The sequence below is a fragment of the Paramormyrops kingsleyae genome, chromosome 2 (assembly GCF_048594095.1).
Source record: "Paramormyrops kingsleyae isolate MSU_618 chromosome 2, PKINGS_0.4, whole genome shotgun sequence".
Taxonomy (NCBI): Eukaryota; Metazoa; Chordata; class Actinopteri; order Osteoglossiformes; family Mormyridae; genus Paramormyrops; species Paramormyrops kingsleyae.
In genome coordinates, this window is record NC_132798.1 from 992,767 (window position 1) to 1,123,360 (window position 130,594).

The 130,594-nt window shown below is 41.9% G+C and overlaps 4 protein-coding genes and 1 pseudogene across 40 annotated transcripts; 3 read left to right on the top strand and 2 right to left on the bottom strand.

Moving 5' to 3' along the window:
• Positions 1-5,958: 5,958 nt before the first annotated feature.
• On the top strand, positions 5,959-13,544 carry LOC111837900 (uncharacterized). 8 transcript variants are annotated; one of them, XM_023800354.2, is made up of 8 exons: positions 5,959-6,626; positions 8,486-8,611; positions 9,095-9,275; positions 9,470-9,600; positions 9,773-9,813; positions 9,951-10,049; positions 12,892-13,013; positions 13,297-13,544. In XM_023800354.2, the coding sequence occupies exons 1-7, from the start codon at positions 6,556-6,558 to the stop codon at positions 12,978-12,980; spliced, it is 738 nt and encodes a 245-aa protein (XP_023656122.1). In that variant the 5' UTR covers positions 5,959-6,555; the 3' UTR covers positions 12,981-13,013; positions 13,297-13,544. The 8 variants fall into 8 exon arrangements, with proteins under 8 accessions (XP_023656122.1, XP_023656118.1, XP_023656119.1 ...); XM_023800350.2 differs by having other exon boundaries at positions 5,960-6,626; positions 12,835-13,013; XM_023800351.2 differs by having other exon boundaries at positions 5,960-6,626; positions 8,486-8,584; positions 12,835-13,013.
• A 3,079-nt stretch (positions 13,545-16,623) lies between these two features.
• LOC111837902 (calcium channel flower homolog) lies at positions 16,624-21,377 on the top strand. Of its 5 annotated transcripts, none has more exons than XM_072703108.1 (6): positions 16,624-16,640; positions 17,223-17,348; positions 19,117-19,189; positions 19,352-19,477; positions 19,805-19,912; positions 20,249-21,377. In XM_072703108.1, exons 2-6 carry the CDS (start codon positions 17,240-17,242, stop codon positions 20,331-20,333), a joined length of 501 nt encoding a protein of 166 aa, XP_072559209.1. In that variant the 5' UTR covers positions 16,624-16,640; positions 17,223-17,239; the 3' UTR covers positions 20,334-21,377. The 5 variants fall into 5 exon arrangements, with proteins under 5 accessions (XP_072559209.1, XP_023656128.1, XP_023656126.1 ...); XM_023800360.1 differs by lacking the exon at positions 16,624-16,640 and adding an exon at positions 16,924-17,053; XM_023800358.1 differs by lacking the exon at positions 16,624-16,640 and adding an exon at positions 17,030-17,104.
• A 1,356-nt stretch (positions 21,378-22,733) lies between these two features.
• LOC111837903 (solute carrier family 2, facilitated glucose transporter member 6-like) lies at positions 22,734-30,140 on the bottom strand (annotated as a pseudogene).
• Positions 30,141-30,172: 32 nt separating this feature from the next.
• Positions 30,173-41,639, bottom strand: LOC140581223 (solute carrier family 2, facilitated glucose transporter member 6-like). The gene is made up of 10 exons (XM_072703113.1): positions 41,360-41,639; positions 39,804-39,957; positions 39,262-39,468; positions 38,790-38,889; positions 38,375-38,586; positions 37,888-38,037; positions 34,336-34,444; positions 32,857-33,042; positions 32,381-32,526; positions 30,173-32,186 (listed from the first exon to the last, which is right to left on the bottom strand). The coding sequence occupies exons 1-10, from the start codon at positions 41,410-41,412 to the stop codon at positions 32,025-32,027; spliced, it is 1,479 nt and encodes a 492-aa protein (XP_072559214.1). The 5' UTR covers positions 41,413-41,639; the 3' UTR covers positions 30,173-32,024.
• Positions 41,640-51,491: 9,852 nt separating this feature from the next.
• On the top strand, positions 51,492-119,213 carry fnbp1a (formin binding protein 1a). 26 transcript variants are annotated; one of them, XM_072703129.1, is made up of 20 exons: positions 51,500-51,820; positions 73,923-74,038; positions 77,591-77,647; positions 77,926-78,073; positions 91,396-91,458; positions 92,105-92,209; positions 95,476-95,490; positions 101,248-101,376; positions 101,818-101,964; positions 104,003-104,194; positions 107,372-107,554; positions 109,915-110,004; positions 112,958-112,972; positions 113,126-113,161; positions 115,661-115,770; positions 115,892-116,024; positions 116,382-116,506; positions 116,688-116,827; positions 116,991-117,146; positions 119,149-119,213. In XM_072703129.1, exons 1-20 carry the CDS (start codon positions 51,797-51,799, stop codon positions 119,154-119,156), a joined length of 1,992 nt encoding a protein of 663 aa, XP_072559230.1. In that variant the 5' UTR covers positions 51,500-51,796; the 3' UTR covers positions 119,157-119,213. The 26 variants fall into 26 exon arrangements, with proteins under 26 accessions (XP_072559223.1, XP_072559234.1, XP_072559244.1 ...); XM_072703122.1 differs by having other exon boundaries at positions 51,492-51,820; positions 116,991-119,213; XM_072703133.1 differs by having other exon boundaries at positions 51,494-51,820; positions 107,402-107,554; positions 116,991-119,213.
• The last annotated feature ends 11,381 nt before the right edge of the window (positions 119,214-130,594 follow it).

Sequence of the window (130,594 nt, forward strand, 5' to 3'; positions counted from 1 at the left end):
TTGAGGTATCGGATACTCACCTTTGGCTTGTTATACTCAGAATACTCAGAGTACTCTGCTGGCGACACCATAACTTTCATTTTGTCTTAGGAGTTTTTCTATTATTTCCTTATCCGAGAGTCTGTATTAACTGAAGCAGACATAAATTGTATACTGTATTTAAACAACTGGGCATTTACTGGAGCATTTCAGGATGAACTCTTTTTGGTCCTATAGACCTCTGCACCCCCTGCTGCACCCCCTGCTGCACCCCCTGCTGCACCCCCTGCTGCACCCCCTGCTGCACCCCCTGCTGCACCCCCTGCTGCACCAGTTAAGTCCTTGATTTCGGAAGACAACTCATTTCCTTCTGGTTCAGTTGTTTTTTTTTTCGCATTGTAATTATGACTTTAAAATTAATGGATGCAGCATGAGTAAATTAATTACCTTCCAGTGCAGTAGGATAAATTCCAGCATGCCGTGTGGATTTCAGGCCTGCTATTTTGGGATGTTCACCTGATACGGATGCAGTACCAAAGGCATTACTCAAGTTTGACAAGCAAAAAGCACATAAGTGCTAATCTGTATATGTGAGCAGGGTGAGGCTGCTTTACCACTCCGACAATTTAACTTGGTTACTTCAGTAACACTTTACTTAAAGGGGAACAAATACATAGTAATATCTCAGTTACATTGAAGTACAAATCATGAACAAATCATGAACAAATATAGTTTACGTGAGATAAAAGATACATCTCGATTCATTAATGATGAACAAACATGAGATCATTACATCACTTGTGTTATTCATTACTTGTTCCTTCAGTAGTTCACAAAGATTTATAGAATTAACAGATATAGTAACAAATATAGTAACTGCTTGACATAAAACATGCATCACTGTTCATTGATGATGAATTAGCATAAGATCAATATGTAACTAAGACTTAGTTTGTGGTTAATACATAAGAAATAGTATAATGCTACAGTATATCATTTGTGCCCCGTCAAGTAAAGAGTTACCGCTACTTCTCTTATTTGCTACTATTTTATCAGCCCTATATGTCTGCCTGAGGAGAAATGTCAGTTTAGTAAATGCAAATTTGTTTGTGTCGTGTGTTTGGGTGCCTGCATGAGCTGACGCTAGTCTATTTATCCCTCATTTCATGTCACATCATCAGGTTTATACCCTTAGAGTATCCCATTAAATGCATGGTCTGCCTTCTTAGCCTTTTGTAAGAGAATGCGTGAAATTAGCATGCTGCGCACAAACACCATCATGACTGCAATGGCTTAGTGCTCTGGTGATGTTTGTTTATTTGTATCCCTGGTGTATTCTAATAAAGAATAATGTTGAGATTTGTCTGTTACATTTGGTGGCAGAGATTTGCCGACTCTTATTCTACTCCAATTATTAATTAAAAATCCCTTTTGTTTTAGTCTTCATTATGCACTCCCATAAACAATTTCCACTCTATAATTTGTTCTGTTTGGTTGTCTTGTCTAGAATAGACGACTTGATGCACAAAGAGCAGCAATCCATATTATGAGTCTTTTTCAAATTAAAATGTATGCATGGTTTTGTTTTGTGACTTACAGAAGCTATAAACTCTGCTATATTTTAAAAGTTGAACCTTATTTACCATCTGACAATGCTAGTGTCAAAAAATCAAAATGTCATTAGCATTTTTTCTTCTTCTGCAGTAATTATCGACAAAAACTAAATAATTTAATCATGTATAGAACTGTTGAACTGCTCTGGTAAAACAGTAATACTTCACCAAACAATCAACCCCACATGTTTTCTTTTAATAAACATATTGTTGTGGCCATTCAGAAAAATAATGAGGAGAATCACAACACTTTTCTCCGATCCTCCTTCTGAAAATTGAGGTTCTTCCTGGTAAAGTTAAGAATAATATATATGTAACTTTTTTTAAATTATTTATACACAACAACAGTTGGTTCTTCAGCTTTTATGTCCCCATGATACATCGGATAGACAACTGGGAGATCGTAGTGCATTATACACAGGAAAATATAATGTCTATAAACTTATTTCAATTGTTTGATCATATAAAAAATATCAAATATATCAAAAATTGAAATATGCAGTTGAAATATTAAAAACTGCAACTCAGGTGAATCAGTCACATGATGCCATATGAGGCAGTGTGAGTGAATTCACATTTTTGAGAGTCCCTGCCTTATGCTGTGTGCTATGAGAGATTACACGCTCCTAGAGATTTCAGCCGACCTTGAATCTATTTGGATAAATGCTTATTGAAAATGGATGGCAAATACCCCGGATTAACTTAGATTAAATTTCACACCAGTTCATTTCTAGCTAAGGTTTAATTCGTTGTATTACTGTGTATGGCTGTCTATATACAGTGCATCAGCTGTTTTGTGCATATGAATTAAAGATGTATGTGTGTTTGTGTGGATTATGTTTATATTACATTGTGTGAACCAAATGTCCCGCACAATGAAATAAAATCTGTTGTTTTGACGTATGGTGCCCCACAAAGATCTGTGAATGCAATCAAAAAACTAAAAAGGCCAAAAGTCTCGTATTTTGTTTGGTTACTTATGGTTAAGGTCAGGGCTGGGTAGGGGTTAAGGTCATCATGTTGGGATTAGAGTTTTCCCCATAGAAATGAATACAAGATATAATTACAAACCTGTGTGTGTGTGTGTGTGTGTGTGTACAAGGCCATATTTATAGCAAAACTACCAAACTCATTTACTTTGGTTACTTGTTGTGACAAACCAGTTCACTGTTACCTTAACTGACCATGATAAGTTATGTATATGGACAGTTATGTATGTGACTTGAGCTGATTTAAAGGTGTCCAGAGTGCATTCAATCTGTGGGAATGTTCTTACCTGGTTTGTTAAAAGGTTATTTGGGCATCTAAGACTATTCTGTGTGTCCTGTTCTTGTCCAGTACATATGTAGATGGTTATTGCTTGCCACATCACTATAAGCATGTACTATGAGATAGGTATCAAATTACAGGAAAAAAAAGTTTCATACTTTTTTTTATTTTGTAATAGGTCAAGCAAGATTATCATGACATTAACTGGGAAAAATCATATATAATAGGTGAGTAGTAGAGAAATCTAATATATATGACTGATGTAGGGATATTAGATGTGGAAGACTGTGTACAACTATCAACCATTGTGAAGAACGTGGGGAACTGCGGCCAAGGTGAGAAGACTGAATGCAACAGCTGCGTCCAATGCACTTTGAAGGAGGTCTGAGCACTCAGGTTTAAAGAGACCAGACAGTCCTTTACACTGGAACTTCCGCTTATGCAGAGCTAAGAAAGAGCAATATGAGTCCTGCTAGCTTTGAGAAGTGTTATTAAGGGCTCTATTACCTTTTACTCATCGCACATTCTCATGTGAATCCACTGGCAGTGAAATGGCTTCTGTCCACCAGTGTAAAGAGTGCTACACAGAAGTGACAGAAGGTGCTGTAAGAATCGTACAGGCAGGTTACAAAGACTTTCCAGGTACAAATCCTCAATTTTCATTACATAATCTGCCAACCTTAAAGAGATGGAAAACAGCGAGCTCATTTATGGTGTGTCGATTGCCAGCTGGACTCAGTTCAAAACCTGGTAAGAAAGAGGGGATGCCTAGAATTGGGGGGCAAAGTCAAGGGCGGGGAAATTGGAAGCTGAAGGCCGAATATTAGGTGGACCACCAAGCAGACTAATCGGGCTCTTGGGATGGAACTATAATACCGATGACATTTGTTTATAAGTTGGTGACACAGCTGAGGCCTGGCGGGGAACAGGATGGCGACAGGCATTAAAGGGTCATTCCATTGTTCTTCCTGTACTTACGCATCGACCTCTGCATCTCAAAGGGAATCTCACTGTGTGATACAAGTTGCACTACATGCACTTTCAAGAGAGAACTTGCACTTCTACAGAGAATCTAATCCCTAACATTGTCACAAGGTGTTTCTGTTTGTATTACATACAATTTATACATTCTGCAAATTGGTTTTGGTACTTCTCTGATCTCTATATGTTTTGTATAATTGCCTTCAATCTATCTGTGCATTATATATTTTTTAAAAGACCATCTGTATATTTTGGGATCCAGCTTTAACACTGGGTTCATACCACACAAATTTTCCAGGAGTCCGTGCTGCTGTGTAGTGTTAAACAGTAGTCCTGATGTCAGAGAAATCCTTTCTGGAAATTGTCTGAAACTGCAAATTACCATCTGTGACCCTCATGCGAGAAAACATAATGTGAAATTTTTATTGCACATATTGTTCCTCGGAGGGAATCGGCTTTTATAACCTTTAGCAAAACACTTCACTTGAATTGTTTCAGTGGGAAACCAGCTGTACAAGGAGATAAAAAAGCATAAAGCTGTAAGCTCTGTAAATTTCTTTGGATATAACAGTCTATATTAATGATCTCCATGGGACCTCTCAAAGACATCTAGAGCCTCCTGACTACAGGGCTTGAGTTTTCTGTTAAAATAAAAATATCATAATGGGCAGGTTAGTCACCTGTGATCCAGACCTGCTTATGTAAGTGCCAGTTTATCATTCTAACTAGAGGTCATGGCTAAAGACTGCAAGTTTGTTACCCAGAACATCACCAGCCTTCAGAGTGCCAGACAGAGTAGCTGAACCTGCTCTGGTGTTGTGCTACAGAGCATGTGCAACCTGAAGTTTCTTCTTGTCAGTACGTGCTGACATTTGGGGATGATTCAAGCTGACTCCACCAACTCTCAGACTGGCATTGTTCCTTTTATCCTTCACTCAGCTCTTTTGCTTTTACCTCTGAGCAAAACAGTGGTCTTTTCAGACCTTTAGGCGAAGACTCCCCTGGGGGCGCAACTAGTTCCCCTACCGATGTAACGCTGAAGCTGTAACTACAGTTTGATTGAGCGAGGATTATAAGTCTGCCTTGCTGAATACGTGAGAAAAAGATTGGGCACTTGCTGAAAAAAGTAACACCCATCTATCTTTTAAGCGCTTATCCTAGTAAGGGTCGTGATGTGGGGGTGGCGAGGGAGGGCTGGAGCTTATCCTGAGCAGCTGAGGGCATGAAACTGAGGTGCAACCTGGACAGGATGCCAGTCCATCACATGGTACCTATATGCTCACAAAGACAAGTATTAGGACGAATAAAAGAAACATATACATATATATGTGTGTGTGTGTATGTGTGTATGAGTGTGTGTGTGTATATATATATATATATGTGTGTGTGTGTCTGTGTGTGCGTGCGTGTGTATCTATTAGACATTGTCTTATTCTTGAGAAAAAGAATCCTAAAATCCTCCAAAATCCTAAAATGGCTATTGGCTGCATAACTTGCCGATCTGGGTCTCTGAGTTCCAGCAGAATATAGCATATGATTGGCAAGGCTCAGATATGCCTCTGTCCATTCAATTAGCAGCTTGGAAAAACAGCCATGATATATAAAAACAGCCATGATATATAAAAACACAATAATCCTAAAATATATCAGTGCAGGCTTCTAGTGCCTGAAATGTCATACCTTCTTGTTTGCTGATCATAATGTCTAACCTTGGAGTGCACCAGTGGGTGCTGGCAATCTAATATTAATGTAAGCGAGATAAACAGCACGCAAGCAGACTGAGTGCCTTAGGCAGTGTGATCAAAAATTGACCATGTTTGTGCTTTTGTGCTGTAACATGTCTTACTCTTTCAGTAGAAAAAACTGAAAGACTGAATAAACAGCTGAAAAGGGGGTCGTTACAATGCAGTGTGTAAAGAAATTTCCATGAACAGAATAAAATTTATATATACACAACTGTGGAACAACTAAAAGGTTTGTATATATAGGAAACATATGTTTGTGCGTGTCCCCTTTACGTTGACTAGCGTAAGTGGCTTGAAATGGTATGGACAAAATTGAGTAAATGGCGTCTCCTTGTGGATCCTGATGGTAGGTCATCGGTGGAAATTTCTACGCTGGTTGTCTTAACTGCTTGTCAAATTTGGCGCGAGAATTGTGTATTTGTGGGATATTTATGCCGCGAGGAAAGGGAAATTTTATCTAACAACCATAATACCCAAAGTCAATTGAAAATATTTCTTGGTTACAAAATTCTGGGCGGGAGTACATTACATTTTTGTGTTTCGGTTTACCCATGAAAGTAAACATTTCCGGGAAATTCTTAAATATAGTACTAATATTGCATGCGTTAAACAAAATGTTGATTAATATAACTATTTAGACATTAGCAGTCAGAACAATGCAGACGCTTAAGGAGAATTTTACTGTCACGTACCATGCCTACCCCCCAAATCCGGAACATAGGCTGCAGAAATTTGCAATCAGCAAACGTCGTCTTAAGCAATGCGCGCGTCGCTTCTTAATTCTGTCCGGGGCAAAGCTGTTAAAAATTAAATAATATGTGTTGATAGAATTAACGTCATATGTGTTTAAAAGGTAGTCTTTCAATCGATGCATTGAGCTTCTAAAAAGCTGAAGTTCTTTACGGATAAACACAAAGAAGTGAGGGGGTAAAGTTTGTTTAGTGGTTCAAACAGCCCTAAACGGTCAAATGGATCACTTTGCGACGTCGTCCCAAAATGAACTTATCCTCTTGCCTCCTCAGCTGTCGCGCTCTGTAAGGTAGGTAGATTATTTAGATTTAAAACATTTTATTTTCTTTTAGTGTATATTTAACTATTGATTCATGGTTGCCAGCTTTCCTCAGCTGGCTGGCGTGAGATTTTCAATTAGAGACAAATCGAGACCTTGAAAATAGTCTGTAGGGTTTGCAGACTACCCCAACTTTTTTGATGTAGCTAATTTTAGGTTTATATTGGAATAAAATACAAATTTGCCCTAAGATTTCTTGTCTGAATGATGGTACACTGTGTGCAGAATTATTAGGCAAGTACTACTCCTGGAGATCATTTTTAGCAAAAGTTGGGCAGACTTATTAAAATGAATTCAGAAGCTTTCTTGTGCACGAAGTAAATTTATTTAGAGAGAAAATGTTACATTTGACTTTCACAAACAAAAATAAAAGAAACGCTTGATTAGCAGTGTGCAGAATTATTAGGCAATCACAAACTAAGTGGATTTTCTCTCTTCACCATCAACAGAAATAATAAGAAACCGTTTTTGTTATCCAGTAAATATATAAGGAATAACAAGCTATCAGCCGTTCTATACAGCCCACTTCACCCAGTTTAATGCCCAGTATAGCCAACTTTCTTCTCAATGAATATCATGAGCCTGTTGCCCACTGAACCAATCGGGTTTTTGATTTGATCATGTCCTATATTAGCTGAGCCAGCTAGGACCACCTCCCAGATGCTGCTCTGAGAAGGGTATTGCTTGCTACCTTGGTAAATCTCACACTTTGGTAAGGCCCAGTAGTTCTCAATGAGGTTGAGTCAGGCAATCAAGGGGGACAGGCCATAATTCAATCATGCTTCAAACCTTTCTAGGCCAATCCATGAAATACTTTGATGCATAGGGAGGGCCATTGTCTTGCAGGAATATCATAACCTTTTAGAAAGCTGCTGACTTCTTCTTGTGCCAGTGTTTGAAGAAGGTATCTTCTAAAAATTGGCAGTAGACCTTGTGGTTAATTTTTACACCGTCTGCAAGTCAGAAAGGTATGACAAGTTAATCACTGATAATTGCAGTCCATGTCATCTCTCCTCCAACACCTTGTTAGTGCTTGAAGTTTCTCCATCCATCTGCTCCATTAAGAGTCACTTTCATCTCATCTGTCCCCAAAACCTTTGTACCATATCAGTCTTGAGACGTGTCCGTGCCCATTCTAATGTTATACCTTACATGCCTTATTGAGTGGAGGCCATGTTTCAGCGTTTATGACCTTAGGAATGTCACGCAGCACACTGCACCTAGAACGTCTGGAGATTCTGTTCAGACTGCAGTTTTTCTGGGAGTCTCCCCTTTAATCTGACACAGAACTTTGGCAGTTTGTGTCTCATCTTCTCTCTACAAGCCTCTTCAGTCTTCATTGGCTGTTGGCAACAAAACACTTGATTGTACAGTGATCACATTTCAAGTCTGGCAGTTTTGATCGTTTTGCATCCCTCTGACTGCTACTTTACTATTTGTTTTTTTTTTTCTTGCTCTCTGTAAGGTTCTCTGGCATTTTAATGGTTATAATAATTTGCTTAATTCTGCACAGGAAATTAGGTATCTATGTTTTCCTATTTTTATCAGACAAAAAGTATTTAGACCAAATACTGAACATTTTGCTGCTTTTAAACCATTGATTCTTAATTAGAGATTCATCTGGACTCAAAGTATTAGTGGGTTCAGAAGATAAGTGAAATACACACTTGCCTAATAATTCTGCACACAGTGAAATTAGGTACATAAACGCTAATAACTGGCAGACAACGTAGATAACAAGTATGTAAAGCAATTTAAATAGTGTTCATTAATACGGTTACCGCCCCAGCATCTTGTGAAGCCCCCCTTTCCCTATAATTTTGCGAAAGGCTTGATTCCAGCGAATCGGATGAGGAGAAGAATCTCAATGATTTCCAGAGGAAGATGCGGCGGGAGCATCTGCAAGCCCTGGCACACATCAAAAAGGCGTGCGTGTTCACAGAGAGGATCCGCAGGTTCTGCCTCCAAGCTTTGCGCTGTCAAATCACTTAATTATAATTTTCTGCATGTGCCAAATTTACTTCCTAAAATGGTATAGACTTGTGTAAGGCACCTGACATATAAATTGTATAGGGATTTGTCAGCCACTGCTAAGCAGATAGCAGAGGTGGTTCTAGACCAATGCCTTGTAGTCACGTTATACAGTTTTTACACATATGTAACTCACTCTTGATTCCTTGTTTAGACTGTCTTGCTTCCAGAAGCTTCATGATTTTTTTTTTTCTGTTAAGTTTGCTTTTCCCCAGCAGAAGCAACTCAACCACTTGGTGCAAAACACATTAAGTCTGTCAAGCAAATGTGTTTATATTTGTGTTTCACCTCTTTCGAGCGCAAAAAATTTTAGCCCACATATATAATAATATTAATAATAATAATATACATTTATTTCAGACCCAAGTAGCCATCCCTGCAGCTAGGCTGTTGGTTTTATCTTGCAGCAGTATGGATTTTTTATTGCATTCTTCGCCTAGGAAGCGAATCACCATCAGCTGCAATAAGCTCCGTGATCTCCTACCCAGAGTACAGGGTACCCGCAGTGATATGGTGACTGTGCTGGAAATGACCATAGCCTTCCTGGAGAATGTGCAGGAGTTTGCTAAGGGACACCAGTACAGGGAGGTTAGTTTTTTGCTTGCTCTGGCGAGACTGTGTATAATTAATAATTTGCTTGCGTTACTTTAAATGGATCAAATGGGATTCAGTAATTGCCACCATCAAGGATTCAATGTAAGTTTGTATTCATACGTCATGGTGATCTGTTGTGCAGTGTCTGTGTACATAAGGGCAGTGAAGTATGACTTGATATTGTCCAGATCCTGTACCCTCCAGAGCAGCTATACTCCAGGTGGCTCCTAGAGACGCACCTGAGGAAGCAGCAGTGTCAGAACAAGAGCTATGAGGAGGACGAGGCGCAAAAAGGCCAGCAACAGAGGAGCAGGGCTGGGTGATTCACGCAAAGAGCCTCCCTCAGCCCCTCTGCCTTTCCGCTATTGGCTAAAAACCAGGCCTTTTACATATGACCTCATGAACCTGGCTACTCTGCACCTGATGCTATTTCCATGTTGCAGTTAGACTGACACCTTTTCTCCCTCCTCCTCCCTTCCTTTCTTCTTCAGTAAGGGTTTGAGCTCCAACCCTGGACCGGGGCAGAGTAAGAGTAAGTATGTTTGTCTGTTTGTCTTTTTCCCCCTGTGTGTGTGTGTGTGTGTGTGTGTGTGTGTGTGTTTGGTAGTTTTATTGATTTTATTTTTTTCCCCAAAAAACTTGCTTCACAAACATTCCCTTTTTTGTAAGGTGCTGATTCTACATTGATAAACGCAGAAAGAACTGACATTTCTACCCACCCATGTGATAACTCGGAGGGGACGGGATGTTCCGATCAGCCACACACCGGTGAGCGGGGTGTGTGGGTTGGGGGTTGGGGGGGGGTAGGGAGGGTGTTGGCAATCTGAATTTCTGGTCTTGTTGTGAATTTGCCACTGGCTTGTGGTGTCATGTTTTATTGGTCATTAGATCCATACACCCTACTTTAAAATGTCACATATTAGGGGTGGGTGATTACGGCTAAATATTTCCTCAATTCTTTTTTTTCATATTAGGCTGATGATCATCACAATAAAATTCAAGTCATTATTTGTTTCCCTCAATGTCCCATTTTTGTTTAAGGGTCCGTTAGGATTCCCCTTAAAACCGTGGTACTACTCCTACGACAGCCCCCCCTGGGTGTGATATTTGTCCTGACACAGGCCCCTACTGTCCTTTTAAATAAAATTCATTTTGTTAGGTGTAGTAGTAGTAATGTTAATAGTTTTTATTTTAGTTATCCCCACCCCCCCCCCCCAGCAAATTCTATTGATGGGGAGTAAGCCTGTTTGTTCAGATAGAAAATGGAAATATTTTCTGTGACCATAAACTCCTGCATTGTGTGTACTGCACTGGACGGCGATCCTTCGAGTTGTGAAATAAGTTTGCAGTATTTCCAATTTTAGTTGTCAAAAGTTTTCAGCACAGTTTACATAGTAGCAAAGCTTAAATTGCCAAATCACCGCTATACCATCAACATGTTATTACTTTTATCCACAAGGTTTCCTTTTTAAAAGATGCTGTGGCTGCTGAACTGTCGCTTTCTTCACTGACCGTGACAGTTTCCTCTGAGGAAGTGCTAATCTCTTCCATAACTCGCATGTATTACCAAAACAGCACTCCACTAACTCCATAAACCTTCCTGTGCGTTTATGGGTTGGGCATTCTTAAAAGACTACCATATGACTGGTTGGAATTGCATCTGTTTCTGTGATGTGTGTTATCAAGCAACATTCCTTACGCTGGTCAAGAAATACTTTCTATCATATTAATCAAATTAGGTGAATCATGCAGTTTTTTTTGCTGAAATTGCCTAATCAAAATTTTTCTATCCCGCAAGGATTTTTAGTGCCACACAAACTTTGCTCTGAATTTAGAGTATACTGTATGTGCATGGTGGAAGTGACATATCTAAAAGATACAAGTGTGTGTGTGTGTGTGTGTGTGTGTGTGTGTGTGTGTGTGTGTGTGTGTGTGTGTGTGTGTGTGTGTGTGTGTGTGTGTGTGTGTGTGTGTGTGGTTTTCTGCTGTGCTTTGTCTCAGTGATGTCCCTCGAGTCCAGCAGAAGTTGGCAAACATACTGGGATTCTCTTTTTACATCCGAGAGAGACCAGGATCCTGTCTCAAAGTACCCTAGTGTCTTATAGCTGGTACACTATGGCAAAAGACTTGTATTACTGCTTTAAAGTTTTATTGTTCGCAAATTTTTTTCCTAAATTAAACTTTTAGTATACCTGTTCAATAAAATTTAAAGGAATTATCGATATAGCCAAAAATGACGTCACGCAAAAACTATGCGCAATGGCAAAATTCTGAGTGCATTTTTGAAATCAGAATTTAAAATATGAGACACCCCTTAGTTGTTCTGTGACAAGTCACCAGAGTTTGGCCAGTATATTGAAAATTCTCATTTTGTATCACCCAGACCTACCATGTATACACCCTGCCTGTGATCATAATGTCTTCAAGATTGCAATTCAGATACCAGGATCTCCAGGCTACTATAATTTCTATACATTTCCAGGAGACTTTTGACAGTCTACCAGTCCATTATATGCTGAAGGCTTATATGGATTTACTGATATGGGAAAGAAAATCAGGGAAACCTATGCAAATGGAGAATTCACAAGCTCCACATACTTAAAGCTGATACTAGGCTAGAGCCCACAATACTTGAGGTCTAATAGCTTTGAGGAAGACGAAGGGCATCTCAGTGACTGTAGCACGGCTGCCCTGAGTGTGGAGTTTGCCAGCTCTCATGTTGCGTGGATTTTCTCTGGGTTCTTGGCTTACCTTCCACAGGTCAAGGACATGCAGTTAGACTAACTGGCATCCTTAAATTGCCCATTGTATACGAGTGTGCGCATGTGCCCTGCAATGAACTAGAATCCCGTCCAGGGTGTACCTCAGCCTTGTGCCTTGTAGTGCCTGAGTTAAGCTTCAGGTCCCCTGTGATTATAACCAGAATAAGCTGTTGGATGAATGAAAGAAGGTTACTGTCCTCAGTGCTAAGCCTGTTACTTGTATCCGTAGTGCCGAATGGGCAGCTCTCACTCTGACTAAACCAGAGCTGTTCGGATTATGGTCTTCAAGGTCCAAGCACTGCTGATTTTTAATGTTTTTTTTTTTAATTTTTCCCCCCCAGCATTTCTTACCTGTCAGCCAGGTGTGAAGCCTCTAGCCAATCCGAATCAGCAGTTATTTAACTGATTGCCTGGATTTGGAATCGGGGTCCAGATTTGAAGAGACCTGAGATGAGTTTCCCAAAACCTTCTTAACGCTACGTCGTTTGTAAGTTCTGTTAAAAGACAGAACGTACGAATGATGTAGTGTTAAGAAGGCTTCGGGAAACTCGCCCCTGGACTAAACTTTCCTACTTATTCACAAAGTATATAGACTCTAAATAGCTCTGATTACAATTGTCAAGATTATACACATAGCTGATGAAATGTCTGTAACCAAGGTACCACTTCTCAACAAATTCACTCCTGCTTATGCAGTTATAACTAAATATTCAAAGCACTGCTTACATCTCAGTCTCCTTTGTCCTTTTATGTATCAGCTAGTAGTAATGAGGTTGGGTTTTGCCCCACAGATCTGCCCTCTGAGGCCCAAAGCATGAGCACTTCAGCGGTTCCCTCTGTCTCTGCAGACCTCTTGCTGGATACCTTTGCTGCTCCATCCTTCTGGAGTCCAGCAGTACTGATGTCCCCAGTGAACCCAGCTTCCCAAACCTTATAGGCAACTTCCTGGGACAACTGCACCACCCCAGTGGTACGGTACTCTACACATTGCTGGAAATGTTTGTTTGGCCTGCAGCATGCAGACATCAACTTATCTGTATGGGTTTTAACAAAATGTGTGGATGGAAGAGTAAACTTGTTGGGTCTGTTTAAAATACAGCGGGGATGCTAATATGCTGGCTTTTAACGGGTAAAAAGGGTCCTGATGTCATCTTAGTGCTTATGAGCAGGTAGCTGTTACAGCATCACTTCTGCCATTCATGTATTGTACTTTACAGTATATGGAATAACTCTTTCCCCCCTCCCCCCATTAGGGTTTACATATTGGATGCCATGAAGACTGTGGCTGTAGTTCACACTGCAGCTGATATCGTGTGGGGGGGGGAAGAATTCGCCCCATTGGAAATTAACAGTATATATAACCTTTGCCTTAACCATAGCAATTGCTAAATTGTTTTCAGTTGGAGTTGTCTGTTAAAGTTGCATTTTTGTGTGGGGAAACGCCACATTGTCACATTATTTGGCTGGGTATTGAAAATAAAGATTATTCTGTGAAAAGCAACCCATTTGGTTTACTTAAGTAGTTTCAAAGGTTTGTGAAATGTGTATATATAATAAAGCAGGGATGTGGGTTTCATATTGACATTGGGGTTGCGTTATAGGGTGATTGTGTATATATAATAAAGCAGGGATGTGGGTTTCATATTGACATTGGGGTTGCGTTATAGGGTGATTGTGTGTGTATATAATAAAGCAGGGATGTGGTTTTCATATTGACATTGGGGTTGCGTTATAGGGTGATTGTGTGTGTATATATAATAAAGCAGGGATGTGGGTTTCATATTGACATTGGGGTTGCGTTATAGGGTGATTGTGTGTATATATAATAAAGCAGGGATGTGGTTTTCATATTGACATTGGGGTTGCGTTATAGGGTGATTGTGTGTATATATAATAAAGCAGGGATGTGGGTTTCATATTGACATTGGGGTTGCGTTATAGGGTGATTGTGTGTATATATAATAAAGCAGGGATGTGGGTTTCATATTGACATTGGGGTTGCGTTATAGGGTGATTGTGTGTATATATAATAAAGCAGGGATGTGGTTTTCATATTGACATTGGGGTTGCGTTATAGGGTGATTGTGTGTATATATAATAAAGCAGGGATGTGGTTTTCATATTGACATTGGGGTTGCGTTATAGGGTGATTGTGTGTATATATAATAAAGCAGGGATGTGGGTTTCATATTGACATTGGGGTTGCGTTATAGGGTGATTGTGTGTATATATAATAAAGCAGGGATGTGGGTTTCATATTGACATTGGGGTTGCGTTATAGGGTGATTGTGTGTATATATAATAAAGCAGGGATGTGGGTTTCATATTGACATTGGGGTTGCGTTATAGGGTGATTGTGTGTATATATAATAAAGCAGGGATGTGGGTTTCATATTGACATTGGGGTTGCGTTATAGGGTGATTGTGTATATATAATAAAGCAGGGATGTGTGTTTCATATTGACATTGGGGTTGCGTTATAGGGTGATTGTGTATATATAATAAAGCAGGGATGTGTGTTTCATATTGACATTGGGGTTGCGTTATAGGGTGATTGTGTATATATAATAAAGCAGGGATGTGTGTTTCATATTGACATTGGGGTTGCGTTATAGGGTGATTGTGTGTGTGTATATATAATAAAGCAGGGATGTGTGTTTCATATTGACATTGGGGTTGCGTTATAGGGTGATTGTGTGTATATATAATAAAGCAGGGATGTGGGTTTCATATTGACATTGGGGTTGCGTTATAGGGTGATTGTGTATATATAATAAAGCAGGGATGTGGGTTTCATATTGACATTGGGGTTGCGTTATAGGGTGATTGTGTATATATAATAAAGCAGGGATGTGGGTTTCATATTGACATTGGGGTTGCGTTATAGGGTGATTGTGTATATATAATAAAGCAGGGATGTGGGTTTCATATTGACATTGGGGTTGCGTTATAGGGTGATTGTGTATATATAATAAAGCAGGGATGTGGGTTTCATATTGACATTGGGGTTGCGTTATAGGGTGATTGTGTATATATAATAAAGCAGGGATGTGGGTTTCATATTGACATTGGGGTTGCGTTATAGGGTGATTGTGTATATATAATAAAGCAGGGATGTGTGTTTCATATTGACATTGGGGTTGCGTTATAGGGTGATTGTGTATATATAATAAAGCAGGGATGTGTGTTTCATATTGACATTGGGGTTGCGTTATAGGGTGATTCTGTAGCCACACTTTTTTTTTTTTTTTTTTTTTTTACCAAAAAAAAAAAAATTGCTGTTACAATTATAAAATATAAAGTGAAATTCACCTTTCCATTTTTACTGATATCCTCACTAATACAGCTGTTTTTAAGTGTGGTAATGAATTTCCGGGAATTGTATGATCACTTGTCACTTTCCTGCACCCTGTCTTCTCTCACAAGCACATCCTAACTATCCAGAAAGAATCACAAACACAACACACATAATATAGTGACTTAGAGACCCATTAAAATAAATATAGGCGATTTATTGAATCGCTTCTTACCAACACATGGGTCTGCCAGCACTGCTTATGGACTGAATGATTACAGTATGAGTCTCTGGCAAGTGAATAACTTACTTAATGGTGTTTTCCAAATAAATGCCTGGTCTGGACCCGTATTTTGACGGGTTTCTTACACATTTCTATGGCCTGACAGTGAAAAGTGGGATAAGAATTGTGACTGACAGATGCTATTTACTGCTCTGTATTTAGTGGGTATGGCAAGTCAAACTGTCTTTTAATAGAAAACTAACTCTGCATAGCTTACATTTAATCATTTTTACTAGTAAGAACTGTATAGATATATAACTCAGGTTATACTAGTAATTGACATCCATTGAATTTTTGCCTCTTACCCGAAATTCAGTTTTTACTAGTAAAAACTCTGAATGATATTGAAGATACAGGTATGTATATTTTAATTTTGACTAGTAAAGATTCAAGGTCCACTTATGCATAATTCAGTCTTCACTAGTATAAATGTCATTGCAGATATCTGCAATTCAATTGTTACTGGTAGAAATTCACATTCAATGTATGTGCTATTTCAGATCTATAAAATATAACTGCAGACATCAGTAATTACATTTTCACTAGTAAAAACTGAATTATGGATGTGGACCTAAATTTTTGACTAGTTAGGATTAAGATGTAGATATCTGCAATAGGAGTTTTTACTAATGAAAAACCGAATTATAGATATCTACAATATTCTTAGTATAGTAAAAGCGGAATTATGGATATGAAAGGTAAAAGTTCAGTGGAAGTCAACTGTAATAAATTACTAGTTAAATCTTAGTTATAGATATTCTATAATATGAAAATTTACTAGTAACAATGCAGTTCTTGCTAGTAAAAATGATTCGTGCAAGTCAAAATTGAATTACCTTTGGAATGCGTATTAGTGCTATTAAAAATGACTGTACTCGTTTTACTGGTAAAATTTAAGCTACGGCGAGTGCGTCCTCTATCAGACACTTCGGCTTGCCATAGTATGACATACGTACGTTTCCCAACTGTAAAGTGTAGCAACAGGAGCGGGAGCTCAGACTAAACCATTCGAATACAGGGTAGGGATTCTCTAGGTGAAAATTGTCAGGAGGAAAAAAAACTTTATTTGATGAGATATTTAACGTATGTGCTTTTGTAAACAAAGTGTTATGTTATACATGATATAACTGAGGGATATATATATACCGCCATCTCGATATAAATGTACGTCCATGTAATAAAGTCTAAATAAGGAGAGCTGAAGAGAGTTGGATATATGTCACTTTTTCGATTAGGCACCTCTCTATACTGCCTAAAATGAAAGTTAAGGTTCTGACACTACGCGCATACAGGTTTTCTCTTATCCAAGTTAAATGTTTTATAATGCCGTGGAACGAAATGGGATTTACCTGGGGGGTAGGCTTGTCTTATTCAGCTTGACCGACAGTCTAGTTGACCAATCGGATGCGTGCGTTCACCACGGCATCGCAAGGTGTGTTTAAAGTGCTCGTAGGAAGTCTTAGCAATGGATGTTTGACCTAAAGTAAGACTTTAAATTCATGTTACGAGAGATTAAGTTTTCCCAAGAGTATCTTGGGTGTTCTCTGTGAACTCATTTTTTTATCCGGATACTTGACTAAAGGTTTTAAATCTTCTGTAAGGTTAAGTACAGTGCAACATGACATCGGAGGAGCAAGCGACCGCCACTAAGGCTAAAACCGAGGACGAAAGTATAACCTGGTGGTACCGATGGATGTGCAAAGGCGGAGCCCTCGTCGGTGGGGTCTGTAAGTAAATTGGCAAGTGCGAATGTACGTTAGTCAGTTGCTTTGTCCAGTTGCATTGGTTTTTCCTCTTGCTTTGCTTATACTGTAGTATACTGTGCTTATTGTATATAAACGTACATGCAATTGCGTGTTAATATAGCCATCAGTCATACATACAGTAGTCGTGTAGTCGCACTGTTTCCCAAATATTTAAATGTATCTACTATTACTATTATGAGATGGAATGGAAGCTTGGACTCCACCCCCCCGAACCTAACGGTAATCATGACATTCCTATAGGTGGTCTTGATTATGTAATATAAAATAGCAGCTCAGTCCAGTGTGAACTATTACCTATCAGGCACACGAATAAACAAGTTTTAGTTAAGACTAGTTAACGTAAAAAATGCCAGTTGGTTATCATTAGTACATGAAATTGCACTTTGTTTTATCTAGTTTCTAACTTTGGTTGTACAGTGCAACAGATGGACCGTGTATTTCCAAAGAACAATTTTTTGTGTTTTTTTGACAGTCTGCAAGGTAACGACCTGTCTTTCACATTGTAGAATTGCAGTTGGCCTATTTTCCAGTTTGTTTTAAGTTGCGCTCCTCCCCCAGCTAGTCCCCTTGATCACGCAACTTAGTTTTGTTTTTTATTCCCTGGCACCTGAAGATAGGGTTACACTTAATGTGCTGTGAATCAGCGGTCCGTTTCCTTCGACATGTTCACGGTTCAGCTCCTCTCTTCTGGGAAGGTGCCTTTTTCCACGGTGCCCTCTGCTTCTTTAGTGCGGATATTTAGTTTTTCACGCTCACACGTAGAAAAACATTTGATCCATTAAAACGCGCCCCTTTTCACTTACATTTGGCTGTGCCGCAGCTACAGTATCTGGGTTTTGTGCTGCATGCTTCTAGCCAGAGTGACGCTGGTACAAGGGTGACCATATCACCTTCGCAGAGTATCCATGTTTAATGAGTCTCTGTATAATTTAGAAGACGGACAAATTTAAGAAGCTTTTAAAATAAGTTTAGCTCACGTAACTCGTAAAGAACAGGAAAAGAAGCGGAATGTTTTTGCAGCGAATTGATTTCTCTGCCCTGGTGTAGGGCATTCATAGTTAAATACCGATTTTAAATGGAATGCCATGTCACATTTTGATAGATTTTTTCCCCCTGCTGGGTATTTAAAATAAGATACATTACTGATTCTTGAAGGGGGGTTCTTGCGTGTACAGCGGTAAGGTGCGTAAATAAACATGCAGTGCAAACAAGTAAACATTGCAGAAAAATTACAGATAAAAACGTACAGAACAACAGAACATCCTACAATGAATATGAGGAATTAAAGAAAAGTTAATTAGCCCCTAGTGCAGCCATCTCTGACATGAAAAACACAGGAATGACACTGGGCACGATATCAGTTTACAACGTTTATGTTTTTACAATGACTACTTGAAAAATATTATGTAGTTTTTAGCCAAACAAAACGTGCGGGCATTTTGTTGCTGGGGGTTAAATATGCTTTTTTAATCAACTGGCAAAGTCTCTTGTCACTGTGTAAGAATTAAATGCATTTGAAAGGGCTTTTGTTTCATAAAGTAGTTATTTCATGTATTACTGCAGCTGTGTGCAGCTTCTCAGACGGTGCCATCCTGTTTGTCCTTCAGTTTAGGCTGAGTTATTTATATGTGCCGTGACTGCTGGGGATCCAAAGTCTAACGAACACAGGCGATGGATGGATGGATGATTGCCGGCAAAATGTGATTTTCACACCGATTATCCTCCACAGCTTGCGCTTTTGCCGGTTTATTCAACTGTATCACCATCAACCCATTAAATATCATCGCAGGAGTGTGGATGGTGTAAGTACTTATTTCTCCTTTATTAAGTCATTCAACTCAACAAGTGTGATTTAATAATATCCCTTTTATATGTCCGTTGTTTCCACGTGTTTTTTGGTTTGCGTGGAGCGCATTTCTGACGCTCATTCCCCGTTTGCTGCTGCGCAATTCGCTCCTTCACAGGATGAATGCCTTCGTTCTGTTCCTGTGCGAGGCGCCGTTCTGCTGTCAGTTCATCGAATTTGCCGATGTCGTTTCCAGCCGTGTGGAAAAGCTCAGCCCTTGGCAGAAGGGTGCTTTCTATTGCGGGTAAAAGGTCTATTTCCTTTTGTAGTCTGTAAGGTGCCCAGAAATATCACACCATGCTGCCAGTGGCTATACATTATCGATATTCTAAGCATTGAATGTGCAGCATTATAATAAACGATAACAAGAATTTATTGTCTGAAAAATCATTAACTGTTTCATGTTCATCCTGTTTTAATCCTGTTTTACTTTGTTTCCTGTGTGCCCCCAGAAGCTGATGTTTCGTATTATTATCATTTATTATGGTAACGAGTAAAGATTAAAGTCATTGCTGTGTTGTGATATTTCTTACAAACGTGGCTTGTCTCTGTTCTAATCTCTTGTGTGTAGAATGGCAGTAGTTCCGGTTCTTATAAGCCTTACCTTCACCACGTTGTTGGGAAATGCGATACCCTTTGCGACCGGAGTCCTGTGTGGTCTGGGATCCCTGGGGAAAAAGTGAGGCTGTTTTCCTTGGAAATGTAGTGTACTTTGTTGGGCCACAGATAAGCATTTCTGTGGGTTTTTATGATGTTTCAACTGCTTAAAATGTAAGGAATTATTGAAGTTTACGTCATTCCAGTGTTGATGTGGTCTCATAAAATGTTTTCTCTGCCTTTTATTTTTGTGGTATTTCTGCTGGCACAACAAGGTGCAAAGAATGATTAGAATGTAAATGTTAAATTGATTTGTCAATTTAAACTGTGTATTATTGCAGTCCTGTAATGGTATCAGACCAGTAACACACTTGTTAATGCTACCAAATCAAATTTTCTTTCCCTCTTTGTCTTCCAGGGGGGGCGCTACGACTTACAACCAACTGGATCAGCAGAAACGGGGCAATGAAGAGACTGACACATGTGAGGTGGTTGCTCTGTGACCCCTCCTCCCCCCCCAAACCTCGTATCAGAAACCTGACCTGGTGAACCAACTCCACTGCTGCTGACCACTGCGACTGTACAGTGTGTGTGGCTGCAGATTCCCCTGTCTTGGTGTGTGTTAGTGTCTTTGACAGTTGCATTTGATTTTGTTTATTAATAAAAGTTGTGTTCATATTTACACAACTGTGTACTGGTGCTTGTCACACGTCATGCAGCGTGTGCCATTCTGAAAGCACTACTCGGCGACCTACAAAATGTTTGTAAAGATGACTAGCTAAATGTGTCTGTTACCTTTTTTCCACATTAGTAATACTGTCCACAGTATTTGTAGTATAACATAATCAATCAATGTCTTTCACATTGGTAAGAACCGCTAAGCTGAAAATACCAGAGTATGTGCATTAAATGAATACATTCTGTTTTGGTTTCACTTTTTGTGTCTCACAGCTGATGTATTTTTTTCCCTCCTGAGTGTGTTTGCCACCTGGTGGCCAGGAACTAGTGAAGCAATGGTACCGTCAACCGGCACAATGGGAGAAAAAAGGCATCACCATAGTAACCTGAGCAGTGAGACCATGCTGCTTCATTTCTTATTCATCTTAACACATCAGTAATACTTGTTTGGATGTTATATTCTTTAGTTTTGGTAAACAGACATTCAAAGTGAGGGAAGTGAGTAGCTCAAGGGCTTGGGTCTGTGTTGGGAAGGTTGTGGGTTCAAATCACTGTTAGCCCCTTGAGGTCCTCAACCCCGCCCCCTCCAGGGATGCTGTCTGACCTGGCTCTCTGACACAAAGCTTTCCTCATGTGTACATTGCTAAATTGAAAAATGTCAAAGCAAAGTACAGATTTATTTTAAAGTTCACTGAAGCAATTTGGGTTAAGTACCCCACAGTACCGCGTGGGCACCTAACGTCAGAGGAAAGGGAGCAGACATCTTACTAGAATTTTTCAATATTGTTCCATAAGAATACTGAATAGTTGCTGTAACCATGTACTGAAAACTTCCACAATAACTGAAATAAATGACCACTTTGACAGTCCAGGAGATAACATGAGTTTGTATATATATATATAAATAATTCCTTAAATCCTGTGTTTTTTTGTTTTGTTTTGTTTTTGCACCTAGAGTAAGAATTGGAGTTTGAACAAACATTTTTGCAGTAAAACTGCAGGTCTCCCAATTCCCTGATAGTTGTGAGGGAGCAAAAATGTGGAAACAGATTTAGATTATTGATGGATCGATGGATGGATACGTAGGCAGTAGGCCAACACTGCATCTCACTTGTGATTTATAATGGCTCCTTACAGACTTCTGTACCTGGTTGAAGTGGTCTTCCTTGCTGAAACATATATATGAATAAAAAAAGTTGATCATATTTTTCAATGCTGCATTTGAAAATCTGGAAGTGCGTGGTATGTCAAAAATGATGACTTCTTAGTTTAACTACAACAATTTGACTTTCTCACTTTGAGTAGCCCTTCCTTTATAGTGAGCTGAGTGTCACAGCACACAGGAACTGGGCGGGATATAAGAACAAAAAGCACATGAAGTAAACTTTGTTCATCCTGGGGGAAATTCTTGACATGTATGTATCCATTGTTTGCAGGCAGTCCCCTGGTTGTGCATGAAACCCTTTGTCAGTCTAATTTGTAGGTAATGCAGATCAATAATAATACAGTGCATAATAATAATACAGTATTAATAATAATACAGTGCACAATAATAATACAGTGCATAATAATAATACAGTATTAATAATAATACAGTGCATAATAATAATACAGTAGTAATAAGTACTGTAACTACATACTGTACTGTACCTTGAGTTTATGAGTGGGTGAAGCCGTGCAATGTTGTGGTATGTAGGTTCGTTATTAGGAATAATTGTATATAACTGAAAATTTTTATATATTACACTTTGTAGCAGTTTGTTCAAAAGTACGAGTTTTTAACCTGGGGACTGCCTGTATGTGTATTTACTTTGTAGGATAGCTCATTTGTTCACGTGTAGATTAGCAGATTTTCCCATAGGTCTGACCTGTATCATTCGTCTGTTGCACAACAAATGCATTTGTTTGTGTCTTTGGATGATCGGTTTTCCAGGCTTTTTTCCAGCTACTGTCATCCAATAAATCAATGATGCTTAATTTTAATTTTCAACATGAAAGGCACAAACATTTTCCATGTATCCCGTATAAAGTGTAAACATGCATTACTACTATTTCTCCTGGTTTTATCATTTACATTTTCTAAATGGGGGAAAAAATGAAGCACCATTTGTAACATAAGTATTTAATTGAGGAAGTGGTCAGTTTGTCTTTGTAGGCATTTACAAAGTGCCAGGCAAATCTGTGAAGTCAGCAAAATGTTTGGTCAGAAACCTGTCTAAAGAACATCAATTTTCAATAATAGTAAAAGTACGTCCAGTGCGAAAATAGTTCTCAATCTCCTCCAGAGTCCGTCCCTTTGTCTCTGGGACGCACAAAGCTGTGAAAAGTATGTTGATCACTGACGCCACTGAAAAAAACGTGAAAGGCACAAAAAGGCCGAAGTTTTCCTGCAAGGATAAAGAAGAAAAACAAATGTTATCCTTTAAGGTCAATTCAATTAGCTAACAGAGAGCGACAGAGTGTCAGGAGCAGACTTAAGGCTTATCAAAACATACATGCTTAGAGTGTACAGCAAAGACAGAACGGTGATTGTTGTACCTCCGAGATGTGGGTGCATGATTGAGGCCTGAAGGTAACTCACCACCACATGCATGAAGACCTGGGTCAAGACGAAGGCGGTGACCCAGCTAACTCCAACACACAGGCCAGATGCCTTACCCCGGGCCCCTAGAGGCAGGATTTCTGACATCAGAAGCCACGTGATAGGACCCCATCCCATGGCATAACCTTGAGGGTGAGATGGATACGTCAAAGTAATGTCAGTCCTGCTCCACTTTATATGTTTGAGGAAGCTGCGTAGCACAATGTCTGTTCTATGTGCGAATATTTCCAAGATGTGTGCGACTAGTAACTTATACGACACGTATCGCGGTTTATGCAAGGTATTAGACATCTTACTTTTACTTTTCGTACAAAGGATGGGTTTTCGTACGCACATTTCCTCTCCCAATATAATTAACGAACGTTCTTTATAAATGAGGCCCCTGGAATCTGACCTAGGCAGCGTGGGGTTAGGATACACAATGAAGGAAATGCCAGTCACATGACCAAACATACCAAATATAATGATCATCGTGCTTAACAGTGGGATGAGGGTAACTGGGTCAAACTGTGGACTCCGCAGGAAGTCAGGAGGTTGCTGAACACTTAGATGAGTAGATGAGGTCGTGATATTCACAAAGGGACAGCTTCCGGTGTGAGTGTACAGACTCATACACTGGCTAGCAAGAAACATCAGGAAGCCTGTTTAAAGGAAAGGCAAAGACCAATCAGCCTTAGTCTGTAGCTGTTTTTTTCATAGATAAGCACTATTAATATACACCAATCATGTACAGTTACTGCTATCAGTGCTTCCTCTCCTGGGCTTTTCAGTAAGTCAGGGCCCTAGAAGATGAGCTTGCAGATGTCAGCCTGTACCTTTACATACCTGAAGTGAAGAGGAGTCGCTTCCTACCAGCCCTGTCCATTAACGTAGCGGCAGTCATAACAGAAAGGAGGCGTACGGCTCCCACCATAGCAGCATCATATTTGGGCTCCTGTATGAAGAACACACACATGCAGTAGCAACCTCCTGCCTATATCTGTAATATAATATGATAGCTCTCTGTTTATTAGCTGTGACATAATATCATTACTATAATATCTGTATATTTGTGTGGGGAAAATTATAATTAACCTACTGTAAGCGTGTTCGGGGTCTTGAAAAGTGCTGCACAAATTAAATGCACTATTGTTGTTGTTCTTCTTGCCGTTGTTGTTGTAACCTTATTATTTTGTTAATAATGATACTTCCCCACGTCTCTAGGGGTGTTGATAAAAGGAGTCAGGTTGCAGTTCATGTAAAATTGATGCATTTAGTTTCCAACCTAAAGGGTTTAGGACACCCAGCGCTGCTCTGCTAGCACTCGCAATGTCCTCCTTCACAGCTCCTTCATAGATTCATTCTACCCAAACAATTCAGTCCAGAAACTGATATTACAACAATAATAATTATTATTATTAATAAATAAATAAGGAAGAATTTTACCATATGCTTAACATCACACATAACTCTTGATACTCATCAAGGTGATCTTGGTTCTTAGAAAGATGAGTTCTATAGGTAAACCAGGATGATGAAAACCTTTATTGCTGTTGCAATACACCATGTCACTAGTCACAAGTACCAGCGAAAAACCATCAACCCGACCATACATATACAAACATCACATTATAGGGGGTAGACAGGTCAGGAAGACGGGGGATATAGGAAGAACAGAGAAAACAGGATTACATGAGGAGGGAGGAGGAGAATAAAAAAGGGAGTACAATGCAGGAACAGAAAAAAGCAGATAGGATGGGTTGTTTGGGTTTTCGGGCGAGAAGCTGTAATTTCGCAGCTCCTCTAATGTCCACGCTGGTCTCCGCCATCCAAAATCCTTTGCAAAGCCGTGAGCTTCTCCGTGATGTTATCCAATCTGCGATCAATAGTCACAGTGATGTATCCAATTTGCGATCTATAGTCACAGTCTGAGTGCCAACAGCTCTACCATCCCGGCCAGCCTAGTGGGGCTTTGAGCGCTTGTCACCGTTTTCTTCAATCTTTGATAAACCAGGGCAATGCCTAATCCAATCAGCATCAGACCTGTAATCATGGTTCCGAATAGGTAAATATATTCGATGTCCTCCACAGAAAGAGCTGCCAGACACACGACCCTCCACGTCTCCCATCCGTCCATCGTGTAGCCGGCTGCGTACGTTCTTGCAGGACAGTCAGGTTCCCCCGAACCTGGGCTTCTCGTCGAGAAGATGGTGTCAATTGCGTTGAGAGACCAGTTGATCAAATCCATGATTTTTCTTAGTTTGGAGAGCAGGGCTGAGAGAGTAGGAGTGATGCCAGTCATTTGTTGGAGGAACCTCATTGTCATGGAGATCAAGATTGGCTTATAATAGCAAGGCTTGGCCAGGTCTGACTAGCTGATGCTGCCCTAAAAGTGCACATTTAAAATCATGTTGTTACATTTACTTTGTGTGTATTACAATGCTTTTTAGATTCTGACTCTTTTAAGCACTAAAAGCCTGTGACCCCACTGGCCAGCAGGTGGAAACTTTACTGCATTGCCAATATCATACCAAGGCCACTTGGAGGCACTGTTTCTACATCTTTTAAATTAAATTCTTATCACCACCTTCAAGAAGCTTAACAGGCACTTCTATGACATTATGGCATGTATCTTTTCTCTGTAAAGATACTAAACCTACAAATCTATAAGGACTATTTATTGGGCATTAAACCTTTGGGCCATTGCATCTATCCAGGGTTGTACCTGTGTAGTAATACTTCTCTCGATTTTGTTGAACTCAGGCATAAAGTCGGAGTCACTGCCCCGAAGCCATAAGAGGGCCTTGCACGCTTCCTCCTTTCTGCCTTTGGCAATAAGATACCGAGGCGAGTCAGGCATGAAACACAGCAGCACAAGCATGAAAATGACTGGTACCTCCCTAGCAATGGCCAGCCATCGCCATGGCAACAGAAAACCTAATTAGAGACATGGAAACAACATAGAACTCAGAGTGATAATGGGAATGCAAAATCCCTCAAGAACTTCAAGGTTGCAGATGTTTTTCTAAAGGAATCATTTTCACTTAAGTTATATATTGAAATACAATATTTGTCTTTGTAATAATGAAGTTCTGTTTATACAATGGTGAAGAGACCAAGAGCTGTTTAAGTGATCTTACCCAAAATGTAAAGAGTGAGGGACCCAATAACTGCTGTAATCTGTGGACAGGATCCCAATATTCCCCTCACAGCTGGGCTGGAAATCTCTGACACATAAACCTGAGAAGAAAATCACAATTCTAATCTTACTGATATATTCCAATATTCAGTCACTAAGAATTAGTGTTGAACTACTTTTAGCTTAGTGTTGAATTACTTAAATTGGTGCGCAGTGTGTGGCTCTGTAGGTTAGTACGACTAGCCCGTGACCAGAAGGCTGGCGGATCAGATACTGTGACCCAAAGTCTGATTTCACCATTGGGCCCTTAAGGTCCTTAACCCCAATTGCAGGACAGTGTCTGACCCGGCTCTCCGATTCCCATTTGTATGTCACTCTAAAAAAGGGCCTGGTAAACAGGTGATCTGAAAATTAACAGAAGGAGTTGAAAAGACTTGAAAGAGCAAATAGATATGACAATCTAAATGGATTACAAAGTACTGTGCGTGTTAAGGTTTGGTGGCAACCTACAGGATTCATAACTGCCCATAAAAGAGTTTCAGAATTAGAACAAAACCCTGCTGTTCCTCTGTCTGGATTAATAACACTGTCAGCACTACCTGTGGTTTCCCAGTCCCTGGTTTTGTTCAGCCCTAGTTCCTCATTGCATAATATGAGGCTGCCCCCTCAATATATTCCTATCTAATCCCAGACCTCACAGTTTAGCAATTAATCTCAAAACAACGGAGCATTGGTGAGACCTACAGGAATGGAGGCGGCCGTCATGCCGCTCGCGATGCCTGTCAGGACACGTCCCAGGTAGAGCATCCACACGGCCTGTGCTGACCCCATCAGCAGGTACCCTATAGTGGCTGGCACTGCAGACATCATGATGCTCAGCTTTCTGCCCATCTTGTCGTTCAGAAACATGGCCCCAAGACCCCCGGCCGCAGCACCAAGTGAGAAGACTGACTGTGGGGGAAAAGGAAGCGTTATATTTAATGACATAACTTGTTCAGCTGTCCTTACCTTTACTTTTTCATTACAACTTCTTTGTCTCCTGATGTCAATGTTCATAGTCCTCACCCAACTCTCTACCAGGAACACCTTTATCATTTACGTTATTGATCTTTTAAAATGACCTGAAATGGCAACTTTTCATGGGTTCAGAATCAATTCTATTAATCTATGAATATATCGTGTTCTGATTAAAACGATGGTATTTATATAACACCCATTTGTTTTATGTTCATATACAGGTTTTCTCTTTGTCCTCACCCCAAACCAGGAGATGTGTGAGGTGTCCATCCTGAGATTGGGGTTGTCATCGACCTCGAGGTAGGGAATAACGGGGGAGGGGTATACTAAAGCATACCCAAAGGTGAAGTTCCCCAGTACTGCAGAAAACACAGCCAGGAACAGCTTGCTATTGCTAGGAGAAAAAAGGAATGCAATGAATGAATGCACTACCATAATCTTTAGCAAAAGAGGACTGAATTCCATAAAATACATAAGTCCCTTTTAAGCAATTTAATACACAGAGAGATGTGGAAACAACCAGCATGATTTTGGTGACTGGAGGAAGTTTCTTGAGCAAAGTGTACATTAAGCAAGAATGTTATACAGTTATAGTAAATACTGTCTGCTGGCTCTTTTATGTGTCTGCACGCAAGTGCTCACACACCCTAAGCTAGGTCTCCCTCCACCACTGCACCTGAACCACTGCCACTGCATCAGCTGATCCAAACAGAGGAATTATGGACAAGTCTCCACATCTCTATGGCAGGAATATGATCACCATGTCATTGCTTTTCAGGGGTTCCGGACAATGAGCACAAATGTGTACACTCTAATGCGTAAATGCATCAGTAGGTCCTCAGCAAAATTCCAATATACACTTATTGGCCACTTTATTAGGTACACAATGGTAGTACTGGGTTGGACCCCCTTCTGCCTTCAGAACTGCCTTAATTCTTTGTAGGGTAGATTCAACACGGTGCTTGAAAGATTCCTCAGGACTTTGGTGAATGATGACATGATTTGTCAACTGCACCTTCATGATGCAAATCTCCCATTCCACCACATCCCATAGGTGTTCTGTTGGATTTATATCTGGTGACTGTGGAGGTCATTTGAGTACAGAGAACTCATTGTCATGTTCAAAAACCCAGTGTGAGATGATATGAGCTTTTGGACATTGGGCGTTATCCTGCTGGAAGTAGCCATTAGTAGCTGGATACACTGTGGTCATAAAGGGATGGACATGATCAGCAGGAATACTCATGTAAACTGTGTTATTTAAATGATGTTCAATAGGTATTAAGGGGACCAAAGTGTGGCAAGAAAATATCTCCTTGCTGATACAAGGTAGGATGCATCCAATCTTTCATGTCATGTACGGCAAATTCTGACCCTGCTATCTCAGCAGAAATGGAGACTCATTTGACCAAGCCACATTTTTCCAATCTTCCATTATCCAATTTTGGTGAGCCCATGACCACTGTAGCCTCAGCTTTTATATACTTTCATATACTTAGTCAGTGTATATGTCTACATATATAAATTGATGGTGTAACTATATCATTTACTCTTAAGTACAATTTGAGGTCGAATTGAAAAAATAATACTATTACGCCTCCGTAATTGCCAGCTTCAAATGTGTCAGTAAAGTTGCTTCCTCCTGAAAGTATAGTCACTTAAAAAGTAGCAGGTTTGGTCAGGAAACACTGCGAGTAATCATACACGATTACACAAGAAGAGGAACTGGAAAATGGGCTTCAGCAGAGTAGTAAGTTCATAATATTGCGGTAAAATGCAACGAACGTATATACATAGAAACACATTTGTTTAGGAGAAATAGAGCGATTGTAGACAGCGTAGGAGTAAAGATATAAAATAAATAGTAGCGCTGTACCTTGTAGAAGAAGCCGGTGTTATGCCGAAAAAGGCATCCCTGCTGTAGAATGCATGCCGGTGTTCTGACGAGTTGAGCTTTTAGGGGTTTTTTGGGGGCTTGGGTTGGGGTTTTAGGAGTGTTTTAGGAGTTAGGGTTAGGGTTTTAGGGGTGTTTTGGGGGTTAGAGTAAGGGTTAGGGCTATTGATTAGCACTACGGTAGCTTAACTCGACAAAGTAGCTCAACTCGTTTCAGATCAGCGACCAATCGGTCATTTAGAGACAGGCATGCATTCTATGACAGGGATGCCTTTTTCACCAGTCACCCAGATACTTAGCTCTACGGTCACCACTACTTACCACTTCATATATAACGCACCTTATAGAGCTATGGGCATGTGCATGTATATGGGTATGTATATGGTTATGTATCTACAGTATATGTAGATGTACACTCACCTAAAGGATTATTAGGAACACCATACTAATACGGTGTTTGACCCCCTTTCGCCTTCAGAACTGCCTTAATTCTACGTGGCATTGATTCAACAAGGTGCTGAAAGCATTCTTTAGAAATGTTGGCCCATATTGATAGGATAGCATCTTGCAGTTGATGGAGATTTGTGGGATGCACATCCAGGGCACGAAGCTCCCGTTCCACCACATCCCAAAAATGCTCTATTGGGTTGAGATCTGGTGACTGTGGGGGCCATTTTAGTACAGTGAACTCATTGTCATGTTCAAGAAACCAATTTGAAATGATTCGAGCTTTGTGACATGGTGCATTATCCTGCTGGAAGTAGCCATCAGAGGATGGGTACATGGTGGTCATAAAGGGATGGACATGGTCAGAAACAATGCTCAGGTAGGCCGTGGCATTTAAACGATGCCCAATTGGCACTAAGGGGCCTAAAGTGTGCCAAGAAAACATCCCCCACACCATTACACCACCACCACCAGCCTGCACAGTGGTAACAAGGCATGATGGATCCATGTTCTCATTCTGTTTACGCCAAATTCTGACTCTACCATTTGAATGTCTCAACAGAAATCGAGACTCATCAGACCAGGCAACATTTTTCCAGTCTTCAACTGTCCAATTTTGGTGAGCTCGTGCAAATTGTAGCCTCTTTTTCCTATTTGTAGTGGAGATGAGTGGTACCCGGTGGGGTCTTCTGCTGTTGTAGCCCATCCGCCTCAAGGTTGTGCGTGTTGTGGCTTCACAAATGCTTTGCTGCATACCTCGGTTGTAACGAGTGGTTATTTCAGTCAAAGTTGCTCTTCTATCAGCTTGAATCAGTCGACCCATTCTCCTCTGACCTCTAGCATCAACAAGGCATTTTCGCCCACAGGACTGCCGCATACTGGATGTTTTTCCATTTGCACACCATTCTTTGTAAACCCTAGAAATGATTGTGCGTGAAAATCCCAGTAACTGAGCAGATTGTGAAATACTCAGGGGTGCGTTTCTCGAACAACGACAGAAGTTAGCATTAACAATGCATCGTACTATGGTAGTTCAAACTAACCAACATCCGACCAACGACTGTTTCTCGAAACCGTCGTACCACAGTTGTTCGAACCACGTTAGTTAGTTAGGACTTATGTAGTTGGAACTACAGTGGTTCCAGCGCTGATTGGTCAGACTCACGGCAAGTCGTGCGCAACAACTAACAACGCACTTTCACAGCCGGTCGCGTACAAACACTCGCGAACTGTGTAAAATATATAATAATCACACACACACACACACACACACGTATATTTATTTGTGACATCAATTTCTGTCAGTCACATAACGCCAATAAAATGAAAATTAGCAATCGCGGAAAAATAATGCGACGCTCCTTGGAGTGATAAACAGAATAACTTTTATTCCGACGTTGTCGCTTACAGAATATTGTTATACTGGCTGACTGGAATACACAGGTGTGTGTAATAACCAAACATTACAGACGTAATTTCCCGAGAACAAAGGCATGGATTTGTATCTGGCCGCTGTAGTGTCATTCTGCTCTTACTGGATAAAATTAGCCACCCCTGTGCTAATTAATACTTTGCAGTCTGAGATTTGCTCACTACAGACAGTTACCGTACTTATGACCAGAGACCCACACAACAATTACGTTTCAAACTACATTTTCAGACAACTTCACATTATATGTGATCGTAGAGCTAAATTATTTCTTATTAGGTATTAAAGATTATTAAATTTCTTACTTACACGGTGACTATACCCTTTTTGTTCGAACTACACAACTTAACGACAGTGTTTGCGAACGTTCGTTCGAACTATGGTTTCGAGAAACACCTGCGTCGTTTAACGATGCGTCGCACCACGTAAGTCCGCAGTATCGTTACCTATGTAGTTTGAACTATGGTTTCGAGAAACACCTGCGTCGTACTTACATAGTTTGAACCACGCAAGTTGCTAACGTAGGTAGCAACGATGGTTTCGAGAAACGCACCCCAGACCGGCCCGTCTGGCACCAACAACCATGCCACGCTCAAAATTGCTTAAATCACCTTTCTTTCCCATTCTGACATTCAGTTTGGAGTTCAGGAGATTGTCTTGACCAGAACCACACCCCTAAATGCATTGAAGCAACTGCCATGTGATTGGTTGATTAGATAATTGCATTAATGAGAAATTGAACAGGTGTTCCTAATAATCCTTTAGGTGAGTGTAGTATATTAGTGGAAAACAAAAGTAGACACAAATTCTTGCACCATCTCCTGGTTTTATCATTTACATCTTCTAAACGGGGGGGGAAAGATCAAGCACCCTTTATAAAATAAGTATTTAATTGAGGAAGTGGTCAGTTTGTATGCATTTAAATTTGTATGCATTTGTATGCAAAGTACCAGGCAATTCTGCAAGTTTGTGAAATCAAGAAACCGTTTGGAAACCTGTCTAAAGAACATCAGTTTTCAATAATAGTAAAAGTACGTCCAGTGCGAAAATAGTTCTCAATCTCCTCCAGAGTCCGTCCCTTTGTCTCTGGGACGCACAAAGCTGTGAAAAGTATGTTGATCACTGACACCACTGAAAAAAACGTGAAAGGCACAAAAAGGCCAAAGTTTTCCTGCAAGGATAAAGAAGAAAAACAAATGTTATCCTTTAAGGTCAATTCAATTCGTTAACAGAGAGCGACAGAGTGTCAGGAGCAGACTTAAGGCTTATCAAAACATACATGCTTAGAGTGTACAGCAAAGACAGAACGGTGATTGTTGTACCTCCGAGATGTGGGTGCATGATTGAGGCCTGAAGGTAACTCACCACCACATGCATGAAGACCTGGGTCAAGACGAAGGCGGTGACCCAGCTAACTCCAACACACAGGCCAGATGCCTTACCCCGGGCCCCTAGAGGCAGGATTTCTGACATCAGAAGCCACGTGATAGGACCCCATCCCATGGCATAACCTTGAGGGTGAGATGGATACGTCAAAGTAATGTCAGTCCTGCTCCACTTTATATGTTTGAGGAAGCTGCGTAGCACAATGTCTGTTCTATGTGCGAATATTTCCAAGATGTGTGCGACTAGTAACTTATACGACACGTATCGCGGTTTATGCAAGGTATTAGACATCTTATTTTTACTTTTCGTACAAAGGATGGGCTTTCGTACGCACATTTCCTCTCCCAAAATAATTAACAAACGCTCTTTATAAATGAGGCCCCTGGAATCTGACCTAGGCAGCATGGGGTTAGGATACACAATGAAGGAAATGCCAGTCACATGACCAAACATACCAAATATAATGATCATCGTGCTTAACAGTGGAATGAGGGTAACTGGGTCAAACTGTGGACTCCGCAGGAAGTCAGGAGGTTGCTGAACACTTAGATGAGTAGATGAGGTCGTGATATTCACAAAGGGACAGCTTCCGGTGTGAGTGTACAGACTCATACACTGGCTAGCAAGAAACATCAGGAAGCCTGTTTAAAGGAAAGGCAAAGACCAATCAGCCTTAGTCTGTAGCTGTTTTTTTCATAGATAAGCACTATTAATATACACCAATCATGTACAGTTACTGCTATCAGTGCTTCCTCTCCTGGGGGTACTCCATGAAAGTAGCTAAAGAAAGCCAGTCTTTCCTGAAAAAGTCTGACTCAAACTAGTGCCATCTCTAAACTTAGCCTCATGTCGTTCCACTAACACATTTCAGCTTTAACTAATCAAGGCTCATACAAGACAGACTTGCATAGCCTCACTTAGCGCGCACACCTGCAATATTTAAGAAGCCCAAATGAATGGATGAACGATTGATCGATCAAATGAGTCGGAAAGCATGTAAAATGAGAGCGTTGTTTTTTTTCCGCTGCAGAACAAACACTGCTGATGGAACTCTATGAAGAATACAAAGATGTACAGTAGTCACTAAAACAGGCAATACTGTGGTCATAAATAAAGCCAGGGAGTTGGCTTGGCAAAGAATTGCAGACAGACTAAATGTGTAAGTTATATAAATGTTGCAAGTTCCTAGTACAGTGGCACGGTTATATAGTGGTTCATGCTGTTGCCTCACACCACAAAAGTTCCTGGTTCGATCCCCACAGCCAATGGGGAACCATCTGGGTTGAATTCACATGTCATTCTTACTGTATAATGTTATTTTGTATTATTTGGTCTCTGTAAAATACTATCAATCACATCCATGTGAAATGTTCTGCACAGATAACCATATCTTGTCTTTGCTTTTCACTGATACACTTTCAAAGTAGACTATGACTAAACAAAATATAAAAAAATATTTTCCTGTTCATATTATTTGAACGGATTTTTTTTTCCAATTTCAGTCATTGCATTTCATGTTTGACCTTTGTAATATGTATACACTTTTATTTTAATTATTAATTTGGAATTAATTAGAATGCTGAGATGTGATTTTTTATAAGCTTTATTATATTTATTCCATGACATGAGTAATGAGAGCGTGGAATTTCATCCGACGGAACGATCTTTTGGGAATCTGTTCTTTGAGACAATGCTTAACTACGCAAGACAGTTAAACTGGTCTGGAACAGGCTTGTTCAATCACCTAAATTACCATGGTAACTCAGCAGGGATTAATTTAAGACACATTGATGGAACGGAACTCCCACTTAAATGAGCCAGACTTGTCGAAATAAGTCCCTTAATCCTGCTTCGTGGAACACCCCCCTGGGCTTTTCAGTAAGTCAGAGCCCTAGAAGATGAGCTTGCAGATGTCAGCCTGTACCTTTACATACCTGAAGTGAAGAGGAGTCGCTTCCTACCAGCCCTGTCCATTAACGTAGCGGCAGTCATAACAGAAAGGAGGCGTACGGCTCCCACCATAGCAGCATCATATTTGGGCTCCTGTATGAAGAACACACATGCAGTAGTAACATCCTGCCTATATCTGTAATATAATATGATAGCTCTCTGCTTATTAGCTGTGACATAATATCATTACTATAATATTCGGATATATGTGTGGGGAAAATTATAATTAACCTACTGTAAGCATGTTTCAGTTCTTGAAAAGTGCTACACAAATTAAATGCACTATTGTTGTTTTTTGTCCGAAGGTGGGGACCTTGGCGGTCCGATCCTCAGCTACAGAAGCTGACTCTAGGGACCTGGAATGTCACCTCTCTGGCAGGGAGGGAGCCTGAGCTGGTGCGCAAGGTTGTGAGGTTCCGACTAGATATAGTCGGGCCCACCTCGACGCACGGCTTGGGCTCTGGAACCAGTCTCCTCGAGGGGGGTTGGACCCTCTTCCACTCTGGAGTTGCTCGCGGGGGGAGATGCCGAGCAGGGGTAGGCATACTTATTGCCCCCTGGCTGGGCACCTGTACATTGGGGTTTACCGCGGTGGATGAGAGGGTAGCCTCCCTTCGCCTTCAGGTGGGGGGACGGGTCCTGACTGTTGTTTGCGCTTATGCATCAAACAACAGTTCAAAATACCAACCCTTTTTGGAGTCCTTAGATGGGGTGTTGGAGAGCGCTCCTCCTGGGGACTCTCTTGTTCTGCTGGGGGACTTCAATGCTCACTTAGGCAATGACAGTGAGACCTGGAAGGGTGTGATTGGGAGGAACGTCCCCTCCCAGTCTGAAACCGGGGGGATGTTTTGTTATTGGACTTCTGTGCTCGCCACGGATTGTCCATAATAAACACCATGATCAAACATAAGGGTGTTCATATGTGCACTTGGCACGAGGACACCCTAAGCCACAGTTCAATGATCGACTTTGTGGTTGTGTCATCGGACTTGTAGCCACATGTATTGGACACTTAGGTGAAGAGTGGGGTCAACCGATCACCACCTGGTGGTGGGTTGGCTACGCTCCCCTTTCAGAAGGAGCTTCAACTCCTACCTCCGGCAGAACTTCACCCATGTTCCTGGGGAGGAGAGAGACATTGAGTCCGAATGGGCCATGTTCCGTGCCTCCATTGTGGAGGCGGCTGACCGGAGCTGTGGCTGTAGAGTGCCTGGTGCCTGTCACGGTGGCAATCCTAAACCTACTGGTGGACACCGGCAGTGAGGGATGCCGTCAAGCTGAAGGAGTCCTATCGGGCCTTTTTAGCTTGTGGGACTCCAAAGGCAGCTGATGAGTACTGGCAGGCCAAGCAGAACGCGGCTTCGATGGTTGCGGAGGCAAAAACTCGGGTGTGGGAGGAGTTTGGTGAGGCCATGGATAACGACTTCCAGATGGCTTCAAGGAGATTCTGGTCCACCATCCGGCAGCTCAAGGCAGGAAAGCAGTGCAGCATCAACACTGTTTATGGTGGGGATGGCGTGCTGCTACCTCAGCTCGGAACTTTGTGGGTCACTGGAAGGAATAGTTTGAAGACTGCCTCAATCCCTCCGACACGCCTTCCAATGAGGAAGCAGAGTCTGGGGACTTGCGGGTGTACTCCCATATCTCTGGGGTGGAGGTTGCTGAGGTAGTTAAAAGGCTCCTCGATGGGTGGTTGGAGGTGAACGCCTGAAGAGCGCGCTGCATCTTCCCCTAATTAGGGCATTTATGGATGACATGACGACCATAACATCGACTAATGCATGCACCAGACGCCTGCTGGACAAACTCCAGGGTAACATCAAGTGGACACGAATGGAGATTAAACCAGACAAATCCCGCAGTATCTCCATCGTCAAGGGCCAGCTCACCAACGAGAGGTTCCATATTAATGAAGTGCCGATACCAACGATTCAGGAAAAGCCCATCAAAAGCCTTGGAAGATGGCACAATGCAGAGCTTAAAGACTCCGAACAACTCAGGAAGGGCACCATCAGTGGCCTAAAGCAAATAAACCCCGCTTTTACAGCACCGACCCTGGTGGCTTTTACTGATGTCCCTGACTCACCCTGCCTGTTCCCGTGCTGCCTGACCAGCCTGTTCCTGTACTGCCTGACCAGCCTGTTTCCGTGCTTCCTGACCAGCCTGTGCCCTATGTTCCTGACCTGCTTGACCCGGAGACCGATGTACCCGCTCCAGTGGTTCCAGTCCCAGCCCCTGCTGCGGCTCCTGCACCGCTAGAGGCCCCAACGTCGCATGCTGTACCTCCTGATCCAGCTTCCCCGGTTCCTAACCTAGTTCCTGTCCCAACTCCCGCATCCCCAGTCCCTGTTCCCAAGGAGGTCCCAGACTGTCTGACCATTGCTCCTTCTCCAATGATGGAAGGAGAGGAGGAGCTCAAATGGGACCCCTCAGGGATCTCCCTTAACGGACCCCTCCGGTGGGTCCCCCCGACCATCACCCCAGCGTGGTCAATCCCGGCCGGGTCCTCACCCGTCGGTCTCCCGCAAGGGGAGAGGACACCTGCGCAGGGGTCGAGTCCCACCCGCCTTGCCCCCTGGCTCACCCTCTCTCGTCCTGGCTGGGGCTCGGGGGGCACCTGCAGATCTTCCCACAACAACTCATCGGCTATGCCTTTTCCGGCTGTGGCTGCACAGTCGCTTGCTGTGGCTGCTCCTCCCTCCTCACCTGCGCTGTAGTCCCCTCCAACTCCCTCCTCACCTCTCCTGGTGCCCCCTCTCACTCCCTTCTCACCTGCTCCGCCTGTCCCTCCGCCTACCTCCTCGCCCCCTGCAAGGTCCCCTTTGGCTCTGGCCTCGCGGTCACCTGCAACCTCTCCGGCTGCCACGCCTCGCTCGCTGTGGTTCCCTCGGGCTCCCCATTGTCCGGCAGCCTTTTTTGCTCTACCTCCTTCCTTCATCCCTCCTATGTTTGCTCCTTGTCCCTCGGTGTCTCCTCTGTTCACTCCTGGTCCCTTTCTTCCTCCTTTCTCTGTGCCCTCTGTATCTCCTTTCCTGATCTGCCTGTCTGCATTCCCTGTTTTGTGTCAAGTCCTGTGCCTGTTCTATTCCTGGTTTTCCGTTCTTGCTTTTGTCTTTCCGGTTTCATCTCGTCCTTCGCCTCCCCTGAGGTGCACCCGGAGTGCGTGCCTTGGGGGGGGGGTGGTGGTTCTGTCATGACCTGCTTGTACTGTATGATCCTTCCATGTGCCACACCCCCCTCGTTACCTCATGTGAATTTCTGATTGTTGTCAGCTGTTCTGCATTTCCATCCCTTAGATAAGTCCATGTCAGAGTTTGTATCCCCAGATCCGTCATTAACGTTTGTCCTGTGTTGCTCCCTGTTCTGTGAATAAAACCCTGTTTTTGGACTCCCATCTCCCGGATCTGCTTCCCCGCTACCCGTTCGAGCACTCGACGTAACACGCACTAAGTGATACTAGGCAAGTATGTCTTGTTTGAGCCTTGATTAGTTACAGCTGAACTGCATTGGTGGAAAACCCCCCTCTTGATACTCACCAAGGTGATCCTGGTTCTTAGAAAGATGGGTTCTAGGTAAACCAGGATGGGGGTGATGCCAGTCATTTGTTGGAGGAACCTCATTGTCGTGGAGATCAAGATTGGCTTATAATAGCAAGGCTTGGCCAGGTCTGACCAGCTGATGCTACCCTAAAAGTGCACATTTAAAATCATGTTGTTACATTTACTTTGTGTGTATTACAATGCTTTTTAGATTCTGACTCTTAAGCACTAAAAGCCTGTGACCCCACTGGCCAGCAGGTGGAAACTTTACTGCATTGCCAATATCATACCAAGGCCACTTGGAGGCACTGTTTCTACATCTTTTAAATTAAATTCTTATCACCACCTTCAAGAAGCTTAACAGGCACTTCTATGACATTATGGCATGTATCTTTTCTCTGTAAAGATACTAAACCTACAAATCTATAAGGACTATTTATTGGGCATTAAACCTTTGGGCCATTGCATCTATCCAGGGTTGTACCTGTGTAGTAATACTTCTCTCGATTTTGTTGAACTCAGGCATAAAGTCGGAGTCACTGCCCCGAAGCCATAAGAGGGCCTTGCACGCTTCCTCCTTTCTGCCTTTGGCAATAAGATACCGAGGCGAGTCAGGCATGAAACACAGCAGCACAAGCATGAAAATGACTGGTACCTCCCCAGCAATGGCCAGCCATCGCCATGGCAACAGAAAACCTAATTAGAGACATGGAAACAACATAGAACTCAGAGTGATAATGGGAATGCAAAATCCCTCAAGAACTTCAAGGTTGCAGATGTTTTTCTAAAGGAATCATTTTCACTTAAGTTATATATTGAAATACAATATTTGTCTTTGTAATAATGAAGTTCTGTTTATACAATGGTGAAGAGACCAAGAGCTGTTTAAGTGATCTTACCCAAAATGTAAAGAGTGAGGGACCCAATAACTGCTGTGATCTGTGGACAGGATCCCAATATTCCCCTCACAGCTGGGCTGGAAATCTCTGACACATAAACCTGAGAAGAAAATCACAATTCTAATCTTACTGATATATTCCAATATTCAGTCACTAAGAATTAGTGTTGAACTACTTTTAGCTTAGTGTTGAATTACTTAAATTGGTGCGCAGTGTGTGGCTCTGTAGGTTAGTACGACTGGCCCGTGACCAGAAGGCTGGCGGATCAGATACTGTGCCCCAAAGTCTGATTTCACCATTGGGCCCTTAAGGTCCTTAACCCCAATTGCAGGACAGTGTCTGACCCGGATATCCAATTCCCATTTGTATGTCACTCCAAAAAAAGCTGCCCACTCAAAATGTTTCTATCTAATCCCAGACCTAATAGCTTAAGCAATTAATCTCAAAAAAACGGAGCCTTGGTGAGACCTACAGGAATGGAGGCGGCCGTCATGCCACTCGCGATGCCTGTCAGGACACGTCCCAGGTAGAGCATCCACACGGCCTGTGCTGACCCCATCAGCAGGTACCCTATAGTGGCTGGCACTGCAGACATCATGATGCTCAGCTTTCTGCCCATCTTGTCGTTCAGAAACATGGCCCCAAGACCCCCGGCCGCAGCACCAAGTGAGAAGACTGACTGTGGGGGAAAAGGAAGCGTTATATTTAATGACATAACTTGTTCAGCTGTCCTTACCGCACCCCCCCTACACACCCCCCCCCCCCCTTTACTTTTTCATTACAACTTCTTTGTCCCCTGATGTCAATGTTCATAGTCCTCACCCAACTCTCTACCAGGAACACCTTTATCATTTACGTTATTGATCTTTTAAAATGACCTGAAATGGCAACTTTTCATGAGTTCAGAATCAATTCTATTAATCTATGAATATATCGTGTTCTGATTAAAACGATGGAATTTATATAACACCCATTTGTTTTATGTTCATATACAGGTTTTCTCTTGGTCCTCACCCCAAACCAGGAGATGTGTGAGGTGTCCATCCTGAGATTGGGGTTGTCATCGACCTCGAGGTAGGGAATAACGGGGGAGGGGTATACTAAAGCATACCCAAAGGTGAAGTTCCCCAGTACTGCAGAAAACACAGCCAGGAACAGCTTGCTATTGCTAGGAGAAAAAAGGAATGCAATGAATGAATGTACTACCATAATCTTTAGCAAAAGAGGATTGAATTCCATAAAATACATAAGTCCCTTTTAAGCAATTTAATACACAGAGAGATGTGGAAACAACCAGCATGATTTTGGTGACTGGAGGAAGTTCCTTGAGCAAAGTGTACATTAAGCAAGAATGTTATACAGTTATAGTAAATACTGTCTGCTGGCTCTTTTATGTGTCTACATGCTAGTGCTCACACACCCTAAGCTAGGTCTCCCTCCACCACTGCACCTGAACCACTGCACCTGCTGCCACTACCACTGCACCAGCTGATGCAGAGAGGGAGGAATAATGGACAGGTCTCCACAGCTCTACGGCAGGAATATGACCACCATGTCACTTCTTTTCAAAGGTTCCAGACAATGAGCACAAATGTGTACACTCTAATGCGTAAATGCATCAGTAGATGGAGGAAATATTATTTGGTCCTCAGCAAAATTGAAATATACACTCATTGGCCACTTTATTAGGTACACAATGGTAGTACAGGGTTGGACCCCCTTCTGACTTCAGAACTGCCTTAATTCTTTGTAGGATAGATAGACATAGGGCGTTATCCTGCTGAAAGTATCCATTAGTAGCTGGATACACTGTGGTCATAAAGGGATGGACATGATCAGCAGGAATACTCATGTAATCTGTGTTATTTAAATGATGTTCAATAGGTATTAAGGGGACCAAAGTGTGGCAAGAAAATATCCCCTTGCTGATACAAGGTAGGATGCATCCAATCTTTCATGTCATGTACGGCAAATTCTGACCCTGCTATCTTATGTCGCAGCAGAAATGGAGACTCATTTGACCAAGCCACATTTTTTCCAATCTTCCATTATCCAATTTTGGTGAGCCCATGACCACTGTAGCCTCAGCTTTTATATACTTTCATATACTAGGTCAGTGTATATGTCTACATATATAAATTAATGATGTAACTATACCGTTTACTCTGAAGTACAATTTGAGGTCGAAGTGAAAAATAATAATAGGCCTATTGAGTATTCCTAATTGCCAGCTTCAAATGTGTCAGAAAAGTTGCTTCCTTCTGAAAGTATAGGCACCTAAAGTAGCAGGTTTGGTCAGGAAACACTGCAAGTAATCAATATCATACACGATTACACAAGAAGAGGAACTGGAAAATGGGTTTCAGCAGATTAGGAATTAAGCAGGAATTAAGGAATTGCGCTAAAATGCAACGAACTATGATTGCTAGGTTGGAAGTGAAACATGATAATATCTCATAAAAAAGAAGTCGCACAGACATTGATGAGGAGAATTAGAGCGACTGTAGACAGCGTAGGAGTAAAGAAACATACGTAGAGGTAAAAATATTAAATAAACGGTAGCACTGTACCTTGTAGAAGAAGCCGGTCCATTTTTAAGAAGTGCTGTTCTCTCATCCATCATCTCATCTGTGTCCTACTCGCCGTGGTCTGTTAAGCTCTAGCTCAGCAACCAAAAGTGAAAGTATGTAGGAGAAGCGACTCGATCCTCGCAATCTCGGATATTTACTTTTTGAGCAACAAAAGAAGAACGCTGTCAACCGTTGCTTGTTTGATATCACTTATTCAACTGCATGTGATTCTTATGTGTTTGAGAATGCTGTACAGTGCAACATTTGTTTCAGTGATACTGAGCAAGAGCAAACAAAAGAGACAAACCCAGTTCCCTAAATATAACGTTGCAACTCTGCAAAAAATCTCTTCAGTTCATTGTTTATGAAGGGGCAACTCTCGGTCTGTGAAACATTAAGAAACTTGTCTGTAGGAAGAGTGTGTAAATGCCTGTCCACAGCTGACTGTTAAATATAGATTATTGATATTGTTCCCTTCCTGTAACCCTTTGGAAATTTGCCGTCATTGCGTAATTTGTGGTTATTACCACTGTGTTGACATATTATTTTTCCGCGTCCTACTCAACACTGTGCATGCGCGATGAGTAAATTCCTCCCAGTAAACTTTGTTATCGAGTGATCAAAACGCCGAATTAATTTATATGTGGAGTTGAAATTTTGGAATTAAAAGTCGAAGTGCATAATGGATAAATACTCGGTTTAAAATCTTCAAAGTTTTATATCCTAATCTTTCATTGTATTAAAATCATTATGTATTTAATTATATTAATTATCGATAGCCATTGTTTTAATTATAATTTATTGTCAACAATATAAACCATGTCATTGTAATAAATGTTACATTTCAGTATAGCTAAGTTTTTGTATCGGTGCTAGACGGAATAGGCCTGTGTGTCCGGGTGTTATGATTGTACAAGTATCAATTAAGTGGGTCTTTATTGTCGTATCATCTGTATACAATCCATAGCGTACAGTGGCACGAAGTAACATTCCCCAGGACCGCGGTGCGGTTTATATACATAAAGTGCAGAGACTGTAAACGGGACAAGGGCAACACATGGGGTTGGGGGATAATAGCAAATAAATCAAAACGGAGAATATATACCTAGACTACAGTAGAGGTAGGGGTACCCACACAATATAACACATACTGTATGGTGGCGACTGCATAACTAATGAAAACAACATATGTCACTCGACAGATGTGACATAGATGTTGGAAAGACAGACAGGTTGGAATGGAGTACACATTGAAAAAATGTGCATTTTGTAATGTTTATATGAATGTATGTGACTTTCAACACTAAAGTGATGTTTTGATGTTTAGCTTTTAGCCCAGCTTGCTGGATTAGCTCATTTCTGGTAAAAGCTCTGGAAATGCGTGTATGGAGTATTGGGGGCTGGGTAAGCAGGTGATCCGACTTTCTTGTTTCAGGATGAACGGCTTTATTAAAAAATTTATTTAAGGCAAAACAAAGAAGATGTTGTCCTAGGTGGGTGGCATTTTGGGGAGGGCGGGGGCATGGCATGGCCCGCAATGCCCCCCATGTCGCCAACCCTGGTAACAAACTACCCGTCCAGCAGTTTCCTGTTTCTGCTCAGTCTTTTTGAGATTTGAAGGATTGAGCCAGTTTGCAGTGACTTTTTGCTAAGCTATACAGTTTAATGTAGGTCACTTGTAGTACTCTTCAGCAACAGATTTGATGCCTTGGAAATTTCTTTGTACTCCCAAAGGATAAATATTTTTAAAAGCTCACGAAAGATGACCTGTAGCTACGACTAGCATTGTCTGAGAAGTCGTAAGTTCATGGGCATATTTGGGGGCCCAAGTCATCGGTCCTCCTGTGTCCTGCAGCAGCAGCATCCAAATTCTCTGAGATATAAGGAGCTTTTCATCTTCTGGTACATAAGTGTAGGAATAGGCTCCAGATTAATAAAATGCTTGCTCCTTAGTTTGAGAAAAGCCTCTTGAGAACACTAACAACTAAAATGTTACAGTGTCACCCAGCTCTTTTGTTTCTCTTTGTACAATATATACAGTACAGTTAGGTTCATAAGTATTTAGACAGTGATACGATTGTCATAATTTTTGCTCTGTACACCACCTCAAAGGATTTGAAATGAAACGATCAAGGTGTGATTGAAGTCTAGAGCTTTAATTCAAGGTGTTTAACAAACATATCATATGAGCCATTTATTAATTACAGTGATTTTTAAATAAATACATTTTCAGGGGCTCAAAAGTAATTAGACAAACTAACAGTCACAAATATAATGATCTTTTTTTTTTTTTAAATGATCATTATATATGTGTGCCTTTTAATTTCTTGTGGTATTCAGTTATGATGTCAATGCTCATACAAGAACAACTTGCCTGATCTCAGCAAAATCCAAAGGAAAACCAGAGTTCAAGAAAAAAAGAAGAAATGTTTAAGTAACTAATATAACCCATGTGATGTTACATAATAGTGTTCCAGTAATGTATTGACATTGACAAACATTGAAATATTTATTCCTTGTGTTTATTTTTTCATCTGTTAGAAATAACTGAATCTAAAATATTTCTTTAAATGAAATATAACACAAAAATATGTTTATATAAATAACTCCTTGTGAATCATCTTGGGAAATGGTCATTTCTTTTTTTTTGCACAATTAGATGATTATGAAGTGCTTAGGTCAAATGGGGGATGCTGAGACCTACCTGCACAGTCAGAAGATTATTCACAGGTAACTTTAGCAAAAATATATCTTAATCATGTTCAGCTGTCCTCATCTATTTTTATTCCACCAATAGAAACTGAGGCTTTGCAAACTAATCTGGATGCTTTCGGTAATCTCACTGCTGTCAGATGACTGCTTACCTTTAAAACAAGTATATCTTCAATTTATTTTCTAGAAATATGAAACCATCAAACATCCTTGTTGCACAAGAGCCTGACTTCTTTATTTTTGACTTTGTAACTACAATTCTTGTGGAGTTACGACATTTACAGCATTTGGCTGACGCCCTTGTCCAGGGCGACTTACATAAATGCTTTAAGACTCTACAATGAATTTCCCGATACTAGCTCAATAAAACCAAGGCTATGAATACCATCGATGATCATCGATTAAGAAAAACATTGAGGAATTTTAATGGGACAAAGCAACTATCATTCTGATTAACTTCTTAGGGCTTTTCAGCCGAAAACAAAATCTTCCCGTTTTTTTCCTTAGGTGTCAAACATTGGATGGCTCCAGAGAAATCAGACATATGGTCCCTGTGGTTTGTGTCCGACTGGACATGCTCACCTGTGACATGCTGGCCGACTGCTTATCTGTACTGATGCTGGTCATATCAGTCATATGGTCTGATGAACTCAAATAAGACACTGTTATATTGTGCTCTGGGGTGGCAGTGCTGATTAATGAGGCGAGGGTCTTTATAGACTCCAAACAAGAGAACAGCCAAGCGATAATGATTGAATGCAAAGTAAGAATGTAGATTTGTGATGGTTTGGCATGTTTTTCAGGAGAAAGGATCCCTCAGTCAGCTACAGTGGGTCAAATGTGACTTATCGCCATTGGAGAAGATGACCTCTAAGGACTTAAAGCACACCCTCTCTCTGCTTCTGAACTGGGATCCAGTGGACAGACCCAGTGTGAGATATGCCTGGCAGGATGGTTTGGTCTCTCAGGGTTAGCTTGGAGGACCATAATGAGGACAGTGAAGGTTACAGTGTAGCCTCTGTGTGATTCTGGAAGCAGGCGAAGGAGGCCATGGTGTGATGGCTGCCCTAGCATGCTGAGGAACATGCTGCCTCTGGGAATCCGTCAAGCGCCAAAGCTCCAGGGTGTGGACTTTGTGTTGAATAAAATCATTTGTACCCCAATCCCATCCAGAATACAAAGCGTGTTGGTCTGGTTATTTGGATCTGCTTGCATGCACTTTGCGTGTTTATGTTTGTGCCTGCTAGCTGCTTTTAATATGTGCTGACATGCAGGCAGTGCCTTCTCTCGTCGCAGGATACAGGACCATGTGCCACATAGATGGGGCAGTGAAGGACATATCTTTGGAGGAAAGGTCTCCCGGTCAGTTTGCAGCACATTTGCATGGGGATTGGATTAGCAGATCACTCACTATTAGGCACAAAAAAATAAAGGTGCTGTTTCAATGAGAGTAAGGAAAAAACTAGGGGGTGGGGGAGAGAAGGCAAGTAGGAGCTGAATTATCACCAGCAGTCATGGTGGTTTGGGATTCTGGTCCAAAACAGATGGCAGTCATGTCCTCCCTCTTCTCACATGCCATATTCACACAACGTGTGAGTGTGTCTCCATCAGTGTATGTGTTAATGCTTATTTTTACTGAACCTAAAATACCTTCCACTGAACTGCATAGTATTTGAAGGCTTTCAAAGAAGCGGAGTCCGTCCAGATCTTTGCTTTGGCATACCTACTGGACGGGAACAAGGAAAGTGATACTCACGTTTCCACAAGGTTATTTAAACACTCTAATTCCTGATTATATGGCATCTGTGTAGCTAATCAAGTAATCACTAGTTAAAGTTTCAGTGGAAATCTTACAACTTCCCCCTGCTTATCCTGGACAATGTTCCAAGGGGCCCTGCAGCCTGTCCCAGGAGAGGGATAGGTAGGGGTTCACCCTGGATGGGGTGCCAGTCCATCACAGGGCATGTACATGCATACACTCACACACATTCACACACTACATGCAGTTGAGTAGAAATAAAATACAAATCCGTACCATGTAGCCAAGCCTTCTGAAGAGCAGTATTCTCCAGGGTCCCCAGTGTGGTGCAGCATGTCACCATTGTAATGTAAAGTCAGATGGACTGTGTGGAGGTGCAGCTAATGGTGGGGAAAGTCCTACAAACTGATTGCACTTATGGAGAAACTTTTAAATCAGACACATCAGCTTTTAAGGCTAGGAGACCTGACCTGCGGAGGCAGACGTGTCCTGTTCAGTTTTGTCTTTTGATACTGAATCCCAGTTTCTAGGCAGCTCTGGGCCACAGTGTGAAAGACGCCTTCCCATATAGTGAGGGTGTGGGCTCTGTGTGGTGTCACCCTGAGAGGAACATCTGCTCTTGCGGACCTTCCACCTTCTCTTCCTCATCTGTGGGGATGGTACGTACTGCTTACACCTCTTTTAAAGTTGACCGACCTACTGTACATGTCTGGCTTTTAAAGTCAACTGTGCATTATTTTTTTCACAGCAAATTATATCCAATTATGCATTATTTCCAAGATTGTTCTAAAAAGTTTAACCTTTAAGGGTTTAACAGCAGTTTAAGACCATTTATTAACTGAAATGCTAAAAAATTACTTGGGTAACAGTACTGCATGAGCTTCAAGCTTCATGTGAATTTCAGTCCCTGTATGACCTGGGAATCTTCATTGTGGGTGCTTATACCCACAGTCTGTCTCTAGAGCAGGAGGCAGACAACATGGTCTCTAGGGGGGAGCTGGGAGGTCGTGTCTGCAATAAAGATGTTTCCAGGAAGTCGAGAGTTTGCTGCTTCCTGTTGCAGGTGCTCATGTAGCTTTTTAGGAAATGATGAGAAATGAGCCCAAGGCTATAGCTTTCCGTCTGATACGCTCTTTATGCTGGCATGCCGCTGCTTGCCAGGGCATGATGTCATCATGTCTTACAGCCGCGTTGCGGCCGTGGGAGAGTCTCACCCGGAGGATGGGGTGATGCTGCAGTCTGCGTGTGCTGCTCCGTCGCTCTCTGTCCATGGTGAGACACGCCAACAGTATGGGATCCCCACCTCTGCAGAATCATGCCCATGAAATGCGCTGTTTATGGATAGATGATTGCATAAAGCAGTACTGAAGGACTTCAATTACAGAATGTTAATAGGAATCCTAATGATCTGAATATTGTGACACCTGAAAGGTTAGAAGTAAAGACAAAACAAAGCAATGAGGATTTCTGAAGTTATGATGAAAAGAATTTTAAAAAGTCAATAATTTGTTTTATTTAACTATGTTTTGTAGAAGGAACAAAATACTTGGAAAAAGTGCTTGACTTCATGAATGCATGTCTTGTTGAATGGTTCGTTTGAAATATAAAAGCAGGCATTATGATCACATGATACTGACACTTCTCACATGTCCTGCACAGTCATGCTGCACAGTGTCATATCCCTGATGGATACTGTTACTCAGAACAATAGGAAGGAGAATACAGTGGACTTAAAAGCAGAATGTAATTCCTTCAGACCCAAAAGGTCTCAGGTAGTGAAATCACGAATGAAACTACAGACTCTCACGATTTACCTTTATAAATATACTGACATCATTGATGCATAGTTGCTCAATTTCCCTTTTCCCAGTTGTAGGCATTTTGAGGCTGGGACATTGAGAACTCCTCATGCGTGCACTGGGAAGGCATTCACAATGGCGTGATGTCATAAATTACGCCTGTTTCGCCCTTTCCAACCTGCAAGAGGCTCAGGTTTGTTGGGATGTCTCAAAAAATTTGGAAAGGATTGTATCATCTGGCTTCCATTTGGGGTCCACCTGCTGTCCTTGTTGGAACTCAGTTATCCTAATTAATCTTTTCACTGTTGTAACTGTACTTTTTAATCAAGCTCGGCATTTTCTAATCTACATTTATAATACAAACCAAACTATAGTTGTTTTTTTGCTTTTGAGTAATTCATTGTTAATATATTCGTGTGAAACCTATCAGTTCTACATAACCATATTAAAAATTTATACTCTAATGCAGTGTTTCCCAATCCGGATCTTGGGGACCTGCAGACGGTCCACATTTTTGCTCCCTCCCAGCTCCCTGCCAGACAGTCCACATTTTTTGATCCCTCCTAGCTCCTGGTACATCAAAAACGTGGACTGTCTGTGGGTCTCTAAGGACTAGATTGGGAAACACAGCACTAATTAATATTTTGGTATTCCCAGTTAAAGCTAATTTAAAAAAAAAAATCTAAAACACATATATCTGTCATAAACTGACCTTTTAGGAAGTGACGAGTTTCTAAAATACCTTTGATGACTCACTCAGGGTGCTGTTGACGTGATTTCTCCAACTTCCTTTTCCTGGCCACCTTCAAAGTGCTTATGCACCCTACTGGAGGAAGTGACCCGGTGCTGGTATGAAAAGCCAGCCCCTTCCATTGTGATGATCTCGAGCTGATGACAAACGTGTGTGGCCTTCTGAACGCAATGGCCCATCAGTATAATAATGCTCCAACTTAAAAGTTGGGAGTTTCAGTACATGCTAAGCAAAAATGATCCATTTCCCTTTCCTGAGTATCTAAGCTAACTGCTAATAACATGCAAGATGAGCTTCATCAAATTAAAGCAAAGTTTGTTGAGCATATGGTGAGTCTTGTTTACGTTAATGCAGCATTATGCAGTCTTTCAAATTAACATTGAGGACATTATCTGTTAGCATCCTATAACAAATGTTCATTTTCTTACAGGAAGTCTGTTTGCTCGTATATTTCATGGTGTCGTGAATAGTTATCTTAGGTTCACAGTTTGATCAACTAAATAACTGGTGTTAAACTAAGTAATTTAGTTTGTGATGGTAATGAAACAATCTATGGTGTTCATTAGCATGAATTTACCAAGTGCTGATCACATTCATTGTAAGTATTTTATTTTTAAATAATTTAAAAAACTAAAACCCTTTTACATCTAGCTCATTGCAGACCATGATATTTCAAGATGTCTCTGGAATTTCATTAGACAATTTACTTCATAATGTTCTTGAAAGCATTATGTATAATAACAATAACAACAACAATAATAATAATAATAATAATAATAATAATAATAATTAGATTACGATTAAAGATTTAAATTAGAATCCACACAAACTGTATTTTGTTTCTCATATTTTCTGTGTGTATATTTTCACTGTTCCTGAACTGGTAGATTCCCCCCAGTCTTTGGGTCTTGTCTTAATGACCAAGGAAAAATATGGGTCCAAAAACTCCTTTCGAACCACTGAGTTTCACCCAAAAAGTTCATTTGTGTGTGGAGGTGCATGTTCTCCTTGGGATGTCATGGGGTTTTCTCCTGGTTCTCCAGTTTTCCCCCCTCAGTCCAAAAACACACAACAGTGAACTGCAGCTGCCAAATTGTCTGTAGGTGTGAATGATGTATGCGCCCTGCAATGGATTGGCCCCATCATTCCCTGCCTTGTCGCCTTGCGCCCATAGCTTCTGGGATGGGCTCTTATCACTCAATATTGGGAAGTTTCACTGAGTTTATTTCTGGATCACAGCTCCATCCTCTGTAACAGCATGCAGAATCTTCTGTAATCTCAGAATACAGTTTGCCATGACCATGCCAACCATTCTTCAATCATACCCACAGTGTAGTCTTATACACCTGCCAAATAAAAAGTTTCACCAGTTTTACATCAGAAGGCAAATGTAAGCTCCTCTTACAAAAAACAAAAAAAAGTTGAATTATTTAGTACTGGGACTGTCACATCTCTTCAAGAATCAAATTACACAAGTAACCTGGCTTGGACCACACCCACTTCCACCTCCCCTCCGGAAGGGTCCAATCTGTAATCACTCAAACCTACAGTGAATTTACAATTTTATTTAGACTCTTATCAATGCTTCTTCCTCAGCATTCAGGTTTGTCATATCTATTTGTGGCTTGGTCTCTTGGACTTGCATTCTGATTTTGCCTCTTGTTTTTTCTAGTTCTGTTTAGTTCTAGGATTTGGATTTGTTCTGGTTTTTGTCTATTTCTTGGATTTCTGCTTCCTGTTGGCTGACCTTGTAGTTGTGCACCATTGTCTTTCAGTTTACCCATTTCATCTTGGTGCTTAAGTCCTACTCAGCTACTGAGTACTGTCAGTACTGAGTACTCAGACGTTCACCAGAATTAGCAGGCAGAAGTCACATGTGTGTGTGCTGGCATGAGCTTTTGCCTGCAGCAGTGTATATTAAATTAAAAGTTATATATTATTTAACTATCTTGTTGCTGTGATACAGGGGATACGTGTATAAGAAAACAGCATTAAATATTTGGAGCTGCATATTGCAAAAATGCAGATACAGTTTCACATGCAAGAAGGAGTTTTTCAAGTTTCTTTAAATTTGGCTGTAGCATTTCAGTAAACCAGGCGCGTCGGATAAATGGCTGACCCTGTGTTTGGGCCCTATGCTCCATACTCTCATCTGAATGTGTGAATATGTCTCAAAGGAAAGCAAGGTAGTATGTGTGAAAAGAAGCATTCCAGAGTACCTGTCCTCATTAATGTCCTACGAATGTTAAATAACGCATCATTTCATTTTCTTTTTCATACATTTCATGAATTAAAAAAAAAGTTTTCTGTTTAATACTTCTGTTGTGTTTTGACAGATGTTTATAAATTCTTAGTAGTAAAAGAAATAATAAATGTCCAAAATTAATTTGCAAGCCCCAGTTATAAAATGGTAAATATATGGACGAGTTTTGGTACAGAACAAAACAAGTTAGGAGCTGTTGTCCAGTACATAGATGAAAAGTTCACACTCCTTTGAATATGTTGAATTATTATTATTATTATTATTTTATTGTATTTTACTGTCAGTTACGTTATGTTCATCTCCACCGCAGTATATCTGGCCTATGGAATGAATTCTAATTCTGGGATGATGGTAAAGATAACAAGTGGCTTATTTCCTCACAAAACCCGTAACAATTTATCAACGTGCATTATCCACAAGATGTCACCACTCTCCATATGAACATGTCACTGCGTCGAAACCTCCTTTGCATTCTCACTGTCTCTCCCACGCGGCAGTGGGACCCTACCCTTATTCTCAAATTAAGACATAGTAAAACAGAACAAGTGAAAACAGTAAACAAACGAAAACCTTTATATTTGCACGAGAAAAACAAAGTGACATTTTTTTTTTTACCAGTTTCACCCAGCTGACGTAGACTAGTTGTTTAAATTTGCACCCGTAGTATTTTCCAGTTTTATGACTAATTTCAAAATCAGCGGGTCTATTAGCAGTGCATCGGCCAAGTCTTCGCCAATATCTTATATATCTTCGCCAGAATGTTAGTTATGACGGTGAATTGGCGTGCGGCGAATGGAGATGTACATGGAACATGCTTTGACGCGGATTGTGCATCACGCTAGCGTTTCAGCGAGATCCTCGCGGCTGTCTCACGCGCTTTCGCTACACCTCGCTCGCACCCAGCGCGGGAGCGCGCGGCCGGGAAACTGTCATTGGGTGACCGCGTCGAGCTCTCAAGAATATGCTGCGGCTACTGGCCATCTTGTAGGAGGTATAATGAGAAGGTCAGCTGTATATCAAAGCTGAGTTGAATGAGAAAACCACGGCTGACAGTATAAGGGTTTCCAAAAAAGAAAGATAATCGTTCTCTTGTTATTTTGACGCAACCATTTAAATCGTGGATTATTAGCCAGCTACGAATTGCCTCGGCACCATGAGTTGGGGGACAGAGCTCTGGGTAAGTCGGACCGCTCTACTTAAGCAATAGGGGTATGGTGAAATTTATTTCGAAAATCCTCTGGATCCATTTACAAGCGTTGAGCTGTTCAGATTCTCACTTCAGTTTTGGGACGACGGAAGGCTCGCCCTCGTGGGGGACCGAGGTGTCAGCGAGCCGGTGCGCGTGGGGGTGCCCCCGAGGCTCACTGGCCCCGAATCCGGGCTGACAGTGTTGCAGTCAGATTCACCGGCAGCATCTCGCTCCCACGTCTTCCCGTCGCTTCGGCGATGTCTTAGTCCAACCCATTTTTATTTTAATCTTTAAAAAATGTTTTATTTCTAATGTTATTTATTTTCGGCAGTGTGTCAACATGAACCACGCCACAGCCGGGCTTTCCTACTCCCGTTGCCAGCTATCTGGATTATAAAAAAACGTAATTTAAAATGTTAATTTTATTCCAGCAGCGTAGCTTCTATGTCTGTTTGAACGTGTTTTGTTGTGCATAGTCGTGTAACTAGGTATTTGTGGAAAAAAATCACGAATTACGTAGCAATTTAACATTCGCAGCAATTAATAAGAATTAATTATCTGACGGAAGCTATTCTTAATGCCAGTTGGACTAACTGTTAAAACGCATACATATGTACCTGCGTACATGTTTAATTTTTTTTCATATATTGCAGGCTAACATATATAGTGAGAGTGGTGACAGTGATTATAGGTATCCTTCCGTCACGAAGGACGTGCACTCTGTGCATCTGCATTTTGTTGTATACGTTATTTCTAAGTCTATATTTATTTCAGAGACAATTACTGTCTAATGTCTGACATTTTTTGCGTAAAACACGTAAAACGCGTTTTTTTAGAACATTGAACGTCCGCTTCACCCAAACCGTACATCAATTGTGGCATACGGAAAATAAGGAAGTGGGAGGGTCTGAGATTTTTATTTAATTTATTGCTTGCTTCAAGTTTCCAGCAAATTGTCTCTGCTGAAATCGCATTATGTTTCTGAATCAGTCAAGCTGAATGTATTATCACGTCTGCCAATAGCAATTTAGTGATATATCGTGAACGTTTGCGTAGAGTGTTGTACAACCGTATTCGTCTGGGGATCTCTTCTTAGATGACTGATTAAGGAAAAGCGTGTATACGGTACCATAAAATAAAACGTCACTGAAACCATTCTGCTTGCTACAATTATTTTGTATTTGATGAAGTCATTTGTTATTCATTACGGTGGATGTTCATTCTTAGTTCGCTGAGCGGTGGAGATGGGTGGGTGCGGTAGGTTATTATGGCACCTGCCGGTGTTGCATCTCTGTTATTGCAATGCTTGTTAACGGCACAGTGCTGGGCTGCTAAGCTTGTCTTTGCCATTGTAGAATTCCACATCATGCACTGCAGTAGTTTACTTTTTGGTTTGGGATGTTTATTTAATTGTTGCTGTTAATGTGAAAAGCACAGACTAATAAAAAAAAGAATAAAGTAATTATTTGTGCAGGAATTGTGCAGTAAACTGTGTTTCCCAAGGGCGGAAAAAAAAGTTTTTCTATATATAACCGATATCACAACTTTTGGTGCTGCATCAGACACCGCTTTTTATATTTCTTTAACACCTAAAACTTTAACCCTGGTGGTGCATGGGTTAGCAGTGTCACCTCACGGTTCTGGGACCTGGTCTGCGTCTCCGCCCAGGTTCCATGCATGTACAGTTTGCATGTTCTCCCCATGTTGTCATGGGGTTTCCTCTGGGTACTCTGGTTTCCCTCCACAGTCCAAAGACATGCTGAGGCTAATTTGAGTTACTAAATTGCCTGTAGGTGTGTATGGTGTGTGAATGTGCCCTGCAATGGGCTGGCCCCCCATCCTGAGTTGTTCCCCACCTTGTGCCTGTAGCCTCTGGACCCCACGCATCCCTGAATAGGACAAGTGGCCCTAGAATGGATGAAAGTTGTAATCCTGGTCATATATAAATATGTATGTAACACTGTGGACCAGACAGTTTTTCTTTTTTTCTTCTTTTTTCCCCCGTTTCCATTAAAGACGTACTCTTGCTGTACAGTGTGCTTATCGGTTGGCAGCTACACTGACACAAGGCAAGTCTACAGATCATTTTGCCTCTGAATGATGTGCTGTGCTTCATCTTAAGGCTGTGATCTGTTATATTCACCTGCCATTGTGTGATAAGTTTAATGTCATACTGTGCTCTCGTTCTAGAGAGCAGTGATATCTGGTATTCATCGGTATATTTTAAAGCAGTGTGATGAACATAACGAAAACACATTGAGGGAAAGCAGTTTTACAGATACTTTGCTTTGGAATATAGAAATAACAGCAATTAGATCACTGTGTAAATTCTTTAAAGTGGGCTTGGTTCTTTAAGTGGAATATTAGAAAAATTATAGAGTACGGCTATGATAGCCTTAAGGTAGTTTACAGCATGTGCAGCTAAGTTTATACTGAAGAAACAGGGGTGAGGCAAAGCCCTTCACTAAGGGTAATAACTCGTTGATTGTTACATCCATAACATAGTTCTGTAAGTGCTGCTGTACTACTTGAGGAAACTCGGTAAGGCATGTGTCACTCCCCTCCTCTTTCAAGCTTCCTGTGACTCATTGGCTGATATTGTTCCCTATAAGCGTCCAGTTTTTCTGCCCTTGGTCCTTCACACTTTTGGTACTTTTAAGACTGAATGGTACATGTTCAGCCAGGAAGAAAATGAAATTGTGAGGTTCCCTCTGTTCAATATCCCACCAAACAATGCAGTCAGCTAAAGTGAGTTCCTTTGGTGTATACAGTATATCTGGTAGATTTTAAAACCTTGAGTCCCAATATCTATAGGGGGATGGTGACTGATACACAAATTGTATTGATTATGAGAATACCAAGCAGGGGAATATTTCAATTAATTATAGTGAGATTTTTTTTGTTCAATTTGTCTCTGTTGTATCTAAAAATAGGTCTCTGGAGCCCTCTGTGTTTGGTTTTCAGGATTGCGAATTTTTAAATATGTATTTAAATGAAATTATATTTTTAAATATAATTTCACACAGTTTTATAAACTGAAGTGTGATGATACATGTATCAATTTATGAGATGTTTACTTGTTTTATTACAATTAAGTGGTTTTCCTTTAATGTAAACAAAAGAACTAGTCAGGAAATTAGTCAAATCATTTTCAACTAACACTAGTCGTCATCTCAAATTTTTTGCTTCTCATAATTACTCATAAAATTTTTGCCATTTATATTTCCATTTTATGTGCACGACTGAGCTTTCCCTGTTGCCAAGGCTGCCATGATACACAAAGATGGTGTGGGTGCATCGATATATTGCCCTAAAAATCCACTCGCCTTGTTCCTCCACACGTCCTCCAGTATACAGTATGTCTCTGCCCCGGGGTACCCTGCCCTGTACTTCCCAGACAACTGAAACCGAAACTCAAGCATTTCTGAGTAGCACCACAGCACCACGTTGTCCACACACCTGAACTGTGTGTGTGTCTGTACAGGAAAGAAAACTACAGTTAACTTTGTAATACTGCAGGGAAATGAGCCTCCCAGTTAATTTCTTGGTTATTGTTCTGCTTTGTTTTTATTGGCGACCCCTGTATGTTTCTTTCTGCTATTTCACTTTACTGTCTCGGTTCTGGGCAGGCACCGTTGCTTTGTTCTTGTTACTGGAATTTTGTAGCCCTTCCTGGAGAATGGAAATATTTCTGCAAAAATAAAACATCAGCCTTTGTATAATTATTGTGTAAGACTTAACATTGGTTTCTCATACTCAATGTCTAGTTCAGGGTACTGGCCGGTATGTCTGCAGGGCTTTTAAAACTGCACACAGAAACAGATCCCTTTCCTCGTGTGGAGTGTTTGGGGAACCAGGAAGGCTCGTAGTGCAGTGATTCTGCTAATAGAGTGTGCCATTTCCCCCTTCTCTGCATGCCCTCTTTGTCTGCATTCACACGTTCCACTGCATAATATTTTTAGACAGACGGTATGCAAGATCTAGTGTTCTCAGTATGAGGTCAGTGTTCCCGGCTCTCCTCAGTCCAAGGTTTACCAACTTCAGTATGCCAGCTGCTTGAGATATATATAGTCTTAAGGGGGAGGGGGTAAGCATTGCACAGACTGCAATGTTGGACACTTTTTAAAATATCCTTTACAAGTGTGTCCTGATCTTTTCAGTCTTTGACGAGTGCCGGCATTGTGTGTTAAAGGAGTGCTATAATTCTGCTTTGGTGGTGAACTGGACATCTTGGAGACGCTTGATAGACACAGGTGTAAATGGCAGTGTGTCACGGCTGTCCACTTATGAAATGATCACCCAAGATGCATTTTAAGTGTAAACTGGGCCAAACTTAGGTCCCTGTTTTTTCTTTCATAATCTGAAACTAGGCAACTGTGTATTTCACTGCACATTTTACTCAGTGCAATTGTTATTGTGATGAATAAAACTTTGAAACTTTGAACTTTGAAGTGATATTGCAGAGAATAAAAATGATAAACAAAAATCTGAAGACATTAACTGCAGTTGTAGCATAGCTATCATTAAATTTTTTGCAGTGTGATTATGATGCATCTTCCATCTTTCCATTCCCCTGCTGCCAGCTGGACAGATAAATAGCTGACAGACAGCATGGAGGTTAATTAATAGTCTGTTGCATGGCCGCCGTTGATGGCATAGGTTGGACATGTCCTTTATTTCCTGCATTCAAGTATTTGGAGTTGCTCCACTGGAGAAGGGAGGCGAGTCCACCCCAACTGCGGGGTGCGCCGTGACCCGTAACATGACTTGGCTGAAAGTCTAATGGAGAAGTGCACACCCAGCTCCTAGTAACAGAAGAAATCTTTGAAATCGAGGTGTAAATTAAGAACAAAAAGCAGTATTGCATAATCTGGTGTATTGGTAGGTCGTTTTTAGTCTGCATGTTTACTATGATGTGGGAGTTTTATTTTTTTATGATGTCAAATGGGGTTGAATAAAATCTGCAATGTTCCATTTGTCCACCCGTCTTCCACACCACTTACCCAATACATGGCCGAGGTGAGCCTGGAATTTGTCTCCAGAAGCACAGGGCGCAAGGACTTGAAAATGTTTCTGTGGTGAACGATTCAAAGAGAACAGATACATTATTGGATTTTCAGAGGTCCCAATGAAAATATTGTGTGTAGAGGGGAAGATGTGGACATCCTAGGCTGGCCTGGAGTCAGGTGACTGGCCCCCTGCAGTATAAATCCTCTGTTTGTCCCTGGGCCCCCACAGCACTTCCCCAGGCTCAACGTCCGTTTGCGTCCCTGTGGTTTTCCTCATGTGTTAAAGCCAAAACAACAGCCTTTTGTTCTCCTTTCACCCCACTGTCCTATAAACCTGTTCCAAAATAAAGTCCCTGTTCCTTCCTCCCATTCCCAGGTCACATGGGTCTGTCCCCCATCCCAAGCAAAACAAGTTTTCACTCCCAATATCTGCAGTGAACATGCCTCTGGTGCAGGTTCTATAGGCATAATGCAGTTTATAACAAGCATAAAAATGACCTTCATCGATTAATTTGTCAGCTGTGTGTAACTACAGTTATTTATATATGTATTCCATAAAGCTTTATCAATGGGCAAGACAGCTTAAGAATCAGTTGCAAAAATCTATCCAGGATCAGAAAATCAGCGCTTTTCTTCTTGTGATTAGCAGCTGCCCAGGTTAGAGGTAAGGAGTATGCACTGATTACAGTGCATTGCCACACCCACCACCTCAATGATGAGAGCCTGAGTACAGCCATGCAGCAGGTGATACCTCAGCACCACACTATTCCAAATGGACCAGTGTGAGTGTTTTTCTGGAGGCTGGAATGCCAATCCAACCACCAACCCCTAGTTGTTCCCTGCAAGTTGGAGGACCTCCTTATAGGGCTCTATGTAGATTAATGTCATACTCAGAACAAAGCACTTGCAGGTTAAAGGCCTTGCTCAAGGGCCCAGTAGAGTAGAATCACTCCGGGCTTTCACAGGATTTGAACCAGCAACCTTCCAGTTACCTAGCCTCAGAGCCACCACTGTACCCTGGGTTACTTTAATTATATTTTATCAAGATGCAGTGGAATGGTGAGGACCTGTCAAGGATCAAAATCAGTAATAAGAAGGTTACAGTTTCATATCTCTGGGGAGATTTTGTTTTTAAGGCTGTGTGGATGTCAGGAAATATTTTGTTGTACAACAAAAGATAACCATCAGGTTAAAGATGACCTTCAGGCAAATGTCAAATTTAGACAGCTAACTCTGAAGGAATATACAGTAGATGTAATCAGATGTGCTTTTAGAATTTCCATACATGTAGGGCCCACTGTGTTGGTCTAGATTGGGTAAGGTAGGGCCTGGAGGTTTGACTGAAGGTACGGGGTCCAAAGCTGTAATCTGTTTTCCTTTGGGGGTCTCCAAAGTTGAAATCCTTGGTCTAGACCAGGGTTGGGCTGTCTTATCCACAAAGGGCCGGTGTGTATGCAGGTTTCTGGGGTAACCTTTAGTTCAGCTGTTCAAACCCAGGTGTGAGGACTCTTCAGCCAGTCAGTCCTCTAATTAGTGATATGCATACACACTGCCCTTCGCGGATAAGATTGCCCACCCCTGGTCTAGACCATGATGGCATACCTACAGTATTTTACATGAAAATTGCATAAATGTCCATCTCACAAGCAAAATACAGTGGTAATGTACCTCAGAACTCAAACTTAGTCCGTTCAGAACTCCGGATCAAATCCTAAAAAGTTCGAGTTCTGATCAAATTTTCCCCATAAGAAATAATGCAAAACCAATTAATTGGTTCCCGGCCCCAAAAAATTACACCGAAATATGTATTTTTTTTAGCATTTAAACACAAAATGAACCAGATAAAACAAGAAGAGCATATACTGTACTAAACACATCTAAGCACATTTATCAAAACAGTAATTTGTAAAGTAAGAAAATAAATGTATCCAAAAAATGTGTCCTACCCCGATCATCTGCTCCTTCCGTGTGCCACGCCCCCTCGTTAACCTTGTGTGGGTCTGATCAGCTGTTCCTGGTTGTTGTCATTAGTCCTCTGTATTTAGTCTGTGTTTCAGTTTGTTTCCCCAGTCCGGTCATTGTATTGTCAGTCTGCGTTTTGCCTGCCTTACCTGTAATTAAACCCCATATTCCCCGATACCCTGACGTCTGCGCCTTTGTCTCCGTTCCGTCCCCGCTCGGCACAACAATATTATTATAATGAAATGTATTAATGGTTTATTATTAATATAAAAATAATTAATGAGAAATCTTTATTTTTAAATGTATTTTATTATATCATAATAATTACTGTTGCTGTCTATCATTGTCTAAATGTATTTTTACTGTCTAAATATATGTATTCCACTAGTGTAAACATGCACGATGCTATCACAGCGAATGCGAGGCTGAGACTGAAGCATTACCCTTTGTTTCCGCTGAGAGATGTGACGTGTGACTCATTTCCTTGCGTGTACAAGTTATGTTAGGTCGGCGTTCACGGTTTGACTTCTGAGATTCAGATTGAGTTCTAGGTAATTTTGTTTCGAACTGGTTGGTTCGACTTTTAAGAAATTTCAGTTCTAATGAGTTTGAGAACTGAGGTACCACTGTATATGAAGTGTTAATAGATTTCACATGTAAAAACTACAAAAATGTTTTTTGTCTTTAATGGTAGATAAATGATAGGTGACAGTGTTTTAAGTGAGGAAGGCAGCCATGTGTTTCCCTGGTATTGAAATTCAAATATGTCTGTTTTGTCTATTCTGAATAGTCTCACAACTGTTCTACAAGGAGAAAATAACCAGTAAAAATCTGGGCTTTACTTCTAAGTCTGTGTTGTTGGACTAGCTCACCAATACCTGTACAGTGTCTTCCTCATCAGGACCAGGGCTGCAGTTTGATCATGTCCTGATAGATGCGGTGTTCGTTTCTTTTCCATAAGAAGCACAAGTCTCAGGTCACTGGAGACCAGGTGTGCTTCAATTCACATTTGTGTCGGCAGATAAATAGTGTGTGGTGGTATCTAAACATGAGGCCGTGCAATTGTGCAATCCCCACGTGGTTTCTTTTTAGGCGTGACAAAAACGTCTGCACTACCAGATCCCTGAGTTCAGTTACCAGTTTTGCATTGGAGAGGTAGAATGAAAGCAAGCCTCATCTTCCTAACTCATCTGAGATTACATAACCATGTCAAAACAGGTGAGGAGTTTTGCAGCTGTTATCGACCTCATATTTTCCAAAAATATAGAAAATTTTGTGTTTTGTAAATTATGAGTATAGCGATTTATCAGCAAACCTGCTGATAAATTGACACACTGAATGATAATCAGCTAGACCTCCATCCCATCCATATACAGATGGATACAGCCACACAGGCACGTGCACAGGTAGGGCTCAACCTGTGCAGAGCACATGCCCTTTTTGTAATTACACTCGGAAGTGCCCTTTTTTTGGGGGGAGTTTTTTTTTTTTAAATAAATCAATGCTATTGGTAACCCTTTACGTCGGTTTGTCTTTTTAACAAATATTTAACCAATTAAAGGCATTAAAAAGTCAAACTTAACAACTTACGTTTCAGCACATCAGAGACAGAGTCATAGAGCAGAAGCAGATGAACGTCTTCGTCTTGTAACGGTAAAATATCTTGTTGTTTGATTAAGTGCAACGTTGTCTTTATGAAATAAACACTAGTATGTCTATAAAGGTTCATATAATGCATCACCACACCGGTGTGATGTTGACAGAATGTGATGTCGTCGTTTTAATGATGGACAAATTGCACACATTCGCTGGTCAAAAACCCACGGTGTAACTGCATTTGAGTATTATTAATACTAATTAAATATAATATAAGAATATTATTGTGTGTTATTTTTTTGGTGGTGGAGGGGTTTGTGGAGGGGTTGGGGGGGTTGCCCTTTTTTCATTTTCAGCACATGTCCTTCAAAAGGTCTGTGCACGGCCCTGCAGCCACAGGTTCTCCTTACATAAAACGGGGGAATTTAATTTGTATTGGCTTGTAGATGATTCTTTCCAGGGAAGAATGTTACCAGTTCTGGTAGCAGTGGCTGTGGGTAATTTTCAGAATTTCTGCATGACCATGTATTCCCCTGATTAATTTCCCCTGTGATTAGCAGTTTTGGGAGTTTTTTAAACTGACACATTTAATAGAAAAGTGTAGTCTGTCCTACACAACATGGCATCCATTTACAGAATCAGCTATGAGCTTAATACAAAGAGATAAAGGACCATTTCATTACTTTGAATCTTTCCTGGGATAGGAAGTAAGTCCGTCTGATAGTTTGATAATGGCTTATTATTAGGTGGATTGGGGCTAGGAATGGTAATGTCTAAAATGACCTGTAACAGAATCTTCGGAAGTCTTTACTGTTTACATTGATTCTGCTACTATAATTAGCTACCATTGGGTAAAGCACACAATTGACTATAATGAGTTTGAGAATGAATAGCTCAGTTAGGAGGTGTCATGTTGGTGTTATGAATTAGGAGGAGCAGTTGGTGGGTATTTGAGACAGAGGGAGCAGGGGTGGAGCCTGTTATCACCAGGCTGCCTGTCACTGCTGGATGCCTGTGACTAGGTGGAGTCTTAGGGGAAAACCCAGCCTGTCTACTCCCACCATCTATCTGTGGTTTGGTATTTGGGTGTTTCAACTGAAGAAACCTTCAAGCTGAAATGAAGCTAGTAGACTTTCCTTTTGCATGTTAGTGTGAAGTGAAGTGAGATTTCCCTCTGGCACATGCTCAGATACATTTATTTGCAGCTGACAGGTGGGTGGTAGGGGTCTCTTCTTTACAGGCTTCATGTTATTTTGTTAAATCTCTATTGATCTGTATTCAGGTTAGCACAGTGGTTAGCACTGTGGCTTCATACCCACAGGGCTGTTCTCCTTTTGTCTGTTTGCGGTTCCTTTGGTTGCCATGGTCCATAAGGGTGGTTTAGGTAAATTGGTGACCCTTAAACTGCTTGTACTATGTCAAATTGTGGTGGACCAACACCCGGTTCCCTGCCTTGTGCCCTAAGTTCTAAGTGGTTGGTATATATAGTCTAGAATGGTTTATCTTTGGAAGTGTATCCTCAAGGCCTCCAGAAGTGTCACACAGAAGTGGAAACATTTGCTTGAAGGGAAGCTGCAGTGGAGGCTTGTGACAAAGTTGTCACTCTGAGAGCTTCAGAGGTGAGACCTGACTACAGATGTCAAAACTAGAGCAAAGGGCATCAACAACCAAAGTCAAAACCATGACAGCTGTGTCCTTGGGTCCAGATGCACCTGCATGCAATGAGGCTATAGAGTAGGTATTTGGTACCACCAGGTGTATATCTCTTTCGGCCAATTGCCTGTCCTGCAGATCTAAATATGATAATCAGGGCAATTATTGAGAAGCACATTTGTATGCTTTTGCAAAATTTGAACTGTTGCACAGTTAAAAATTTTAATAAGAACAAACATCAATGAATTAAAATGAGATTTACCTGGCCTTTTCTCCCCTGGCCAAAGATGACATTCCTCACAAGCTAATTGTCAGCAGAATGACTTGTCTGAGAGCGTTGAGCATTTGTTGGAACACTCTGGATAATAGAGCAGCAATGACGTAGTAAGTCTCACTGTCTACTAAGGAAGATCAAATATCCTGAATATGATATGTGCCAGATTGCTGCACAATGCTTCCAAAGAATCTGAAAAAAGCAGAGGTAGTTTATTTTCAATTATTCCCAGATGGTGTCTTTATATGAGTTGAAGGTTCAGTCTTAAGCGTGTATCAATTTAATGATATAATTAAATGAGAAAAAGTTGATATTATCTGTGAACATGTCGTTTGTTGTACTCAGTTATAAAATGAAACCAGTAGCTTAATTTAGCAGATATTTGGATTTTAATAATGCTAGTAATGTCTTACTGTCGACCCCATCATGTCTTTGTTTGGGGGGAGGGGGTGGGGGGATCAATCAGTGATATCGTAAGTTTAACATTTTCCATTTTCTGAGATGTGAACAGTAATTGTGAATGTGAGGGGTTGTGAACTTCTGGATAATATATAGTTTATTTTCTGGAAATTAACCAACCTCTCGGCAAAACCTAGTATTGTGCGAAATACTGGCCATGAACTGGTACTGGCTCATGGACTGGAGGTCGGGACCCCTACTCTAACTGATTACCCCAAGTAAAATGATTGCACAGCATAGCTACCAATGAGGCACTTTTTAGCTTGCAAAGGGCAGGAAGACTAGTCTCCGTGGCTGGCAAGGTAGTGTCTGCTTGGATAGGTGCCATCCAAATCTCCTACTGTCGTCCCCACAGGACTCAACTGCCGCATCACACTCAGCACACTGCTTCTGAAAAGGAATGACTTAACATCATACCTTGCTTTGTGCTGTACTGCTAGCCCTAGGGAGCAGATCTGGCTTTCAAAATGGTACTCAGTCAGCTTTCTGGATGAAATATCGGTGTTCATGAAGACTCATTGTCCTGGATTTACTGAGGTCTCTTCGTTGCTGCAGTCTGCCTAAGGTTTTTTTTTTTTAGTACATAGAAGTAGCGTGAGACAACCCACAGCCCATTTTCCAAGCCTGCATAAGAAATCCATCATTATTGCTCTTATTTTCTTTCTTGGCTTATATTGCAGTCCAGAGCAATTTAGAATTTTAATCCCTTTGGGTTTTTTTTTTTACAAGTACAATGAAGGTTAGATATCTTACACAATGGTTTAACAGTTAGAAATCTTCTGAGATTTGAACCAGTAAGCTTCATGTCATACGCGTACTTCTGAGTCCTTATCCTTCCCTCTACCAGCTGGAGAAACGTTTTGTAATGTGTTTTTTGCTCAGGGTTTCGGACTGTGCCTCACGACCTTGTTAGGCTTGGGTGTCTTGTGCTGTACTTTGGGACACTTGAGACTTTATTCTTTTTCCTTAGTGACATTATAGCAGTAAAATAAGCAAGGAAAACCATCCGACTCTGAGATGCCCAGACTTGACATCAGAAACATTCCGAAGCAGGTGGACCCATGCTTTTTATAATGCCTTTAGGTGTTTGCTAACTGACGTTTTACAAGACCATGATCAAAGCACAGGCGCACTTTCAATTTCCTAATTCCTATAAAGGTCATGGTCATGGTCATATCAGCTTTTCATTCAAAAATATCCCATAGTCATAAATCCAGTCACACAGTTACATGGTTGAGAACTGATGAATATAGATAGCATTGTCAGAATATTGACTGCAAGCTTGCTATCGTCAAGGAGGCATTCTGTTGTTATTTTAAAGGCAGAGGAAGACTTACAGTTCTTAAAATTATGAGGACCCAATATAAATTAGATGCCTGTGAGATGTGTTGATACCTGTTTTGTAAATCCGTGTGTTGTTTGGAATGTGGTTTCCAGAGCTCTGCTCTCAGTATGTTAAAGCAGGCAAAGGGAAACTGTGCTTGTTTGCTCAGTGTTTCACTGAGGCAAATATCGACTGCAGATCTGTGTTTATAATATACTCCCAAGAGTTAACAAGTTAAAACTTCTCGTGTGCAGGAAACTTTTAAATGAAAGTTGTGTTAAAATGGGGTCTACCTGTTAAGGTTTTTGGTTGAGAGCAAAAGAGTTAAAATGGGGACCAAATGGGGAGCCCCTCTGGGACCATGGGACAGCGACGTATGTGTCTGCTTTGATCTCCATGACCTTTTGGCCCTGGACCCTGTCTGAGACACTTTGAGCATGCGGCAAACGGAGCAGGCCAGCACTCATTCCTCCCACATGCCAGAGAGGCTTTATTTATAAACTTGCTACCCTCAAAGGTGTATGGGCTGGAAGGTCCACAATAGCATTTGAGGTTTAGCTGCTTCATTCCGCCTGTGGCAAAAGACAAGCAGGCAGCCTGTGGTTTGAAGAGAAGCCTTTAGATGCAGCCCCACCACGCTGGATTCCCCCAGTCTTCTAATGTTTGTCATGAATGTCATTGCAGCACAACGCTAAACATGATTCATTTTATTGAGTGCTGTTTTTAGGGTAAGTTTCAAAACTTCCACAGTCCTGGGAAATTTTAACCAAAGAGAAAAGTACCTTTTCTCCCCTTCAGAGGTCATACCATTATAATACCATTATAGTATACCACACCACAGTACCTTGAGTGTTTGCATGAAAAAGTGGTTCAGTCTTTTGTACCAAAGGATTCTAGGTTCCATTAAAGGACTTTCTATTGAGTTTTTTTATTTAATCTGCAATTCATGAGTCAATATCCAGCTGCATCAGTGAATGATTAATTCAATAAATTGCTTTTGTTAAATCATCAATTAAACCTAAATATAGTAAAAAAATAAATAAATAATAATTTGTTTTTAGAACATGTACCACACATATAAGCTGTACTTCACAGATGAATGAACACACTGTAAACATAGCACTAATCAGTCTGCTCGTTCAGTGGTTCTTGAACATATGTTTCTGCTGGAAGTGATGTTAATCTTATTTTGCCAATAACTAAAGACTGAAACTTCCAATCAGACACCACTTTTCCTCACTCTATAAGACTCATCACTGAACCCTAACCCTGCACATGCCTGAGATCACTATTCTTTCAGCAAACAGTGCCTGACCTACTGTTATTGACACCCAAAGGTCAGGGAGTTCAAACACTCAATTTGTGATTAATGTGCCAAAGTTGCATGATCTTTAAAAACGGGAAATTGTTTCCTGTCTGGATAAATATAAAAAAGATTGAAGAAATATGATGCCATGTTCAAATGAGATGTGAAAGTGTATCTTGTTGTATTTGATTATTATCGCATCGTTTAAGAAGCTTAAATGAGTTGGCCGTGATTAGTCTGAGGGCTCCATTATGAATGGAAGAGAAGAGTAGTGGTCCCTATTGCATGCTGCAAATGAGGAAATCCTTTAGTGTTTTTAACTTTTTTCATTTCAGAAAACATGATCTCAGGATGGACTCCCTGAAATGCAGAATTGCATCTAAGCATTCACAGATGTAAATTCACCTTTTGATTTGCACTTCATGCCATGAAGATGTTAACCCAATGGGACCACCCTTTCGTCATAGACTGGGCTTCTTTACATACATCAGAAATGCTGGTTAATGCTTAATCGGTTGATGTGACTAGGAATGGTCTTAGTATTTCAGAGCTTTTTCTTGCTAGGCAGCAGGATGTTGGTCCTTCCCTGAACTCCTGCTCATGGTATTTTATGACAGCAATGTTGCTCAGCCCCTCTGCTGCCTATCGGCCAATATTATGAAGGTGTGTTTGTGAAGAAGTGCATGACCCAGTTTTTGCAGTCGGGGTGTTTTTTTAAGTATGTCGTATGTGCGACTGTTGTGAAAGAAAACTGACAGATGGGCTTGTGATGACCCTGTGAGGCAGCCTGCGACGGTGCAGGTAACTTGCTTTCTCTTTGCTTTTATCATTTCTGGGTTTCCCTTTTACAGCCTGAATCTCACACTTGATGTTCTCTGTGTCTTCTAGTCATGCATCATTGGGATATACTGTTTATATGAAGGAGTTACATTTTTTTGTATTGAGTGCAGTGGCAGTAAATCATTTGAGATACAGAGAATCCCACGAATGTCTGTGTACATTTGCCTACATTTGCCAGTTTCCTCCTGATTCCATGTGTTCTGTGAATAATCTGGTGTCACCCTGGAAAAATTGGTTGCTTGCACCCAAAAAATAATTTCCACAATGATATCGGGCAGTTGTTTTTGTGACTTGGCACATGTCTTTAAGTGTATTGGGGTCATTCAGCTATTATAGCTGAATGTGGAGACATTTCAGTTAAATACACAGCTTATGCTGCACTATGATTTGCCTGGTGCTCTGGACTGTCTCTGGACAGAGACAGCATATCTCAAGTGCGTGTTGTGATTGAGCCAAGGGCAACCCAGAAACAAGCACGTTGTCTAGAATGAAAAACATCGGGAAACACTCTCAGCAGGGCTATGCCTGGCTCAGAATGATTCGGCTCACTTAGCTCTCACAGACCAGAGTGATAACACAGAGGGAGGAGGCTGCAGTGTCAGGCAGACGATAAAGGAAGGGGATGGAGGGCTAGGGATGTTGATGAAGTGGTTGTGTTTTTCTTTCCTCTGACCAGTGTTTCCTGGTGTCACACTGGGGTGGAGAAATACGGACATCTGGCGGACTCATGTTGCAGAAGACCTTGGTGCTTTAAGAGTTTGAAACTAACAGTGTTGCCATGGTGACGTTTGTGATTGCATTTCACAAAACAGTACCAAAGCAGGGCACATCTTCTCTTTCTTTAGTGTGACATCAGTCTTTTTTCATCTGGACTTTGCAAGAGTTTGCATGTCTTCGTCTGTGTTCAGGGCCAAAATGTCCTAACAAAGCAGCTGTCAGATTGGGAAACACTATTTGCCAGTGTCATAAATCTCCACTTAACACTGCTGTGTCAAACTGCAGTAATTTGTAGCTTGTACATTTTTTATTGTATAATACATAACAAATATGAGTAAAGTGAACAATATTTCACCTCTGACAGATGTGACTATTCAATGAGGGGACATGCTGATGAAACTGATGTCGTGAATGTAGAAATGGGGCAACGTTGACATCCTGGCTGTGACCACATCCAGCACCTCTGCATCTTCTCCTGAGTCCCTATGCCAGGCACTGGATGAGACATGCTTTTATTCTCTGGTGCTGAATTAATTTCTAGTTTGGAGACTCCAGTGACCACAGTGTCCAGGGTAATATGCAGCTAATCGCTTGGCCATCAACTATTGCCTGTCTGTTGGTAGCAGTGGTGTGGTGAGCACAAAGACTGCTAATGTCCCCATCCTGAGCTAGATATGAACTGTGCGGTAAATGGCATTACGACAATGACAAAATAGCCATCATGCTTCCCCACTTACAGTCATTATGACCCCATTATAAAGGGAGTGCTGTAATGTTTTATGCTGACTGAATATACTCACACCTGAAAGAATAAGATCAAAAACCACGTAGCAGCACTTTCACTTTCTTATTATAATTGACTATGAGGGTGTCAGTTAGGGGGATTTTAAATGGGAATTGCCAAAGCCATTTTGTCATTTGTCCCACACATTCTGTGTGTTTAATTTTCATACTGTCCCACATTTCAGCAGTGGGTGCACTATATATATATATATTTATTTATTAATTAGCTTTATCCTCAGGCTTATCACATGTATGTCGGGTGTGTTTGTCACACTCCCGTTTATTGGTTCAGTTACTGTTCCTATGTGATGAAGTGCATCAGTGAGCAATAGCTTTGCTAACATGAGTAAAGTTTCAGTTTGCAGAAAATTAAACGCTTATGTCAGCTGACCTCCAGTTCTTATCATGGGATGCTGGATGTTTTACCCTGAAGCACAGGCTATTTACCAAGCTTTTCAGAATTTTAATAATTCATTCTTTTTTTTCTTATTGCTGAATGGAAGCTGGGCTTGTTCTTTTTCAAAGCAACAGCTGCTGAGAAATTAAAGCCTTGTACAGCTGGGAACAGTAGCATCACTCAGTATTAGCTGACTTTAAAAGGGACGGGTAAGAATGCGAGATGATGACAGCGATATAAATAGCACAGCGTATTTACTTTTGTCCCCAGGGCATAATAGGTGTCTGTGCCTTTAATGGGTTGGGAATGGCTCCCTTCGCATGGCTTTGTGGGGGCAGCTATGGGGCTGGGGGCTGGGGGGTTGGGGACAGTGAACAGCGGTGCCCTAGAGCTGCTAGCCGTCTTGCTGTCAGCCCCGTGCCTGTCGGGGCTTTGAGCGGGGCCAGGCCGGTCGGGCGCAGTTTTCACGAGGGTGACGTCCCAAGGGACCGCCCCCATCCTCTGCACCCCAGGCGGCTCCGCGAAATCGCAGATCCCGGCTCAGGCAGCGACAACACAGCAAGGGGGCCACCCCAGCCCGAAAAACAGGAAGACATGCTGCGAATGGGAAGCAGGGTAAACGTCCATATTATATGGGGGGGGACAGTGGTTGGGAGGGTTATGGTTTGGGTTTTGGCTGGATTACTTTTTCTAGGCTGATGAGTCTCTTGATGGGACAGGGACTAAGTTGTTCTAATTAACCAAATGCATTAAGAAGATTTGCTGTGACTGATTCGTAGACAGGGATGGACCTCTCCCATATGGGGACAGAGAACTGGCTGGCTGAGGTTTGGTCCTGGGCAGGGCTGACCATCATTATTAAACAGAGTTTGATTCCATTTCTTCTCCCCTACCTTAAAAGAAAAGAGGGTTAGGGTTAGGGTCAAGAGAATATATATGGCCCTTGTGTTTTGGGAAACTCCATTGAGATTAAAAGCACTGGCCTGCTTTTTATACATGCTCTGTGTTATGTAGTCCTCTTTCATTGTTCCAGCAAGGTCATCCCGGTTACAGTATAGGTTAGGGGTAGGGCTGCACGATATATCGTTTCGGCATCGCCATTGCGATGTACAGTATGCACATGCAATAGTCACATCGCAGGACGTGCGATGTCAAGTAACGCAAATTAAATTAAGCGGTGTGGAAAGCACTTTTGGTGTTTTTGCTAAATGAACAAATGTCACTCTTCTTCTTAAACAATCTACAAAAGTCTGTCTAATATAATTTAGGTCAATGTAAAGGTTTTCGGATACGGAGCCGACACGCAGCTACCAAACACGTCAATCACAGAACAAACCACCAATCACTAACATTCTCTTAGTTTTACTTTGGTGATGTAAAAATGTTCATTTAAGTGTGTGAAACAATGGTCCTTTGTTGATGATAATTATTTATCACAAGTTTTATTTGTTGCAATGAATATTTATTTTTAAGCTGTACTTGTCATACGCGGAGCACGGAGCATGGGAGCAGGCGACGGGCGTCGGGTAAACGAGGGATTTATTAAGGGATCACATACTCAGGAAACACACAGCAACGTCAAGACGTTAATGACCGGACTGGGAAAATATACTCTAATGCGGATTTCAATACACAACAGCAATGAACATGACTGGAAACACGGGGATTCCACACAGGGTAGATGAGGGGGCGTGGCACACAAGAGGATCGGGGCATAACAGTATTTTATTTAAAGTTTTGTTCACTGTGGTGATAAAAAAGGTTTAATTGGACAATAAAATGTTGTGATTGATCTATCTTGTCACTCATGTTAACTCCCATATGCGATTAGTTTAATATAGCTTCCTTAGTTTAATGTTCATGCTCTGTTTAGTACTGATTAAGTTATCATTACCATTATATTTGGGCACAATCAGCTCAATCTTTCTAGAATGATTAATTATACCAATAGAGATATTGAACTAATTAGATTTTTTTACATCCTAATATCGCAATATATATTGCAGAAAGAATAAATATTGCAGTGTTATTTTTCCCCCAATATCGTGCAGCCCTTGTTAGGGGACTAGAGGAGACTCAGCTTCACACATCTCCAGTCTAACCTACAGTACCAGTACTCTGCCAGTATTCTGAATACTTCACTTGCTGTTGCATAGTCCAAAGTTTGAGGTGGAGGGCACATCCTCATCCATCTGGGACGTAGTAGATGCTCTGCAGCAGTCAGTGCTGCAAGGAATGATTTGGGTAACACCAAAGAGGCTGGAGAGAAGTTTTTATGGGTTTTTTTTTCCTTGCAGTGCAGTAAGTGAAGCAGCCCTTCCAGTTGGGTACAGTGTTTTCCGGTACCCGTTCACCATATTACCCTGTTTATGACTCTAATAACGTTATTAAATGATACATCCTGCAGTAAAAATTGAGGTAGGCTTTAGGAATATGATCATATGATCTAAATGGAAAATCAGAATATTTAATTTGTATCGTCTTAGATATGACACTCTGGGGCTCTATTGCAATATATGGTAAAACAGACATATTTTCATCCCTATTTGAAATAGTCTTATTTGAAAGAGAAAGGCGATATCAAGACAGGCATGAAACCGTGCGTTACGATAGACTAAAACTGATGTGAAAATTAGCTGAAAATGAAGACATACTTATAATAAATGGCCTATTCCAAGTTACTATACCCTTAAGGAGTTACGTACCTGTCACAGTATAATATTTTGACCAGACTGATGTGGAGAATCATGCAGAATGCCACGGTGCCTGATGACCAGCCCAAGGTCTAGTCAGGGGCATCCCCAACAGAGGGGATGAGGATCAGCTCCAATGGGTCCTGCTCCAAACCCCAAGAGGGTCACTGCTACAGAACTCCTGAGTGGAGCTAGTGAATGGACACTCTGTGACTGGGACTGTATTTGGAATGCTATTCATAATGTGTTTGCCAAGCCATCATCCCGGCAGATGGATCAATAAGGGCTTCAGCGCTCAGCCCAGTGTTTGGTTCTGAAGTAGTTTGCTGTGATGTACAGTAAGCAGGCTTCCCAGGGTGAGTGATGCAGCAGCTATTCCTTCATTTCCTCTCCCCCTGCTCCTGGGTTCTGTGCAACACTGACTCCTGTCATCATTGCCAGGAAATCGTCAAAGGGCATTCCAGTTAGTACTGTACCTGTAATTTAGTAAGAGGTAGCATAAAAATTATGACATAAATGTTATAGTTACGCTTAATTTAGCCTTCATTCGGAAGCATCTTTGGTCGACCCACTAATAAAATACATACTGTACTGCTGATCATATCACTACAAATGCAACTAAAAGCATGTTAATAAAGGATCTTTTGAGTAAACAGTGACATAAGGAGATGTTCACGTGCTGAAAGCACGTTTTGTACAAGCAGGCTATTCATTCTTGTCAGCAAAAATCTGATGTGATTTCCTCAAGGTTTGAAACTGCAGTGAAGTTCTCCTTATGATGTCTTGTCACCAATCGATGTTGTCATGTGCTGGTTGCCTTCATGTGGACTCCAGCGAAGCCACAACTCTGTACATGACTCATACTGCTGGGGGACAGGCAGAGACCCCCAAAGGGAAGTGAGCAGTCCAATTTTCCTCACTTCCCTACAATTTTTTTTTTTAGTTATAGCTTATGGAGTTTTCTCTGGGCTAGTGCACAGATCGGTACCAGTCCATAGCCAGTATTTTGTGTATGGGTTGGTAAATATCCTAGAAAAAAAAAATATTTTTTCATTATTTTACGACTCCTCACATTCTGTTTGCATCTGCAACTGTTAAACTTGTGAAATCAGCTAATGATCTGCCGGTAAGATGTCAACTGTCCGTGGGCATCAGAAGGTTGGGACCCCTTACTCTATGCCACAAACAGTATATATGACCTATTAATAAGCCCTTTCAAATATGAAACTTGGCTATAAACTATAAATATCTTCTTCATGGAAATACAGATGAAGAAAACTCTAACAATGTAGAAGTAATTCATATTGAATAATTCTAGGCAATTTTAATCAAAACCTCCGGGGGTCTATATATTTAAATAGATTTGTAATACATGCACTGTGAACAGAGAAATGACTGCTTTTCAAATAATGTTTCTTTGTGATATCACCAGATTTATGTTTGTCTTGTGGATTAGAGATTCATTAGGTTGCTATTTTGAATCCCGTTTCCAGGAGAGTAATTTTTCCTTTATTAACCCCAAAAACTGCACTAAGAGTGCTAGATAAATGGCTGACCCTGTGCTCTGACCCCAAGCTTCAATCTGACTTGTATATTTGTGACTCTTGTAGGAGAGTAAGATGGGACATGTGACAAAGAAGGCATTCCGAAAAAGAATGTGCTTGTACAAAGTATCATCAGTGTTTGTAGACATTAAGATATGCAGTCAGCAAATTCTTTACTGTCATGTTGCCATGTATATCCCTGATTGTTTTATATCACTGTACTCTGTGAACATTTAATCAAATTTAGTTAAATACACAGCCAGACATACTAGTGACCCATTTGAGACAGATTTCTGAGTCACTGTTGCTAAAAAACAGTACAGTACGTAATGATGAAATGAGACTGCCAACAGCCAGCATTAATACACATGCCAAAAATATTACACTGATGTGCTTGTTTTCCAGGATTAAGCAACATAATTAGTCACTGTAGCCCAGGTGTGGCATCTTTTCAAATTGATTACAACATACATCTGTCTTCCAGTTGTTTACCTACACTAGGTCAGGGTTGCAGGCAGCCCAAAGCGGCCTATGCAAGGTACCACAGGGGAAAAAAGCATCCAAGATGGGATGCCAGTCCATCACTGAGCTCACACTCACACACTATGGGTTATTAGCAGGCACCAGTTAACTGTGCATCTTTGCACAGCAGGAGAAAAACCTGTGTGGCACAGGGAGATCATGCAAACTCCACACCCACAGAACAGCAGTGGGACTTAAACCCCCAGCTGTAGAGGTGTGAAGCAACAGTGCTACCCACTAAACCACCGTGATCAAAATATTACTCCAGGGGCCTATATCGCAAAACACGATTTCTTACTTAGCTGGATAACTTGTCAGATTTAAGGTGGTCTAAATGTAACTGAATGAAGACATAGTCAATTTAAACTGAGGTACCTTAAATCTACTTAATCTAGTTATCTGTCTAAGCAAGAAATCTGGCTTTGTGATACAAATTACAGGGGGGTATTCCACAAAGCAGTATATGTTGCTTAGCTGGATAACTTGTTGGATTTAAGGTAGTCTGAGCTAAATGTATGTGAATGAAGATGAAGTTAATTTATCCCTTATCCCTTTTGCTTCATGGAACACCCCCCAGGTTAGATTGTTCTGAAACAAAAACAACAGGGATGATTTTTTAAAAAAAAGAAATTAACTTAAAATTTTGCTCTTTTAGTAAAGAAATTAACATAATCAATTTTAGTGTACTTGAGCTAGTTTTATGGCTGAAAAATCTGTTTTTGTTAAGATAGTGGTGACATTAATGTATTTTGGGCCTAGTGTATCAAAATGAGGGAGGACTTCAGTAGTTGTGCTTAGAATGTGCCAGACAACTGAAACATTTAGACAATGTGTGGTATAAATATGTCAGCCCGCGTCACAGAACCGCATTATTGCATTTTACTAGGATGGTTCCAGTTCCAGTTTGCAGAGTTATGCATGCTGTGTCATGGGCACGGGAACTGCCAATCTGAATAGATCCAAGGCTGCTCCAGTCACATTCACACTGGTCTTTTCCCCATTGTCTTACAGGATCAGTTCGACAACTTGGAAAAGCACACGCACTGGGGAATTGAGTTCGTGGAGCGGTACACCAAATTTGTAAAGGAGAGATCTGAGATTGAAGTTAATTACGCAAAACAGATTAGGTAAGTAACCAAAAGTTATGCCTCACATGCTCAAAACCAGTGATTCTACTTTGCTTCTCTTCACTTATACCAGGACTTTAGCATTGCCATCTGCTCAGGTCTCTTCCTGTGGCTCATTGATGTGCAGCAAGTTTCTTGTGGTTTCCTTTTATTTACAAAACCGTTACAGTCCTGCAAAGAATAAAGCTGAGTGTAGTAGCAGAGGTGTCTAGTGTACCTGTGAAGTTCATTGCTTCATGTTTGCATTAGGATATCCCTAAGTTTCTGCTTGTTTATTTTTCACACTGTTGTCCTTCAGCTACTGACACGTGACGAAATGACATAGCAGAGTTGCTGCCACATGCTAGTCAGTGTTTGACAAAGTAGAGCTGAAAGCAAACATACCCAATGCCCTGCTTCCTGGCTTCCACCTGGTTGCGTGGGGATTTATATCTGCACCGTGTTCATTTTGTAGAAGCAGAAAAGTATCACTAATTAAATACTTGTAAAATAAGACATAGAGGATCTTCAGCAATGTCGGAATCGGGGAGGGGGGGTGTATCCCCCAATATTTGTTTTTGGTTGTACCCCCAACAATATTGTACATGTTTTTTAGCATATTACAAAATATTCCGGTATACTTTAGATTCAAAGCAACTCAAATGTAATCTAGGATGCCTTACACAGTGAATAATAATATTTATATAACAAAAAAGAGTTATTGTAATTTGCAAAGCAGGCAAAAATGTATGCCCGTGTCTATGAGCTTTCTTTCTGAAGAGGCCGAATGCGGTCAGGTGGACACAAACCCCACAGGTACTGTGAGGCGAAAGCAGCCCGACGTCACAGGAAATGAGCCTGGCAGAGTGGGTTGCCATGGTAACACAGTTCCACCGTTGCAGGCAGCCCTGACCCATATTTTACAGTTCTGCCTCCAGAGATGGGATGGTGTAGGGTGGGGGATGGGGAGTGGAAGAGTAAATAGACAGTGGTGATTCCTGGCAGACTGGGGGGGGCGGTCGTGACCCTGACCATGTATAACTCCACCAACAAGTGTCCTGCAGCCACATCGTTTCTCCATATTCACCCAGCCCCAGTTCTTTCTGGACCTCCAGAGAGTCGTCTCATTTCTCCTTATTCAAAACTGTGTGCTGTACTTCAATTTACCTTGCTCTCTGTAGGCTTTTATTTGCAGAAATATAATTATTAATAGCTGCCATAATATTAGGATTACCCACTTACTTATTTCCATAAATATTATGGGGCCCCTGTTGTGCAGTTCACAGCTGACACTGTGCCGTTTTTATACATTTCACGAGTAAATTAAAATGTGGTGATCTATCAGCATTTCTCCTTTACTGTCATCCCTACTCACACATTATTATAATTAAGGGAAAACACTCATTTATGTCTGATTAATACTGAAACACCTATGCTTTTATCCAAATGCATAAAAAGTATTGTTAGTTATTTATCAGAAAATCCAGATGCCTTTGACGTTTTCTTGCTTGGCCCTCTAGACCATAAGATCTGGACTGAGTTTCGCAGTGAAGCGCTTACAGTCATCAGATATCATGGAATAATAGTCATACAATGTAGCCACTTAATTTCACTAATCGGCAGCTAATTCCAGCCATCAATGTGCCTTGCCACTTAAATCCTGGCTAAACTCCACTGTGATATCCTGCTGTAAATAGACAGGCACCCCAGGAGAATAATCTGCCTAGCAACGGAGCAGACTCCAAGAGTGCAGCTAGAGAGATGTAATATGACAGCTACTGAAGAATTTTTTATCTGTATATATGTGTGTCTCTTTATACACCAGTGAAAAAACTAAGAGACCACAGCACAGTGTTTTGTTTCACTCATTTCTCAGTTTATGGGTGTGTGTCAGTGTAATACATATTTTTTTTGGAAACTGCAGCCTGGTTCTTCTCTGTTTCTCATTAATCAAAGGCTTATTTCTTGATTTTTGTAACTTCAGTTCTGCTTTAGGAGCCTGATATGAACTGTCCTAGCAGTGATCTTCACACCTGCACTTAATGTTTCCCATTTCTTTTGAAGATCACTTGATATCGTCCTACTATTCATGACAAACTGTCAGATAAGTTAACGGTCATCTCTGGCATTAGAATGTCGCTTCCGCCCTTTACCTGACTGGTTTCTGGTCCTTCCCAGTGTCTCCTGCTTCACCTTGTTCTTGTGTCCTGCTGTCTTAGACATTTTGAACCTGGAAGCATCCTGCTGCTCAGCGTAGCCTCTGCCAGCAGAACCGCAACTACACCAGGATCTAAAAATGCAGATTTGTTTAAAAATATAAAATGGTATATTAATTTTTTCCACACCTATATGTACTGTATATACATACATATGTACATACATACATATACATATATGTGTGTGTTTGTGTGCTTGTGCGTGTATATGTATATGTTTGTATATATATATATATATATACACACACACACGCACACATACACACATACGCAGTATGTATAATTGGAATGGCGAGATGACTAAAGCTAAATTATTAATAACCTTATTTATGGTCATTTATTTACTTCACAAATATTTTCCTGTCCAATATCTTTCAAAGTGCAGAAGAGTTTTGTTACTCTAAGCATTGGGTGATAATTATGTCAGTCGGGAGAATTTTCTCAAGAACTTTAATGTTAATTTAACACCTGTTATCAAATGTCTTATTGGCTAATTTATTTCTGTCTGTTGCCAGGTAAATGCTGATAGGTACTGTTGGATGAACTCTTGGCTGGTCTATATAAAACATAATGAATGTATTGTATTATGCAAAGTGAGAATAGGTCAGCAACATCACTGTGAGTGTTCTCTGCCAAGCCTGTTTTTTCACCATTTAAGTTTTTTTAGATGAAGAGTTGACCGATTCACACATACCTTTGGGTCCTTTGGACTAGATTAAACCTTATGAGATTTAATTAAGTGAGACTTTCCCTGGTTACTATGATGTTAATGCCATTACAGTGACACCTGCAATATTTTATTCTAAATTAATCCTAAATACTGAATTTGCTAAAAATAGCCATATTGGCCTGTTATTGGCAAGTCTCCATGTGGAAATTAAAATGTAAAAATGCAGTAGTATTTGCTAGCATTTCCCCTGGTTAAGCAGATTGCATTTTCCTAAATCCTGCTCGCTTTAGTAGAATCATATTTTCCAGGCCTATCTTCAGGATGCAGTATTGAAAGTGTTTTTTCCCTTTAATTCTGTACTATGAAGTGGTTTATGGAGCTTCTCCTGCTGGATTACATTGAAGAATGTTGTAAAAAAAAATGAAGCCAGATCGTAGGCAGAAAATATGGTCTGCACTGAGTGAAAACAATGTCCACTGCTATAAACATACCATTAAGAAGGCATCAAAAATAACCTTGTGCATCACAGTTGAATGCCCTCATAAATACATGCACTTGTCAATCATTCAGTGTCATGTGTGTGCTCTCATGGGACATTCATGATTTATAAAAGGTCCTCACTTTCCTACATTCTCCTGCTTCAAGCTTAGCAGCACCCCTGATGCTCGTGTGTCCTTTATTCTACAGGAATCTTTCAAAGAAATATCAGCCCAAGAAAAACTCCAAAGAAGAAGAAGAGAATAAGTGAGTTATGCTTGTCTCTTGCTAAAGAAAATTTGATTCACAGGATACATGTGAATGTGGTGCTGAATTCAGTTATCTTATAAATAAAAGGCTTCATTTTTACCAACACCAAATTATTCAGTGGCTCAGTACCCAACAGTTTTCCTGCAGCAAATTCCAAAAATGACAGAAAACAAAAGCAGTAGGACTGGATATTATTATATGAAGGAATCTTTTTCGCTGAAGTTCATCCTTTGTATGTGGAGATGTCCAGTGAAACAATGCAGTTCCTGTTACAGGTACTCGTCATGTCGGGCCTTTCTGACGACCCTGAATGAGCTGAATGACTACGCTGGGCAGCATGAGGTCATAGCAGAGAACCTCACCTCACAGATCATTTCTGAGCTGACGCGCTTTGTCCAGGACCTCAAGGCAGAGAGGAAATCGGTAAAGCTCTGTTTCCTGTTCACTGTTCACATCCTGAGTGCCTGGTCCCCCAAGGATAGTGCGCACCCAAGCAGACCACATTGGTATCAGTTTCCTGATGCTATTTTGGTTCTTACTACATGTATCTCCAAAGGTTCGACCTGTATGCTTTATTTATACTGTATATTACATGAATAATACATGTCCATGTTACATTGTTCAATTGCTATGACAGTTAGTAGGTGATTTTTCATCTTGTTTTTGATATTCAAGCTAATTTTCACATTTTGTAATGTGAACTCAGACCTGCATTTATTTGTTATTTTTAAGTTTCCATGGTGACAGTGTGCCTTGCTGTAGTGTGCCTTTCATAAAGGACAGGGAGATACTTTGTCTGAACAAAAATTGTTACCTTTTATCAACCTAGAACTTAAGTCTTTCTTGCAGCTTGCCAAACTGAAGAGGAATTACCGATACAGCAATATAAATGCAGCAATATAAAGACACCCGGGACCATGAATGCCAGTCCTAGAGGGACTGTGTTGCAAACATATTATTATGATTTTATTCCTCCTGCTTAGAAATAAGGGATTTCTTTCATAAATAATCTTCAAGTGAAAATCAGGTCAGCAGGATTACACCGTCCCCCTGTGCGCATGGTCACACCTGAAATCAATATACTTTGGCTTAACCATTCTTATTGTGGGTCGTGGCTGCAATTTTGTTTTTAGGCACATTTTAGACCTTTTGGTTGTTGATTTATTAATATTCATAATAAAATACATCCCATTCATCTCCAGATGTAGTACAGGCTTGTGGGGGGGGGGATCTCTAGTCCCACCACAGGCAACCTCAGTCAATATCTAAAATGTTCCTGTGTACACTGTGTACAAGTGCTGATAATCCCATGAGTACTGTTTTCATTAATTTCATACTGTCAAAATTGTCGGTACATTTCTCATGTCTCTTGTACGTTGCGCTTATATTGCACAGCTCAATCACTTTTACACAATATAGATTATGTACAGCTGAATATATTTAGTATATTTTTTATTTTATATTATTTTAATGTATTTTATTATTCTCCTATGCACAGTTGCTTGGAGTGACCAAGGTTACATTTCACTATATGTTGTATGTGTACAACTGTATACGTGACAAATAAACTTCTTTAATCTTGAATCTAGCATGAGGAACACAATGGGCAGGGTGGCAGCCCATTGTAGGACATACACATGCACAGGTCCTTGGTTAGCATCCTCAGAGCAATTACGCACAACGCAGGAAGAAGGTATAACCTCCACAGCAACACAGAACAGTGGCAGTATCTAAGCGCCTAACCTGAAGCACCAGTGTTACACGCTGAGCTGCCATGCCACCCATGTAGTGGCCCTTAAAAGTAAATATGTAACTGGCTTTTGTAATTAGTATTTGAATTGTAATGTGTCTTCTTCAGCTCCTGCTGAAATTGTAAGTCCCTCTCACACTAAGAGCATTCAGTGAATAAATACGCACTGATTAACATTTGCTTTATAGCAAGAATGAGGCATTTGCACAGCAAGGGGTTATAGTTTATCCTTATCAGTAGTATTAGGTGGTCTTTTTTAGGAAAACAGGATCATGGAAGAATCGTATTATTCCTGTGATTATACTAGGATTGGCTTGAAGACAGATTGAGGATGTACGGATTCAGACATAAGGATACAGCTGTAGACCATCTGCTGAATGAAGCTTCTCTGTAATGCTTATCTCTCACAGCAACCTTATATAGGTTTATGTGTAAAACTGCAACAAGGACAAGCAACTCATGATCTGCCACTGCTTGAATTTAGTGTAGTGTGATGCCCCTGTTTAGTGTAGTGTGATGCCCCTGTTCAGTGTAGTGTGATGCCCGTCTTTAGTGTAGTGTGATGCCCCTGTTCAGTGTAGTGTGATGCCCCTGTTTAGTGTAGTGTGATTAGGGTTGCAAAGTTCTAGGAATATTCTTGTTAATTCCCATACTTTCCCGTTAATTCCCATGGAAAGTTTCTAATGTGGAATATTTCCAAAATTCCCCAGCTTAACTTCCCATGGAACGGAAAGTTTCAGGAAAATTTCCAGAAATTTTCCAGCCCTTTGCAACCCTAAGTGTGATGCCTCTGTTCAGTGTAGTGTGATGCCCGTCTTTAGTGTAGTGTGATGCCCGTCTTTAGTGTAGTGTGATGCCCGTCTTTAGTGTAGTGTGATGCCCCTGTTTAGTGTAGTGTGATGCCCCTGTTTAGTGTAGTGTGATGCCCCTGTTTAGTGTAATGTGATGCCCGTCTTTAGTGTAGTGTGATGCCCGTCTTTAGTGTAGTGTGATGCCCGTCTTTAGTGTAGTGTGATGCCCCTGTTTAGTGTAGTGTGATGCCCCTGTTTAGTGTAGTGTGATGCCCCTGTTTAGTGTAATGTGATGCCCGTCTTTAGTGTAGTGTGATGCCCGTCTTTAGTGTAGTGTGATGCCCGTCTTTAGTGTAGTGTGATGCCCGTCTTTAGTGTAGTGTGATGCCCGTCTTTAGTGTAGTGTGATGCTCCTGTTTAGTGTAGTGTGATGCCCGTCTTTAGTGTAGTGTGATGCTCCTGTTTAGTGTAGTGGGATGCCCGTCTTTAGTGTAGTGTGATGCCCCTGTTTAGTGTAGTGTGATGCCCCTGTTCAGTGTAGTGTGATGCCCCTGTTTAGTGTAGTGTGATGCCCCTGTTCAGTGTAGTGTGATGCCCCTGTTCAGTGTAGTGTGATGCCCGTCTTTAGTGTAGTGTGATGCCCCTGTTTAGTGTAGTGGGATGCCCGTCTTTAGTGTAGTGTGATGCCCCTGTTTAGTGTAGTGTGATGCCCCTGTTCAGTGTAGTGTGATGCCCCTGTTTAGTGTAGTGTGATGCCCCTGTTCAGTGTAGTGTGATGCCCCTGTTCAGTGTAGTGTGATGCCCCTGTTCAGTGTAGTGTGGTGCCCCTGTTCAGTGTAGTATGATGCCCCTGTTCAGTGTAGTGTGATGCCCCTGTTTAGTGTAGTGTGATGCCCCTGTTCAGTGTAGTGTGATGCCCCTGTTTAGTGTAGTGGGATGCCCGTCTTTAGTGTAGTGTGATGCCCCTGTTTAGTGTAGTGTGATGCCCCTGTTCAGTGTAGTGTGATGCCCCTGTTTAGTGTAGTGTGATGCCCCTGTTCAGTGTAGTGTGATGCCCCTGTTCAGTGTAGTGTGATGCCCCTGTTCAGTGTAGTGTGGTGCCCCTGTTCAGTGTAGTATGATGCCCCTGTTCAGTGTAGTGTGATGCCCCTGTTTAGTGTAGTGTGATGCCCCTGTTCAGTGTAGTGTGATGCCCCTGTTCAGTGTAGTGTGATGCCCCTGTTCAGTGTAGTGTGATGCCCCTGTTTAGTGTAGTGGGATGCCCGTCTTTAGTGTAGTGTGATGCCCCTGTTTAGTGTAGTGTGATGCCCCTGTTCAGTGTAGTGTGATGCCCCTGTTTAGTGTAGTGTGGTGCCCCTGTTCAGTGTAGTGTGATGCCCGTCTTTAGTGTAGTGTGATGCCCCTGTTTAGTGTAGTGTGATGCCCGTCTTTAGTGTAGTGTGATGCCCCTGTTCAGTGTAGTGTGATGCCCGTCTTTAGTGTAGTGTGATGCCCCTGTTTAGTGTAGTGTGATGCCCCTGTTTAGTGTAGTGTGATGCCCCTGTTTAGTGTAGTGTGATGCCCCTGTTTAGTGTAGTGTGATGCCCCTGTTTAGTGTAGTGTGATGCCCCTGTTCAGTGTAGTATGATGCCCCTGTTCAGTGTAGTGTGATGCTCCTGTTTAGTGTAGTGTGATGCCCCTGTTTAGTGTAGTGTGATGCCCGTCTTTAGTGTAGTGTGATGCCCGTCTTTAGTGTAGTGTGATGCCCCTGTTCAGTGTAGTGTGATGCCCCTGTTCAGTGTAGTGTGATGCCCCTGTTCAGTGTAGTGTGATGCCCCTGTTTAGTGTAGTGTGATGCCCCTGTTTAGTGTAGTGGGATGCCCGTCTTTAGTGTAGTGTGATGCCCCTGTTTAGTGTAGTGTGATGCCCCTGTTTAGTGTAGTGTGATGCCCCTGTTCAGTGTAGTGTGATGCCCCTGTTCAGTGTAGTGTGATGCCCGTCTTTAGTGTAGTGTGATGCCCCTGTTTAGTGTAGTGGGATGCCCGTCTTTAGTGTAGTGTGATGCCCCTGTTCAGTGTAGTGTGATGCCCCTGTTCAGTGTAGTGTGATGCCCCTGTTCAGTGTAGTGTGGTGCCCCTGTTTAGTGTAGTGTGATGCCCCTGTTCAGTGTAGTGTGATGCCCCTGTTCAGTGTAGTGTGATGCCCCTGTTTAGTGTAGGGTGATGCCCCTGTTTAGTGTAGTGTGATGCCCCTGTTCAGTGTAGTGTGGTGCCCCTGTTCAGTGTAGTGTGATGCCCCTGTTCAGTGTAGTGTGATGCCCGTCTTTAGTGTAGTGTGATGCCCGTCTTTAGTGTAGCGTGATGCCCCTGTTCAGTGTAGTGTGATGCCCCTGTTTAGTGTAGTGTGATGCCCCTGTTCAGTGTAGTGTGATGCCCCTGTTCAGTGTAGTGTGATGCCCGTCTTTAGTGTAGTGTGATGCCCCTGTTTAGTGTAGTGTGATGCCCCTGATCAGTGTAGTGTGATGCCCCTGTTTAGTGTAGGGTGATGCCCGTCTTTAGTGTAGCGTGATGCCCCTGTTCAGTGTAGTGTGATGCCCCTGTTTAGTGTAGTGTGATGCCCCTGTTCAGTGTAGTGTGATGCCCCTGTTCAGTGTAGTGTGATGCCCCTGTTTAGTGTAGTGTGATGCCCCTGTTCAGTGTAGTGTGATGCCCCTGTTCAGTGTAGTGTGATGCCCGTCTTTAGTGTAGTGTGATGCCCCTGTTTAGTGTAGTGGGATGCCCGTCTTTAGTGTAGTGTGATGCCCCTGTTTAGTGTAGTGTGATGCCCCTGTTCAGTGTAGTGTGATGCCCCTGTTTAGTGTAGTGTGATGCCCCTGTTCAGTGTAGTGTGATGCCCCTGTTTAGTGTAGTGTGGTGCCCCTGTTCAGTGTAGTATGATGCCCCTGTTCAGTGTAGTGTGATGCCCCTGTTCAGTGTAGTGTGATGCCCCTGTTTAGTGTAGTGTGATGCCCCTGTTTAGTGTAGTGGGATGCCCGTCTTTAGTGTAGTGTGATGCCCCTGTTTAGTGTAGTGTGATGCCCCTGTTTAGTGTAGTGGGATGCCCGTCTTTAGTGTAGTGTGATGCCCCTGTTTAGTGTAGCATGATGCCCCTGTTCAGTGTAGTGTGATGCCCCTGTTCAGTGTAGTGTGATGCCCCTGTTCAGTGTAGTGTGGTGCCCCTGTTCAGTGTAGTGTGATGCCCGTCTTTAGTGTAGTGTGATGCCCCTGTTCAGTGTAGTGTGATGCCCCTGTTCAGTGTAGTGTGATGCCCGTCTTTAGTGTAGTGTGATGCCCGTCTTTAGTGTAGTGTGATGCCCCTGTTTAGTGTAGTGTGATGCCCCTGTTTAGTGTAGTGTGATGCCCCTGTTTAGTGTAATGTGATGCCCGTCTTTAGTGTAGTGTGATGCCCGTCTTTAGTGTAGTGTGATGCCCGTCTTTAGTGTAGTGTGATGCCCGTCTTTAGTGTAGTGTGATGCCCCTGTTTAGTGTAGTGTGATGCCCGTCTTTAGTGTAGTGTGATGCCCGTCTTTAGTGTAGTGTGATGCCCGTCTTTAGTGTAGTGTGATGCCCCTGTTTAGTGTAGTGTGATGCCCCTGTTTAGTGTAGTGTGATGCCCCTGTTTAGTGTAGTGTGATGCCCCTGTTCAGTGTAGTGTGATGCCCCTGTTTAGTGTAGTGTGATGCCCCTGTTTAGTGTAGTGTGATGCCCCTGTTCAGTGTAGTGTGATGCCCCTGTTCAGTGTAGTGTGATGCCCCTGTTTAGTGTAGTGTGATGCCCCTGTTTAGTGTAGTGTGATGCCCCTGTTTAGTGTAGTGTGATGCCCATCTTTTCTGTAGTGTGATGCCCCTGTTTAGTGTAGTGTGATGCCCCTGTTTAGTGTAGTGTGATGCCCATCTTTTCTGTAGTGTGATGCCCCTGTTTAGTGTAGTGTGATGCCCCTGTTTAGTGTAGTGTGATGCCCGTCTTTAGTGTAGTGTGATGCCCCTGTTTAGTGTAGTGTGATGCCCCTGTTTAGTGTATTGTGATGCCCGTCTTTAGTGTAGTGTGATGCATGTGTCTCCTCCTCCTGGTTTATGGCTTTGACTCTTGCCCACAGACTTTGCATGTGTTTTCTGTGTGTGCATGTCCCCCGCATGTGTTCTAAAACATGCAGTTAGGTGGATTGTTATTAATAAATTGTGTAAATGAGTGTGATGGGCTGGCATCCCATCCAGGGTGTCCCCTGCCTTATGCCCTGTGCTTTCTGGGATAGGTTCCAGGAACCACAACCCTATACCGGATGAGCAGTTATGGGAGATGGATGGATGTCAGAGTTTACATTACAGCTCATAAGTAGTTCTGCACTTAAACATAGCATCTTATGACAACCTTTGCAGTAGCATTTTGTATATGATTTCTGAATTAGCAGGCATTAATTTTCAGGTTAAGACATGGCATCCAGCTATGGGTTTATTTGACAACGCAATTAGCTGGTAACAGCATGTTCTCAGGATATAATGTGTGAAACTCAGTAAGAATGTTTTCAGCCCAAGGGCGTGACCGCTTGGGCAGGAGGGGGGACGCCTTGTTTGGTCTCTGTGCGCTGGGAGCTTTTTTTGGGGGGGTGCCTGCCCTTCCCTTGCCGTTCCCTGTAAATTATGAACCAAGCTTTGACCTTATTATGTTTAACTTCTATTTAATTTGTGTTTCCCAGAAGGGCATGCAGAGTGAGATTTTTGTTCCAAGCTGTTTACTCTGTTTACTCTACAAATAAACTGTGGAATCCTGTATCATCGGCACGTTAATGTAAAATGCGTATATACCCTTATGACGGGTTTATTCTCATGGCATGACCCATCTGACAGCATACAAAGTGACCTGCACAGTGTTTGTGCAGTTGGCTGCTCAGTGACTTTGTTCACCATTTAGTCTGTGATCAGCCTTTATAGTTTTGACTGTGTACATAAATAGCAGAGGGACCATGATCATTTGATGAGGACGTTAAAGGTAGAAGCATTGGAGTATTTCCGAGGGGGGGTGAGGGGGTGCTGCGTTTGTCTGGGGAAAAGGCTGTGGCAGAGTGGCTGGTTTTTCTCCTCTCCCTCCATGCCCACTGGCTGAGATTCACCCTGCACCTCCCTGTGCCAGTTTGGCCTATTTCCCAGGGGGCTTCAGCAGGGAGCATGATGGTGTGCCGTCTCCGAGGCGATGCTGACCGCCTGGCCATCCCCACCTGGCCGCTGGCTCCTCTCCCTTGTGAATGGTGGCCCAGATGAGCGCATGGCTTCCGGAGTACAAGGAAGCCCTGCTGTGTCTTTAAGTGGCCTGTGTTGTGTCCTGGAAACATTCTGACAAAGGCCTAGAGCGTGACTGACCTTTCCCCAGCCTTGTCTCGTGATGGCTTGCGGTTTACCTCGCCTGCCCTTAGGGAATTCACCTGACCTTCTTGGTGAGGTTTAATGGCCCTTTCCTTAGCTGGAAAACACATTCCCAAGTCAGTGACCTTAGACACAGATAATCTCGAATCTATTCCACAAGAGCACATAAACAGCCCGCTGCACGCAAGCTGTGTTATTCTGGATCTTCATTTTGGGTTGACAGAAGATATTGAGATCATGATGGGTTAATTTCTAGTAAAAATTACTGAAACTATTGTTTTAAATTGTAAAATATTAAAAACAGTGTTACACTGTGAAATTGTAAAGAGACTGTGACTCGATAAAACAGTAAAGGCACTGTCACAAAGTGAAGTAATAAAAACAGTGTAATGGAAATAGTAAAAACACTGTGAAGTAGAAAAACTACTGAAACAATGCAACAAAGTGAAACAGTAAACATAGTGTTACCTAGTGAAATAGTAAAAAGATATTTACACAGTAAAATAGTAAAAACAGCATAAAAATAGTAAAACAATGTCACACAATGAAATAGTAAAAACAGTGCAGCACGGTAAAATAGAACACTGTAAAGATGGTGTGAAATAGCAAAGACATTGTAATACAGCTAAGAAACTGTGACATGGTGAAATTGACATCGGCTTGGGGAGGAGGCCAGGAAGCCCCTGGGAGGGCTCTGCTAGTCCACCCCCCAAGTCTGGGGTCATGCTGTGCTGCAAAGGACACTCCATGTCAAGCACAGGCACAGACTGAGGCAGCTTTGTCGCTCTTTAATGACACGAATGGTGCCCTGGGAGCAGTGGGAGGACAGGAATGCGGAGGGAGTCGGGAGAAGAGGGCTGTGAGCATGCAGCCCCCCCCCCCCCCAGCAGGGGCCTTCATGCCAGAATAAATGATATTGCTGCTGTATGTTGTGTGCCTCTTTATTTGGCTGAGCCACACGTGACCCCCACCACCCTACCTACATAGTTGCCCACACAGTGCAGACGGACACACACAGTAAGCTCCAGGACTTGGGGGGCCTTTGTTGATTGAGCTTGTGAGGCTGTCACTGTCTTGCCTCCATACAGAGAATGTGTCCCATTGTGCGTTGGGTAGACAGAGTGCAGTGTGGTCTTTTCTCCGTGGCCACACTGCTCCACTATCTGTATTATCCTTGGCTTCATGTGTAAACAACATCTCCCAATAGGGTGCCGATGGCTCTGCTCTAGAATTGCCGTTGTTATCATACACATTGGTCGTTTGTCGTTCATGTAAAAAAGCAATTTATTCAAAACACATGTCATCATTATTTGCAATCATTGGAAATCAAAAGCTATAAGTGAGTCACACAATGCTGAATTAATGACCCATCTCCATGATACGCCAAGCAGCTCTCCTTGTTGAAGCTCAGTTTGAGTGTAAATTGTAAATGTTCTTCTTGGGTTGACCTCGTTAACTCTGCAGGGTCGTTTCACAGCTAGGCCATGTGAGTAGAGCTCTCGAGGTTCTCAGTGTCTGACGGTCATGGATTCTAGTGTCAAGTTTCTGAACGAGGGTGATATACTGTAAGCCCCCCTCCCTCCCTTATACAGTCATGTATAAGACATATGTGGTTCAGAGACCATCTGTGGATACATGATACTGAATCCTGTGCCCTGTCAGGAAAGTAAGAATCCTTATCATCTCCAGTAATTTCCTCTGCATTGGCCCGGTTTGTCCAAGGAGAAAATTATTATTTCGTGCTGGCTGAACCAGGAAATGAGCTTGGGGAATGCATAGTGTCAATGACACCTGTTTTGTCTGGACCGTCTGCATTGCGAACCAGAATTGCTTCTCTATTTTTGGGCTGAATGGCCTGGATACATTGCCATGTCTGCCTACTGTGCTGCAGCTAGGCTAAAGAGCATTCTCCGCTGCTGTGATATTAGGGTCAGCAGAAGGCCCTATCTGATTACTTGGTGTATATCTGCACATCCCTGGTATAGTAGCTTCATGGAGATCCCTGCCAGACATTTACCCTATGAAGAGATGAAGTGTTTTTTCTGGTCTTTTATTTGACTGAATCTCATATAGTCGATTCAGTACTATTACAGAAGTGAAAAATACTTGGGTTAAGTGTTGCAGCTTTGCATGTATTAATCATTGGGACCGCACCTACTAAACCTGGTTGTTGAATAAGATGTGCTTGAGCAGGGAAATCTGCAAACTGTGTTGGATTCTGGCCATCCAGGACTTTAATTTGGGGAACCCTGGAGTAGAGGGTAAGCCAGTGCCCCTGGAGCAGTTGGGGTTAAGGGCCTTGCTCAAGGAGCCAAAGAAAATATGATTACTCCATCATGGGTTTTGAAGCCACAACCTTCTAGACATGGGCACGGATCCTTAACCTGCTGAGCTGCACTCTAACCTCTCCTGAGGACTGAGCGGATACTCCTCTGATGGAGGCCACATTCCTACAGATCTCATGCTCAGCCTGTTAATGGTTGTGAATCTGCTTTTCTGTCTCTGTTCACATAAAGCAATTAAGCAGGGCAGCACTCGGCCAGCCTGGGGTCTTGTTGGACAGCAGCCCCCCCCCTGGGGTCCAGGCTGGCTTTTAGGATCTGCTCTGGTTCAATCCAGGCTTCACAGCCTGGCACTGTAGGGATACAATTTGGGACGATGTCCAACTCTAAGAGCTTTAAAGGCTCCAGTTTGACCTGTCTGAGCCAGTACTTTTCTCCTTCCTGTTCCTTATGGTTTTGTATAAGACAGCTATTCACTTTAATAAGCCTGATTATTTGTTCGTGATTAATCATAAACACAGCTCAGCCTACTGTAAACAATTCTAGGGAAAAAATTAAAAATTACAAAAAAAAATAAAAATACACCCACATACACACACAAACTCAAAATACTCGCCGCCATTGTACCACTGAGGGAAGCAGGTCCTTAACGTTGGGGTTCAGAGTTTAGACTCTGAATGTCAGTTTAACAGGCAGTTGCTTCAGGACGCGCAGGGCAACTTCTGGAGGCTTTAGGCAATTATCCTCTTTGCTGTGCCATTCAACTCCTGCTGGAGATGAGAAGCACAGGGATCCAAGCTGCACTGCAGAGCTCACAGCATTATATTTCAATGCGCTTTTAAACAGTATTTACGGCAATGTCTCTCTGCCCTTTACCGTACAGGACAAAAGAGGCTGAACTGCACTCTTCACGCTCTGTGGGTAGCAGGGTTGTTATCAGTACTTGCAGAGTGCCCCCCCCAAGCATATGGGGAGGGGAGTGGAGCTGGGTAGGGGGCCGCTAGGGCTGCAGATGTACGTGCTGTTGAACTACATTGGGCTTCTCTGATTTGAGAGAAGGTTGTTAAAGCATGCCACTGCCTCCCCGTAGCTCTCTGCAGGCACCTCAGTGTCCCAGAGAGAGAGGGTACACCGGGCAAACTGTCCTATTAATAGAGCCCCCCCCCACCCCCAGTGACAGCAAGCAGGAAATCTGAGGGGAGGATTTAAGCAAGAGATAGTTCCGGATAATTAAATCCTCAGTGCGGGATCACAGCCAAGTGGATCCCAGCTGTTGAGGAGAGACGCCGAGTGGTAAACAGTCAGAGAAGCTGAGGGAGTTTGGGCCTGTTCCCGTCCCGCTTCGGGTCTCTGCACCATGCTCATTTTCCCCACTTCGTTTTCCCCATCTTTGATTGGATATCTCCTCTCTTTTTTTTAATTGAATGGCCTTCGGGCTGCATGGTATTTAACTACCACTTATAAAACTGTCAGCTTCCACAGTGTGTCTTTGTTCACATCCTGGTTTCAGCCTTTCGTCTCCCATTGAAGTCATTTAGCCGGAATTTCCCCCTTCTGACCACGTGGGGATGCAGTCAAATTTTACTGCAGGTTAATCTTTACTACTTGTGTACACTGTTGTTCTGTATACCACATGTGGCTGAATGAGTAGGCATTCCTATGCACTTGCTGTATGTGGCCAGTAAAACATCTTGAATCTTGTGCCTGTTACCATTTACTTTTATTGGATTACCTACTTGACAAAGAATCCAGTAAAACATTTATCATACTGAATGACCGTTTAAAGTAAATATAATGCGATGAACCATCTAAGAAAACAAATAAGACTGTAATTTATTACAGGCTATTGAAGTGGAAGCCATTGAGTCATGATTGAAGTGCTGGACATGTGATAGATATGATCTAGCCATGCTTGTAGTTTTGGAAGGACAAGGGTGTGCATTCAGCCTTATGATTCTCTCAAATGTTGTCTGGCAGATTGCGAGCGTGTTTTCATTAAGTACTTTAAATGCCAAAAGCCTGATGTCATGACTTCACTCATTATCTGAGGGGTCTGTTCAGATGCTTTACTGTGTGTTTCATTGGTGTTTTACCTTGACACCGGGCGATGGCTGAGCCCGTGCTGCTCTCAGTGAGTTTCTGAGCTCGGCTCCCTAGGCAAACATCAGTATTCCTCCACACGGCACAGGTCACTGCAGGCAGTTAATGTGACAGAAATGCATGCAATCTATAGTTATATCACGTCTTCTGGCCTATTGCTGGGTTTCCTCTCATACTGCAGCTTTTCTTTTCATATGGTTCTTTTCCAGACGTCTTTCACCATGCCACAGTGTATGATTATTACAGCTCCATTCACTTCCCATGAATCCCATCCTTCCAGAACTGGGTTCCCACTGACCTCCTGGTGGGATGTTCATATTTGTCATTGGACATTTTGTTTATTTCAGTATCTATATTGAGAGGGCATGCTGTGAGTCTTTAAAGGCCGTCTGTGTCTCAACACGCATCAGTGTGAGCCATTACTGTCGTCTGGGTAACTGTAGAAGTAGCAATGGCTGTTTCTTATTTAGTGTCACAAGCTGAATTGTTGTGAAATCAAAAACGATATGCAAATAATAAAATATGCATGTTAAAAAACAACATATACAGAACCTACATAAGTGGCAGGCTTTAGTATTTATCTTACCTGTTTTGCAGTCATTGCAGCCTTTAAAGGGTTCATTTTTTTTATGCAGTCTTCTTCATAAATCGTAAAATATTACTTCAGGATGGGCAATAAACTTTATCTGGCTTTCATGCAAAACATGTTCTCATCACTCAGACAACAATATCTGCACGCTCAAGCAACAACAGCGTTAAGCCAGTTTGGTGTGTTTATCATTGTCCTGTTGAATGACGGATCACTGCCCCATAATTCCCGTTTTGTCCAAAGAGGGCCCCCATTCTGACGAGCCAAAAAAGTAAACAGTGAACTTCCAGTTCACTACATTATGCCACCTCTGTTGCTTGAGCGTGCAGATATTGTTGTCTGAGTGATGAGAACATGTTTTGCATGAAAGCCAGATAGTTAAAGCTTTAGCTCATTACACCAGAACATCCCATGTCGCGCATCTGAGAGTTTCCACGTCCTGAAGACAGGCCTCCATGTCAATCCTCTTCAAACATGCCAGACCTCTTCATTCATACTGTACATGCCAGACCCGTGCATATTTTTATCCCGCACAGCATATGTGTGATGATACGTGTGAGCCAAAGCCCCAGCCATCTCTCTTTTCATCATCTCAGTGCCAAGATAACACCGAAGACGAATTTGCATGGAAATGGTAGTTGTGGCCATTGAAGGTGATTTCACTGGCTAAACAGATGTTCATGTACATTGTGTAGTAACAGTAAATCTGTGTCTCCTTGCTTCCTGGAGATAGCAAAATGTCCCTATAGATGTTTTTTAATGCTAATGTCACCTTTTGACCTGTTTTAATGGTTGAACCAGTTTAATTGGGCAGCACCAGGACTCATTAATCATTATTTTTTTCTGATTCTTCCTCCAGCATTTTCATGATGGTCGCAAGGCACAGCAGCACATTGAGAACTCCTGGAAACAGCTGGAAATGGTGGGTTTTACTATCCAGAAAACATCAGCTGTGGCATGAGATTGCAGAGTAATGAGAATGAAGCTGCAATGTCACCTTTATGGTCGTTTAAATGATTTATAGAGTTTTTTTTCCATGTTTCAGAGGTATTATTTTTGCATTAAACGTGTCAACTATTATTGTAAACCTTTATTTAATCAGTGTTAGAGGCAGTTTCAATTTCTTCCGAATTTTTAGCCAGCTAAAGCTAAGCTTTTATTTTAATTATTATTAATAGTAATAATTAAAATATTAGTAGTGATATATGGACATGGGTGCTTTGTGATTTTGAGTATACCCCTATGCGCCATTAAGACACATTAAGACATCATTCTCATTTTCAAGAGAAATATTAAATGCTGTTATTGTCTGAGGAGGAAGATGGATGACAGACTAAAGGGTGTTTTGTTGACCCAGACAAAGGAGTCTCTCATTTTTCTATCATTATTATTATCTCAGTTTTTACAGTATGCAAAAAAAATCCTGTTGTCAGTGTTACTCAGTAACAGTTGTTGAATTAAGGCTTCATATGCCACATGTCCTACTGATCCCGGATCATTTTTGTTCAGTTTAGCACTGTGACTCTGTCAGTTTGGTACATTCACCTGTCCTGCTCTCATTCCCCCAGAGTAAGCGGAGGTTTGAGAGGGATTGTAAGGAGGCTGACAGGGCCCAGCAGTACTTTGAGAAGATGGATGCAGACATCAATGTAACAAAGGCGGACGTGGAGAAGGTGAGCAGCTGCTATTTCAGTCTGACAGTCTCAGTCTTATACGTGCACACAGCTTTCAGCCTTGTGCTGTTGACAGTCTCAGTCTTATACGTGCACACAGCTTTCACTTCCTAGTTTCTCTACCCGCAAACTAGAATTGCACTGAACTTATTTAATTTCTTTACTTTCCATTCGCCCATATCAATTTGGGTGAAAATAGAGACCAGGTGACTTTCTCTGAACAGTATTACGTCACTGTGACCTGCTTCCTGGGCCTGTACCATTCTGGTTTTAAGCAGGGATCGAGCACACCAAGATATACTGTATGTGCTGCATCGCTGAAACACTTTACAGTGAGTGAATTTTCTCTGAAAATAGCTAAGCAACAAAGTAAGAAACAAGGGAGCTTATGAAGATTTAATAGTTCATCAGGGTTGGTTTTCTTTTGTACTTGTGCTTGTGAACAGACCCAGCGTTTCATCTGAGCTGGGCTTACTGGTCAAATAAGCCAGCTTTTGCCTCTGTTACCTTGCTTTGAAGTGGCATGCAGCAGTAGTGCATCCGTTTGGAGACTAATGTTGTCCTTCACATATAATAGCATTATATCTGGATTCAATTTCATTGTCGGCAGCATGGAAATACATCTTTGTTCCACAGTTCTCTGACTAGCATTAACACAAGTGCACATTGAAATTATATAAGGAATACAGTGTCAAATGGGCTGCTCAGTAAAACACTAAGTTTGAGTCATGCATTAATTACGCGTTCTGACGCCCCTTTAAAATGTATTATATTGACTGTGTGGAGAGTGGATGACTTATGTCATTACTATAGAAAACATCTGGAAGGATCACTCAAAATGTGTATTAAAGTTAAAATGAAGAATTTTTCCAAGCACATAACCTCTGCAGATTTTTACTTGGAAAGGGGGGACATGTAGATCTTTGGTGCGTTCCATTAATAGACACCCTGAGATTAGCCAGGGAGAGGTCAGAGGCTAGGGCGCCATAGCATTTCTCCTTTTGTATAATAAACCCGTTTGTGTGTGCGCTCAGCACCCACCCCTCCATATGCCTTCCCCCTGAGCCAGCCTAGCAAGCACGTGCTCCTAGAATTGCTAAAAACACCACGAGGCTGCACAATAGAATGCTTCTTCATTTTAGCAGTACCCTGAGAGCAGTTCTGACATGTTAAAGAGAACTATTGAGAGGTCATAATAGCATGTTTGTACAACATGAGTGCGAGTGCATAAGTGTTCTCCTGTGAGAAGAAAAGCAGCGTTTATCTGGCTGCGGAGAAGGATAGTAAAAGCAGCCCGCATTTCCACATAACGTTAACCACTGAAAGCTATTAGTCCTTTGAAACATTTTCCCAGTAAGATTGGCCACGTTCTCCCTGGGGACGCTCTCGTCACTCTGTGCCTCGTTGATGAGGAAAGCGACATGGGTGCCTCATTATCGCATTTGCATAGTTATAAATGTAGCTGCAGTATCCGCGACAGGTATCTGCTTCTCGTGGCATGCAGACATTGAAGTGGCACCCATGCAAACCATGACTGGGTTTGGCTGTTGTGATGTGCTTTTCACTTTGTGCTGATGACTTTTTAATTTCCAAACTAGCTCTTACCTTGGATGGATGGCAAGGCAAGATTATTCTTCCATGTAACCTCGTCAGATTTACACCATATTCAAATCATTTATCCTTCATTTACATCTTTACTGTTATCTTTATGAATACTTTCAACAGGCTTGTAAAATCATCAGCTTTTTTTTTATGGCATGGGTGTGAAAATTCAGTAGCTTTCTTGTAAAGACCCCTGCTGATTTTATTAGCTTCTTGGATTTATAATTACACCTATTGAAAATAATGAAGAGAATGCAGTATTAGTTATTTCAAGCCAGTAACCGGCATGCAGATCCTGAGTGCTTATATATGCCAGAGTTTGTCCAATGTGCACTTTGACTTCGTCATTGCAAGAGTTCCCTGTGGTCGTTAACTAAAGAGTCATGTGGTAGAGTGATTGTCTCGGGCCTGGCGGTCTGCCATGCTGTCGAGCCGCCATGCTGTCGAGCCGCCATGCTGTCGAGCCTCTGGGGAAAAGCCCGGGGTGCATGCCATACTTCGATTCCCGGTCCCAGCTAATAAGGTGAGGTTTATGGGCTATGAAGGCATCCAGTGTGAGTGTTATCGCTGACTTGGTTCTTGGATTTGCTGCTCATAATTAATGAGAATAACCTGCTGACGGTGAAATTCTTAAACCAAGTGTGTTATCTAAGTAAGCTGGAAGGCCTTGATTGTTGTGCACCCCGGAATGTGTGGGAGGGGTGGGGGTGTGGTAGGGGGAGTATTTAATCTGCACACTGGCAGATGACTCAAGATAAGAGAGCATGACTCCACTGCTAATCACTTAATTACTTAGGATGCCAAACCAAGGCATAGCAGCCTGGTCTCAACAGTTAGTGCAGATAAGGCGATATTATTAGCTATACTGCTTTTGTGTAGAAAGAGCAGTATAGGTAATATATAGGTAATAGTACTGGCATATTATCAGAACCTGGTAGTAATCCGGGTTCTTGAATCTACCAGACAAATAACTGGCACATGACAGACTTGTGGGTCATCTTCACTTCTATACTCTGCTTGTTTGAATTTTACTTAAAGAAAAATGTTCTGAGGGCAGAATGAAAAACGATTGGTTCAGAGAGATAACCAGTCAGATTGTAGAGGAGGTGGGACCAAGCAACTAGAGGCAGGACCAACCAATTAGATATCTTGGTACGACATCCTCTACAGTCTCTGAACCAGTCATTTTTTTCATTCTGCCCTCAGAACCTTTTTGTTTAAGTAAAGCTCCGATGAGCATCTACTCTTCACTATAGTTTGTTTACTTTCTCGTTGCTCCCTGCTCAGTTCCCATATTACCGGACCACCTGCTCAGCCCTGTTCGTTTCTCATACTCACACAGTCTGCTGTGGGGCATTGACATCTCGTGACAAGTGCGCAAGTCCCTATGAAAAATTGGGTAGAGAATGTAGATTATTGGGCCTTGTAATCAGAACAACAGTAGATAATCAGTATGCAGGTATCAGTGAGTTGTGTTGCTTGTTAAAGAGCTTTAAGTTATGTTTGCACAGAACATGTTTATAGGCAAATCGGTTTTCAGCACACAGTCCACAGAAGGGTTAGACACTGATGTGTAGGGTATGATTAGTGTAGTTTAAGGATGTCCCTCATCGGGGCACTGAAGCTAACTGCTCCCTCTGTTTGTTTTCTAACATGCTTTGAAGCGAAGTTCCCTCAAGGTAGGTTCCACAAAGTGTCTGTGTGTTTGTGGGGACCCGTTTCTCTGTTCAACGTGCACCCATAGTCACGCCAAAGCCAGTTTGCTACCTAGTCCAGCCATCTGTTTCAGCAGAACACGTTCCAGCAGGGCTCTCTTTCTGTTAAAGCACGTCCAGGGTCTATCGCAGTGCATTTTTTCCCTCCTTTTCATTCTTCCATTGTGTCTTCTCTGAGTCATTACTAAAGCATGGATACTTGTGTTGTCCAAATCACGTTATATCAGGACACATTTCTTCTTATTAATAGTTTTGTATAAATATTCCCCTGACTGATTCTGTATTGTATCCTCCAAAAATGGAAGAAGTTAAAAATGTTCCAAGGACTTTTATGAGCTGCAGGGTCTGAAGGCTAAATGTGTATTAACACCCAGAAAGTGCTGTGATTCATCTTCAACATGCGTCTCCGCGTGTCAGACAGGAAGCTTCCTGTCCTGTAGCGAGGTCTGCGTCTGCGTCTGCGTCTGCTGTCTGCTGTCTCCACCTTCCTGTGCTCGTTTGCATGCTGGCAGAATCGCAGCACTAACCGTCTACGTTGGCCTGACAGCTTGAAATCTCATGTTTACTTTGCCTCTAATTCATATCTCTACCAGTTTGTGTTGGTTTTTTTTTTTTTTTCTTGTTTCTTTACGATTTCTCAAAATGTCACTAGAGTAGAACATCACTTTTTTTTTTGTGGCTGCTCCCACTTGTCAGAACTTTGTTTAGCTTCACCATGAAATTTGTTATAGATGCTTGGTTACATGTTAAAATTAGGCCATAGTCCTAAAATACACTGGGAAGGTATTAAAAGCAGTTGGTTTCTGTTCTTTTTGTCTTTCTCCATTCTCAATCTCAAAGCGTCCCAATGCATGAATGAAATATATTCTGCTTTTTTGTGGCTGGGAGAGAAGTAGGTCATATTTCATCAGTGTGTAGCAATGGAATAATTGATTAATGTTTTCAGCTGACTTTCATTGTCACATTTTAACGGATTGTGTCTCTGTGATGTACATTTTAGGAAGAACTGTCTGACTTTCCTAATGAGGCTAGCTAATGAGTTTTCCCTAATAGTTATCTGTGATGAACGGCTACCCAACTCGCACTCTCCTTTCAAAAACAAGGCCGTGACTTGTGGGCAACAATGTTGTCTTGATTGCCAAGAATTTAATTCTCAGATTAGCATACTGAGGGAGGGCCAAGTCAACATTAGGACAGAGTCATGTGGCACCAGGGAATGTGGGGGAAGGATCTGAGCGGTGTGAATTCAGGGCAAAGAAAAAGAGGCGAAACAGACAGGGGACCCTATCCCGCAACAAAAACCACCTTTCTGCTATTGCTTTTCTGCCCTGTCTGGCTCCCAGATTACAAAGACAGGCATTGACATAAATACTGACTGGACACAAGGATCAGGTGGGATAATCGACACCCAACACTTTGAGTCACCTGAGTCACTCTACTGAGACACGATAGCCCCAGCACACCACTTCCTCCGCATGCTTTCTCAGAAAGCGATGTGCGGCAACACTTCCTTGTTTACCTCTGTACTTTCGCGATTTTGTCAGAAACAGGAAATAAAATGCTGTAGGTGCAGAGCATGCATATCGCCTTGTGGTCTGTTAGGCTTCACAGAGCCACTCATCTGGCAACATTCCTGTAGTTTTAATCAGTGAAATACAGTGTGTTTATAAACATCTTTTTCTAAATCATGCGGTCTGTAGTGGCTGTAGTATTAAAGATTGTGCCAGTCCCTGGTGTGCCCTCTCTCTCATTGTATCGGAGCACATTCCAGCACTTGCCATCTTCACTTCCTGTATACGTTGTTTCACTGACTGTTCCTTTAACTTCCCTCTCTGCACCGACATAATCTATCAGTGAGAGAGGAGCACGATTCAGCTTTGGCTGGGTTGCTGTACGTTTTCCCATTTCCCTTCTCTTTTTCCCCATAAAAAGGCAAGTGATTGCTGTCCAGCCAAATAACACTTTGATTGGATAGGGGAATTCTGGAAATATATGATAAATACTGTGTGTTCAGTCCATTCTCCCCGAAGCCTGATTTACCACTAATAAAATGAGTAAAAGAGACTGTCCATCCTCTAGTTTCAAGGATCTTTGGTCAATGGAGCCCTGCCTTGTTTGTAAGTCCGGTCTGTAAATCCTTTATGGCCTGTCTCTCTGAACATGATAAATGTGGGACTGGACTGGGGCGTGAAGTATTGGTGACAACAGGCTTTCCTTCGTGGGAGGAGAGGCGGGACGTCGATGGCAGTGCTGTGTCTCCCTGCCCATCCTGCCAACTCCACCTGCTGCCGGGCACCTCTCAGAGCAATCAGGCCCACGGAACAGGCTGTGCTCCCCCAGGGTTCCTGGCGGAGATGCAGGGGGAGGGGACAAGCATGGTGAAGTCATGCTGCTGGCTTTGGCCTGCTTATAAATGTGCTCACGCGCCAGCATCTTCTCGCGTCTTGCTGGCCTGGTGCTTATGGCCATGTACTCCTCCTCATACTGCAGGTGGCTTCTTTGCGTTGGCTTTATGTTTTATTTAACCTCGGTATACTTAACTTGTCTTTGGTCAGGAGTCCCTAAAATATACTCCATGACATCCATCCTGTAGTGTCACATTTGTGTCGCATAAAACCATCCTGTAAATCTGCAAACTTGTCATTGGATTTGTGTGAAAGGATTTAAGGCTTAGTATTCAAAATAGCATTTAGCTTTATTTCTGCTTGATTTAATTCTGCATGATTTATAGCACCAAACGATGCAGCTCCTGTTAGTTGTGGTCAAGTTTATTTCAGGCAATCAGGGTGATGCACAGGCACATGAACAGCTTCCTGTGATTTTTAATATAACATACATTTTGTCGCTGAAGAATTTGCGTACCATGGGAGGAGCTGAATGCCCATGTGCCTGAACGGCTGTTGTTAGGCACGCAGCTGGTGGGTATCACCAGAAGGGAGTGGAGTGTGTTCTGCGGGTCTGTCGCTCACGCGTGACCGGTGCTGCAGCACTTCGTGTTGGACTGATGTGGTTATGAGCGTGCTCAGTGTGCAGAGACGGACTCTCTCAAGGTGACTCCCATCACGCCCTGATCTACTCCAACCACAGAAAACACCATACATCCATACTTTATCTTTTCAATATTTTTTTTTCAGCACAAGGAAAGAACTAGGTGTCACTGGAGATTTGTGAAAGGAGGTTGGGGGGGAGAGATTTTATGGAAACCAAACGAGAACCCACTATTTAAACTAATTAGTGTACATTTAATTGGGGGGGGGGGGGGTTGCCCCCCCAAAACAGCCCTTGCCACATCTCGGCAAAGAACAAAGCTGGTATGTCCGAACTGGAACTGAAATGCTTCATCCTGCCCAACCATTCTGACATTTCATTGTGAGCCAAACGACTGGAAGGTAAGTCATACGCAAGTCAGCAAACCCGTGACCTGGAACAGTGCGTTAATTATTGAGACCCCTGCTGTGTCTAGCACAGATACTCAGCTGGGTAGCTGGTAGTGCTTTGCAGGACTTGACTTCTGATCTTGGCAGTATCCAGCGGGTTTATTGCATGAGCGAGGTTTAAAGAATGTTCTAATAGCAGAGATCTGGACCAGGAGCAGCCACGAGTCACGGACGGCTTCACCGGCGAGTAACGTGGGTGTGGATCAAAAAGCAGGACTGGCTCTGGGACTCTGGCACTTTGATGTGGTTGGTTGGGACCATCCAAGGTCCTAGCAGATGCTATACAGCAGTGTAACAGCCGCCTTGATGGGAGGGAAACGGTTGCACAATAATGTAGTAATTTAGCAAATTTTAATTGATACAGATAACAGTTCATTTTTCTGTAATATTACTGAGTACTGAGTAAATACATTAAATAATTACCGATAACCAGCTAGCGTTTGCTGCTGGTAAAGTTTAATGATGGGGAGGGGGGTTCCAGTGGTGATACTTGCCAAGCAGAATGATATCACCTTGCTCTTCTTAATCTGTGGAAAACGGAATTCTTATCTGCAGGCAAGATTTAATAATGAGTTATAAACATGTTGTCACGGTTGTGGGGCAGGCAGACCGAAAAGCAGGCGAATGGAGCCGTACTTACGGGTAAATGGGGTTTTATTGATGAACGGACAGACAGGTATGGACATCTACGGACACTACAATGAAGGATCTGGGAAACAGAAGAGGACGCGGACTAATATACACAAGACTAGTCAAAATAACAGGACACAGGTGATCACAATAAGGGATTAACACGAGTTAATGAGGGGGGCGCGGCACACACGAGGATCGGACGGAGCTGGGCGTGACACATGTCGTGAGCCTGTTCTTTGAGACCTTTCGTAAGTGGTAAATGAGCTGATGAAATCCCTTGTCCTCCACTATTGAAAATGATCGTTCGTTGCAGTCATCACCATTTTTGTAGGAGTAAACTTTGAATATTGACTGAAATCTAAATATCGGCTGGGAATAGTAGGGAAATGTAGACAAATGATTTTTATGGCTATTCATTTAAAGTAAAAGTGGTTAAGATGACACATTTATGGGAGATCATGCCTGGCAAGGTATCGAGTGACTCCAGAAGAAAAAGGTTTGATGGAGTCGTCATGTATGGTGTCCAGGTCTACTCAGTAGTGAGGTTGTCTCTGTTACTGACAGTATGGGAGTGCATGCACTTTTCCTGAGTCAGTAAGCCCTGAGTAAGTAAGTGGGGAGTCTGTGCATGGCACATGTTCCCATTCTGCACCAGGGATCTGTATGGGCGGGCTGGAAAGCTTTGTACCAGCTTGAAAACTGTGAACTTATCATTTTTGTTTTCATTTTGTGACATCTCAGATTGGAAGTATTACTCTTATAAATACCATGTTATTTTCATGACCATTTTTAAAGGTTGGTCAATCTAGTGAACTCCCTATTCCCAAGAAAGTCCAGGTGATCAGGCTGTGGTGTGATCACTAACGGCCATTGGCAAATGATTTTTGATGTGAGGTTTACTTAGGTCATCTCTAACAGACCTGCAGGTTGTCACTTACCATCAATGGGAGCAGTGAGCTTCATCGCTCTTTTAGCTAGTGCTCCCTGTCCTGCATGCTGCTTTCAGACACCTTATTAAAAAACATAATCTGCAAAAAGTGAAAAGAAAAGCATACACCAGAATGTACCAGACCTGTATGCATTATAAAATAGTACTGAACAGTTGTTGGGGAATTGCAGAAAAGAAGAAGCCGGAATATCCACTTTATTGTCTGTACATACAAAACTGGAATAAAATGTTCAATAGAAAACTGTGCTTTAATATGTAGAATATGAAAGCTTAAACAAAACAGAAATCTTTAAATCCACAGCTTAACTAGAACTATATTGTTTTGAGGTTTGTAATTACATGTATTTATGATTCCTGGTATTCCTGCAATGGCCTGGTACCAAAACAGATCTTTATAGAGTCTAAATTACAGTCTGCCCTTGGAAGTCAGCCACTTCACGAAGAATGCTGTAATGTCACCTTGTCTGGAGAGTGCAGGCTTCTGAGTTTCCCCTTCCTCTGTCGTTCGTCAAATGTCCATTTCACTTGTCCTACCGGGGAATGCTCGTACCAAATCCGTTTGGAGTTTCCTGTGCTTCCCACCCAGCCCGGTACCCGGCGATGTGTGTGTCACGTCTGGGTGTCTACAGTAGTGCCCCCAAAGAGCAGTAGGCCCCCCCGTAGACCAACGTGTCATCTGTGTCACTTCCACTTGTCCCACAGGCGAGACAGCAAGCACAACTGAGGCATCAGATGGCTGAGGACAGCAAGAATGAGTACACATCCTGCCTGCAGAAGTTCAACCAAGAGCAGAATGAACATTATTACACCCTCATACCACACATTTTCCAGGTAATACAGTGTCTTTATGCTCATTGTTTAGGATCACTCCATTATGGGGGAGTGTTGTGTGGCTCAGCAGGACTCATAGGACCCATAATCTGAAGGTCCCCCATCAAACTTTGATCAAGGCTGCTCTAGGGACCCTGGACGCTGCCTGGCCCTGTACTGTGACTCCCAGGCTCTCACCTGTGTATGTGTTGGTGTCTCATGAAGAGTAAGATGGGCAACAAGACCATTTCCGCTTGGAGACCAATGAAGTATCAATATTCTGGTTCTCCCTCCCTCCTCCTTGTCGTCACCTATGAAACTTGAAGCTCTTTAGACGTTCCCCACAATTGTTGATAAACACAGGAAACAAGGCGAAATGTTATACATCTGTGGAATGGTTAAATATGAAGGCTGATTCCCATGAACTGAAAGAACTGTTCTGGTTTGTTTGTCCGCATACAGAAAATTCAGGACATGGAGGAAAGGCGCATAGAGAAAGTTGGGGAGTCCATGAAGATGTTTGCAGAGATCGACCGCCAAGTGCTACCCATCGTGGGCAAATGTCTCGATGGCATGACCAAATCAGCGGAATCAGTTGAGCCCAAATTAGTGAGTGGAATTGAAATAGCATATGTATAACATTTTCTCTTCGCGAATACAAGCGGCCGAAATGAGGTTTCTCCGCAGGGTGTCTGGGCTCTCCCTTAGGGATAGGGTGAGAAGTTCGGATATCCGGGAGGGCCTCGGAGTAGAACCGCTGCTTCTTCACGTCGAAAGGAGCCAGTTGAGGTGGTTTGGACATCTGGTGCGGATGCCTCCTGGGCGGCTACCCGGAGAGGTTTTCCGTGCCTGTCCTACAGGGAGGAGGCCCCGGGGCAGGCCCAGGACTCGCTGGAGGGATTATATCTCTCGGCTGGCCTGGGAACGCCTCGGTGTCCCCCCCGAGGAGCTGGTGGGGTTAGCTGGGGAGAGGGAGGCCTGGGTGCCTCTACTGAAGCTGCTACCCCCGCGACCCGAACCCCGGACAAGCGGAAGATGATGGATGGATGGATGGATAACATTTTCTTTCTGAGTTTAAATTCTTTTGGTTTGAAAACCGAAGAAAAGATAAATGTGACATATTGCAGTGGACTAATGAAAATGACAGGAGTAATCAAATTAGCGCATGTAATATATGTGTAGCTATATCAGTTATGCAATAGTATTATGAATCAATTCCTTGGCTTGAAATTCTAGTTTCTAGTTTCAATTTAATAGATATTTTAAAAATTTGGAGTGCAGTATAACCATAATAAACCAGACAGAAGAAAAAATTCTCAGAATTATAAAAGTCACTGAGAAATCAAGGTGTTGCCACAGATTTGTCTGCTTGCGTCATTGCAAACGTGTTCCATGAATGTGCCTTTAGGTTCATAACCTTGCAGACATACTGTGTGACCTTCACACTCATTAACACCCATTTACAAATAATTAGCATTGACATACACATTATTATTAATAAAATCTGTGAATTCACATGTTGTGTGGATTCCGTCTGTGATGCTGTCTGTAGTTGCTGCACTGCGGTACACGTAGGGTCTCATGAATATGTAAGCATGATAACAGAGTGAATGTGCGTTTTTATTTTCTGCATTTTGGGGCAGCGCTATGGAAGTGTGCTGCTTTGATCAGTGCCATTGAGGTGGCTGGAGTAACTGCAGAGCATTTTGCTGCATCGCACAGAGGAAAAATTACCACATTGTTTGAAGTGGCTGTATTATGCACATAAGCAAAACGTGAAGCGGAAGGCCGAGAGGCTCTCCCTGGTTCCCATACAGTAATTAATTGATGAGCCTCGCTGTTGCTAGGCAGACTCTGTTCCCATTGGAATGTTCTGAGATTCTACCAATCGGCTCAAAGCAAGTGACTGAATACTCATCTGTCCCCACAGATTACTTAGTATAAATGATTAAAATAGTCACCATAACTCATGACTGTTTATTGTGTAACAGATTCTGGTGTCTCCTTCAGAAAAGAGGACCCAACAGACTAAGTGTCCCCTCCTGTCTGTAGCTCCTCTCCTTCCATGTGTAGTTTTAATAAAACATAATCTTCAAGAAATGAATGTTCTAAATACAGAAGTGAGGTGCTTTCTCTGGGACAGCGGCATCCCTTTCGGCACCCAGTTCCGCCGTGTCAGCAGAGCTGTGCTGGATATGATCCTGTGGGTGGCCAGAGTCCAAGGCCGTGGGCCCAGTCAGGCACTCCAGCCTTTTGCGACTCCCAGATTCTGGACATGAGGCCCAGCAGATGACATGATGTTTGCTTCCCTGTCAGCAGGAAACCATGGCTTGCGGTCCTCGCCTTTTTCCGCTGCTTTGTTTTTATTGTAGATATCATTTATGTGACAGTTATTCATGCAATTTTTTATAGGGCTTTTATGTAGTTGACTGTTATGTAAACTCCTTAACTTGATTGTATTCATGTTGGGCAGTTTTGGAGTGGCTGGGGTTTTCTTGTAATATATTTCCTGTGAATGTTCCTTTTGTTAAAGTGAAAAAGAAATATATGATTAGTTGTATAGAGTTTGATCTCAAATGGTGAAATAACATGCCATGTAGATTGTAGCAGCTGGTATGCTCAGTAAGATTCTGTCATTGTCCTCCAGGATTCGAACCAAGTGATAGAATCATACAAGTCTGGCTTTGAGCCCCCTGGCGACGTAGAGTTTGAAGATTACAGTCAGCCAATGAAAAGGACAGCATCGGAGAACAGCTTGTCCAACTCGCGAGGCGAGGGCAAGGATAAGCCCAGCGGCAAGAGCAAGCCCAAACTGTGGCCTTTCATCAAGAAGAACAAGGTAGCCGTGCGAACCCTACCTCACACGTGTGCTGTCCTCCACGCGTTCTGCTCTCTGAGCCGGTCCTCAGCCCAGACAGCACTAATGTCTCAGGACACCTTAGGAATAGCACTCCCTGTAACACTTGTATCATTGGCTAGGTGCCTGCGTGGTATAGGACTTCAGTGTAAGACTTCTTTTTGTGATTATTTGACTGTCATTTACATGTCTTTCTTTGTTTGAGTTTAGTTACGTTATAACATGCGTCGCTTGTTGTTTCCGTCTTTCTTTGGTCATGGGTCATCCCCATTTTTGCCCAGCCTCCCATATTAACAGTCCCCTGGGTCGCGGTAAATCAGACCCACCCTCACCCTGTGGATGCTGCCATACTCCCGCGTGCCGCAGCATTCACTGCCTTCCGCCGCCCCCCCATTCTAATAATGAATCCCAGTGTGGTTCATTTGGAGCCCGCCCCATCCCCCCCTCCCACTGCTCTGCTCCTCTCCTTTCATGTTGCTGGGTGATTTTGGCATGTGCCTTACAGACAGACTCACGTCAGGCTGGGCTACGTGTTTGAATGCTGTTGTGAACTTCATTTTCTGGGGTTCTTCAAGTGATTTCTCATTTAACCCGTCCATTACTTCATCCATTAACCTTTTCATTAATTGATCTATTCATTCATACAGTACATGTTTTTGTATGTTTTTTCCATGTATTCATTGTAATACTGCTATGAATCCATCCAGTTTTTGAACCATTTTGAATGTTTTGTGTTTTTTTTATTAGCCATTTAGGAATAAGAGATGTGTTCTGTTTGGATAGATATGACAAACAATAGACACTTAAGTAGTCTGATCCAAATAGGCAAAATCATGCAAAGGCTATTACCACTTTCAAGGTGGCATAACTGTCAAGAAAATGTAATTCGCACATTGTGAATTATAATCACCATTGTTAGATACTGCAGTTTTTTTTTTTTGGATTTTTGACTAGACCTCAAGAGAAACATTCAATATGCTGCTGCTCTTACTGTGTTTCATATATCCTTTCTGTTGTGGTATATGGAAATATACAGAAACTTCTAGGGTTTATGGAACTGCTCTATCTCTCATCTGTAAATTTGAAATGAAGAGAAAATAAGAGTGTTCCTATGTTGAACTTAGAAGGTTTGTCCATTGGTGGGAACAAGTACTGGTAAATAACACAATTTCATGATTTCTGCCTTGTAATCTAGTTCATAAATGCAGGCTTTTAGCCGGGTCTTGGAACAGATGAAATGTAAAGTTACATGGAGCTGAAGGTACATTGGGTAACTTGCCTTGGTAGTTGGGGCATCACAGAATGAACAAATCATAATTCTTATGATATGCAAGAACACCAACTTGAGTTCCATTTGTTTATGATTCAACACAGTGGGAAAGGCTGAAAATGACAGTATAAGTTGCATTGTAAACCTGTGTATCCATTCAACACATACTGCTTTGTTGAAGGCTCTATGTGTGTAAAAACAGTCAGCTCCTTAGAAAAAGGTTTGAGATGGGAATGTTGTTTCTGGGATTTTGACTTGGGATTCCTCAAGACGGTTGTGGCTGAACAGTTCTTGGAACCTAAATCTGCATGAATAATGTACAGAAGAGAAAAACTGCAATGTATCATTGCATGCAGATGCCAGATTTTTCGTCACAGTATTCATAAAAGGAAAAACAAAAACTTCTGGTTACAACACATTCTCACTTTAACCCTTGGATGGTGTTGGGTTTGTGCTAGCTTTTATGTGTGACAGTTTGCTATGGATCTGAGTGTCAGATTTATAAGTATACATGTACAATGTAGTCACACTAGTAAATACTTATTTATCCTTAGATTTATTCATACAAGTGTGATCTGCATGATAAGGAAATCTATCGAGTTGTTAAACCTGTCTTATTGCAAATTTAGCTTTTGTGAATTTATTTTTGCAGTGGTCTCAATATTGTAATTCTACACTCTTCATGTTTTACAGTATAATTTGTGAAAGAGTGACTCAGAAAACCGGGCCCACTGAAGTCCATCAAATTATGTCATTTTTCTATGTCTTCCATCCTAAATACCTTTTTGGTTCATTATTGGCCTCCAAAATTTTGAGTCTTACAAGAAGAAAACCAAGTGATGCTTTAATTATAATTTGCATCCTTGTTGTATGTAACTGTACAGTAGAATTGTATGTAACTGTACAGTAGAACCATGAACAAAGAGTGTCAGTAGTAGGTGCAGAACCCACCTGTCCTTGAGGCTGCTCTCTTCCTCTCAAAGGGGAAACGCTATTTCCAGCTTCAAGACTGTGTTGTGAGGTTCCTGACGGATACAAGTGTTCCCCAGTCATTGTGCTATTGCAGACACAAAAATAAAGCAGCATATTTTTAGTTATGTGCAGGGTGTCCACATGAAGCTTTTACAACCTGGAGTATTCATAACCTCCAGATGGTATGTAATTTATAATTTAACATTTTTTCAAGTTTCTGGAAAAAGGGGTTTTACATCAGACCCTGAAGATGCCAGAGTGATGACAAAACATTTATGTGAAAATGGGAGGATATGAAGTTTAAGAGTCTCAGTCACTGTGATGTGAAATTCAGGTTTCCTGTACACAACCTGAATTTGTACCTCCAACATATCCAAAAAAAAGTGTTCATTATTGATCAAAAATTAATCACTATCACTGGTTGGCTTGCTAACTTTAATGTGATGGAAATAGGTGCTTAATGTCCCATCATGAAATGCTCTTAGCTACTGTAGGTACCGTCAGCGCTATGCTATGACTACATTGTACAAAACCCAGAACTTCTGAGGCTGAGCTGATGGTGTCGGTATCGCTGATGATCCCGACGTGTTGCCAATGGCGTGTGCTGACATCCTGTAACAAGCTGAACTTCCAATTGACGGACCTGCATGTCATCAATGAGCGATAGCATGAGCCTTTTGCCAAGCAAATCGTCTTACCTGCTCTAACAACTTGCTTTAACATGCTTTTGCTTTTCATATTTTTCAAATGTCTCTACTGCTGTGCCTCGTAATACTTATGAAAAAAAAAAAGTTTGGTATTTTTGTTTGCTGTCCATGTCTTTAGTCTTATTTTTCTTGTTTGTTTCCTTTTATCCTTTGTTGTTTCACTCCTCCTCTCTGCCACAACATCTTTATTTTTATTTCTTTTACTGGTAGCTTATGTCCCTGTTAACGTCCCCCCACCAGCCCCCTCCTCCCCCTCCTGCCTCACCCTGCCCCTCTGCTGTCCCCAACGGCCCCCAGTCTCCCAAGCAGCACAAGGAGCTCCTCTCACACCGCCTCAACGAGTTCATGACCTCCAAACCCAAAATGCACTGTTTCCGGAGTCTCAAGCGCGGGGTAAGTCGTCCTGTGGATGTTGTGCGTCTCTCACTGTCCATGCTGCTGTATGCCATGGGGGCCACGGTCGCCTGCCAAGAAAACCCCAGAAAGGGGAAAATGGTGTCAGATGTAACTAAGCGCTGCAAGAATTTGGTCCTTGCAGTGTCTCAGGTTGATGTTATATTCTATATCTCAATATTCAATATTCAAGGTCTCCTTGGTTGTATGTCTTATATCTGAGCAGCATGCTATAGGTCAGGTAAGACATATAAACAAGGCTGGCTCTCCCTGACATTGCTTACGGTGATAGATCCTGTTGCTAAATCAGCACCACCTGCTGTGTTGCACCTTTAATCGCTGAAACGCAGCTCTTCCTCTTTCCGGCTTCCCATCCTGAAATTTATCCCCTGTTAGAAGACCTAGTGTCTTTAGACGTTAGTGTTTTTATTTGACCGAGTAATCCTATATTTTAGTTATAAAGGGAGGTGCTGCGTACTCAGGCCAGTATGTGAGACCTGTGGCCAGGCAAAATGTGGACAGTCACAAAGTGGCACCTGACAGGCTGTCTGGCAGCATCTTAGAGGCACCCTTGATCCCTTCATACAGCGCTCGCATCTTCATGCTCTTCCTCATCTCCTCCTGCACGCTTATTTCTCTGTCTGGAGAAAAACGGCTCCTGTCTCTGGTGAAACATCTTGCAAGTCAACAGAGCAAACTTATGTCATGTGATGACATCATAGCTCGCTGCCTGACATCTGGAGTATAAATGATGTTGAATGACTTTCGGATAAGCATGATCAGGGACATATAGAGAGAGCCAGAGGAGAATCAGTGAATGTCTTCTAGGATGTCATATATAACATCCATAAAAACTGCATATGTATACATATATGCACACATGTATACAGTACACTAATCGCCTTATATATGATGATGGTGATAATGATTAATATAATAAAGTAAAAGTTTAGTCTCAGTTTCAGAATGAAAATACATTTATTTATGAAGAATGAAGATATATCTTCAATTTTTCCTACCTAAGTCACCCACCATAAAAGCGTGTTATCACAGTGGTGTATGGTGGCTGGAGAAAAGTTATTGCTCTCGAACATACAACAGAGCATGTCTTACTGATGTTCCTGTAGTGGTGATGCAGGTCCGAGGCCGCATCGGAGACTTGTGAGGGCCCGGGCTTGTCTGAGCACCATTGTCACACGTGTGGAAAGGTTTGCTTTGGAGAGGGTAAGCGGGGTCACTTTTGAATGGTGTTTCCTTCGGGGAGCTGCCCTGTTGGCAGCCTGCAGAGGGAGCGCCGGAGGGAAAGTGAGGAGCACACCTAGGCCACTCTGCGGAAAGCAGCTGCGGGGAATAGCTGCGGGGGGCAACTGGCCATACATATATATATATATATATATGTAGTGTGTGTTACTCTTATGTTCGTTTCTTTGGTAACGCTCATGAGATTTGTAAATGTTTGCAAGTATCGTGAATTACATTTCTGCAGGTCCACATTGAAATTGGAATTCTTCATCCTTGTTCCAAACCCTTGTTTAGGTTGCATTTCGCACATAGTGATACAGTAGTAAACACAGTTCAGTGTAGATAAAAGGTGATTAAAAGGGGAGAGTTGTGCATTGGGCTGTGTGATAGGGTTGGTGTCCAGTTGACAGTGGAATTGAAAAGCAGATTATGTATATAGGGTGATTTTGATGACATTAAAGCACTTTTTGTTCCATGCTAATCACAATGACTTTTACCTTAACTGCAAATTAAAATTCTAGGTCATTCGTGTGGTCATTAAAATTCATTATTTACACTGACATCACAACATTTATATTTGTTTTATTTCACATGTCCAGGTTCTAGGCATAAAATGTAGCTTGTTTCGGATGTTAGATTATTTTTCTGATTAATATATTTAATAATCTTTACAAATTATTGGTAGGTTAAGATGATGGAGGACATATCTGTTTTAAATCGTCGAAATACTCTTTGAGTAATCATTAGGCGACCAGGCACCGTACTGTAATGTAACAGCGATTAAACATTTAACTCCCCCTGCAGTTACACCCGCTTTGGTTTTTCTTTATGTATTAGGGGTGTTTATGAGGAGCATGAGTCTCAGCAGGGGAGCATTAAGCAGATAAAGTCTGATAAACAAATGCAGGGCCGTGTGTCTGAGCTGCAGGTCCCCCATGCCTGCCCCACTCCCTGAGGTGAAGGGAGGACTTGCAGGCTGCCGTCCCCCTAGTCCCACTTAAAGCGTGATCGCCCCCCGACTGTGTGCTTTGGGGAGCGGGGGCTCTCCCTGGCAGCTTGTGCTTGAAGGACATTAACAACGGTGTGTTCTCTCCCACCACCCCCCCCACCCCCCGCAGCAGTCCGGCTGCTCTTACGCTAATCAGACAGAGATCATGAAGAGGACTTTAGGCAAGCCGACGTATGCCTACGAGGCCAGGCAGTTTGTCGTAAGTGTGTGCGCATACGCTCCTCCGGGGCTGTATGCGAGCTGCGAAGACACTAATCGCATTTTAAAAAGATAGAAGATGGGCGTGTCATGGCTCCCCCCACACCCCAGGGGGCAGCAGAGTCATGCTTGCGACCTCACACTTCTGTCACGTGCTGGTGAATTAATTTTCAAAGCAGACATCATAGGCTTGTGATTTCTTTTCCACATTGTTTTCAGTAGGCCGCTTGCCTCAGTTCGGGATCTTTTCATTTGCATCATTCACTGTTTATTCTATTTTTTTTTTATCACTTCACCTTTATGACAGTTGATTCAGTTCACGCATGAAATAAACAAGTAGTTTGAAGAGTCTGGGATGAGGTGTTAGTGGTCAGGAACGCCTCTCACCCTTCTTATTTTATATCTCATCGCTTTCACTGTTTTCCTAAAGAAGAGCTTCGCTGCGGCTCCTTAAATGAGGCTAGTGTCTGGCACTGCTCCATAACAAACGCGCCCCATCGGTCACATGGTCACATGCCAGCCTCATCTCCTGTTACTGCAACTGTGCCTCTGCTGAGCATCTGCACACTGGTAGAATAGAAGCACATCTTGACCATGCAATCCCCCCGCACACACACACATGCATTTTACCATTATGGCAGACGATCGAATAACATAAGGCATGGGAGGGAAGCGGATTCAGTTCCTACAGAAGGAAATGAAGGGAGCACACCCCCCCCCCAGCTGGATTTACCATTCAGCTTATTAGCCAGCAGCTGTGCTCAGGTGCCGGTGACACTGTACTGCATCAGCGCAGTGTGCTTACGCTGTAGGTCTTCTGTTTTACGCCAGCAAAGCCCTGCTTTCTCCAGGATTATCAGCCTCCTGTTGCTCACTGGTATTTCTGGTAGCCATAGCAGTATATTGATCTAAAAATAAAAGCACAAGTTACAAGCTGCTTGATGTAGCCTAAACCAGAGAAAACGAGGAGACCGATCTTAAAGTATTAAATAAGTGTTACTGTGTTCTATATCCACAGGACAAATTTACTTACACTCATAAGCCTATACTGTTCATCCGTAAACGTACCATATAGACTTCTGAGTATAATTAGATTTGTGATGTACAGGGGAGGAAAGTCTGTAGTAAACATTCAAAATGGCAAAGTTTCTCTCCTGACTTCAGTGTATGATTTCAGACCTGGTGAAAAGTCCACGCATATTATTGAAACTCAAGTTGTATAACGTTGGGCAGCATGAACTGAAATCCAGCTTTGCCTTCCGGATAATGTGTTTTTCTGTTACAGCCTTGATTTGCTTAACTCGATTGTTCTACTTATTTTGGGATTGATCTTTAAAAACGTTTTTAAACAGCCTTGTATTTTTTTTCTGAAAAATGCTTATTAATTTTGATTCCTGTTTTTGTATGTGTGTGTTAAATCTTGTGCAGCTTACAAGTCAGCTATGTAAACATGCTCCGTGTGACTTAATTTAATAACATGCACATTGTTTCGACCAGCTGAGAAATAAGCCGATATGAAAGCAAGCAAGCATGCCAGATAGCTACCTAGTTTATAATTCAATGCTGCATAAAAGGAACCAAGTTTAGTTTTCATTACACTGTGGAGATGCCTGGTTCCTCATATGTTGGAAATCAGCATGAACCTTACCGCTTTGTTTAAAGGTGCAGTTTGGAGCCCGTAGGGGGTGGCAAGGAGTGGCCCAGGGTGCCCCCCCCCCCATCCGCTACTGTTGATGGGAGAGAGGGGCTGTCACACCTCTTCGTTTGTGTCACCTGTCTGCACTGACCCCCGTGCAAAGCGCATACACACTCCACCATCCGTTTGCATCTGTGTGAGTGTGTGTGTGTGTGTGTGTGTGCGTGCAGGCGTGCGAGTGTGTGTGTGCGTGCAGGCGTGCCCGTGTATGTGTGTGTGTGTGTGTGTGTGTGCGTGCAGGCGTGCGAGTGTGTGTGTGTGTGTGTGTGTGTGCGTGCAGACGTGTGCATGTATGTATGTGTGTGTGTGTGTGTGTGCGTGCAGGCGTGCGAACAGGTTTACCTACCCTTATGGGGACATAATGTCCCCATAATGTGATAAATATCCGTTTTTTTTCCCTTATGGGGACCGGTTTCCTGGTCCCCATAAGGGAAAACTCTATTTTATAAAAATCGGTGACTGCTATGAAAAAACTAAAAATGCAAAAACTCTTGTATTTTGTTAGGTTACTTATGGTTATGGTTAGGGCAGGGTAGGGGTTAAGGTTGTCATAGTTAGCGTTAGCATTTTTCCCATTGAAATGAATGAGTGGTCCCCATAAGGATATGTTTACCTTACATGTGTATGTGTGTGTGTGTTCATATCGCTGTGTCGGTGAAGAGAGTCTATCCCCCCCACTGCCCAGTTAGGTTTGCACTCTGGTATCACTGACTACGCCATGCTAATCAAGGGGTCATTTCTGAATCCAGTCCCAGGCCTTCACCATGTGATAGCAGGAAACTGGGAAGAAGGTGAAGAGAAATTATGCATTTGAATTGTGAGACTGTTGACATTCAACAATATATAATTTAAAAACATAAGCTGAACACAAGGACTATACTCCTCATTATATATTCTTATGGGGTCTTACTACAGTAGCTCATTAGATGTTGTTTATTATTATTATTATTGTTATTATTATTATTATTATTATTCAAACCCAGCATTTACAGCAAACAGCCATGCACATACAAAACGCTTTCAATTTCAGCATTAAATTGCAAGTTGACCAAATGAATCAGGCTTTGAGGAGACCTGAGCTCATCTGGTGAACGCTCAATGCAGGTGTTACCAGGTGGCACTTCTTGCCATTTAAGCTCAGAACGAACCTCTCAGCCTCTTATCCAATGACTGCCCGAATGTGCCTGAAATGCCTGATGTCGACTTTACTGTTTTTCTCTTCTGTTCTCTTCTTTCCATTACGCCCTTCTTCCTGAAGCTTTCTCTCAAGCTGGTAAGCACGATCGCCGCATGCTCGTCATGTGACTGACAAACTGCTTTTGTATTTGTCTTTTTGGTGGTGTTACTCGAGTGTTAATTGTCGACATCTGTTGTCTCTTTTTCTCTGTTGCTGTGTCCTTCTGCTTCCATGTATCTGTCCTATCAGAGCACTCTCACTGCTCAGGTCCAGAGTGTAATTGAGGTGATCAGAACCATTCATTTCTTCACTTCCCGCTTCCTAAGTGAATTGCTGACAGTGGTGGGGGGGGCTAGAGACAGTTGTGGTATTATGGTATAGGGTTCACTGTCATGTGACCCCATGGTTGGCCTGCACTGCTAGCGGCAGTACAGGATGCAATGCTGAGAGTCGTGGCAACCAAGGGGAAAAGCAACCAGTCCAGTGCAACACATGCACCACTGAGCAGTGCGTTCATTTGAGGTGCAATGTGACACGAGGAGCTGTGCAGTTCCCGTTTTTAACAGGGGAAGCACCAGAGGGGAGCACGCTGGAGAGAGTACTGGTACAATTGCTCTGTACTTTTCGTGTTTAACATTATGGAGAGAGTGACTGCATATGCACATATTTCTCTTGATTCCCTATAAACATGAGGGACTCGTTTTTTGACTCTTTCTGGATGGCTGCTCTCGCTTGGCAGCAGATCTGAGATACGTCACATTGTCTGACATGACTGCTGTGCAGAGAATAGCCTGTGTGATTTTCACCTGGAATTCCAGGAAGTGAAACTGAGTCAAACGTCACTGATTTGTTTTTTGTCAGCGAGCTGATTTCTGATAAGGAATGGTTCTTTTTCCCCTTCAGTTACCATCAACAGATTTTAACCGATAGATTCCTGGCTTGCCTTTTGTTCCCTGTACACCTGGACAGAGAAGCAAATCAAATATATTTAGATGATAATCATCCTCACAGAATTCCTTTGAAAATGCAGTACTGTCAGTGTTTATGGCCTGAATCCATGCAACCTTACCAGAGCTAAAACCATAAATGCTGTATGTTGCCCATTTTTAATTTGCAGATGGCACAGCTAATGTGAGCATATTTAAAACCTTGCTTACTTTGCCCACCTCTTTTTAAACTAGTACACAGACCAGAGCCATACTAATGCTTTGGGATTTTATTATTGCCCTCAGTGGATAAAATCCTGCTGGCTGCATGGGTTAAATTGTTCCCTTAAATTGTTTTGCATTAAAACGGAATTTGAATTAATTTTTGTACCTGTATCATACAGGTAAGTACTCAAAGTAACTCTCTGTGACATGTGCTATATGTGCCTCAATAGTGTCTTCTAACTGACGATATTGCAAATCAGTGTTGCTGTTTATAATGTATCATCTTTTACATTTTTGTAATGTGAAACAAATTGCAAAAAATATAAAACACGTGTGTTCTATAGAAAGAGGTGTTTTCTAGCAGAGTAAAGGTTCTGCATGATATTCAGTGCTGAGTGGTGAAAGGTCACTGTAAGGCTGGTGGCTTCTAGATGTCTTAAGTCTGGTGCTGTGACCCTTCCATAGGACAAGAGTTTTAATTTTGCAAAACTCTTCAGTCCAAGCTATCAGTGTTAATAATACTCTGACTATCAGAGCTGTCCTCAAAATAACATTGTAAAAGTGAGGTAAACCTAAGAAAGTAAACTGAAATTTAACAGTAAAAACATTTTGCTTCGTTCTTCATGAGATTTCACACAAACAGTTCACTACCTCCACCTGCTGGCTGCACTGTGAATAACAGTTTGTCCCGACTATAATTTCAGACCTCAAGCACAAAACAATGTAATGCAACCCTGATTAGATTTGAATTCCCACCTGGTTCCACATATGCATATCCTCAGTATAAAGCATTTGTGTGCACGGTCTAAGCATCTTCATTTATATCTGTAAATGTGACAGCGTTTTTTATGTTAAGCATCCTTTCATTTAACCCCTGCAGAAATGTCCTTCATGGGGCTTTCGTGTCCTTGCTTTAAAAATTGGCTTCCGAACACGCAGAGAGAGTATGATGAGTCAGATATTTTGTAATGGCTTTCAGGCTTAATGGATCATTTCTAAATCATAGCTGCAGCTGCAGGCTCTGTGGAGATTAAATGCCATCTGCAGAGTCCCAGCTTTGCATGGCCGTCCTTGCAGAGGACAGGCAACATAGGGTGTGGCTGCAGAATCCCCTCTGTAAGAGTCCTTGTCATTATGGGCTGTGTTTAACGCACTGTGGATGCCCTCCACTGTTTTGTGTGTATATGTGCACGTTCTCGACCACCATAAATATGTACTGAAGAGGAGAACAGTCATCCTCAGCCAAAATCCCACTGCCTAGTGTCTTTATATCCTAGCACAAATGCTCAACCCTGTTTTGGATTTCCATACGATAACATGTGGAGGGCACTTTAGTTTAAATGGAGGTTATTTTTCTAAGCTTCCTATGGGGTCAGACTTAGCACAACTCCTGAAGTAAATTAAGGTAAATTAAGGTAATGTTAAAGGAAGTCAAAGGAAATAATGGGGATTAAGTGAGCAACCTCCATTTTTAATGGACCCATTTAAGCCAGTCAACACAGTGTGAATGGATTTTTCATTTCCATGACTACCTCACAGTATACATACCCATGTGAAAGAGGGATACTGCACCCACAGATGGAGTTGCAGGTGGAGTCTGTGTATGTGTTTCACTGGTCTCTCTGCACCCAAGGGATCTGGCCCTGAAGACTGCAGCCATTTGCCCCCTGAGCAAAGGAGAAAGAAGCTCCAGGCCAAGGTCGACGACCTCAACAAGGAAATCCAAAAAGAGGTGGACCAAAGGTAAACCCTCAGGAAGGTGTTTGCTGTCGCTGGGTGACAAAGGCCAAGTGCACCATCTAAAAATAATTAATGTTTTATCATCGTTAAGGCTTAAAATGTGGCTTTTTTTTGGTCTTCTTAGGGAAGCTCTTACTAAAATGAAAGACGTCTACTTAAAGAATCCCCAAATGGGAGACCCCAACAGCGTGGACCCACGATTGTCTGAGATCAGTCACAACATTGAGAGGTTAAAGCTGGAAGTGCAAAAATTTGATGTGAGTAATTTTTTTCCTTAGATTTTTGTTTTGGATGCTGGGAAGAGTCATTCACGTCGCTGTTTGGCTAATGGGACCAGTCAGTCCCGATAACTGAAACCATCCTGTAATAATAATGTTATGTTAATGGATATTAGCACATTAGTTAACAAGTCTGTTATTCCTACATAGTTACCTGTATAAAAAATTTGACGATTTCCTGCAATAAGTGGAGAAAAGTGTCCTATAGTGATAATGTTTGAAGTATAATGTATGCAATGTAAAAAACAGGGATCTAATTACATTTTGTCTAATGCAAAATAACATTTTAGAGTATGTGGAGTAATAGCACATTTCTTATTTCTGAAAATGTCACAGGCATGGCTGGCAGAGGTAGAGGGGCGGTTGCCCTTAAGAAACGACCAATCAAAAAGGCAGAGCGGGTTGTATGACACACAGAATAATGCCCCGGTCAACAACAACTGTGCACAGGACCGTGAGAGGTACAGTAACCTTCTATATGTGTCCTCCCTGCCTTTGTGGATGTTTTTGTGACGATTGATGAATGTTATAGTGCTTTTCATTAGTGGTGACTATAATAGGCATGGTGGGGTTCAATGTCCTCATTGGTGCTCCGTGGGTATCGTGCCGTTGCTATAGTTACTGCATGTGTTCCTCCTTGAGCAGCCCGGATGGCAGTTATACAGAGGAGCAGAACTCAGAGACGCAGATCAAAGCTCCCAGCACAGAGTTTGATGACGAGTTTGATGAGGAGGACCCCCTGCCCATCATTGGTACCTGCAAAGTTCTCTACCCCTTTGAAGGTAATGCCTGTGATGGCCCCAGACCCCTACGCTGTGCTGTTATCCATGAGGAAAGTTCTGGCATTGCTTTGGCTTGCCCTTACTGCTTCCATCAAATAAAACTTCTGATCTATTAACACATCTGTGATAACTAGGTGCCTTAACAATAGCACGTCTCCCTCAGGTCAAAATGAGGGCACCATGTCAGTGGCAGAAGGAGAGATGCTGTACGTGATCGAGGAGGACAAAGGTGACGGCTGGACGAGAGTGCGCAGGAGTGAGGAAGAGGAAGGATACGTGCCGACGTCGTACGTGGAGGTCTTCTTGGAAATCACCAAAGGTGCTATGACATACATTTAAGCGCACGTGGTGGGATGGAGGGGCAGGACTCCTTCATTGCGTAGTGGCTCGGCGTAGTGCTGGTGTTGGGGGGGGGTGATTGGGGACAGATCGTGGGAGTAGACTGGCCCAAACCGGACAGTCCTCTGAGATCAAATCAGACTCCATTCCCCTGCGGTGGGGGTGGGGGTGTACAAGTTCATTCATTTGAGGCGTCACTTGGGATTTTTGGGGTATTTAAATGTTGGGTGACATTCTTATCTGTACTCATTCAGCAATTGCTTTTTTATTTACTTTTCCTCTGTATTCTTAAAAAGGTGAAAAAATGATACGGGTTTATCAGCCAGAGTTGTAGGCAGTCACGGAAGAGAGTTGAAAAGGACACTACATTCTGGGTTCTGTCGAGTTTGTACCTCTGCCAGCGTCTCTGATGGCTTTCCTTTTAAATCATCCTTCACAGCGTGTTGTAGCTGAGACAAACATAGCATACAAACATATCTTCACTCTAAATGAGGATCCAGGTCTCTTACATTTGATGGTCCTGTTGTCAATGTCAAACTGGAAAGTCCTTTTTCATTCAATGACATGCTTTACAGAGAAATTAAAAAACAAACAGCCGTATAATCTTTTTTTAATTCAGAGGTAGCATTTTGTAATTTCCAAATTCCTTATTTTATGCATGTTGCATTAGGTATTTCACAGTTTTGACCCAAACACTCAAGAGGGTCCAACAGCAACATGAAATGCCCAGATAGAGAAACAAAAAAAAAAAAAAAAAAAAAAAAACTGGATCTCATATTTTAGAATGTTTACCTTCATCTGCATGTGGGAAGAATACTGTGTCTGCTACTTCATTGCACTAAATTTCTATATGTTGTTTTTAATCTTGGAATAGATTTAAAAGCTGACCATATGTGCCCACTGTGTATTTTTAAGCTGTGAGAACGCATCTTCAGTTTCTGGACTTGAAGAGCTTTATACAGTCTAAAACTACAAATGCTCCATCTGCAGTAGGAATGCATGCCAAGATGTACAACGAAGCTCTGTCATGATTTTGTTTTTATTTCTTGTTAATACAAATATGGAAGTTTAAAAAAATAAAGATATGGTGGGTTTTTTAATTATAAAAAGCTTCTTATCCAGTAGTAGCTCTCGCTGTTGCATGCAATGCGCAAAGCCTTGTCATGATATGTATTCTACTCGAAAAGGGAAAAAAAATAGGAAATCACTTGCTCTTCATCAGTGAAATGTGTAAATGAGTAAGCAAAAAAGAAACCAAACTGGTCTGAGATCAGTTGCAGTGAAGGGGAGAGATATTTCTTGCAGGATGAATGAGCTGTATGGTGTGGTCAGGTGATCCTCATCATCGTTATCATTCTGCTGTCTTCCAAAGCAATGACTGTCTGCATGAGTTTGAGTCGCGCTGTTAGTTGGCAAGCATGGATATGCTGTATGTTAGTGTTTCTTTTTCACTTTACCTCGTTGTCATGGCGATACAGGTTTCCGCCAACAACGCAAACAGGAGTAGAGAATCCTCCTAATTCTTTTGCTTCAGCTCTTTTTGTGGTTACAGAAATGCAGTATGCTTTTTATTCATTTTTATAATTTTTTGCTGAAAATGTAATATTGCTGCAAGGTAAATCATTTTTTTATTTGTGACATGGGACATAAAATTTAAATATTAAAATCAGATCAAATCAGCACAAACATTTTACAGAAGCTTTTACATGCTGGTATAATAACACACGCCTCCTAAGGAACATCGGATAGTCAAACGGACGACTGCCTGGTGACCGCTGCAGCACACGGACTCCGACACACTGTCACGCTGTGCGTTTCAAAAGGAACAAAGTCATTTGTGATTTTCTGTTCCTGCTTTTTTCCAGGCTGGCCGTTGGTTTTAGTTGTTTTTTTTTTTTTTTTGGTCTTTTTGCTCTATGCATTGTCTCTAACCTGTTCTTTTCATTTGTTTTTTGTTTATTATTTGTTTTGTTCAATTGCAGATTCCTAAAAGTGTGGGACTGGCACGGGAATGGCAGGGCAAGGTGCCTCGGACAAACCCATCCTCCTCTTTAAACGTTTAGTCAGCGAAACGGCAAAGAGTAAAGGGGAAGAGCTAGGAAGCTTCCAGTTTTCTAGTTTGTACAGAAATCCAATTAACCCTTATTCTGCAATGGCTGAAAGGCGCAAATACAAATCAGCGACCCTCACAGGAGCCTTTAGATCCTCCCGCTTTCCCAAAGCTTGCTTCTTGGTGTACTAACCTGCCTATTTTCTTGTGTGTAGCGGCTGACAGCCCCCCCCAACCCCCCGCCATGGTCAGAGATGGGACCTGCACCTGAGGGGGCGGCATGGCATTGGGGGTACGCTGTCACTGTCAGTGTGACTCTCTCAAACCGCATACGGTGTTCCCGTACCAACATTGACAATCAGTCAACAGCACTTACTCTAACTACAGCATTCTGGGTCCATCCTCATGATGGTTTTGCCCCAGAAAGCAGCACTCAGATAACACCTTACAGAAGCACTGTAATTGTCGTAGGAGTTTTAGTCATCAAGGAAAGACAAAAGGTTCTCAGCTTTAACAGAAACAAGCAAATCAGAGTTATACACTTTTGTTTTTGTTTTTTTTTGCAGTTCTGCTGCTGTTACATTTGTAACGTCTTGACACTCAGAGATAACCATACATAGATAGACCATATGCTTGTATTTAACACATTCTCGTGAAGTGGGAAGGATTTAAATTCTCTTCCCGCTTGTACAGTATCACGTACCTTAATGACAGCTCCCCTCTCTGACCGCGGCCCGGCCCAGGCTGCTGTCATGGTCAGCTTTGTCGTGGCTTGTTTCCCTCTGGCCACGCCCCTAATGTACGACCACACCCCCAATGTCTGGCCACGCCCCCTGGTTGCTGCCCATCACTGTAGGCAGCTTCTGCTGGATCTTTACTTGGCATCGTGTCTCTCAGCATGCTTGCTCGCCCTGTCTCCTTGCCTCTGCCAATCCCAGAGGTCTGACCCTGTCGCTTATTCTTTCAATTAACCAATTGCCTGTGTACTGTTATTAACCTGTTTTCTATCTTCTGTTTCGTGCCTGTGGTTTATTATTATTATTGTTGTTATTATTATTATCACTGACTGTTGCTTTCTTAACATTGTCTCTTGTGCATGACCTTTAATGTTTCTGCACCTTGATCTCTGCTCTTTAACCACACCACTTTCAGGGTCAAAGGGTTTTTCTTTGTCCTGATGTCATTCACACAAGTTATATGTGCGTTTGTGTCATCTTTATATATGATTATCTATTGTACATTTGAAGATGATTTACTCGTACTGACAATAATTATGAACAGTGATACCTTCAAATGCTTGGTTATTTCATCCTTTTTCTTTATTTTTTCTTTTCTTTTTTGAAGGGGGGCTGTGGGGTTTTTCCACTAGTCATCTTGGGGACAGAAAAGCCAGACTGAATATTGCAGGGTTAGTTAGTGTTGTTTATTTGATAGATTACAATTCTGTGGTGTTTAACATGAATTGATGTTTTTATTTAATGTGTAGGAAAATGGTGCTTTTTTGCATTTGTGTGACAGTATATTACTGTTGTTTCACAATGATGTAGCATCCATTTTCCCACTGTATATGGCACAATAATTTGAACAGTTATATAATTATTGTGCTTGGACTCTCCTTGGGTGATAGAGCTACTCTTTGTTTTGGCCGTGCGTCTCACACCAGGTAAGGACCTGGATCTCAGAGTGTTGATGCGTGTTCCACATTGTGGTCGTCTCAATAATGAAATGTCCTGACGTGTCTTTTGAAAACGACATTCTTCATATTAACTGCTGTTGATCATAGCTACAGCACCTTAACTGACCCAAGTGAGTATGTCTTAAATAGTTTATCACGTAGAGTTGCTACACCAGGCAAAGTTACTCTGTTTAATCAACAATGGAGAATTCCTTTTTTCACTTATTGAGCTTTGTAGATATTCATTAGGATATAAAATACATAAACCCTGAAAGCAAGACTGAACTTTCTTGACAAAGACATTTAATCAGTAATGTGTTCCTGCCTGAGAGTAAACCCACACACCGGCAGATAGCTATCCTTTGGAGCGACACTATAGACGCAGAGAAGGGCCCAGGCCGCCTCCTTACCCGACAGCTGCTGCTTCTATTGTTGTTGTTTTTTATTTAAAACAAAAAGCTGAGAATGCTCAAAGGCCGGCGAGCACTTTTCTCCGCACTTCACGAAACAGGCCGATTACTTTGTGACGCAGCTCCTATGTCCGTACCGTGTACAGGAGAAGAGGCTTATCGAAATCAGAAAATATATACATATATAAATAATGTTTAGACCCATTGAGAAGAAACGAATATATATTTTTTTAAATCTGCTACTGTAAATTGTTTTGATATTTTTTTGTTGTTGTTTTGCTAGTTTTTTTTTTTTTTTTTGGAGAAAGTCAGCCAAACGTTTCCATGCGTTTTTGCTCTTTAACTGTGTTACATTTTATGCGCTTGTGTCCTGAGCATTGAATATACTGCATTGTATTAACTGTGCCAATAAAAAGAATATTGGGGAAAAAATCACGATATCACTTCAGTTTATCCCGAAAAGCTTGTTATCGTTTTAGCTGTTATTGTGTGCTGATGGCCGAGGCTTCCTGAAGGGAACCTTGTATTGCTGGACTTCTCCCTCTCACTCCCCTACAGATACCTCTGTCCTCTCTTCTCCTCCAAACACATTGCATTGCTGTGTGAAGCCTGGAGCCCAGAGAGAGACAAACAATTGGATGAGAGTGCAGACATCACAAACAACTGGTCTTCATCTCTCCAGTGTCTCTTCTCGTACATCATCTGTCAAATTGCTGTTGTAATCTCCTTTGCCCAAAGAGTCATGTTTTTGCATACATTCGACAGCACCACCTAACTTAATTTATTACACCCGTAAGGGTATCACGTTGGGTTCATGTATTCTTAAGGTTGTAGGCCTTGGCATATATTTCATCTGAGTGCCTCCTGTGAAAAGGAGAGAATTTTCCGTTCTTTGCGGTATTGATAACCTCGTGCTGTTGTATGGATTTGTATATAAAGCACAGTTGAGATATTGTATATCTGTCACCCATTAACTTGGTTTTTAATTGCTTCTTGTTTTCTTTTTCCTGTAAATTTTACATTGTGCTAATAAGCAGGCAATGTTTCCCTTTTACAATAATCAGCATAGGGTCTCCTGCAACCTGCCACTAGATGGCGATAAAGTGTAACGTGAGAGCTTATAAACCAGAGGTTGCACAACACTTGCATGTATTGACAATGTGTGTATCTTGCTGAAATCAGAGTGAAGTCAGGGTCATCTTCTTATCAAAGACACAGATCTTAAGCTACACTAGCGGAAGTTATGCAAGGCTAGACGGTGTTAAGAAATGGAAACTCAGAACTTGGGAAACAGTGTTCTGCGAAGTGAGGCCCCACGTATTGTGAGATGGTGAACATATTGACTGTGTTATTGTTTACCTTTAGCTTCAGTCATCCTTCATCTCGCTTTAGCAGTCCAGGAAACACTAATGTTTCCTTAATAAAGTACAATACAGACAACCAATATCAGCAGTCATTTGCAGAACCATTGTTTTATTACCTGCCTATAGCTGGAGGAATTATGGGGAGGGGGGATAGGAAGCTCTCTGTTGATCCCTGGGGTGGGGGGTGGGGGAGAGATGAGAAGCTCTCTGTTGATCCTCGTGAGGGTCCCAGCGCTGCTGCCGGGCCTTAACACGTCTGCACGCCTCATACTTGGTCCCTGCCACTCATGTCCGCGCATGGTCAGTAAGTCCTGCTGTTCTCACCTTCCTCAGAAATAGATACTGCTTAAAACAAATGCCACTGGATAGTGGAGCCGGCACGGGACACACAATGGGGAATCTGGTGCCTGTATGTTGAATACCTGTACTGTCAGTACCCTCGGGCCCTAAAGGACAATGTCTGACACACATCCAAAGCCCAGGATGAGAGACGGCAAAGAGAAGAACATTGCACAGTAATCTTCTGAATTTAGCTCACCCTCAATTCCTGTTTAAACAGAAAAAAAGCTAAGGGAGTTCTATTGTTCTAAAAAGTAGATTTGCATAAACGTATTTCTGTACTAAAACTATTTTTAGATTATGACAGGGGAAAGAAGCAAAACTGGATATTTTGGAGAGATAGGCCTGGTGATACTGGTCCCAGAAGCATTGTTCTGGTTGATACATACAGGTGTTGCACAGTGAAACTGAAACACTGGCCAAAATAGTGTTTCAGGTTTCACGCCTATACATGCGGGGCCTGATGACCAATCTTCACTGATTGCACATTCCATAAAGGTTGAATCAGCAATAGCACAGCTGTATATAAAATACTGCAATCCACACAACATAATGGGAGATATATTAGAGTTCAAAAGAGAACAAATAGTTGGTGCATGTCTCGCTGACGCATCTGTGGTCAGGACACTGAGTCTTTGTGGTGTATGGAGAGCTACGGTATCCAGGGTAATGTTGGCATATCATCACGAAGGATGGGCCACATCCAACAGGAGCTGTCTGAAAGGGGTGTCCGGGCACTAACCTGGACTGCATTCAAAAAACATCAAACCTGAGCTGCCTAACTCACTACAGAATTATATGCTCACCTTGACTCTCCCGTTTTCACAAAGACTGATGGTGAGCTCCTCGGGGTCAATATTCAAGGTTGGACTGCTATAGCCAAACCTTTGGTCACTCGTGCCAATGCCCAATGCCGGTTTCAATGGTGCCAGAAGCACCATTGGGCTGTGGACAATGTGAAACATGTATTGTTCTCTGATGAGTCCACTTTCACTGTCTTTCCCACATCCGGGAGAGTTACGGTGTGAAGAAGCCCCAAAGAGGCTCATCACCCAGAATGCTGCATACCCAGAGTGCAGCACAGGGGTGGATCAGTGATGGTTTGGGCTGCAATATCATGACATTCCCTAGGCCCACTACTTGTTCTAGATCAGCGCCTCACTGCCAAGGACCATCAAACCATTCTGGAGGACCATGTTCACCTAACAGTTCAAATATTGTGCACTGAAGGTGGTGCTGTGTATCAGGATGATAATGCATCAATACACACAGCAAGACTGCTGACAGAGTTGTTTGATGAACATGAAAGTAAAGCTGAACATCTCCCATGGCCTGCAGAATCACAAGATTTGAATATTATTGAGCCACTTTGGGTGTTTGGGAGTCTGGTAACTTTTTCCTCCACCAGCATCACATAGGGACTGCATAGGTCACTGTTCTGGCCACTATGTAGGAAGAACAAGTCCCAAGCAAAAAATGATGCTGTATTAGTCGCAAAAGGAGGCCCTACACCATAATAACAAATTATTGTGGTCTAAAACCTGGTGCTTCAGTTTCATTGCATAACCTCTGTGTAACAAAAGCAGATATAAACCGAATATTAATTTTTCATCATGCTGGCCTGTCATTCAACAGTCCAGATCAGGAGACCAAAGGTCTCAATTAGCTAGCTGACAGGAGAGCAAGGAAAGTGAATGGCAAAAGCCACAAGGTGCATAGGGATACCAATCTGTCTCTAAGGCCACACATAAATCTGCCAGCTGCTCTCTGCATGGCAAAATGGAAAACAAGGACCCTGTGCTTTGTTATCTTAGCCTTCTGATGTCCAACTGAATGGCTCCAGTGCTGGTCTTTTTCTTTTTTTTAATACACAGAGCTGGAATGGTATCAGTTACAATATCTCAACATCTCTGCTGTGCTGCCTGCGCCTCTCAGAGGGCTCTATGGGTAACTAGGGCCACAGATGCAGTCAGAGAGTGAAGTATCTCACTGGCAGAGATAGTTGAGGGAGTCGGTGGGGCTGCTTTTCGGGAAAAGGAAAGCTAAAATAAGCCAGCATCACAGCTTTCTGCAGGAGACCCCGGAGCACCACCCGCCGGGGGCTACTCGATAAAAAAATTGGCTTCGAACAAAGAAGCAAAAAGTCCATGATGCGTCATTTCTGCTTAACACTCCTCATTCATCAAGCTGTGTAGCTTTTTACTAGGTGATAACGATCTCATTCACATGTTCCCTCATGGACGATGCATTTACATTACAGTGCACACAACTGTGTTCAGGACAGAAACTACGAATGTCTGCTCTTCAAAGCTCCATAAAACTGACAGCAAGTTAATAATGAAATATTAGTTTATCCATTAGAAAACATTAATATTGTTATTTTTTAGAGCTTATTCATACAGAATGAGATGCCTTTAAAGCAGCAGTGCCTGTATATTGGTACGCTGAATATTCTTGGGTAGCATGGTTATAGCACAGTACTCAGGAATACTACTGTGTCTTGTAAATATCAGTATTATAAATAAAAGGAATAATGTGTCTAATGTAATGCGATTCTTTCCACAATGGATACCCTTTCCACAATGATTACCCTTTCCACAATGATTACCCTTTCCACAATGATTACACTTTCCACAATGATTACACTTTCCATATTGGATTAACCCTGTTCATGCTGCCATGGGGTCAGCATGCACTGCCAAATGTCACTCTGCCACAGCTATGGTTTGTCTTATCTTGTCTTATCTTCCTCTCTTGCGGTTTCATCCCTCCTGTTGTCACTTCTACTGCTCTGAAGCACCTGGCTGTCACCTCACTGTTTGTGTCCTGCAGAAAACAGAGGACAGGCTCTGCTATTCCACAGCTCCTTTGCCCTAATGCTAGAAATTCAGGTGATTCAGGTCATTTCAGTGAGTCATTTGAAGTTTAAACAATTCCATACATGTAGTATGTAGTAGAAAAATGATCTTGCTTGACAAACTAGCAAACTGAATGTAAGTACTTTGCCTCTGGAGCTGATCCTCCCCATGGAAGGATGTCTCTGATGCTAGAGGTCTACATTCTCATACAGCGTTTGCTGACACTTGATGTACAGCACCGTGCAAAAGCCATAGGCAGTCAAAAAATGTTCAAGGCTAATTATCTGGGTAGTAAGTGCACTTCTGTTCAGAACAAAAAACACAATTTAGCATTAAAACATATGCAAATTAAGAATAACACAATAACAAATTATTAAGAACTTCTTCTGTTCCCCATAAAGTTATTCATATCTAACTATAATTTCTTAAAAGTCGAACCAACCAGTTTGAAAAAAATGACCTAGAACTCGATCTGAATCTCAGAAGTTGAACCGTGAACGCCGACCTAAGATAACTTGCATGCGCGGGGAAATGAGTCACGCGGCACGTCTCTCAGTGGAAACAAAGGGTAACGCTTCAGTCTCAGCCTCGCATTCGCTGTGACAGAATCGTGCATGTTTACATAAGAACATAAGAAATTTACAAATGAGAGGAGGCCATTCGGCCCATCATGCTCGTTTGGGGAGAACTTAACTAATAGCTCAGAGTTGTTAAAATCTTATCTAGCTCTGATTTAAAGGAACCCATGGTTTTAGCTTCCGCTACACTAGCAGGAAGACTATTCCATACTCTAACTACACGCTGTGCCAATTTACACTAACTGAATACATATATTTAGACAGTAAAAATACATTTAGACAATGATAGACAGTAACAGTAATCATTATATAATTAAATACATTTAAAACTAAAGATTTCTTATTAATTATTTTGATATCATTAATAATAAACCATTAATACATTTAATTATAAAAATATTGTCGTGCCCAGTGGGGACGGAACGGAGACAAAGGCACAGACATCAGGGTATCGGGGAATACGGGGTTTAATTACAGGTAAGGTAGGCAAAACACAGATGGACAATACAATGACCGGACTGGGGAAACAAACTGAAACGCAGACGAAATACAGAGGACTAAAGACAACAACCAGAAACAGCAGATTACACGGGAATTCCACACGAGGTTAATGAGGGGGCGTGGCTCACGGAAGGAGCAGACGATCGGGGCATGGCACATTTTTTTTTAAACTTTACACATTGTTTGGATACATTTATTTTCTTACTTTAAAAATTACTGTTTTGATAAATGTGCTTAGATGTGTTTAGTACAGTATAAGCTCTTCTTGTTTTATCCGGTTCATTTTGTGTTTAAATGCTAAAAAAAAACATATTTAGGTGTAATTTTTTGGGGCCGGGAACCAATGAATTGATTTTCCATTATTTCTTATGGGGAAAATTCTATCAGAACTCGAACTTTTTAGGATTCGAACCTGAGTTCTGAATGGATTAAGTTTGAGTTCTGAGGTACCATTGTATTTATAAAATTTCACCACCGGCTCACTTAATTGATTAGCTAAAAAAAGTCAATGAGATATTAATGAGATAAGATAAGATGAGAGACTTTATTGACCCCATAAAAGTTACTTACCAGTTATACGAGGTGTGCTAGTGGTCAAGTCAAAAATACATGGGTGTATTTCATGCTTCTGCAAACTGATTTGTTTCTGACATATTTAAAAACCTGTAGCTACAAGCACATCGAAGACTTTTCATAGGAGCTACACAGGTGTTGTGAAGCTCAAGATACCTAGAAAGGTGTAGCTTTCATCCAGCAAGGTGATATGTACTTATTTACTGTTCTAAAGTAGTTCCCCTGACATATTTACTGTACTTGTAGTGTCGTTTCCTTAGATAGTAGGATTTTCTTTGCTGTCATAAGTATTGTCACCACTAGGGGGAGGGCTATTGTTCCCATTGCCTTATAACTAATCTTAAAATACACATACTTTGTATATACTATATAAATGAATTGAATACAGCTTTCAAAGACATATTTGTTCTAAGTGAAGCGATATAATGAAGCTATATTAAACTTAAACAAACAGACATTTTCTGACTTTTGTAGCAATTGTTTCAATGACACCAACAATGCATGGAATGTAACGTGACGCCTTGGGACTGTTCATGTTCTCCTTCCTTCATGTTTTCCAGAAGCTGATAGTCCATTGGTAACACACAGCAAAGCACTGTCTTCATGTTGAGCGATAGATGATGCAGACAGTAACTCTATTGCCAATGGCACTGCTCAGTCCAGCATCTTCCCCATTTTGTCAGCCAGTTGTCAGTCACAGGTCATCAGGAGCCTTTAGCCTGGCTAGTTATCATGTGTGATGGAGGATATCCAAGCCAGGCGTCTGACACCTACACCCTTCCTAGGCCCTGGTCATGTGGCCAGGCTACTAATGTACATCCTGGTGGCCATCTCCAATCACGGTGTGGAACACTAACCCTCCACCCTCAGGCCTCCCCAGGGAGCCCTTTTGTGGTGCTATTATTACAGGCATTCGCAAGTTCCTCTGACCTCGATTTGTATTTCCGTGAAAAACATGGTCTGTAATGGTTCTGCTCTTTTCCTGACAGTGATTCATGCACTCGAGAGGAACCATTGGGACCATTTGGGTTGCAGACTGACCAAAATGGAAGTCGCCAACTGCTGAAGCTTCTCCAGCTTTTTGGTTATGTTGTCATATCACAATTCAGAGTTCAGTGCCCTTTCATCTACGCAGTTAAATGTTAAAAATCACTTCATGTTTTTTTCCATAGTATATTTTTCATTTGAAGGCAACAAAAGGCACATGCACCAAATTATTACTAAACTAGTTTTCCCAGTGTCTTGTTCATTCACCTTTGCTCTGCAAGCTTTAAACTGTATTATTGTGTTGCATGGGGGTCACTTGCCAGGGAGTTACAAATCATGCATTTTTCCATTTTCGAGGATCATTCATCCAATCAGCATTCCAAGGATTCTGAGCCGATGGTGGGACACATGAGCCTCAATGAGGGCCAAGCGCTGAGAAGGACACAGTCCCATGGAGTCCTTGCACATATACTCAGCCAGTTTCTCACTGGGCCAGCATCTCTGTGGACAGTGGAAAGAAACCGGAGTCGTCCTGAAGAAACACTTGTGACTGAGGCCCAAAGGCAGAGTGGCAGCTGCAGTTCCTGCTGGCTTTTACTTTTCTCATGGTCCAGCAGATCGTTACATTCAGGAATATATATACACCCACACACATACAGCTTTGTAATTATATCTTTGTGGGGACTCTCCATTCATTTCTATGGGGAAAACTCTAATCCCAACATGACGACCTTAACCCCTACCCAGCCCTAAGCTAACCTTACAAAACGTTTGGCATTTTTCGTTTTTTTTATTGCATTCACAGATCTTTGTGGGAACCTGAAAAATGGTACCCACAACATCAAAATAACAGGTTTTTATCAAATTGTGGGGAACATTTGGGGTACCCTACTCGCAGCGACGTAATTTGGAAATTTAGTTTTTTACATTAAATTTTAAAACTTAACATTAGCGTTACCTAATTCAAACACTCTTTGGTGGCATTGGTGGCTTAATGGTTAGGGAAGTGCACTTATAATTGAAGGATTGCTGGTTTGAATACCAGACCAGCAAGGCACCACTGAAGTACCCTGAGCAAGGCACTGCCCCCTGGGTGCTGAATTAGCTGCCCCCTGCTATGTCACAACATCACATATGGGTTAAATGCAGAGGACACATTCTGTGTGCTGTGGTATGTCAACAATCACTGATCACCTAATTACCGTAATTTGGTCCCCACAATGTAATATAACCATAATCCACACACACACACATACATATACACATTTTATATATATATATATCCTCCTTATATATAATCCTCCTGAGACCCGACCTATTCATTTATGTCCATTGTAGTTTATATTGTATTGTTGCATTTATTTTTTCACTGATGTTGGGAAACGTATTTATTTATTATATGTATAAGAGGACATGCTGTGAAATTAAAATAAGAATAAATTTGAAAAAATCTAAATTGTAAGATGTCTTATTTCCTCCAAAGACAAATAACCTACAATTGAAGGACATATATATACACTCACCTAAAGGATTATTAGGAACACCTGTTCAATTTCTCATTAATGCAATTATCTAATCAACCAATCACATGACAGTTGCTTCAATGCATTTAGGGGTGTGGTCCTGGTCAAGACAATCTCCTGAACTCCAAACTGAATGTCAGAATGGGAAAGAAAGGTGATTTAAGCAATTTTGAGCGTGGCATGGTTGTTGGTGCCAGACGGGCCGGTCTGAGTATTTCACAATCTGCTCAGTTACTGGGATTTTCACGCACAATCATTTCTAGGGTTTACAAAGAATGGTGTGCAAAGGGAAAAACATCCAGTATGCTGCAGTCCTGTGGGCGAAAATGCCTTGTTGATGCTAGAGGTCAGAGGAGAATGGGCCGACTGATTCAAGCTGATAGAAGAGCAACTTTGACTGAAATAACCACTCATTACAACCGAGGTATGCAGCAAAGCATTTGTGAAGCCACAACACCCACAACCTTGAGGCGGATGGGCTACAACAGCAGAAGACCCCACCGGGTACCACTCATCTCCACTACAAATAGGAAAAAGAGGCTACAATTTGCACGAGCTCACCAAAATTGG

Excerpts from the sequence above, each read along its gene's own strand:
- LOC111837900 (XM_023800350.2), top strand. The coding sequence starts at position 6,556 with ATGGATCACTTTGCGACGTCGTCCCAAAATGAACTTATCCTCTTGCCT. Across the intron at positions 9,276-9,469 it reads AGGGACACCAGTACAGGGAG|ATCCTGTACCCTCCAGAGCA; the intron begins GTTAGTTTTTTG and ends GATATTGTCCAG. Across the intron at positions 9,601-9,772 it reads CAACAGAGGAGCAGGGCTGG|TAAGGGTTTGAGCTCCAACC; the intron begins GTGATTCACGCA and ends TTTCTTCTTCAG.
- LOC111837902 (XM_072703108.1), top strand. The coding sequence starts at position 17,240 with ATGACATCGGAGGAGCAAGCGACCGCCACTAAGGCTAAAACCGAGGAC. Across the intron at positions 19,190-19,351 it reads ATCGCAGGAGTGTGGATGGT|GATGAATGCCTTCGTTCTGT; the intron begins GTAAGTACTTAT and ends GCTCCTTCACAG. Across the intron at positions 19,913-20,248 it reads CTGGGATCCCTGGGGAAAAA|GGGGGGCGCTACGACTTACA; the intron begins GTGAGGCTGTTT and ends TTTGTCTTCCAG.
- LOC140581223 (XM_072703113.1), bottom strand. The coding sequence starts at position 41,412 with ATGATGGATGAGAGAACAGCACTTCTTAAAAATGGACCGGCTTCTTCT. Across the intron at positions 39,469-39,803 it reads CACACATCTCCTGGTTTGGG|TCAGTCTTCTCACTTGGTGC; the intron begins GTGAGGACCAAG and ends TTTCCCCCACAG. Across the intron at positions 38,587-38,789 it reads CCTCACTCTTTACATTTTGG|GTTTTCTGTTGCCATGGCGA; the intron begins GTAAGATCACTT and ends GTCTCTAATTAG.
- fnbp1a (XM_072703122.1), top strand. The coding sequence starts at position 51,797 with ATGAGTTGGGGGACAGAGCTCTGG. Across the intron at positions 51,821-73,922 it reads GTTGGGGGACAGAGCTCTGG|GATCAGTTCGACAACTTGGA; the intron begins GTAAGTCGGACC and ends ATTGTCTTACAG. Across the intron at positions 101,377-101,817 it reads TCATACCACACATTTTCCAG|AAAATTCAGGACATGGAGGA; the intron begins GTAATACAGTGT and ends GTCCGCATACAG.